Below are 144,179 nucleotides of genomic sequence, written 5' to 3'. Positions count from 1 at the left end.
AGTTTCGGCGGAGAGTAAGATTGGGCGGAGAGTAAGATTGGGCGGAGAGTAAGATTGAGCAGAGAGTAAGATTGGGCGGAGAGTAAGATTGGGCGGAGAGTAAGATTGGATGTAAAGTAAGTTTCGGCGGAGAGTAAGATTGGGCGTAGAGTAAGATTGGGCGGAAAGTAAGATTGAGCAGAGTGTAAGATTGGGCGGAGAGTAAGATTGGGTAGAGAGTAAGATTGGGCGGAGAGTAAGATTGGGCGTGGAGTAAGATTGGGTGGTGAGTAAGATTGGGCGGAGAGTAAGATTGGGTGTGGAATAAGATTCGGCAGAGAAGAAGATTGGGTGGAGAGTAAGATTGGGTGGTGAGTAAGATTGGGCTTAAAGTAAGATTGCGCGTGGAGTAAGATTGGGTGTAGAGCAAGATTGGGCGTAGAGTAAGATTGGGCGTAGAGTAAGATTGAGCGTAGAGCAAGATTGGGCGGCGAGTTAGATTGTGCAGAGGGTAAGATTGTGCGGAGAGTAAGATTGGGCGGAGAGCAAGGTTGGGCGTAGAGTAAGATTGGGCGTAGAGCAAGATTGGGCAGAGAGTAAGATTGGGCGGAGAGTAAGATTGGGTCTGGAGTAAGATTGGGCGGAGAGTAAGATTGGGCGTGGAGTAAGATTGGACGGAGAGTAAGATTGGGCATAGTGTAAGATTGTGCTAGAGTAAGATTGTGCATATTCTAAGATTGGGCAGAGAGTAAGATTGGGCGTAGAGCAAGATTGGGCGTAGAGTAAGATTGGGCGTAGAGTAAGATTGGATGTACAGCAAGATTGGGCGTAGAGTAAGATTGGGCGGAGAGTAAGATTGGGCAGAGGGTAAGATTGTGCGGAGAGTAAGATTGGGCGTAGTGTATGATTGGGCAGAGAGTAAGATTGGGTGGCGGGTAAGATTGGGCGGAGAGTAAGATTGGGCGTAGTGTAAGATTGGGCGTAGTGTAAGATTGGGTGTAGAGTAAGATTGGGCATTGAGTAAGATTGGGCACAGAGTAAGATTGGGTGGAGTGTAAGATTGGGAGTTGAGTAAGATTGGGTGTAGAATAACATTGGGCGGAGAGTAAGATTGGGTGGAGAGTAAGTTTGGGCATAGAGTAAGATTGGGTGGAGTGTAAAATTGGGGCAGAGAGTAAGATTGGGCATTGAGTAAGATTGGGCGGAGAGTAAGATTGGGCGGAGTGTAAGATTGTGCGGAGTACTAAGATTGGGCGGAGAGTAAGATTGAATGTAGAGTAAGATTGGGCGGAGAGTAAGATTGGGCGGAGAGTAGGATTGGGCGGAGAGTAAGATTGGGCGCAGAGTAAGATTGGATGTAGAGTAAGTTTCGGCGGAGAGTAAGATTGGGCGGAGAGTAAGATTGGGCGGAGAGTAAGATTGAGCAGAGAGTAAGATTGAGCGGAGAGTAAGATTGGGCGGAGAGTAAGATTGGATGTAAAGTAAGTTTCGGCGGAGAGTAAGATTGGGCGTAGAGTAAGATTGGGCGGAAAGTAAGATTGGGCAGAGTATAAGATTGGGCGGAGAGTAAGATTGGGTAGAGAGTAAGATTGGGCGGAGAGTAAGATTGGGCGTGGAGTAAGATTGGGTGGTGAGTAAGATTGGGCGGAGAGTAAGATTGGGCGTGGAATAAGATTCGGCAGAGAAGAAGATTGGGTGGAGAGTAAGATTGGGTGGTGAGTAAGATTGGGCTTTGAGTAAGATTGCGCGTAGAGTAAGATTTGGCGTAGAGCAAGATTGGGCGTAGAGTAAGATTGGGCGTAGAGTAAGATTGAGCGTAGAGCAAGATTGGGCGGCGAGTAAGATTGTGCAGAGGGTAAGATTGTGCGGAGAGTAAGATTGGGCGGAGAGCAAGGTTGGGCGTAGAGTAAGATTGGGCGTAGAGCAAGATTGGGCAGAGAGTAAGATTGGGCGGAGAGTAAGATTGGGTGTGGAGTAAGATTGGGCGGAGAGTAAGATTGGGCGTGGAGTAAGATTGGACGGAGAGTAAGATTGGGCATAGTGTAAGATTGTGCTAGAGTAAGATTGTGCATATTCTAAGATTGGGCAGAGAGTAAGATTGGGCATAGAGCAAGATTGGGCGTAGAGTAAGATTGGGCGTAGAGTAAGATTGGATGTACAGCAAGATTGGGCGTAGAGTAAGATTGGGCGGAGAGTAAGATTGGGCAGAGGGTAAGATTGTGCGGAGAGTAAGATTGGGTGGAGAGTAAGATTGGACGGAGAGTAAGATTAGGCATAGAGTAAGATTGGGCGGAGAGTAAGATTGGGCAGAGAGTAAGATTGGGCGGAGAGTAAGATTGGACGGAGAGTAAGATTAGGCAGAGAGTAAGATTGGGCGGAGAGTAAGATTGGACAGAGAGTAAGATTGGGCGGAGAGTAAGATTGGACGGAGAGTAAGATTAGGCAGAGAGTAAGATTGGGCGGAGAGTAAGATTGGACAGAGAGTAAGATTGGGCGGAGGGTAAGATTGGACGGAGAGTAAGATTAGGCAGAGAGTAAAATTGGGCGGAGAGTAAGATTAGGCAGAGAGTAAGATTGGGCGGAGAGTAAGATTGGGCAGAGAGTAAGATTGGGCAGAGAGTAAGTTTGGGCATAGAGTATGATTGGGCGTTGAGTAAGATTGCGTGGAGAGTAAAGTTGGGCGGAGAGTAGGATTGGGTGGAGAGTAACATTGGGCATAGAGTAAGATTGGGCGTTGACTAAGATTGGGCATAGAGTAAGATTGGGCGGAGAGTAAGATTGGGCGGAGAGTAAGATTGGGCGTTGAGTTTGATTGGGCGTAGAGTAAGATTGGGTGGAGAGTATGATTGTGCGTTGAGTATGCTTCGGCTTAGAGTAAGATTGGGCGGAGAGTAAGATTGGGTGGAGAGTAAGATTGGGCATTGAATAAGATTGGGCATATTGTAAGATTGGGTGGAGAGTAAGATTGGGCGAGAGTAAGATTGGGCAGAGAGTAAGATTTGGGAGAGTAAGATTGGGCGTAGAGTTAGATTGTGCGGAGAGCAAGATTGGGTGTACAGTATGATTTGGCAGAGAGTAAGATTGGGCGTTGACTAAGATTGGCCGTAGAGTAAGATTGGGCATAGAGTAAGATTGGGCATAGAGTATGATTGGGCTGAGAGTAAGATTGGGCGGAGAGTAAGATTGGGCGGAGAGTAAGATTAGACATGGAGTAAGATTGTGTGGAGAGTAAGATTGGGCAGCGAGTAAGATTGGGCAGAGAGTAAGATGGTTCGGAGTGTAAGATTGGGGGGAGAGGAAGATTGGGCAGAGAGTAAGATTGGGCGTAGGGTTAGATTGTGCGGAGAGTAAGATTTGATGTAGAGTAAGATTGTGAGGAGAGTAAGATTGGGGGGAGGGTAAGATTGCGGGGAGAGTAAGCTTGGGGAGATTAACATTGGGCGTAGAGTTAGATTCTGCGGAGAGTAAGATTGGATATAGAGTAAGATTGGGGGTAGTGTTAAATTGGGTGGAGAGTAAGATTGGGCGTTGAGTCAGATTGTGCGGAGAGTAAGATTGGGCAGCGAGTAAGATTGGGCAGAGAGTAAGATTGTTCGGAGTGTAAAATTGGGGGGAGAGTAAGATTGGGCGGAGAGTAAGCTTGGGGAGAGTAAGATTGGGCGTAGAGTTAGATTGTGCGGAGAGTAAGATTGGATGTAGTGTAAGATTGTGCGGAGAGTAAGATTAGGCGTAGAGTATGATTGGGCAGAGAGTAAGATTGGGCAGTGAGTAAGTTTGGGCGGAGAGTAAGATTGGGCGGAGAGTAAGATTGGGCTTTGAGTAAGATTGGGCGTAGAGTAAGATTGGGCAGAGAGTAAGATTGGGCGTTGACTAAGATTGGGCGTAGAGTAAGACTGGGTGGAGAGTAAGATTGGGCGTTGAGTAAGATTGGGCATAGAGTAAGATTGGGCAGAGTGTAAGATTGGGTGGAGAGTAAGATTGGGCGTTGAGTAAGATTAGACATGGAGTAAGATTGTGTGGAGAGTAAGATTGGGCAGCGAGTAAGATTCGGCAGAGAGTAAGATGGTTCGGAGTGTAAGATTGGGGGGAGAGGAAGACTGGGCAGAGAGTAAGATTGGGCGTAGGGTTAGATTGTGCGGAGAGTAAGATTGGATGTAGTGTAAGATTGTGTGGAGAGTCAGATTAGGCGTAGAGTATGATTGGGCAGAGAGTAAGATTGGGCAGTGAGTAAGATTGGGCGGAGAGTAAGATTGGGCGGAGAGTAAGATTGGGCTTTGAGTAAGATTGGGCGTAGAGTAAGATTGGGCAGAGAGTAAGGTTGGGCGTTGACTAAGATTGGGCGTAGAGTAAGACTGGGTGGAGAGTAAGATTGGGCGTTGAGTAAGATTGGGCATAGAGTAAGATTGGGCAGAGTGTAAGATTGGGCGGAGAGTAAGATTGGGCGTTGAGTTTGATTGGGCATAGAATAAGATTGGGTGGAGAGTAAGATTGGGCATTGAGTATGATTGGGCATAGAGTAAGATTGGGCAGAGAGTAAGATTGGGTGGAGAGTAAGATTGGGCGTAGTGTAAGATTGGGTGGAGAGTAAGATTGGGCAGAGAGTAAGATTGGGCGGAGAGTAAGATTGGATGTAGAGTAAGATTGGGCGGAGAGTATGATTGGGTGGAGAGTAAGATTGGGCAGAGAGTAAGATTGGGCGGAGAGAAAGATTGGGCGTTGAGTTTGATTGGGCGTAGAGTAAGATTGGGTGGAGAGTATGATTGGGCGTTGAGTATGATTCGGCGAAGAGTAAGATTGGGCGGAGAGTAAGATTGGGTGGAGAGTAAGATTGGGCATTGAATAAGATTGGGCATAGTGTAAGATTGGGTGGAGAGTAAGATTGGGCGGAGAGTAAGATTGGGCAGAGAGTAAGATTTGGGAGAGTAAGATTGGGCGTAGAGTTAGATTGTGCGGAGAGTAAGATTGGGCGTACAGTATGATTGGGCAGAGAGTAAGATTGGGCGGAGTGTAAGATTGTGCGGAGAGTAAGATTGGGTGTAGAGTAAGATTGGGCATAGAGTATGATTGGGCAGAGAGTAAGATTGGGCGGAGAGTAAGATTGGGCGGAGAGTAAGATTAGACATGGAGTAAGATTGTGTGGAGAGTAAGATTGGGCAGCGAGTAAGAATGGGCAGAGAGTAAGATGGTTCGGAGTGTAAGATTGGGGGGAGAGGAAGATTGGGCAGAGAGTAAGATTGGGCGTAGGGTTAGATTGTGCGGAGAGTAAGATTTGATGTAGAGTAAGATTGTGAGGAGAGTAAGATTGGGTGGAGGGTAAGATTGGGCGGAGGGTAAGATTGGGCGGAGAGTAAGCTTGGGGAGATTAACATTGGGCGTAGAGTTAGATTCTGCGGAGAGTAAGATTGGCTATAGAGTAAGATTGGGGGTAGCGTAAAATTGGGTGGAGAGTAAGATTGGGCGTTGAGTAAGATTGTGCGGAGAGTAAGATTGGGCAGCGAGTAAGATTGGGCAGAGGGTAAGATTGTGCGGAGAGTAAGATTGGGCGGAGAGCAAGGTTGGGCGTAGAGTAAGATTGGGCGTAGAGCAAGATTGGGCAGAGAGTAAGATTGGGCGGAGAGTAAGATTGGGTGTGGAGTAAGATTGGGCGGAGAGTAAGATTGGGCGTGGAGTAAGATTGGACGGAGAGTAAGATTGGGCATAGTGTAAGATTGTGCTAGAGTAAGATTGTGCATATTCTAAGATTGGGCAGAGAGTAAGATTGGGCATAGAGCAAGATTGGGCGTAGAGTAAGATTGGGCGTAGAGTAAGATTGGATGTACAGCAAGATTGGGCGTAGAGTAAGATTGGGCGGAGAGTAAGATTGGGCAGAGGGTAAGATTGTGCGGAGAGTAAGATTGGGTGGAGAGTAAGATTGGACGGAGAGTAAGATTAGGCATAGAGTAAGATTGGGCGGAGAGTAAGATTGGGCAGAGAGTAAGATTGGGCGGAGAGTAAGATTGGACGGAGAGTAAGATTAGGCAGAGAGTAAGATTGGGCGGAGAGTAAGATTGGACAGAGAGTAAGATTGGGCGGAGAGTAAGATTGGACGGAGAGTAAGATTAGGCAGAGAGTAAGATTGGGCGGAGAGTAAGATTGGACAGAGAGTAAGATTGGGCGGAGGGTAAGATTGGACGGAGAGTAAGATTAGGCAGAGAGTAAAATTGGGCGGAGAGTAAGATTAGGCAGAGAGTAAGATTGGGCGGAGAGTAAGATTGGGCAGAGAGTAAGATTGGGCAGAGAGTAAGTTTGGGCATAGAGTATGATTGGGCGTTGAGTAAGATTGCGTGGAGAGTAAAGTTGGGCGGAGAGTAGGATTGGGTGGAGAGTAACATTGGGCATAGAGTAAGATTGGGCGTTGACTAAGATTGGGCATAGAGTAAGATTGGGCGGAGAGTAAGATTGGGCGGAGAGTAAGATTGGGCGTTGAGTTTGATTGGGCGTAGAGTAAGATTGGGTGGAGAGTATGATTGTGCGTTGAGTATGCTTCGGCTTAGAGTAAGATTGGGCGGAGAGTAAGATTGGGTGGAGAGTAAGATTGGGCATTGAATAAGATTGGGCATATTGTAAGATTGGGTGGAGAGTAAGATTGGGCGAGAGTAAGATTGGGCAGAGAGTAAGATTTGGGAGAGTAAGATTGGGCGTAGAGTTAGATTGTGCGGAGAGCAAGATTGGGTGTACAGTATGATTTGGCAGAGAGTAAGATTGGGCGTTGACTAAGATTGGCCGTAGAGTAAGATTGGGCATAGAGTAAGATTGGGCATAGAGTATGATTGGGCTGAGAGTAAGATTGGGCGGAGAGTAAGATTGGGCGGAGAGTAAGATTAGACATGGAGTAAGATTGTGTGGAGAGTAAGATTGGGCAGCGAGTAAGATTGGGCAGAGAGTAAGATGGTTCGGAGTGTAAGATTGGGGGGAGAGGAAGATTGGGCAGAGAGTAAGATTGGGCGTAGGGTTAGATTGTGCGGAGAGTAAGATTTGATGTAGAGTAAGATTGTGAGGAGAGTAAGATTGGGGGGAGGGTAAGATTGCGGGGAGAGTAAGCTTGGGGAGATTAACATTGGGCGTAGAGTTAGATTCTGCGGAGAGTAAGATTGGATATAGAGTAAGATTGGGGGTAGTGTTAAATTGGGTGGAGAGTAAGATTGGGCGTTGAGTCAGATTGTGCGGAGAGTAAGATTGGGCAGCGAGTAAGATTGGGCAGAGAGTAAGATTGTTCGGAGTGTAAAATTGGGGGGAGAGTAAGATTGGGCGGAGAGTAAGCTTGGGGAGAGTAAGATTGGGCGTAGAGTTAGATTGTGCGGAGAGTAAGATTGGATGTAGTGTAAGATTGTGCGGAGAGTAAGATTAGGCGTAGAGTATGATTGGGCAGAGAGTAAGATTGGGCAGTGAGTAAGTTTGGGCGGAGAGTAAGATTGGGCGGAGAGTAAGATTGGGCTTTGAGTAAGATTGGGCGTAGAGTAAGATTGGGCAGAGAGTAAGATTGGGCGTTGACTAAGATTGGGCGTAGAGTAAGACTGGGTGGAGAGTAAGATTGGGCGTTGAGTAAGATTGGGCATAGAGTAAGATTGGGCAGAGTGTAAGATTGGGTGGAGAGTAAGATTGGGCGTTGAGTAAGATTAGACATGGAGTAAGATTGTGTGGAGAGTAAGATTGGGCAGCGAGTAAGATTCGGCAGAGAGTAAGATGGTTCGGAGTGTAAGATTGGGGGGAGAGGAAGACTGGGCAGAGAGTAAGATTGGGCGTAGGGTTAGATTGTGCGGAGAGTAAGATTGGATGTAGTGTAAGATTGTGTGGAGAGTCAGATTAGGCGTAGAGTATGATTGGGCAGAGAGTAAGATTGGGCAGTGAGTAAGATTGGGCGGAGAGTAAGATTGGGCGGAGAGTAAGATTGGGCTTTGAGTAAGATTGGGCGTAGAGTAAGATTGGGCAGAGAGTAAGGTTGGGCGTTGACTAAGATTGGGCGTAGAGTAAGACTGGGTGGAGAGTAAGATTGGGCGTTGAGTAAGATTGGGCATAGAGTAAGATTGGGCAGAGTGTAAGATTGGGCGGAGAGTAAGATTGGGCGTTGAGTTTGATTGGGCATAGAATAAGATTGGGTGGAGAGTAAGATTGGGCATTGAGTATGATTGGGCATAGAGTAAGATTGGGCAGAGAGTAAGATTGGGTGGAGAGTAAGATTGGGCGTAGTGTAAGATTGGGTGGAGAGTAAGATTGGGCAGAGAGTAAGATTGGGCGGAGAGTAAGATTGGATGTAGAGTAAGATTGGGCGGAGAGTATGATTGGGTGGAGAGTAAGATTGGGCAGAGAGTAAGATTGGGCGGAGAGAAAGATTGGGCGTTGAGTTTGATTGGGCGTAGAGTAAGATTGGGTGGAGAGTATGATTGGGCGTTGAGTATGATTCGGCGAAGAGTAAGATTGGGCGGAGAGTAAGATTGGGTGGAGAGTAAGATTGGGCATTGAATAAGATTGGGCATAGTGTAAGATTGGGTGGAGAGTAAGATTGGGCGGAGAGTAAGATTGGGCAGAGAGTAAGATTTGGGAGAGTAAGATTGGGCGTAGAGTTAGATTGTGCGGAGAGTAAGATTGGGCGTACAGTATGATTGGGCAGAGAGTAAGATTGGGCGGAGTGTAAGATTGTGCGGAGAGTAAGATTGGGTGTAGAGTAAGATTGGGCATAGAGTATGATTGGGCAGAGAGTAAGATTGGGCGGAGAGTAAGATTGGGCGGAGAGTAAGATTAGACATGGAGTAAGATTGTGTGGAGAGTAAGATTGGGCAGCGAGTAAGAATGGGCAGAGAGTAAGATGGTTCGGAGTGTAAGATTGGGGGAGAGGAAGATTGGGCAGAGAGTAAGATTGGGCGTAGGGTTAGATTGTGCGGAGAGTAAGATTTGATGTAGAGTAAGATTGTGAGGAGAGTAAGATTGGGTGGAGGGTAAGATTGGGCGGAGGGTAAGATTGGGCGGAGAGTAAGCTTGGGGAGATTAACATTGGGCGTAGAGTTAGATTCTGCGGAGAGTAAGATTGGCTATAGAGTAAGATTGGGGGTAGCGTAAAATTGGGTGGAGAGTAAGATTGGGCGTTGAGTAAGATTGTGCGGAGAGTAAGATTGGGCAGCGAGTAAGATTGGGCAGAGAGTAAGATTGTTCGGAGTGTAAAAATGGGGTGAGAGTAAGATTGGGCGGAGAGTAAGCTTGGGGAGAGTAAGATTGGGTGTAGAGTTAGATTGTGCGGAGAGTAAGATTGGATGTAGTGTAAGATTATGCGGAGAGTAAGATTAGGCGTAGAGTATGATTGGGCAGAGAGTAAGATTGGGCAGTGAGTAAGATTGGGCGGAGAGTAAGATTGGGCGGAGAGTAAGATTGGGCTTTGAGTAAGATTGGGCGTAGAGTAAGATTGGGCAGAGTAAGATTGGGCGTTGACTACGATTGGGCGTAGAGTAAGATTGGGTGGAGAGTAAGATTGGGCGTTGAGTAAGATTGGGCATAGAGTAAGATTGGGCAGAGAGTAAGATTGGGCGGAGAGTAAGATTGGGCGTTGAGTTTGATTGGGCGTAGAATAAGATTGGGTGGAGAGTAAGATTGGGCATTGAGTATGATTGGGCGTAGAGTAAGATTGGGCGGAGAGTAAGATTGGGCGGAAAGTAAGATTGGGCGTAGTGTAAGATTGGGTGGAGAGTAAGATTGGGCAGAGAGTAAGATTGGGCGGAGAGTAAGATTGGATGTAGAGTAAGATTGGGCGGAGAGTATGATTGGGTGGAGAGTAAGAATGGGCGGAGAGTAAGATTGGGTGGAGGGTAAGATTGGGCAGTGAGTAAGATTGGACATAGAGTAAGATTGGGCGCAGAGTAAGATTGGATGTAGAGTAAGTTTCAGCATAGAGTAAGATTGGGCGGAGAGTAGGATTGGGCAGAGAGTAAGATTGGATGTAGAGTAAGATTGGGCGTAGAGTGAGATTGGGTGGAGAGTAAGGTTGGGCGTTGAGTAAGATTGGGCGGAGAGTAAGATTGGGCAGCGAGTAAGATTGGGCAGAGAGTAAGATTGTTCGGAGTGTAAGAATGGGGGGAGAGTAAGATTGGGCGGAGAGTAAGCTTGGGGAGAGTAAGATTGGGCGTAGAGTTAGATTGTGCAGAGAATAAGATTGGATGTAGAGTAAGATTGTGTGGAGAGTAAGATTGGGCATAGAGTATGATTGGGCAGAGAGTAAGATTGGGCGGAGAGCAAGATTGGGCTGAGAGTAAGATTGGGCGTAGAGTTAGATTGTGCGGAGAGTAAGATTTGATGTAGAGTAAGATTGTGAGGAGAGTAAGATTGGGGGGAGGGTAAGATTGGGTGGAGAGTAAGCTTGGGGAGAGTCATATTGGGCATAGAGTTAGATTGTGCAGAGAGTAAGATTGGATGTAGAGTAAGATTGTGCGGAGAGTAAGATTGGGCGTAGAGTATGATTGGGCAGAGAGTAAGATTGGGCGGAGAGTAAGATTGGGCGGAGAGTAAGATTGGGTGGAGAGTAAGATTCGGCAGATAGTAAGATTGGGCGTTGAGTAAGATTGGGTGTAGAGTAAGATTGGGAAGAGAGTAAGATTGGGCGTTGACTAAGATTGGCCGTAGAGTAAGATTGGGTGGAGAGTAAGATTGGGTGTTGAGTAAGATTGGGCGGAGAGTAAGATTGGGCGGAGAGTAAGATTGGGCAGAGAGTAAGATTGGGCAGAGAGTACGATTGGGTGTTGAGTTTGATCGGGCCTGGAGTAAGATTGGGTAGAGAGTAAGTTTGGGCATTGAGTATGATTGGGCGTAGAGTAAGATTGGGAGGAGAGTAAGATTGGGCGGAGAGTAAGATTGGGCGGAGAGTAAGATTGGATGTAGAGTAACATTGGGCGGAGAGTATGATTGGGTGGAGAGTAAGATTGGGCGGAGAGTAAGTTTGGGCGGAGGGTAAGATTGGGCAGTAAGTAAGATTGGACATAGAGTAAGATTGGGTGCAGAGTAAGATTGGATGTAGAGTAAGTTTCATCCTAGAGTAAGATTGGGCGGAGAGTAAGATTGGGCGGAGAGTAAGATTGGGCGGAGAGTAAGATTGGGCGGAGAGTACGAATGGGCGGAGAGTGAGATTGGGCGTGGAGTAAGATTGGGCATCGAGTTAGATTGGGCGTAGAGTAAGATTGGGTGGAGTGTATGATTGGGCGTTGAGTAAGATTGCGTGGAGAGTAAAGTTGGGCGGAGAGTAGGATTGGGTGGAGAGTAACATTGGGCATAGAGTAAGATTGGGCGTTGACTAAGATTGGGCATAGAGTAAGATTGGGCGGAGAGTAAGATTGGGCGGAGAGTAAGATTGGGCGTTGAGTTTGATTGGGCGTAGAGTAAGATTGGGTGGAGAGTATGATTGTGCGTTGAGTATGATTCGGCTTAGAGTAAGATTGGGCGGAGAGTAAGATTGGGTGGAGAGTAAGATTGGGCATTGAATAAGATTGGGCATATTGTAAGATTGGGTGGAGAGTAAGATTGGGCGAGAGTAAGATTGGGCAGAGAGTAAGATTTGGGAGAGTAAGATTGGGCGTAGAGTTAGATTGTGCGGAGAGCAAGATTGGATGTAGTGTAAGATTGTGCGGAGAGTAAGATTAGGCGTAGAGTATGATTGGGCAGAGAGTAAGATTGGGCAGTGAGTAAGATTGGGCATAGAGTATGATTGGGCTGAGAGTAAGATTGGGCGGAGAGTAAGATTGGGCGGAGAGTAAGATTAGACATGGAGTAAGATTGTGTGGAGAGTAAGATTGGGCAGCGAGTAAGATTGGGCAGAGAGTAAGATGGTTCGGAGTGTAAGATTGGGGGGAGAGGAAGATTGGGCAGAGAGTAAGATTGGGCGTAGGGTTAGATTGTGCGGAGAGTAAGATTTGATGTAGAGTAAGATTGTGAGGAGAGTAAGATTGGGGGGAGGGTAAGATTGGGGGGAGAGTAAGCTTGGGGAGATTAACATTGGGCGTAGAGTTAGATTCTGCGGAGAGTAAGATTGGATATAGAGTAAGATTGGGGGTAGTGTTAAATTGGGTGGAGAGTAAGATTGGGCGTTGAGTCAGATTGTGCGGAGAGTAAGATTGGGCAGCGCGTAAGATTGGGCAGAGAGTAAGATTGTTCGGAGTGTAAAATTGGGGGGAGAGTAAGATTGGGCGGAGAGTAAGCTTGGGGAGAGTAAGTTTGGGCGTAGAGTTAGATTGTGCGGAGAGTAAGATTGGATGTAGTGTAAGATTGTGCGGAGAGTAAGATTAGGCGTAGAGTATGATTGGGCAGAGAGTAAGATTGGGCAGTGAGTAAGTTTGGGCGGAGAGTAAGATTGGGCGGAGAGTAAGATTGGGCTTTGAGTAAGATTGGGCGTAGAGTAAGATTGGGCAGAGAGTAAGATTGGGCGTTGACTAAGATTGGGCGTAGAGTAAGACTGGGTGGAGAGTAAGATTGGGCGTTGAGTAAGATTGGGCATAGAGTAAGAGTGGGCAGAGTGTAAGATTGGGTGGAGAGTAAGATTGGGCGTTGAGTAAGATTAGACATGGAGTAAGATTGTGTGGAGAGTAAGATTGGGCAGCGAGTAAGATTCGGCAGAGAGTAAGATGGTTCGGAGTGTAAGATTGGGGGGAGAGGAAGACTGGGCAGAGAGTAAGATTGGGCGTAGGGTTAGATTGTGCGGAGAGTAAGATTGGATGTAGTGTAAGATTGTGTGGAGAGTCAGATTAGGCGTAGAGTATGATTGGGCAGAGAGTAAGATTGGGCAGTGAGTAAGATTGGGCGGAGAGTAAGATTGGGCGGAGAGTAAGATTGGGCTTTGAGTAAGATTGGGCGTAGAGTAAGATTGGGCAGAGAGTAAGGTTGGGCGTTGACTAAGATTGGGCAGAGTGTAAGATTGGGCGGAGAGTAAGATTGGGCGTTGAGTTTGATTGGGCATAGAATAAGATTGGGTGGAGAGTAAGATTGGGCATTGAGTATGATTGGGCATAGAGTAAGATTGGGCAGAGAGTAAGATTGGGTGGAGAGTAAGATTGGGCGTAGTGTAAGATTGGGTGGAGAGTAAGATTGGGCGGAGAGTAAGATTGGGCGGAGAGTAAGATTGGATGTAGAGTAAGATTGGGCGGAGAGTATGATTGGGTGGAGAGTAAGATTGGGCAGAGAGTAAGATTGGGCGGAGAGAAAGATTGGGCGTTGAGTTTGATTGGGTGTAGAGTAAGATTGGGTGGAGAGTATGATTGGGCGTTGAGTATGATTCGGCGAAGAGTAAGATTGGGCGGAGAGTAAGATTGGGTGGAGAGTAAGATTGGGCATTGAATAAGATTGGGCATAGTGTAAGATTGGGTGGAGAGTAAGATTGGGCGGAGAGTAAGATTGGGCAGAGAGTAAGATTTGGGAGAGTAAGATTGGGCGTAGAGTTAGATTGTGCGGAGAGTAAGATTGGGCGTACAGTATGATTGGGCAGAGAGTAAGATTGGGCGGAGTGTAAGATTGTGCGGAGAGTAAGATTGGGTGTAGAGTAAGATTGGGCATAGAGTATGATTGGGCAGAGAGTAAGATTGGGCGGAGAGTAAGATTGGGCGGAGAGTAAGATTAGACATGGAGTAAGATTGTGTGGAGAGTAAGATTGGGCAGCGAGTAAGAATGGGCAGAGAGTAAGATGGTTCGGAGTGTAAGATTGGGGGGAGAGGAAGATTGGGCAGAGAGTAAGATTGGGCGTAGGGTTAGATTGTGCGGAGAGTAAGATTTGATGTAGAGTAAGATTGTGAGGAGAGTAAGATTGGGTGGAGGGTAAGATTGGGCGGAGGGTAAGATTGGGCGGAGAGTAAGCTTGGGGAGATTAACATTGGGCGTAGAGTTACATTCTGCGGAGAGTATGATTGGCTATAGAGTAAGATTGGGGGTAGCGTAAAATTGGGTGGAGAGTAAGATTGGGCGTTGAGTAAGATTGTGCGGAGAGTAAGATTGGGCAGCGAGTAAGATTGGGCAGAGAGTAAGATTGTTCGGAGTGTAAAAATGGGGTGAGAGTAAGATTGGGCGGAGAGTAAGCTTGGGGAGAGTAAGATTGGGTGTAGAGTTAGATTGTGCGGAGAGTAAGATTGGATGTAGTGTAAGATTATGCGGAGAGTAAGATTAGGCGTAGAGTATGATTGGGCAGAGAGTAAGATTGGGCAGTGAGTAAGATTGGGCGGAGAGTAAGATTGGGCGGAGAGTAAGATTGGGCTTTGAGTAAGATTGGGCGTAGAGTAAGATTGGGCAGAGTAAGATTGGGCGTTGACTACGATTGGGCGTAGAGTAAGATTGGGTGGAGAGTAAGATTGGGCGTTGAGTAAGATTGGGCATAGAGTAAGATTGGGCAGAGAGTAAGATTGGGCGGAGAGTAAGATTGGGCGTTGAGTTTGATTGGGCGTAGAATAAGATTGGGTGGAGAGTAAGATTGGGCATTGAGTATGATTGGGCGTAGAGTAAGATTGGGCGGAGAGTAAGATTGGGCGGAAAGTAAGATTGGGCGTAGTGTAAGATTGGGTGGAGAGTAAGATTGGGCAGAGAGTAAGATTGGGCGGAGAGTAAGATTGGATGTAGAGTAAGATTGGGCGGAGAGTATGATTGGGTGGAGAGTAAGAATGGGCGGAGAGTAAGATCGGGTGGAGGGTAAGATTGGGCAGTGAGTAAGATTGGACATAGAGTAAGATTGGGCGCAGAGTAAGATTGGATGTAGAGTAAGTTTCAGCATAGAGTAAGATTGGGCGGAGAGTAGGATTGGGCAGAGAGTAAGATTGGATGTAGAGTAAGATTGGGCGTAGAGTGAGATTGGGTGGAGAGTAAGGTTGGGCGTTGAGTAAGATTGGGCGGAGAGTAAGATTGGGCAGCGAGTAAGATTGGGCAGAGAGTAAGATTGTTCGGAGTGTAAGAATGGGGGGAGAGTAAGATTGGGCGGAGAGTAAGCTTGGGGAGAGTAAGATTGGGCGTAGAGTTAGATTGTGCAGAGAGTAAGATTGGATGTAGAGTAAGATTGTGTGGAGAGTAAGATTGGGCATAGAGTATGATTGGGCAGAGAGTAAGATTGGGCGGAGAGCAAGATTGGGCTGAGAGTAAGATTGGGCGTAGAGTTAGATTGTGCGGAGAGTAAGATTTGATGTAGAGTAAGATTGTGAGGAGAGTAAGATTGGGGGGAGGGTAAGATTGGGTGGAGAGTAAGCTTGGGGAGAGTCATATTGGGCATAGAGTTAGATTGTGCAGAGAGTAAGATTGGATGTAGAGTAAGATTGTGCGGAGAGTAAGATTGGGCGTAGAGTATGATTGGGCAGAGAGTAAGATTGGGCGGAGAGTAAGATTGGGCGGAGAGTAAGATTGGGTGGAGAGTAAGATTCGGCAGATAGTAAGATTGGGCGTTGAGTAAGATTGGGTGTAGAGTAAGATTGGGAAGAGAGTAAGATTGGGCGTTGACTAAGATTGGCCGTAGAGTAAGATTGGGTGGAGAGTAAGATTGGGTGTTGAGTAAGATTGGGCGGAGAGTAAGATTGGGCGGAGAGTAAGATTGGGCAGAGAGTAAGATTGGGCAGAGAGTACGATTGGGTGTTGAGTTTGATCGGGCCTGGAGTAAGATTGGGTAGAGAGTAAGTTTGGGCATTGAGTATGATTGGGCGTAGAGTAAGATTGGGAGGAGAGTAAGATTGGGCGGAGAGTAAGATTGGGCGGAGAGTAAGATTGGATGTAGAGTAACATTGGGCGGAGAGTATGATTGGGTGGAGAGTAAGATTGGGCGGAGAGTAAGTTTGGGCGGAGGGTAAGATTGGGCAGTAAGTAAGATTGGACATAGAGTAAGATTGGGTGCAGAGTAAGATTGGATGTAGAGTAAGTTTCATCCTAGAGTAAGATTGGGCGGAGAGTAAGATTGGGCGGAGAGTAAGATTGGGCGGAGAGTACGAATGGGCGGAGAGTGAGATTGGGCGTGGAGTAAGATTGGGCATCGAGTTAGATTGGGCGTAGAGTAAGATTGGGTGGAGTGTATGATTGGGCGTTGAGTAAGATTGCGTGGAGAGTAAAGTTGGGCGGAGAGTAGGATTGGGTGGAGAGTAACATTGGGCATAGAGTAAGATTGGGCGTTGACTAAGATTGGGCATAGAGTAAGATTGGGCGGAGAGTAAGATTGGGCGGAGAGTAAGATTGGGCGTTGAGTTTGATTGGGCGTAGAGTAAGATTGGGTGGAGAGTATGATTGTGCGTTGAGTATGATTCGGCTTAGAGTAAGATTGGGCGGAGAGTAAGATTGGGTGGAGAGTAAGATTGGGCATTGAATAAGATTGGGCATATTGTAAGATTGGGTGGAGAGTAAGATTGGGCGAGAGTAAGATTGGGCAGAGAGTAAGATTTGGGAGAGTAAGATTGGGCGTAGAGTTAGATTGTGCGGAGAGCAAGATTGGATGTAGTGTAAGATTGTGCGGAGAGTAAGATTAGGCGTAGAGTATGATTGGGCAGAGAGTAAGATTGGGCAGTGAGTAAGATTGGGCATAGAGTATGATTGGGCTGAGAGTAAGATTGGGCGGAGAGTAAGATTGGGCGGAGAGTAAGATTAGACATGGAGTAAGATTGTGTGGAGAGTAAGATTGGGCAGCGAGTAAGATTGGGCAGAGAGTAAGATGGTTCGGAGTGTAAGATTGGGGGGAGAGGAAGATTGGGCAGAGAGTAAGATTGGGCGTAGGGTTAGATTGTGCGGAGAGTAAGATTTGATGTAGAGTAAGATTGTGAGGAGAGTAAGATTGGGGGGAGGGTAAGATTGGGGGGAGAGTAAGCTTGGGGAGATTAACATTGGGCGTAGAGTTAGATTCTGCGGAGAGTAAGATTGGATATAGAGTAAGATTGGGGGTAGTGTTAAATTGGGTGGAGAGTAAGATTGGGCGTTGAGTCAGATTGTGCGGAGAGTAAGATTGGGCAGCGAGTAAGATTGGGCAGAGAGTAAGATTGTTCGGAGTGTAAAATTGGGGGGAGAGTAAGATTGGGCGGAGAGTAAGCTTGGGGAGAGTAAGATTGGGCGTAGAGTTAGATTGTGCGGAGAGTAAGATTGGATGTAGTGTAAGATTGTGCGGAGAGTAAGATTAGGCGTAGAGTATGATTGGGCAGAGAGTAAGATTGGGCAGTGAGTAAGTTTGGGCGGAGAGTAAGATTGGGCGGAGAGTAAGATTGGGCTTTGAGTAAGATTGGGCGTAGAGTAAGATTGGGCAGAGAGTAAGATTGGGCGTTGACTAAGATTGGGCGTAGAGTAAGACTGGGTGGAGAGTAAGATTGGGCGTTGAGTAAGATTGGGCATAGAGTAAGATTGGGCAGAGTGTAAGATTGGGTGGAGAGTAAGATTGGGCGTTGAGTAAGATTAGACATGGAGTAAGATTGTGTGGAGAGTAAGATTGGGCAGCGAGTAAGATTCGGCAGAGAGTAAGATGGTTCGGAGTGTAAGATTGGGGGGAGAGTAAGATTGGGCATAGAGTAAGATTGGGCAGAGTGTAAGATTGGGTGGAGAGTAAGATTGGGCGTTGAGTAAGATTAGACATGGAGTAAGATTGGGCGAGAGTAAGATTGGGCAGAGAGTAAGATTTGGGAGAGTAAGATTGGGCGTAGAGTTAGATTGTGCGGAGAGCAAGATTGGATGTAGTGTAAGATTGTGCGGAGAGTAAGATTAGGCGTAGAGTATGATTGGGCAGAGAGTAAGATTGGGCAGTGAGTAAGATTGGGCGGAGAGTAAGATTGGGCGGAGAGTAAGATTGGGCTTTGAGTAAGATTGGGCGTAGAGTAAGATTGGGCAGAGAGTAAGGTTGGGCGTTGACTAAGATTGGGCGTAGAGTAAGACTGGGTGGAGAGTAAGATTGGGCGTTGAGTAAGATTGGGCATAGAGTAAGATTGGGCAGAGTGTAAGATTGGGCGGAGAGTAAGATTGGGCATTGAGTTTGATTGGGCATAGAATAAGATTGGGTGGAGAGTAAGATTGGGCATTGAGTATGATTGGGCATAGAGTAAGATTGGGCAGAGAGTAAGATTGGGTGGAGAGTAAGATTGGGCGTAGTGTAAGATTGGGTGGAGAGTAAGATTGGGCGGAGAGTAAGATTGGGCGGAGAGTAAGATTGGATGTAGAGTAAGATTGGGCGGAGAGTATGATTGGGTGGAGAGTAAGATTGGGCAGAGAGTAAGATTGGGCGGAGAGAAAGATTGGGCGTTGAGTTTGATTGGGCGTAGAGTAAGATTGGGTGGAGAGTATGATTGGGCGTTGAGTATGATTCGGCGAAGAGTAAGATTGGGCGGAGAGTAAGATTGGGTGGAGAGTAAGATTGGGCATTGAATAAGATTGGGCATAGTGTAAGATTGGGTGGAGAGTAAGATTGGGCGGAGAGTAAGATTGGGCAGAGAGTAAGATTTGGGAGAGTAAGATTGGGCGTAGAGTTAGATTGTGCGGAGAGTAAGATTGGGCGTACAGTATGATTGGGCAGAGAGTAAGATTGGGCGGAGTGTAAGATTGGGCGGAGAGTAAGATTGGGTGTAGAGTAAGATTGGGCATAGAGTATGATTGGGCAGAGAGTAAGATTGGGCGGAGAGTAAGATTGGGCGGAGAGTAAGATTAGACATGGAGTAAGATTGTGTGGAGAGTAAGATTGGGCAGCGAGTAAGAATGGGCAGAGAGTAAGATGGTTCGGAGTGTAAGATTGGGGGGAGAGGAAGATTGGGCAGAGAGTAAGATTGGGCGTAGGGTTAGATTGTGCGGAGAGTAAGATTTGATGTAGAGTAAGATTGTGAGGAGAGTAAGATTGGGTGGAGTGTAAGATTGGGCGGAGGGTAAGATTGGGCGGAGAGTAAGCTTGGGGAGATTAACATTGGGCGTAGAGTTAGATTCTGCGGAGAGTAAGATTGGCTATAGAGTAAGATTGGGGGTAGCGTAAAATTGGGTGGAGAGTAAGATTGGGCGTTGAGTAAGATTGTGCGGAGAGTAAGATTGGGCAGCGAGTAAGATTGGGCAGAGAGTAAGATTGTTCGGAGTGTAAAAATGGGGTGAGAGTAAGATTGGGCGGAGAGTAAGCTTGGGGAGAGTAAGATTGGGTGTAGAGTTAGATTGTGCGGAGAGTAAGATTGGATGTAGTGTAAGATTATGCGGAGAGTAAGATTAGGCGTAGAGTATGATTGGGCAGAGAGTAAGATTGGGCAGTGAGTAAGATTGGGCGGAGAGTAAGATTGGGCGGAGAGTAAGATTGGGCTTTGAGTAAGATTGGGCGTAGAGTAAGATTGGGCAGAGTAAGATTGGGCGTTGACTACGATTGGGCGTAGAGTAAGACTGGGTGGAGAGTAAGATTGGGCGTTGAGTAAGATTGGGCATAGAGTAAGATTGGGCAGAGAGTAAGATTGGGCGGAGAGTAAGATTGGGCGTTGAGTTTGATTGGGCGTAGAATAAGATTGGGTGGAGAGTAAGATTGGGCATTGAGTATGATTGGGCGTAGAGTAAGATTGGGCGGAGAGTAAGATTGGGCGGAAAGTAAGATTGGGCGTAGTGTAAGATTGGGTGGAGAGTAAGATTGGGCAGAGAGTAAGATTGGGCGGAGAGTAAGATTGGATGTAGAGTAAGATTGGGCGGAGAGTATGATTGGGTGGAGAGTAAGAATGGGCGGAGAGTAAGATCGGGTGGAGGGTAAGATTGGGCAGTGAGTAAGATTGGACATAGAGTAAGATTGGGCGCAGAGTAAGATTGGATGTAGAGTAAGTTTCAGCATAGAGTAAGATTGGGCGGAGAGTAGGATTGGGCAGAGAGTAAGATTGGATGTAGAGTAAGATTGGGCGTAGAGTGAGATTGGGTGGAGAGTAAGGTTGGGCGTTGAGTAAGATTGGGCGGAGAGTAAGATTGGGCAGCGAGTAAGATTGGGCAGAGAGTAAGATTGTTCGGAGTGTAAGAATGGGGGGAGAGTAAGATTGGGCGGAGAGTAAGCTTGGGGAGAGTAAGATTGGGCGTAGAGTTAGATTGTGCAGAGAGTAAGATTGGATGTAGAGTAAGATTGTGTGGAGAGTAAGATTGGGCATAGAGTATGATTGGGCAGAGAGTAAGATTGGGCGGAGAGCAAGATTGGGCTGAGAGTAAGATTGGGCGTAGAGTTAGATTGTGCGGAGAGTAAGATTTGATGTAGAGTAAGATTGTGAGGAGAGTAAGATTGGGGGGAGGGTAAGATTGGGTGGAGAGTAAGCTTGGGGAGAGTCATATTGGGCATAGAGTTAGATTGTGCAGAGAGTAAGATTGGATGTAGAGTAAGATTGTGCGGAGAGTAAGATTGGGCGTAGAGTATGATTGGGCAGAGAGTAAGATTGGGCGGAGAGTAAGATTGGGCGGAGAGTAAGATTGGGTGGAGAGTAAGATTCGGCAGATAGTAAGATTGGGCGTTGAGTAAGATTGGGTGTAGAGTAAGATTGGGAAGAGAGTAAGATTGGGCGTTGACTAAGATTGGCCGTAGAGTAAGATTGGGTGGAGAGTAAGATTGGGCGTTGAGTAAGATTGGGCGGAGAGTAAGATTGGGCGGAGAGTAAGATTGGGCAGAGAGTAAGATTGGGCAGAGAGTACGATTGGGTGTTGAGTTTGATCGGGCCTGGAGTAAGATTGGGTAGAGAGTAAGTTTGGGCATTGAGTATGATTGGGCGTAGAGTAAGATTGGGAGGAGAGTAAGATTGGGCGGAGAGTAAGATTGGGCAGAGAGTAAGATTGGATGTAGAGTAACATTGGGCGGAGAGTATGATTGGGTGGAGAGTAAGATTGGGCGGAGAGTAAGTTTGGGCGGAGGGTAAGATTGGGCAGTAAGTAAGATTGGACATAGAGTAAGATTGGGTGCAGAGTAAGATTGGATGTAGAGTAAGTTTCATCCTAGAGTAAGATTGGGCGGAGAGTAAGATTGGGCGGAGAGTAAGATTGGGCGGAGAGTAAGATTGGGCGGAGAGTACGAATGGGCGGAGAGTGAGATTGGGCGTGGAGTAAGATTGGGCATCAAGTTAGATTGGGCGTAGAGTAAGATTGGGTGGAGTGTAAGATTGGGCGTTGAGTAAGATTGGGCGGAGAGTAAGATTGGGCAGTGAGTAAGATTGGGATGAGAGTAAGATTGTTCGGAGTGTAATAATGGGCAGAGAATAAGATTGGGTGGAGAGTAAGATTGGCGCAGAGTAAGATTGGGTGTAGAGATAGATTGGGCGGGGTGTAAGATTGGGCGGAGAGTAAGATTGGGCAGAGAGTAAGATTGGGCATAGAGTAAGATTGGGCGGAGAGTAAGATTGGGCGGAGAGTAGGATTGGGCGGAGAGATAGATTGGGCGGAGTGTGAGATTGGGCGGAGAGTAAGATTGGGCGGAGAGTAAGATTGGGCGGAGAGCAATATTGGACCCCCGATCCCATGGATTTCCCGCCCAGTGAGTTAGGTTACAATTACCCCTTATGCATCTACAACATTGCCACTGGGATAAGGGAGGCAATGTGATTGCAGGAATGGTGAGCTCTTATGACGCTGAATGTAAGAGCACCTTTATTTAGCATCAATCAGGAATCAATCCTGAGGCCTTCCTCACTGGTTGAGTTCCACACTGGGCAGTGCCTCTGCTAAATGGGACAATCAAGTGTAGAAAAAAAACATTTGAGGAAAACATGTGACGTTATACAACACACTCTGCACATGAATGTGAAAAGGCATGTCTCAGTTTGTACAGGCATGTAAAAGGTTAACCTACTGTCATCAACCATCTCGTTCATGGAAGCCAATAGCAAAAGCATGAATGTGTCTGCGTAAATTTAGACAGCCTTGCGTGAAAAGCTCGCACACATCGAAACCCACTTGAGCTGCTGTGCCAAACCACAGGGCCCTCCAGCAAACAGCTGGAACATAGTCAATGGATCTGTCACCTTCTGCTGGAGCCAAATAATTGCTTCGTTTTTTTTGTGGTACTGAGTCTACTGCCTAAGGGAAATCATTTGTGGGAATACACTGTTGTAGCCAACAGCTTCATCTGTTAATTACAATCATCACTTTTCAGATCCATTTGAGTGCAATCGGCAGCCTAAACAAATCTCCAATAGTACACATACACTTTTGTTCTAGTTTGAAAATGTACCTTGTTATTTCAGTAGCAATGTTTGTATACTAAGACTCCCTCACAATAGATAAAGACAGCTGTTCCTTCCCATTGCATTCACTCCAGCTACATCCACACTAGACTGTTTAGACCCCAGAGTAGATCCACTGAGTGTTATGAAATAAGCATCCAGTATACAATCTACCCCTGGCCCAAGATCTAACCCTTCATGTTTGTGACATTGGATGGCCAACTTACAAAGGGCAAACATCAAAGAACGCCTTTAAAATAAAAACAGAAAACTGCTAGAAACACTCAGCAGGTCAGGCAGCATCTGTCGAGAGAGAAACAGAGTTAACGTTTCAGGTCGATGACCATTCATCAGAACTGGATGATGTTGGAGATGAACAGCTTTTAAGTAAGTGCTAAGCCAGGGGATAGGGGACAGGGAAAGAACAAAAGGGAAATGTCTGTGACAGAACGCCTTTGGTTGAGCTGTGTTACTATAACAGTGGGTGCAAATGTTTCCTTCATTCTTTTCCCATTGTACAAGTATCCTGTGATTAGAATTATGGTCTACTCTGGTCATTGGAAAATGAGGGAACAAGGGACTTCTAATTAGAGTTTAGAAGTCATTGATATCCTTAAATGTAAAAACTTGGTATCACTTTGGTGAGCAGCAAGTTCAGTAAAATAGATAAGTTTCTTTTCTCTATGTATGGGTGTCCTGTACATCTACTCTAGTTTAGCTGTGATTTCAATTCAGACTGAAATAAGAAATGGACTAAATTGGCTGTTGGAGATTTCTTCATAACCAGTCAAATCTTGCTTAGTTAAGACTATCTGGGTTTGGGTGCCCTGTTTCTTTTCTTATAAAAAAATACCAAAACACTGAATTTTGAGGGTCTCTCCTAAAGTAGACATGTTCTGTGAATTCTTGGATGTCAATGTGATTGGGGATTTCATAAAGTCGTCGTCGTACGTGTCTTCATACTGTTCCCTTTGGGGAACTGTATGAAGTGGTGGAAAGATTTCCGGCTGCGATTAATGCTCCTTCCGTGACCGTAACCATCTTTGTACCAGCCATTAGGGTGGTTAGTTCTATGGCGGGAGGGTTTTACGGGCTCCCACAACCCATACGGGGGGGGGGGTGCCACCCACACCCACAAGTATCCCACTGGATGTCAACCCAGAATTTAGAGCCGGAGCTCCGACTCCACTTGCCGGGACTGTCTGGAGTGGGGTTCGAAACTCTACGCCTTCTGGCCCAGCGGTGGGGATACTACCGCTACGCCAAAGGCCCACGCCTATTGCATAAAGTAAAATACAGCCTACCATCCCATTAAGCCTTCTCCCTCTCCAGACTGTGTACAGACTACCTTGTCATGGACCCTATGCCACCTATTTATTACCCTGAGGGGGAGTTTTGTATAAATGCTCCCTAATCCCCAAATATAATAAACATCACGCCAGAACATCATCCATAGCCACATCTCCACTATTCAATCCTGGCCTACTGCCTCCACAGATGGCACACCCCAAACCCAACAACAGAGCAACCATTGTGTCTCCTGGAGCATTTAATCATCTCAGTCTGCACCTACAATCCCTCTAACCTTTCTGAATCAACAAAATATCAATCGCCTTTGCTGGGAGTCTTAATCATAGTCTTTACCCAGAAAACTTAATCTGAGCAAAAGATCTTCAAAGTTTATCATTGTGTCTCCAAAGGGAAACCACGCGGAGCTGCCACAGCAAGCATTTATGTAATGCTATTAACGTAGTAAACCATCCCGAGCTGATTCACAGAGGTAACGAAATGGATGCCCAACCATAAAAGGATATATTAGGAAGGGGTGATTAAAAACTTGATCAAAAAGGTGAGTGTTAAGGAGGGTCTTAAAGGAGGAGAGGGAGGCGGTGAGGCGGTGAGGAGGGGTTTAGCGAGGTAATTCGTGAGTAGGTAACCTAAGCGGCTGCCAAGGGTGGGGCGACGGGAAGTGGGGTGCATAAGAAGCCAAAGTTAGGGGAATGGAGAATTTGGGCAGGGGTTGCAGGGCTGGAGGAGGTTACAGAGATTCAGAGGAGGGGCGAGGCCAAGGAGGGGTTTAAAACTGCAGAATACCAATCTAATCTTAATCTTGCATTATTATACATCATACAGCAGTTGTCTGTATTGCTGGACATTTACATGGTCCCAGCAGTTCAGGAATGCACATGCTGCACACTGGTGCAATGAATGCCATAGTAGATCAAGACAATGTCGTTTGCCCTTGAGACCTGAGTTTGAATCAAGCCCACTAAAAGTCTTTTTTTTTAATTCGCTTATGGGATCTGGACGTCGCTGGAAAGGCCAGCATTTATTGTCCATCCCTAGTTGCCCTTGACTGTAAGCGACACAAAGAGTTTGGGCAATCTGAACCCGGTTCCTAGGTGCTAGCCAATAGCAGAAAACATTCCAAATTGGTACTAAATTTGGTATTATTATTCAAGTACTTTGGTACTAAATAAAGACTCGACTATTCCAATGCTCTCTTAGCCACCCTCCCACCGTCCGCCCTCCATAAACTTCAGCTCATCCAAATCTCTGCTGCCCATCAAATCCCATTCACCCATCATCGCTGTGCTCACTGGCCTACATTGGCTCTCAGTCTGCCAAACCCTCAAATTTAAAATTCTCATCCTTGTGTTCAAATCTCTCCGTGGCCTCTCCCCTCCCTATCTTTGTAGCTTCCTCTAGCCCTACAATCTTCCGAGATCTCACGATGCTCCAATTCTGGCCTCTTGCGCATCCCAAATTTTCATTACCCCATCATTGGCGTCCATGTCTTCAGCTGCCTAGTCACTAAGCTCTGGAATTCCCTCCCTAAATCTCTCCATCTCTACCTCTCCTCCTTTAAGACGCTCCTTAAAACCTATCTCTTCGACCAAGGTTTTGGTCACCAGTCCTAATATCTCTTTATGTGGCTCAGTGTCAAAGTTGTGTTTGATAACAGTCCTGTGAAGCGCCTTGGGAGGTTTTACTATGTTAAAGGTGCTATATAAATGCAAGTTGTTTATGTTGTAAGTGTCAGTCTCACTCAGAGAAGTTATAGGATGCTTGGAGTGGCTCATAGAAAAGTTCATATTCGTGACAGCAGTGAGCAGCTCTACTGATCCTGAGATCAAAGCATTTTGCTGGAGCAGTATTTTTACTAATTCATTCTTAGGAAGTGGGCGTCACTGTCAATGTTGTATCCGTGTGTTAATGGAGACACGGAATGCAGGAGTTGGTTTCACAGGTGTTTACTGAACAAAGTCTGGAGGTGAACTAAAAGATACAAGACACTATACAGGCTTATATAGCCGGAGTGGCCACTACCAGCACTACAGTACACAGGGGCTCTTAAAGGCACATACACCACAATTCCTCCCCTTTTAGACAACCAGTACATAACATTTTAAGTAACCATTAATTAACATGTTTACAAGAACAATAATCTACACATTTGCTGCAGTTAATCAATTATAAGTCAGTCTCTCTGGAGGCTTCCTGACTCGGTCCGGATAACGCCTCGGTGGTGTAGTAGTTTTCGGTGGTGTAGTAGGTTCTTTCGGCAAGGTCGATTCGGCTTCAATGCCAGTGTCGGGTTCATCTGGTTCCAGTATCACTGGATCGGAGGTAGATACTATGGGTATCTCTGCTTCATCATTAGGCGTATAGAGTTGTGGTATAGGTTGTCCCTTTTCGGCTGACTCTATGATCTGGTCAGCATGGCACCTTATTATGCTTTCTCCAATGTCCACGGTATACATCAGCGGTCCTAGTCGTGTGCAAATAGTTCCAGGCTGCCATTTCTCGGTACGATAGTCCCGGGCCAAAACTTGTTGACCTATCTGGAAGGTTCTAGTTGGCCTTTCATTCATGCCTTGAAATTGCCGGTTCTCTACGTCCCTTCTGATGTTTGGCTTGATCAAATCCAGCCGGCATCTTAGTCTTCTATTGAAAAACATCATGGCGGGAGTTTGGTTTGTAACCACATGTGTTGCATTCCTGTATGCAAACAAGATGTTATCTACCTTATGCTGTAGATTTATGTCTTCATTACCCATGGCCTTTATGGCCTTCTTGAAGGTCTGGACAAACCTTTCAGCCAATCCATTGGTGGCGGGATGGTATGGGGCGGACGTGTAGTGCTTAACCCCATTGTTTTTTAAGAACTTCCTGAATTCTTCGGACACAAATTGCGGTCCATTATCAGAACAGATCTGTTCCGGCAACCCATTCCTGGCAAATATGGTCCTTAATACTGTGATGGTTTTTTCCGTGGTGGTGGAGGACATCTTTATTACCTCCGGCCACTTGGAGTGTGCATCAACCACGATTAAGAACATTGAGTCCATAAATGGACCAGCAAAGTCGATGTGTACCCTTTGCCATGGAGATGACGGCCACTCCCATGGATGTAGAGGGGCTTGTGGTGGGGCGTTTTGGACCTTCTGGCATCCTAGACAGACCTTGGTCATTTCTTCGATGTCTCCATCGATACCTGGCCACCACACAAATGCTCTGGCTAGGTTCTTCATTTTCACTCCACCCAGATGCCTCTCGTGAAGCTCCTTTAGCACTTTATCCTGGAGTTTGGGTGGAATCACCACTCTGGATCCACACATCAAGGTTCCTCGGCACACTGACAGCTGTTCTCTTCTTTGCGAGAATGCTGGCAACAGTGGTTCGCCATGTGCTGGCCATCCCTTCACCGTTAAATCATAGACCCGTGAGAGAGTCGGGTCATTTCTCGTTTCCTTTTCAATGGTAGAATTTGTTACTGGTAGACATTCCGCTATGGTTGAGTGGAACATCTCCACTGGGTCAACTGTAGGTGCCTCTTCTACCGTTGGCAACGGTAGACACGATAAACCGTCAGCATTTCCATGCTGTTTTGATCGTTTGTATTCTATGTCATATTGGTGTGCCCCTAGGAAAAGGGACCACCTCTGTAGCCTTTGCGCTGTCATAATGGGAACGCCCTTTTTAGGGTTGAATATGGAGACGAGGGGTTGATGGTCAGTCAACAAGGTGAATTTTTGTCCGTGTAGGTAATGGTTGAATATCTTCACTCCGCATACCAGGCTGAGTGCTTCCCTGTCGATCTGGGCATAGTTACGCTCAGCTGAGTTCAATGAGCGTGACGCAAAAGCTATCAGCTGCTCCGAGCCATCAGGGAATCTATGCGATAATACCGCTCCTACGCCGTAAGGGGATGCATCGCACGCCAGTCTGATTGGCAGTGATGGTTTGTAATGAGCCAAAACTTCCTTGGACGTGATCAAGCCTTTGCATTTATGGAAGGCACGTTTACAGTCTTCGCTCCATTTCCAATTTACTCCCGTTTGTAGCAGTTCGTTAAGAGGGTGCAGAACAGTTGACAAGTTCGGTAAAAATTTATGATAGTAATTTATCAATTCCAGGAATGACCTTAATTGTGAGACATTTTCAGGTGCAGGGGCTTTTATGACCGCTTCAATTTTTTCAGGTGACTTATGCAACCCTTCTTCGTTAATTATGTGGCCACAATATGATATTCGTTTCTGGAAAAATTCGCACTTGGGGCGATTTGCTCGTAGGCCACGTTCTCTCAGCCTAGTGAGCACCTGCTCCAAATTGGCAAGGTGCTCGTTGTCATTTTCTCCTGTTACAAGGATGTTGTCTCGGTAGCATTGAGTCCTCGGAATTCCTTGCAGGACTTGCTCCATAGCTCTTTGCCAGATAGCTGGAGCTGATGCTACTCCGAAAACCAGTCGATTGTACTGGTACAGGCCTTTGTGTGTGTTTATCGTGAGATACTTTTTAGAGGCCTCCTCAACCTCCATCTGTAGATATGCCCGTGCCAAGTCAATTTTGGTGAAATGTTTCCCTCCTGATAGTGAGGCGAAAATATCTTCTATCCTCGGAAGAGGATACTGTACCGTGTGAAGGACCGGGTTTACAGTCACCTTGAAGTCCCCACAGGTGCAAATTTTTCTCTGTTCTTCAGATTTATCATTATTCAACGTTTTCTTCATGACCGGGACGATGGGTGTTGCCCACTCGCTCCAATCTATCTAGGATAACACGCCTGCCTTTTCCAAATTCTCCAGCTCTGCCTCGACTGCTGGACGAATTGCGTATGGCACCGGCCTTGCCTTAAAAAACTTGGGAATTGCCGCATCTTCCACTTTTATTGAGGCGGTGACGCCTTTCAAGGTTCCTAGTTCCTGTTGAAACACTTCTTTGGCGTTGGCCAAGATGTCTTTTAATCGTTCAGGTATGACGTCATCATCATTTTTTTTCTTACTGGTCACCGTCAGTGCCTGAATGGAGTGCCAGTCTAAACGTATCTTCCTGATCCATTCACATCCCAACAGCGGTGGACCACCATCTTGCAGAACGTATAAATACAACTTCTGTATTTCCTTGCCGTTGTATACAACAGGCACCCTTATTTTCCCTCTGGGGTATACTTTCTGCCCCGTATATGTTTTCAAGATAATGGATGTGTCTTTCAAAGGTATATGCGGAAATAGCCGCTCGTAATCCCGTCGACTTATGACGGTCAGAGCTGATCCTGTATCTAGCTCCATTTTAACTGGGGACCCTGCTATCGTGAGGGTAACCCAAATGGTCTGGTAATCTTCTTTGGCAATTACATTATGTAATTTGAGACAGCTTAGTCTCTTGTTTCCGGAGTCACTATCACTCTTCTGGTCTTCGGAGCTACTGTCCGTCATCATTTGTAGTTTTCTGTACTTTTCCTTATTGATTTTTTTTTGTCAGTGGATTTTTTGTTTCCAGATCGGCATACACGTGCAATGTGTCCCATCTTTTCGCATTGCCTGCATGCTTTGTCCTTGAACCAGCAGTCCCTCTGGTCATGGGTGGATCTGCCGCAGCGATAACATCTCTCGAAACCCTGTGTCATTTCATGGGTGCCGAAGTCCTGTGGCTTTTGCTGTATCTCTGCAGCTCCTCTTGCTGCTGCTTCGTATGATACAGCCACACTGAAAGCCTTGTCCAGTGTTAAATCTTTCTCAGAAAGTAGCCCTTTCTGTGTTCCTTCACTTAGGAGACCGCAGACGAATTTGTCTCGAAGAGAATCTGCCAGTCCTGCCCCGAGTTGGCAGTGCTTTGACAGCTTTCTTAATTTGGTGAGGTAATCAGCGTTACTTTCATTCTTGTGCTGATTCCTCCTGAAGAATTTGAATCGTTCTGCTATCAGCAGCGTTGTTGGGTTTAAGTGCTCCTGTAGGGTATCAACAATCTCTTTAAAATTCTTGTCCATCGGTTTGGCTGGAGTGATTAAGTTTCTTAACAGCCCATATGTCCTTGCGCCCATTAGATTTAGAAGTATCGATGCCTTTTTATCATCCTCTATTTCATTCGCTGTGCAATATACCTCCACTCTTTCCACATATGTGGTCCAATCCTCTACATCACTATCAAAAGCAGCAATATTGCCAGTCTTAGGCATCCTGAAAAAAAAATGGCGCCTCCCGCGCTTTCCTTTCTTCCCTGCCGAGAAAAAATGGTGCCTCCCACGCTTTCCCGCCGCTGCCGCTGCTGACAACACTGTTCTCCGCGGTTTTTATTTATACAGATATTTTTAATAGTTGGAGACTTTTTCCCGCCGGACTCTCTGGGACTTTTCCCTCCCTCTGCTTGGTCCGAAAGCCGACCTGCTTTGCAGCGCTGGCCGTCTCCCGAGTGCTCCACCCTCCGTCTCTGTTTGCCTCCGCCTTCGCTGCTCGGCCCCGCTGCAGAGCCAGCCGATCGAGGCCCAGCCCGCCGCCCAGGAAGGATTATTGCAGTACCTGCCACCAGCCCGGCTAGCTGGTGAAACCAGAGTTTTTTTTTTCTTCGACCTTCGTCTGAGGAATCGATCTCCTTGAGGTGCTGCCGAATTGTAGGTAAGTCCGTTTCCAATTCGTCGCCACTGTTGTATCCGTGTGTTAATGGAGACACAGAATGCAGGAGTTGGTTTAACAGGTGTTTACTGAACAAAGTCTGGAGGTGAACTAAAAGATACAAGACACTATACAGGCTTATATAGCCCGGGTGGCCACTACCGGCACTACAGTACACAGGGGCCTAGAAATTGAGTGGGCTTAGCGCCCATTTTGCGGCGCTAGAGGGCATTGCGCTGGACTTACAGCCGGTTTTGAAATTGACTAGGGCCCAACATCGGCGTTACACCGGTAGCGCTGCGCCGGCACCGATGACGTCATCGGTGTGCGCAGCGTCCCGGTTGCCGTGGTGACGGGCCCCAGCGCCGAAATTCAGTTGCGGCCGCCTCGCCCGTGGCAGCCACAACTAAGACTCTGGCAACAGAGTCTTGCACGACTTTGCGCCGGCGCATAAAGGTGGAGCGACGGCCGGCCGCTTTCCCGCCGGCCGCCTGCCCGCACCTCCCTTCCCGGACTCCCCCACCACCCCCCCGCGGAACAGATGCTTCTCGGCTGCGAGCCCGGCACTTCCCCGAGGTGCCGGGCTCATTTTTGTGAAGATTTTACCGGCCAGCGGGCGGATGCAGGCAGCTCCTCCTTAACTGAAGGAGGAGGCCTGCACTTCCCGAGCCTGCCGCACCGCATCGGGCGCCGCAGCGTGGAATAGCGCCGCAATGCGGCGCGTAGCGCCAGTTTTCAGGCACAAACAGCCTTCAGTAGCGCCGGCAGCCGTTTGGGCACGGCGCTACTGAATTTTTGGCGCGCACAGCGCGACTTAGCACCGGCGCTAAATTTCCGGCGTTAAGCCCCGGTGCAGCGCAACCTCAATTTCTAGGCCAGGGGCTCTTAAAGGCACATACACCACAGTCAAGGCCAGCATTTATTGCCCATCCCTAGTTACATTGAGAAGTTGGTGGTAACTGAATGGCTTGCTAGATCACTTCAGAGAACAGTTGAGTCATTTTTGGTGTGGGACTGGAGTCACATATAGTCCAGGCCAGGTAAGGACAGCAGGGTGCCTTCTCTAAAGGACATTAGTGAACCAACTGGGTTTCTACGACAATCCAACAGCTTCATGGTCATTTTTACTGATTTTTTTTTATTTCCAGATTTTATTTTTCTAAACTGAATTCAAATTCTCAAACTACCATGGTGGATTTTGTAAAGTCCGCGCCTCAATAATACACGGACTTCGGGAGAACAGTTTAACAGGTACTTTACTGAACAAGAGGCAGCTGGAAGCGTAAACTACAGAAGCCTGCTAGGGCCTTTTATACAGGGGTGGTCACTGCCGGTACTGCAGTCTAAGACCAGTTATTCCCTTAACGGTACATACACAACAATTCCTCCCATTTTAGATAAACAGTACATAACATTCATTTAACAACTAAATAATAACTAATTACAATTTTCTCAATAATATATACATCAACTGAAATAGTCATTTATAAGTTCAGTCTTTGAGGAGGCTTCCTGATCCGGACTGGATAGCGCCTTTCTCGAGTATCCTGTTCTGGCGGTGGAGTCAATTCTGGCTCATTGTCATTGGTTGGTTCATCAGCTTCCAATACCCCTGCTTCTGAGGTAGACGCAATCTGTACTTTGGGCTCATTACCAGGTGCACATGCTTGTGGTACAGGTTTGGCTTGTTCCTGTGACTCTAGAATCTGGTCAGCATGGCATCTCACGATGCTCTCTCCAACGTCCACTGTGAACATTAGTGGTCCCTGCTGTGTGCATATCATGCCTGGCTGCCATTTTTCTGTTCGGTAGTCGCGGGCCAAGACTGGTTGCCCTGTCTTGAAGCTCCTGGTTGGCTTCTCATTTATGTGCTGGAACTGCTTATCCTCCACATCTCGTCTTATGTTTGGTTTGAGCAAATGCAAGCGACATCTTAGTCTCCGGTTGAAAAACAGTACGGCTGGAGTTTGGTTAGTTACTGCATGTGTCGCATTCCGGTAAGCAAACAGGAAGTTATCCACCTTGTGTTGCAGTGGTATGTCGTCATTATACATTGCCTTTATGGCCTTTTTAAAGGTCTGAACAAACCTCTCAGCCAATCCATTTGTGGCTGGATGATATGGGGCAGATGTGTAATGTTTCACCCCATTATTCTTCAGGAACCTTCGGAAATCCTCAGACACAAACTGTGGGCCATTGTCGGAACAGATCTGTTCTGGCAACCCATTCCTGGCGAAGATGGTCCTTAGGACTGCAATAGTTTTCTCCGTGGTGGTGGAGGACATTTTAATGACCTCTGGCAATTTCGAATGGGCGTCCACAGCGATTAGAAACATTGAGTCCATAAATGGACCAGCGAAATCAATGTGTACCCGTTGCCATGGAGATGAGGGTCACTCCCATGGATGTAGCGGGGCCTGTGGTGGAGCGTTTTGGACCTTCTGGCATCCTGGGCATCTCTTGGTCATATCCTCAATTTCTTTATCGATTCCCAGCCACCACACAAACGCCCTGGCTAGGCTCTTCATTTTTACCCCTCCCAGATGACCCTCGTGAAGCTCATTGAGTACTCTATCTCTCAACTTGGGTGGAATTACCACTCGGGATCCACACATCAAGGTTCCCCGGCACACTGACAGCTGTTCCCTCCTTGGCGAGAATGCTGGCAACAGTGAGTCGCCATATGCTGGCCGTCCCTTCACCGTCAAATCATAGACCCGAGAGAGTGTCGGGTCATTTCGGGTTTCCTTCTCAATACTTGTGTTTGTAACAGGCAAACATTCAACTATGGTCGCATGTAATATCTCCACAGGGTCCACTGCATGTGCTTCTTCCGCCGTAGGCAACGGTAGGCGCGACAGCCCATCAGCATTTCCATGTTGTTTCGTACCTTTGTACTCTATGTCATACTGATGTGCCCCTAGAAAAAGTGACCATCTTTGCAGCCATTGCGCCGTCATCACCGGAACGCCCTTCTTTGGGTTAAAAATTGAGATCAGGGGTTGATGATCAGTCAGTAGAGTGAATTTCTGCCCGTGCAGAAAGTGATTGAACTTATTCACCCCCCACACCAGGCTGAGGGCCTCCCTGTCAATCTGGGCGTAGTTACGCTCGGCTGAGGTTAGCGAGCGCGATGCAAAGGCAATTGGCCTCTCTGAACCGTCACGGAATTTGTGTGACAGCACCGCTCCAATGCCGTAAGGTGACCCTTCACATGCCAACCGAATCGGTAGTGTTGGGTTGTAGTGGGCCAATACTTCTTTCAAAGTGATTTGGCATTTACATTCCTGAAAGGCACGCTTACACTCATCACTCCATTTCCATGTTACACCAGTTTGAAGGAGGGTGTTCAGTGGGTGCAGAATTGTAGATAAATTCGGCAAGAACTTATGGTAGTAGTTCACCAACCCGAGGAACGACCTCAGTTGCGACACATTTTCCGGTGCTGGAGCCTTGACTACAGCCTCAATCTTGTCCGGCGACTTATGCAACCCTTCCTCATCAATCATGTGGCCACAATACGAGATTTGTCTCCTGAAGAACTCGCATTTGGGACGGTTGGCTCGTAGCCCATATTCCTGCAATCTCGTGAGCACCTGTTCCAGGTTGGCAAGGTGTTCATTGTCATTTTCGCCCGTAACCAGGATGTCGTCCAAATAACACTGGGTCCCTGGGATCCCTTGCAGGACTTGTTCCATTGCCCTCTGCCACATAGCCGGGGCCGATGCTACCCCAAATACCAGTCGATTGTACTGGTAAAGGCCTTTGTGAGTGTTTATCGTGAGGTATTTCCTAGATGCTTCTTCCACCTCCATTTGTAGATACGCTTGAGCCAGGTCAATCTTTGTAAAACGTTTCCTTCCAGATAGTGAGGCGAAAATATCTTCTATCCGCAGAAGCGGATACTGTACTGTGTGCAGGACTGGGTTCACAGTCACCTTGAAGTCCCCACAGATGCGAACCTTCCTTGGCTCCCCAGGCGTGCTGCTCAATGCTTTCTTCATTACCGGAACGATGGGTGTGGCCCACTCGCTCCAGTCCACCTTAGACAGCACCCCCGAACGTTCCAGACTCTCCAGTTCAGCTTCCACAGCTGGGCGTATCGCTTATGGCACCGGTCTGGCCTTGAAAAATTTTGGGGTTGCTTTATCCTCAATCTTTATGGTTGCCTTTACTCCTTTTAGAGTCCCAAGTCCTTGTTGGAACACCTCTTCCGCGTCAGATAGAATTTGTGACAGACGTCCAGGTGCGACGTCATCATCTTTTTTGTCAGTCACAGTTAGTGCCAGAATGGAATGCCAATCCCATTGTAGTCTTCGGATCCATTCACGTCCCAATAATGGTGGTCCTCCATCTCGTAGTATATACATGTATAGTTTCTGTGTTTCCTTTCCGTTATATTCAACTGGCACCCTTATTTTTCCTCTGGGGTAGACCTTTTGCCCCGTGTATGTCTTCAATACAATGGACGTGTCCTTTAAGGTTATGTGTGAGAATAGCCGCTCATAGTCTCATCGATTCATGACAGTTAGGGCTGATCCTGTGTCCAATTCCATCTTCACTGGGGACCCTGCTATCACGAGGGTGACCCAAATGGTTCGGTGATCTTCTTTTGCGATCACGTTGTGTAGCTTTAAACAACTTAGTCGCCTGCTCCCGGAGTCCTTATCACTCTCCTGATCTTCTGAACTACTATCTGTCAGTTTCTTTACTTTCCTGTACTGTTCCTTAGTAGTTCTTGTCGTGTTGGTCTTCTTTCCCGACCTGCAGACTCTTGCTATATGTCCCATCTTCCCGTATTGCCTGCATATTTTGTCTTTAAACCAGCAGTCCTTCTGCTCATGGGTTGTTCTGCCGCAGCGATAGCACTTTTCGGCTCCATACGCCATTTCGTTAGTGCTGTATTGTTGTGCTTTCTGTTGTATTTCCGCAGCTCCCCGTGCTGCTGCTTCGTAGGATACTGCCACGCTGAAAGCCTGTTCTAGCGTCAGGTCCTTTTTTGAAAGTAGTCGCTTCTGGGTTCCTTCACTCTGGAGCCCGCAGACAAACTTATCCCGTAAGGTGTCTGCCAGTCCTGCTCCGAACTGGCAGTGCTTCAATAACTTGTGTAGTTCCGTAAGATAGTCAGCATTGCTCTCATCTTTGTGTTGGTTTCTTTTATGGAACTTGAGTCTTTCTGCTATCAGCAGTGGTGTAGGGCTTAGGTGTTCCTGTAAGATATGAACAATCTCCTCAAAACTTTTCTCCATTGGTTTAGCTGGGGTAATTAAATTCCGCAATAGGCCATACGCATTCGCACCCATCAGATTTAATAATACCGACGCCCTCTTTCCATCGGCCACCTCATTTGCCTTGCAGTACACTTCGATTCTTTCTACATACGTGGTCCAGTCTTCTACCTCGTTGTCGAAAGCAGTGATACTGCCACTTTTCGGCATCTTGGGCGATTTAAAATGGCGCCTCCCACGCTTTTGCTTCTTCCCCAATGGAATAAAATGGCGCCTCCCGCGCTTTTGCTTCTTCCCCTTACTGTCACGCTGCTCCTAGCGTTCTACGGGGTAATGGCGGCGACCCGCAGCTTCGGCGTGTCTCGCTTTCCTTCCCCCCCGTTTAGTTTCTCTCCGCTGTCCTGTTCTCGAGCACCGACCGCGCCCTGTGCGCTCCACCCTCTCTCTGTTGTTTTCTTTTCCCGGCGACGCTGCGCGGCCCGATTTGTAGAGCCGCTCGATCGAGCTTGAGCCCGCCGCAGTCCGGAAGGGTCAGCGCGCTACCTGCTACCAGCACGATTTGCTGGAACCACAGTCTCTCCCGCAATTCTCCAAACACCGATGGATTCTTTGGGCGGTTGCCCTCGGTCGACGCCCGTTGCTCAGACTACGACCTTCCAGGACCTTCCTTTCAGGCGAGATCCCCGTGAGATGATGCCACACTGCAGGTGAGTTCGAACTTACTCGTCGCCACTGTAAAGCCCGCGCCTCAATAATACACGGACTTCGGGAGAACAGTTTAACAGGTACTTTACTGAACAAGAGGCAGCTGGAAACTGAAACTACAGAAGCCTGCTAGGGCCTTTTATACAGGGGTGGTCACTGCCGGTACTGCAGTCTAAGACCAGTTATTCCCTTAAAGGTACACACACAACAGACTTGAACTCATGTGTCTAGATTATTAGCCCAAGTCTCTGGATTACTAGTCCAGCAACATAACCATAGAGAAAGGGCTTTACTCTATCAATACTGTGATATCAACAACAACACCACACTGATGTATTAAAGAGGTCAAAATAATCGTAAGGCTGAGAATTATTTTGAAAGCCACAAGGCGGCAGCGGGAGAATTCCCCTCGTCACTTTGTGCAGTCACATCATAAGGCATTTGTGAAGATTTTCAAACGGCTTCTTTTAGAAACTGGCTCCGATTTCACTACAAGTACCAAACAAAGAAAATCTTCACAAACATATTTACGGTGTCAGTAGACATGGCAACCAGAGAGGAATTCTTACCCCGTGGAATCAGAAAGTACTGAGGACTGAGATTCAGACAATAATCTTTTGAGTACAGCTGAAATGAATATTTGAAGCAGTAAGAGAACAACATAAAGGCTTGTTAATAGTAGAAAGATCAAAAGAATTTTCTTAAATTACGTACAAAGTAGTCCAAGTGTTAAAGACCAGATGGATCCTATCAAAAAATAAGCTATGTATAAATATTACTGAGGAGGGGGGTAGGAAATGACAAATGTATCAAATTAATTTTTCACATAATCTTTCATGAATGAAACATGCAGACAAATTCTAAGTCCAGTCAAACCAGCTGAAGAATCTGTAATATATGTACATATGTTATGCATGTGTTATGAAAAAGCTCAAAGCATTGAATATGTAAAAGGCACCTGGAACAGATGGGTTCCACCCTAAATCCTCAAAGAAAGGATGGAGGAAATAGCTAAGGCTCTGGTTACTATTTAAAAGAGTTCTATAAACACAGGGGTTGTAGCTGGTGGATAGTTAATGTACTCCTGGTATTGACACAGGCAGTGAGCCAGGAAGCTACCCTGTGGTCCTGCGGGTGAACACAATGCCCAGTGTAGAACCAGGTCATACAGAAAAGGAGGCCCCTTGGTTTAATCCTTGTCTGTGTTGAGTTCACAAGCTAGATACAGATTAGGGAAGCCATTCGCCCATCTAAGCTCAATCATACAGACAGACCTTACAGTCAACAGCAACAACAACAACTTGTATTTATATAGCGCCTTTAACATAGTAAAATGTCCCAAGGCGCTTCACAGGAGTGTTATAAAACAAAATTTGACACTGAGCCACACAGGAGATATTAGGGCAGATGATCACAATCTTGATCAAAGAGGTAGGTTTTAAGGACCACCTTAAAACAGGAAACAGAGGTAGGGAAGTGGAGAGGTTTAGGGTGGGAATTCCAGAGCTTAGGACCTTGGCAGCTGAAGGTACGGCCGCCAATGGTGGAGCAATTAAAATTGGGGATGCTGAAGAGGCCAGAATTAGAGGAGCGCAGATATCTCGGAGAGTTGTAGGGCTGCAGAAGATTACAGAGATAGGGAGTCCTCCCATTATAGCTTCTAATTGTTTCTTAAATGATTCCTGGGTTTTGTCTCCACTAGCTGATCCAGACGTCTATCCCATGGACTTAAAATGGGAAAAACCCATCAGAGGCATGGAGGTCAGTGAGACCATGATTTGGACAAGGCTCACACATGAAGATGGCTATTTGGGGCAATCACTACTGGAAGGCACTGGTGAAACGGGACCACAGCATTGGTCAGCTTCAGGAGAGGAGGAGAGTAATTTCAGAAGCAGAAAACACTGAGACATGCTTAGTCTAACAGTTTGTAAACCTGGAGATGTTATTGACGTTCAACTAGTGAGCAGAGAGACCACCAGGTTTATGGTTTCAGCAGCAAAGTGGTGGTGATTGGTGGTAAATATTTTGAAGAAGTATCTCGACCACCAAATATTGGATGCCCTCCACTGATGGCCACCAAGAACTGGAGTTGCCCTGTGTGAAGTTGGAGGTACAAGCCTGGACTCTACTATTCTTTGGCCCAATGCATGGAGAGTCATTAAGGCACATAGGCCTAGAAATTGGGTATAGCCCCGCTTGAGGCGTTAGAACTGGCGATGCGCAAAGTTTATAGCCAGACGAAACTTATCGCCGCCTGGCGCGATATTGGGTTGCATCGCCCCCAAAGGGGATTGAGGCGTTAAATCAGCCGTTGCACGGTGCTCTTAAGGTGCAAAAGGTCAGGCGCTACTCAATTTCAACGTGGACGGGCGCAGCGCAGGTGAACTCAATTACGGGAAAGCACGAGACCTCCAGGCGCTGGCCGGCTCTTAAAGGGGTGGGTCAGTCAGCCTGAGCTTCAACACCCAACGCCCTGTAGGCCTCAGATTCGGCGCTCGCCCTTGTCTGGCGGTACAAACTTGTTCATCATGGAGAAGGTTAGGCAGAGAGCAGAGCGCTTCAGCACTGAGGCTCTGGACCACTTGGTGGCTGCAGTTGAACACCGTCGAGAGGTCCTGTATCCGGATAATGGCAAGAGGCCGAATCAGAAGGCTTATCGACGATCTTGGAGGGAGGTTGCTGTGAGGGTGAACTCCAGCAGCATGGCGACCAGGACCCCTGTTCAGTGCAGGAAGAAATTCAACGACCTCACACGGATCGTTAGGGTAAGTGATGGTTTACCAAACTTGTGCTTCACTCCATCTGCAGCTGACTTCGGGCACCCTGCTGCAATGATGCGCCAATGGCCATCTGTCAGTATGCACCCATGGCCCTTTCTGGGCACACACATGGACAGATGTCTCAAGGCCTCATGTAAGAGCTCTTGCACCATGGGGGGCATGCGATGAGGTCTCAAGGCCTCATGTAAGGGCTCTTGCACCATGGGGGGCATGCGATGAGGTCTCAAGGCCTCATGTAAGGGCTCTTGCACCATGGGGGGCATGCGATGAGGTCTCAAGGCATCGTGTAACAGAGCCTCCCCTTCTTTCCCCTGCAGTCCAAGCTGGCGATGATTCGAAAGGAGCAGCGTCGAACCGGTGGCGGACCTGCACAATTGGTCACTCTCACGGATCTGGAGGAGAGAGTGCACCAGATACTTGGAGGATGTCTGTCTGGTCCTGTGACCACTGCATCTGCCGACCCCATTACCGACAGCGAGGGTAAGACTCTCACCTTTTTCACCTGTTGCCTTCCACTTGGTCCCCCCGCCAGCATGCATCCTCAGTGTGCAGCCATGTCAGAGCCTTGCCGCAATCTGGCATGCCTTTCAGCAAAGCTGTCCTTTTGCTAAAGCCACTCTTCCACCTCCCACTTTCAGATGAAGCAGCACCAACTCGGGCTCAACGCGCTGAAGCTGCCAGTGCCAGTGCCACCGGAGACGAGGACCAGGAGGAATCCGGACCAGCCGCTGCAGAATCCGGGGAGCTGAGACATCTGCAGACTGGGGATAATAGTCCCCTGGAGGGGAGGGGGGGTGGCTCTGAGGATGAACCAGTTGCCGGACCAAGCGGCATGCAGCAACGCACGGGGGATAGGCAAGTTCGGCCACCGTCTCCCCGCAGAGCAAGGCAGGTCGTCATGACTGCTGCACAGAGTGCAGATGAGGTCCATCGCCTGGCTGAGATGAGCAAACAGGCCCGGGTCAGACACACGGAGCTGATGGCTGCAGTGGAGAAGATGCCTGAGTCAATAGATTCATTGGCTAGGAGTATGTTGGACTTCGGGGCAACAATGGAGAGGACTCTGCAGGGCTTTGGGGCAACAATGGAGAGGACTCTCCAGGTGTTCGGGGAAACTATGGACAGGACTATCCAGGGCTTCAGCCCAACAATGGAGAGGACTGTCCATGGCTTTGAGTCGGCAATGGAAAGGACTGTTCAGGGCTTCGGACAATCCCTGGAAAGGTCTGTGCAGGGCTTGTCCGAGGCAGTGGAGCGGTCGGCACCTGCCTTGTCCGAAGCCATGGGAAGAACTGTCCAGGCCTTCTCCGAAGCACTGGCACCTGGCACACAGGTCCTCACTGTTGCCACGCAGTCACTTGCTGGGCTCCTCCACAGCCAGATTGACGCAACGCGATCTCTCACTGCAGCCACCCTCTCTGCATCAGATAGGATCACCCCGGCCCCTTCCACTCCCGTACAAGGCCAGGGATCAGTGGAGCATGCGATTGTGCCGGATGAGCCGAGCCGCTCCCCTCAGATAGCCAGTGTGTCGTCCGACCATGGTGCAGGTGTCCTCTCTCAGCAGGAGAGCATTGCACATGCCAGCGCTGGGACGCCTGCATTGCAGCTGCCACCACCTGCAGGCCACACTGCTTCCAGCCATGGTCACAGCAAGCATCCTGCGTCCGCACCCTCCAAGCCCAGAGGTCGGCCAGGCCGTCCCTCAGGGGCTTCTGCGCTTCCAGACAGTCAGGAGGCGTCCCCCAGCCTTGAGCCCGCCACTGGGGTCCAATTACATAGGAGCAGCAGGGAGGGAAGGGGCCGGGCGCAGAAGAGAAGTCGTTCTCCCTCAAGGGGCCAGTTGTAGACGGAGGTGCTGAGACGTTTGTTTGTCCAAATTCAAGGACACCCTCACCTGCTGTTATATTTGCTGAGGTTTGTTGAGTTTTGCGGCTTGGCCGAACAGTTAACAGTTATTTTGAAAGTTATGGTTTGTGCTCACATTACGTTGTTGAGCTGTAATGAAAGACTTTTGTGTCAATAAACAGAAGTTTCAATGTTGCATGGTGCATGTGACTACTTTCAGTGATGCTGGCATTCAGAGGCCCTCAAACATCCAAAGTGCGCATGAGTTAAGACTCTTATCATTCCGCCACAGGGGTGTCGACACGAGTCCAGTGGAGCCTCTGACGTATGGACCTTCCACTTTCAGCAGCCCTTCCATCTTCCTCCTCCTCCTCCGCCTGCTCTTCCTCCTCCTCCTCCTCCTCCTCCTCATAATCCTCCTCCTCCGCCTGCTTGTGCAGGGTCCGAGGGAAGGTAATGAATTGACGCGTTTGCCTATAAAGGGCATCTGTCACTTGCCGGATGCAACAGCGGACTGCAGCCTGAGCGACAGTCGCATTGTCCCCAATGGCTGACTGAAAGGATCCGTTGCCATAAAAATGGAGGCCATCAGTCAGTTTAGCCATAACGGACAGAGAGGTTCTGCAGCGTTCACGCGGCTGCAGATGCTGACCAAGCAGGTGGCACAGATCAGTAACAATGTCCCTCCAGATTCGGAGCCTTCGCAAACACTGCTCCTCCGACATGTCAAGGCTTGTCACCTGCTGCCTAAAGACCCTCGCAGCATCCCGTCGGATTGGCCAACCTCCATTGCCCCTCCTCATTCTGGCCAATCTCGGCCCTCTCTCCCGCCGTCTCTCTGCCCCTTCACGGTGTTGGGCGATGAGGCCGTCGCCCTCCAAACAAGCTCCCATTCCGATGCCAGTTGGTCAAAAGGCTTTTAGGTGTAGTGCTGCAAGTGCTTCGGACAGGGTTGAAGGTCCCAAGTACTGTAAAGCTAAATTCCCAGAACTCCGCTCCACATTAGCTCGCCAACTCTCTCTAGCAGCGATCGCAATGAGCAGGCCAAGTGGCAGAAGATTCTGCACTAGAGCTGTCCCCTTTAAATAGCGCCGCCCTACTCCGAGAAGGGCCTGTTAGCCCTCCCTCGAACTGTCATTAATAGCGCTGGGCGCTAAGGCTCCGGGCGCCACCCAATATGCGCTCAGGTGCTCCTAAAAGGCGTTGCACACTGAAATGACATCATGAGCTGCTTGCGCTCGCGGGCGCGCGCAAACACTTAGCGCAGGCGCTAAATGTATAGTCAATATCTGAGTTGGCGCTATCTTCATAGCGCTCGCCCCAACATAGGGCTTCGCCCCAATTCTAGGTCTCTTTAGGCGCTCAGCGCCGGCGCTACCAACCCAATTTCTAGGCCATAAAGTACTATTTAAAGAAAAAGAGTGAAGTTCTCCCTGGCCAATATTTATCCCTCAATGAACCCCACCAAAACAGATTATCTTGTCGTTTATAGAGTCATAGAATGGTTACAGCACGGAAGAAGGCCATTCGGCCCGTCGAGCCCGTGCCAAATCTCAGCTAGTCCCACTCCCCTGCCTTTTCCCCATAGCCCTGCAAATGTCTTTCCTTCAGATACTTATCCAACTCCATTTTGAAAGATAAGATTGAATCTGCCTCCACCACCCTTTCAGGCAGTGCATTCCAGATCTTAACCACTCGCTACGTAAAAAAGTTTTTTCTTAAATCGCCTTTGGTTCTTTTGCCAATCACCTTAAATCAGTGTCCTCTGGTTCTCGACCCTTCTGCCAATAGAGTCATAGAGTCATAAGTTATACAGCACAGAAAGAGGCACTTCGGCCCATCGTGTCTGCGCCGTCCATCAAGCCCTGTCTAATCTAATCCCATTTTCCAGCATTTGGTCCATAGCCTTGTATGCAATGGCATTTCAAGTGCTCATCCAAATGCTTCTTGAATGTTGTGAGGTTTCCTGCCTCTACCACCATTTCAGGCAGTGAGTTCCAGACTCCAACCACCCTCTGGGTGAAAAAGTTCCTCCTCAAATCCCATCTAAACCTCCTGCCCCTTACCTTGAATCTATGCCCCCTTGTTATTGACCCCCCTACTAAGGGGAAAAGTTCCTCTTTATCTACCCTATCTATGCCCCTCATCATTTTGTACACCTCAATCAGGTCCCCCCTCAGCCTTCTTTGCTCCAAGGAAAACAACCCCAGCCTGTTTAGTCTTTCTTCATAGCTGAGGCGTTCCATCCCAGGTAACATCCTGGTGAATCTTCTCTGCACCCTCTCCAAAGCAATCACATCCTTCCTATAGTGAGGCGACCAGAACTGCACACAGTACTCCAGCTGTGGCCTTACCAGCGTTTTGTACAGCTCCATCATAACCTCCCTGCTCTTATATTCTATGCCTCGGCTAATGAAGGCAAGTATCCCATATGCCTTTTTAACCACCTTATCTACCTGATCCGCTGCCTTCAGGGATCTATGTACATGTACACCAAGGTCCCTCTGACCCTCTGTGCATCCTAGGGCCCTACCACCCATTGTGTATTCCCTTGCCTTATTTGTCCGTCCAAAATGCATCACCTCGCAATTTTCAGGGTTAAATTCCATTTGCCACTTTTCCGCCCATCTGACCAACCCGTTTATATCGTCCTGTAGCCTGAGGCTTTCCTCCTCGCAATTTACCACCCCACCAATTTTCGTGTCATCTGCGAACTTACTGATCATACCTTTTACATTCTCATCCAAATCATTAATGTAGATCACAAACAGCAAGGGACCCAGCACCGATCCCTGAGGTACCCCACTGGACACAGGCTTCCAGTCACAAAAGCAACCTTCGACCATCACCCTCTGCCTCCTGCCGCTCAGCCAGTTTAGGATCCAACGTGCCAAGGCACCCTGGATCCCATGGGCTCTTATCTTCTTGACCAGTCTCCTATGCGGGACTTTGTCAAAAGCCTTACTGAAATCCATGTATACCACATCCACAGCATTTCCCTCATCCGCATACCTAGTCACCCCCTCGAAAAATTCAATCAGATTGGTCAGACATGATTTACCCTTGACAAAGCCATGCTGACTATCCCCGATTAATCCTTGCCTCTCCAAGTGGTGACTAATTTTGTCCCTCAGAATTTTTTCCAATAATTTCCCTACCACAGATGTTAGGCTCACTGGCCTGTAATTCCCTGGTTTATCCCTGCTACCCTTCTTGAATAATGGTACTATGTTAGCTGTTCTCCAGTCCTCTGGTACATCCCCTGTGGCCAGAGAGGTTCTGAAAATTTGTGTCAGAGCCCCTGCAATCTCCTCCTTTGCCTCACACAGCAGCCTGGGATACATCTCGTCCGGGCCTGGGGATTTATCCACTTTTTGGCCTGCTAAAACTGCTAGTACCTCCTCCCTCTTGATGCTAATATGTTCAAGTATATCACAGTCCCCTTGCCCGATTTCTATGTCTACATCGTCTTCCTCCATAGTGAACACAGATGCAAAAAATTCATTTAAAACCCCGCCTACATCATCTGGCTCTACACACAGATTGCCACTTTGGTCCCTAATGGGCCCTACCCTTTCCCTGGTTATCCTCTTGCCCTTAATATACTTATAAAACATCTTGGGATTTTCCTTTATTATGCTAGCCAGTGTTATTTCATGGCCCCTCCTCGCTCTCCTAATTTCTTTTTTAAGTATGCCCCTGCACTTTTTATACTCCTCTAGGGCTTCCTCCGTCTTTAGTCTTTTGTAACTGCCAAAAGCCCCCCTTTTTTTCCTAATGCATTTTTGTATATCCCTTGTCATCCAAGGTTCCCTTTGCTTGTTGGTACCACCCTTGACCTTTACGGGAACATGTTGGCGTTGTACTCTCTCTATTTCCCTTCTGAAAGTCTCCCACTGCTTTGATGTGGATTTTCCTATAAGTAGCTGCTCCCAGTCCACTTTGGCCAGATCCTGCCTTATCATATTAAAATCGGCCTTCCCCCAATTTAGAACCCTTATTTCCGGGCCGTCTTTGTCTTTTTCCATGACCACCTTAAATCTCACCGAATTATGGTCACTGTCGCCAAAATGCTCTCCTACTGACACTTCCACCACTTGCCCGGCTACATTCCCTAGAATTAGGTCCAGTACCGCCCCCTCTCTTGTAGGACTTTCTACACGCTGGCTCAAAAAGCTCTCCTGGATGCACTTTAAGAATTCTGCACCCTCTAAGCCTTTCACACTCTGACTATCCCAATTAATATTGGGGAAGTTGAAATCCCCCACTATTATTACCCTATTATTTTCGCACTTCTCTGAGATTTGCCTACATATCTGTTCCTCTATCTCCCCCTGACTGTTTGGGGGCCTATAGTACACTCCCAGCAAAGTGCTTGCCCCCTTTTTGTTTTTAAGTTCTACCCATATGGCCTCATTAGAGGAACCCGCTAATATATCATCCCTCCTTACAGCAGTAATTGACTCCTTAATTAATATTGCAACACCCCCTCCCCTTTTACACCCCCCTCTGTCTCGCCTGAAGATTCTATACCCCGGAATATTGAGCTGCCAGTCCTGACCCTCCCTCAACCATGTCTCCGTGATAGCAACAATATCGTACTCCCATGTGTTCAACAACAACTTCAGTTCATCCACCTTATTTGCAAGAATCCTTGCATTAAAATAAATGCCTTCCAGCCTTGCCATATTCCCTTTTGCCTTCACATATTTGCTCTGCCTTCCCAGCTGACTTTTTTTTTCCTCCGTATTTGGCTGTAATTCACCCCCTACTATAGCTCCACTCTGTATCCCATCCCCCTGCCAAGTTAGTTTAAACCCCCCCCAACAGTGCTAGCAAACCTCCCCGCAAGGATATTGGTCCCCCTCTGGTTCAGGTGTAAACCGTCCGACTTATACAAGTCCCACCTTTCCCAGAAGCAGACCCAGTGATCCAGGAAACTAAAGCCCTCCCTCCTGCACCAACTCTTTAGCCACGCATTCATCTGTTCTATCTTCCTATTCCTATACTCACTGGCACGTGGCACCGGGAGTAATCCAGAGATTACAACCTTTGAGGTCCTGCTCTTTAATCTTCTACCTAGCTCCCTAAATTCTTGCTGCAGGACCTCATCCCTCTTTTTACCTATGTCGTTGGTACCAATGTGGACCACGACCTCTGGCTGTTCGCCCTCCCCCTCCAGAATGCCCTGCAGCCGCTCAGTGACATCCTTGACCCTGGCACCAGGGAGGCAACAAACCATCCTGGATTCACGTCTACGGCCACAGAAACGCCTATCTGTTCCCCTTACTATAGAATCCCCTACCACTATTGCTCTCCCGCTCTTTTTCCTCCCTTCCTGGGCAGCAGGAGCACCCCCAGTGCCAGGAAGTTGGCTGCTGCTGCCTTCCTCTGGTAAGTCATCCCTCTCAACAGTATCCAAAGCGGTATACCTGGTTGAAAGGGGATGGCCACGGGGTCCCCTGCACTACCTGCCTGCTTCTATTGTTCCGCCTGGTGGTCACCCATTTCCCTTCTGCCTGTGCAGCCCTACCCTGCGGTGTGACCAACTCACTGTACGAGTAATTCGCGACCCTCTCAGCATCGTGAATGCTCCACAACCCATCCACCCGCAGCTCCAGCGCCACAAGACGGCCCGTTAGTAGCTGCAGCTGGATGCATTTCTGGCACACGTGTTGGTCAGGGACACTGGCAGCGTCCCTGAATTCCCACATAGAGCAAGAGGAGCACATCACGGGGCTGGGCTCTCCTGGCATGGCCTACCCCTTTAATCAATTTAAGTTAACTTAGTTCAATACCACCAGTAAAGTGAGCCTTACCTGGTCTCTGGAGCCCTTTGTAGGCCCGCTCTGCCGCTGAAGCACCCGCTGAAGCTCTGAGGCCTTGCCTCACCTAACTCCCTGACTCACCCAACTCTCAGCACTCTGTGGAACAGTTTCCCTCTATCTACTCTGTCCAAACCCCTCATGATTTTGTATACCTCTATCAAATCTCTTCTCAATAACCTCTGCTCCAAGGAGAACAACCCCAGCTTCTCTAATCTATCAACGTAACTGAAGCCCCTCATCCGTGGAATCATTCTCGTAAATCTTTTCTGCACCTTCTCTAAGGCCTTCACATCCTTCCTAAAGTGTGGTGCCCAGAATTGGACACAGTACTCCAGTTGGGGCCGAACCAGTGTTTTATACAGGTTCATCATAACTTCTACACTTTTGTACTCTATACCTCTATTTATGAAGCCCAGGATCCCATAAGCCTTTTTAACCGCTTTCTCAACCTGCCCTGTCATCTTCAACGATTTGTGCACATAAAACCCCAGGCCTCTCTGTTCATGCACCCCCTTTAGGATTGTACCATTTAGTTTATATGTCCTCTCCTCATTCTTTCTACCAAAATTTATCACTTCACACTTTTCTGCTTTAAATTTCATCTGCCACCTGTCCGCCTATTTCACCAGCCTGTTTATGTCTTCCTGAAGTCTATCACTCTCCTCCGCACTGTTCATTATACTTCCAAATTTTGTGTCATCTGCAAGTTTTGAAATTGTGCTCTGCACACCCACGTCCAAATCATTAATATATATCAAGAAAAGCAGTGCTCCTAGAACCGACCCCTGGGGAACACCACTGTATACCTTCCTCCAGTCCGAAAAACAACCGTTCACCACTACTCTCTGTTTTCTGTCACTTAGCCAATTGCGTATCCATGCTGCCACTGTCCCTTTTATGCCATGGGCTTCAACTTTGCTGGTGAGCCTATTATGTGGCACTTTGTCAAACGCCTTTTGGAAATCCATGTACACTACGTCAACCGCATTAGCCTCATCAACCCTCTCTGTTACCTCATCAAAAAACTCAATCAAGTTGGTTAACTTTAACAAATCTGTGCTGGCTTTCCTTAATTAATCCACACCTATCCAAGTGACTGTTAATTTTTTCCCTGATTACTGTTTCTAAAAGCTTCCCCACTACCGAGGTTAAACTGATTGGCCTGTAGTTGCTGGATTCTACATCCCTTCTGATGTTTGGCTTGATCAAATCCAGCCGGCACCTTAGTCTTCTATTGAAAAACATTATGGCGGGAGTTTGGTTTGTAACCACATGTGTTGCATTCCTGTATGCAAACAAGAAGTTATCTACCTTATGTTGTAGATTTATGTCTTCATTACCCATGGCTTTATGGCCTTCTTGAAGGTCTGGACAAACCTTTCAGCTAATCCATTGGTGGCGGGATGGTATGGGGCGGACGTGTAGTGCTTAACCCCATTGTTTTTTAAGAACTTCCTGAATTCTTCGGACACAAATTGCGGTCCATTATCAGAACAGATCTGGTCAGGCAGCCCATTCCTGGCAAATATGGTCCTTAATACTGTGATGGTTTTTTCCGTGGTGGTGGAGGACATCTTTATTACCTCTGGCCACTTGGAGTGTGCATCAACCGCGATTAAGAACATTGAGTCCATAAATGGACCAGCAAAGTCGATATGTACCCTTTGCCATGGAGATGAGGGCCACTCCCATGGATGTAGAGGGGCTTGTGGTGGGGCGTTTTGGACCTTCTGGCATCCTAGACAGCTCTTGGTCATTTCTTCGATGTCTCCATCGATACATGGCCACCACACAAACGCTCTGGCTAGGTTCTTCATTTTCACTCCACCCAGATGCCCCTCGTGAAGCTCCTTTAGCATTTTATCCTGGAGTTTGGGTGGAATCACCACTCTGGATCCACACATCAAGGTTCCTCGGCACACTGACAGCTGTTCTCTTCTTTGCGAGAATGCTGGCAACAGTGGTTCGCCATGTGCTGGCCATCCCTTCATCGTTAAATCGTAGACTCGTGAGAGAGTCGGGTCATTTCTCGTTTCCTTTTCAATGGTAGAATTTGTTACTGGTAGACATTCTACTATGGTTGAGTGGAACATCTCCACTGGGTCCACTGTAGGTGCCTCTTCTACCATTGGCAAGGGTAGGCGCGATAAACCGTCAGCATTCCCATGCTGTTTTGATCCTTTGTATTCTATGTCATATTGGTGTGCCCCTAGGAAAAGGGACCACCTCTATAGCCTTTGCGTTGTCATAATGGGAACGCCCTTTTTAGGGTTGAATATGGAGACGAGGGGTTGATGGTCAGTCAACAAGGTAAATTTTTGTCCGTGTAGGTAATGGTTGAATTTCTTCACTCCCCACACCAGGCTGAGTGCTTCCCTGTCGATCTGGGCATAGTTACGCTCAGCTGAGTTCAATGAGCATGACGCAAAAGCTATCGGCCGCTCCGAGCCATCAGGGAATCTATGCGATAATACCGCTCCTACGCCGTAAGGGGATGCATCGCACGCCAGTCTGATTGGCAGTGATGGGTTGTAATGAGCCAACACTCCCTTGGACGTGATCAAGCCTTTGCATTTATGGAAGGCACGTTTACAGTCTTCACTCCATTTCCAAATTACTCCCGTTTGTAGCAGTGCGTTAAGAGGCTGCAGAACAGTTGACAAGTTCGGTAAAAATTTATGATAGTAATTTATCAATCCCAGGAATGACCTTAATTGTGAGACATTTTCAGGTGCTGGGGCTTTTATGACCGCTTCAATTTTTTCAGGTGACTTATGTAACCCTTCTTCGTTAATTATACGGCCACAATATGATATTTGTTTCTGGAAAAATTCGCACTTGGGGTGATTTGCTCGTCGGCCCCGTTCTCTCAGCCTAGTGAGCACCTGCTCCAAATTGGCAAGGTGCTCGTTGTCGTTTTCTCCTGTTACAAGGATGTCGTCTAGGTAGCATTGAGTCCCCGGAATCCCTTGCAGGACTTGCTCCATAGCTCTTTGCCAGATAGCTGGAGCTGATGCTATTCCGAAAACCAGTCGATTGTACTGGTACAGGCCTTTGTGTGTGTTTATCATGAGATACCTTTTAGAGGTCTCCTCAACCTCCATCTGTAGATATGCCTGTGCCAAGTCAATTTTGGTGAAACGTTTCCCTCCGGATAGTGAGGCGAAAATATCTTCTATCCTTGGAAGAGGATACTGTATCATGTGAAGGACTGGGTTTACAGTCACCTTGAAGTCCCCACAGATGCGAATTTTTCTCTGCTCTTCAGATTTATCATTATTCAACGTTTTCTTCATGACCGGGACGATGGGTGTTGCCCACTCGCTCCAATCTATCTAGGATAACACGCCTGCTTTTTCCAAATTCTCCAGCTCTGCCTCGACTGCTGGACGAATTGTGTATGGCACCGGCCTTGCCTTAAAAAACTTGGGAATTGCCGCATCTTCCACTTTTATTGAGGCGGTGACGCCTTTCAAGGTTCCTAGTTCCTGTTGAAACACTTCTTTGGCGTTAGCCAAGATGTCTTTTAATCGTTCAGGTATGACATCATCATCATTTTTTTTCTTACTGGTCACCGTCAGTGCCTGAATGGAGTGCCAGTCTAAACGTATCTTCCTGATCCATTCACGTCCCAACAACGGTGGACCACCATCTTGCAGAACGTATAAATACAACTTCTGTATTTCCTTGCCGTTGTATACAACAGGCACCTTTATTTTCCCTCTGGGGTATACTTTCTGCCCCGTATATGTCTTCAAGATAATGGATGTGTCTTTCAAAGGTATATGCGGAAATAGCCGCTCGTAATCTCGTCGATTTATGACGGTCAGAGCTGATCCTGTATCTAGCTCCATTTTAATTGGGGACCCCGCTATCATGAGGGTAACCCAAATGGTCTGGTAATCTTCTTTGGCAATTACATTATGTAATTTGAGACAGCTTAGTCTCTTGTTTCCGGAGTCGCTATCGCTCTTCTGGTCTTTGGAGCTACTGTCCGTCATCATTTGTACCTTTCTGTACTTTTCCTTATTGATTTTTTTTCTGTCAGTGGATTTTTTGTTTCCAGATTGGCATACACGTGCAATGTTTCCCATCTTTCCGCATTGCCTGCATGCTTTGTCCTTGAACCAGCAGTCCCTCTGGTCATGGGTGGATCTGCCGCAGCGATAACATCTCTCGAAACCCTGTGTCATTTCATGGGTGCCGAAGTCCTGTGGCTTTTGCTGTATCTCTGCAGCTCCTCGTGCTGCTGCTTCGTATGATACAGCCACACGGAAAGCCTTGTCCAGTGTCAAATCTTTCTCAGAAAGTAGCCTTTTCTGTGTTCCTTCACTTAGGAGACCGCAGACGAATTTATCTCGTAGAGAATCTGACAGTCCTGCCCCGAATTGGCAGTGCTTTGACAGCTTTCTTAATTCGGTGAGGTAATCAGCGTTACTTTCATTCTTGTGCTGATTCCTCCTGAAGAATTTGAATCATTCCGCTATCAGCAGCGGTGTTGGGTTTAAGTGCTCCTGTAGGGTATCAACAATCTCCTTAAAATTCTTGTCCATCGGTTTGGCTGGAGTGATTATGTTTCGTAACAGCCCGTATGTCCTTGCGCCCATCAGATTTAGAAGTACCGATGCCTTTTTATCATCCTCTACTTCATTCGCTGTGCAATATACCTCCACTCCTTCCACATATGTGGTCCAATCCTCTATATCACGATTGAAAGCAGTAATATTGCCAGTCTTAGGCATCCTGAAAATCAAAAATGGCGCCTCCCGCGCTTTCCTTTCTTCCCTGCTGAGAAAAATGGCGCCTCCCACGCTTTCCCGCCGCTGCCGCTGCTGACAACGTTGTTCTCCACTGTTTTTTATTTACACAGATATTTTTAATAGTTGGAGACTCATTCCCACCGGACTCTCTGTGACTTTTCCCTCCCTCTGCTTGGTCCGAATGCCGACCTGCTTTGCAGCGCCGGCCGTCTCTCCCTTCGTCCTTGAACCAGCAGTCCCTCTGGTCATGGGTGGATCTGCCGCAGCGATAACATCTCTCGAAACCCTGTCTCTGTTTGCCTCCGCCTTCCGACTCGCTGCTCGGCCCCGCTGCAGAGCCACCCGATCGAGCCCCAGCCCGCTGCCCAGGAAGGATTAGTGCAGTACCTGCCACCAGCCTGGCTAGCTGGCGAAACCACAGTTTTTTTCTTTTTTTTTCTTTGACCTTCGTCTGAGGAATCGATCTCCTTGAGGTGCTGCCGAATTGCAGGTAAGTCCGTTTCCAATTCGTCGCCACTGTTGTATCCGTGTGTTAATGGAGACACGGAATGCAGGAGTTGGTTTAACAGGTGTTTACTGAACAAAGTCTGGAGGTGAACTAAAAGATACAAGACGCTATACAGGCTTATATACCCGAGTGGTCACTACCGGTATTACAGTACACAGGGGCTCTTAAAGGTACATACACTACAACTTTAGTGCTCTCTGCCTCTCCCAATCCTTTGAGCACTTTATTTCCCCTTTCCAGTGTTACATCCTGGTGTTCCTCCCCCTGCTAAATTAGTTTAAACCCTCCCCAGCAGCACCAGCAAACCTCCCCATGAGGATATTAGTTCTGGCCCTGTTGAGGTGCAACCCATCCGGCCTGTACAGGTCCCACCTCCCCCAGAAGCAGTCCCAATGTCCCAGGAATCTGAAGCCCTCCCTCCTGCACCATCTCTCCAGCCACACATTCATCTGCTCTATCCTCCTATTTCTATACTCACTTGCGCGTGGCACTAGGAGTAATCCAGAGATTACTACCTGCTTTTAAATCTCTTTCCTAGCTCCCTAAAATCTGCCTGCAGGACCTCATCCCTCTTTCTACCTATGTCGTTGGTACCAATATGGACCACGACCTCTGGCTGTTCACCCTCCCCCCTCAGAAGGTTCTGCAGCCGCTCAGTTACATCCTTGACCCTGGCACCAGGGAGGCAGCATACCATCTCGGAGCCATGTCTGCGGCCGCAGAAACACCTGTCTGTTCCCCTAACTATCTAATCCCCTACCACTATTGCTCTCCCACTCTTCTTCCTTCCCCCCTGTACAGCTGAGCCACCTGTGGTGCCTTGGACTTGGCTCAGGCTGTACCCTCCAGAGGAACCATCGCCCCCACCAGTACCAAATACTGGTTGGAGAGCGAGATGCACTCAGGGCACTACCTGCCTGGTCCTCCTTTTCTGTCTGACGGTCACCCATTCCCTGTCTGCCTGCACACTCCTTAGCTGTGGGGTGACTGCCTCCTGAAACATGCTATCCACGTAGCTCTCAGCCTCACAGATGCACCGCAGTGCTCGCTGTTATTGCTGTTTGTGGGATCTGACTCTGCACAACATGGCTGCCATATTTTCCTAAATTACAACAGTGACTACACTTCAACAGTATTTCATTGGCTGTAAAGTGCTTTGGGGTGACCTGAGGTTGTGATGGGCGCTATATAAATGCAAGTCCTTTCTCACTTCTTTCGAAGTGGCATAGGTGAGGTGAGTTCAGAACATTATTTTGTCAGTCAAGCTAGTGGGGCAAGCTGATGTAGGTTTAAATCAGTGCAAAGGAAACTAAACCAGATCTTAGCAAAAACTGTCTTTGTTGAAAGACTGATAGAGTGATCACCAGGTAAGGTAGTGAAATCAAACTGGGAGAGTTCAAGATGCAGCTGGATGCAAGGATGGGTGAATTGAAACACCACAGGGACAAGCTTGATGGGCTTAATGGTCTTTTTTTTCATTCTTTATTGTGTTCTTATGAAATTCCACGGTACTAGAATTTTTGATCAGTGCCATTTTAATAAAAGCTGTAACCCATTTATTTTAAGTGGATTCCTGCTGTCCTTAACATAACACTGATCAAAAAATCCAGGCTTCTGTGTTAATCTAGTCCAGTTTGTTCAGAACTATTATGATTTCTTATTCTCCAACTTTACTAAATTATTTTATTGAAGGTGCTGTGAATCACCTGCCTAACTGTGGTTTCCTGTGTTAAGAAAATCTGACATTTGTAGCATCGTGGAATGCAGTTCCAGCGATTGATTTGGACAGGTCCCAAAATTATCAGGAAAACCAAAGACTCACAACATCCGAAGGTGACGATCCCATAAAGCCCTGTGGGGAAGCTGTACCTTTCAACAGGGTATTGCCCAGTTGTTTAAAGTTGCCAGCGAGCAGCACTGTTCAACAGCTGAGCAGCACTGAGCCCACCCACGCCTGTTAAACTCAAGATTAACCTTTAAAGGACAATTTTACCGAATCGCTTCCTGGCCTGTTCACAGCCATATTGGGAAATCGCCGAATACGTGCTGCTGCTGGCTGGGAATGCATAATGACCATTTCTCTCTCTCTCTCTCCATATTGTACATTTGGACCACCTTGAAAGAAGGAACTTATATTTCTATAGCTGTCAGAACATCTCAAAGCAGTGCTTTTGTTGTGTAGGCTGATCCAGCAGCGATTTTGTATGCAGTCAGGATCCACAAATACCAGTGGGGTGAATGGTCAGCTAAGTGGTTTTTGGTGGTGTTGGATGAGAGAGGAATATTGGCACCTGGAGAACTCCCAGCTCTTCTTCAAATAGGATCATAAGATCTTTAACATATCTTGGAATAGATTTAACATTTTTTTTTGTTCGTTCATGGGATGTGGACGTCGCTGGCAAGGCCAGCATTTATTGCCCATCCCTAGTTGCCCTTGAGGAGGTGGTGGCGAGCTGCCTTCTTGAACCGCTGCAGTCCTTTTGGTGAAGGTACTCCCACAGTGCCGTTAGGGAGGGAGCTCCAGGATTTTGACCCAGCGACGATGAAGAATCGGTGATATACTTCGAAGTCAGGATGGTGTGTGATTTGGAGGGGAACTTGGAGGCGATGGTGTTCCCATGCACCTGCTGCCCTTGTCCATCTCGGTGGTAGAGGTCACAGGTTTGGGAGGTGCTGCCGAAAAAGCCTTGCTGAGTTGCTGCAGTGCATCTTGTGGATGGTACACACTGCAGCCACAGTGCACCGGTGGTGGAAGGAATGAATGTTTAAGGTGGCGGATAGGGTGCCAATTAAGTGGGCTGCTTTGTCCTGGATGGTGTTGAGCTTCTTGAGTGTTGTTGGAGCTGCACTCATCCAGGCAAGTGGAGAGTATTCCATCAAACTCCTGACTTGTGCCTTGTAGATGGTGGAAAAGCATTGGGGAGCCTGGAGCTGAGACATTCACCACAGAATACCCAGCCTCTGACCTGCTCTTGTAGCCACAGTATTAATGTGGCTGGTCCAGGTAAGTTTCTGGTCAATGGTAACTCCCAGGATGTTGATGGTGGGAATTTGTTGATGGTAATGCCGGTGAATGTCAAGGGGTGGTGGCTGGACACTCTCTAATCGGAGATGGTCATTGCTTGGCATTTCTGTGGCGCACGTGTTACTTGCCACTTATCAGCCCAAGCCTGAATGTCATCCAGCTCTTGCTGGATGCGGGCATGGACTGCTTCATTATCTGAGGAGTCGTGAATGGAACTGTGCAATCATCAGCGAACATCCCCACATCTGACCTTATGCTGGAGGGAAGGTCATTGATAAAGCAGCTGAAGATAGTTGGGCCTAGGACACTGCCCTGAGGAACCCCTGCAGTGATGTCCTGGGGCTGGGATGATTGGCCCCCAACAACCACAAACATCTTCCTTTGTGCTAGGTATGATTCCAGCCAGTGGAGAGTTTTCTCCTTGATTACCATTCACTGCAATTTTACTAGGGCTCCTTGATGCCACACTCAGTCAAATGCTGCCTTGATGTCAAGGGCAGTCATTCTCACCTCACCTCTGGAATTCAGCTCTTTTGTCCATGTTTGGACCAAAACTGTAATGAGGCCTGGAGCCGAGTGGTCCTGGCAGAACTCAAACTGAGCATCAGTGAGCAGGTTATTGGTAAATGCCGCTTGATAGCACTGTCGATGACACCTTCCATCACTTTGCTGATGATTGAGAGTAGACTGATGGGGCGGTAATTGGCCGGATTGGATTTGTCCTGCTTTTTGTAGACAGGACATACCTGGGCAGTTTTCCACACTGTTGGGTAGATGCCAGTGATGTAGCTGCACTGGAACAGCTTGTCTTCAGCACGACAGCAAGAATGAGGAACTGAAAGATATTAGTATTAGTAAAAAAGTAGTACTGGAGTAATTAATGGGACTGAAAGCCAATAAATCCCCTGGACCTGATGGCCTACATCCTAGGGTTTTGAAAGAGGTGGCTATAGAGATAGTGGATGCATTGGTTGTCATTTTCCAAAATTTCATAGATTCTAGAATGGTTGGAAGGTGGCAAATGTAACCCCACTATTTAAGAAAGGAGGGAGAGAGAAAACGGGGAACTACAGACCAGTTAGCCTGACATCAGTAGTAGGGAAAATGCTGGAATCTATTACTAAGTACGTGGTAACAGGGCACGTAGATAATAATAGGATTGGGCAGAATCAGCACGGATTTATGAAAGGGAAATCGTGTTTGACAAATCTGTTAGACTTTTTTGAGGTTGTAACTAGCAGAATAGATAAGGGAGGACCAGTGGATGTGATGTATTTGGATTTTCAGAAGGCATTCGATAAAGTGCTACACAAGAGGTTATTAAACAAAATTAGGGCTCATGGGATTGGGGGTAATATACTAGCATGGATTGAGGATTAGTTAACGGACAGAAAACAGAGAGTAGGATTAAACGGATCATTTTCAGGTTGGCAGGCTGTAACTAGTGGGGTACCGCAAGGATCAGTGCTTGGGCCTCAGCTATTCACAATCTGTATCAATGATTTGGATGAGGGGACCAAATGTAATATATCCAAGTTTGCTGATGATACAAAACTGGGTGGGAATGTAAGTTGTGAGGAGGATGCAAGGAGGCTTCAAGGGGATATAAACAGGCTAAGTGAGTGAGCAAGAACATGGCAAATGGAATATACTGTGGAGAAATGTAAAGTTATCCACTTTGAAAGGAAAAGTAGAAATGCAGGGTATTTTTTAAATTGTGAGAGATTGGGAAATTTTGATGTTCAGAGGGACCTGGGTGTCGTACGTGAATCACTGAAAGTTAACATGCAGGTACCGCAAGCAATTAGGAAAGTAAATGGTATGTTGGCCTTTATTACAAGAGTATTAGAGTATAATAGTAAAGACATCTTACTGCAATTATATAGGGCCCTGGTGAGACCACACCTAGAGTATTGTGTACAGTTTTGGTCTCCTTACCGAAGGAAGGATATAATTGCCATAGAGGGAGTGCAATGAAGGTTCATCAGACTGATTCCTGGGATGGGGGGATTGTCCTATGAGGAGAGATTGAGTAGACTAAGCCTATATTCTCTAGAGTTTAGAAGAATGAGAGGTGATCTCATTGAAACATACAAAATTCTTACAGGGTTTGACAGGGTAGATGCAGGGAGGATGTTTCCCCTGGCTGGGGAGTCTAGTCTCAGAATAAGGGTTCAGCCATTTGGGACTGAGATGAGGAGAAATTTCTTCACCCAGAGGGTAGTGAATCTTTGGAATTCTCTACCCCAGAGGGCTATTGAGGCTCAGTCGTTGAGTATATTCAAGACAGAGATCAATAGATTTTTGAATATTAAGGGAATCAAGCGATATGGGGATAGTGCAGGAAAGTGGAGATGAGGTAGAAGATCAGCCATGATCTTATTGAATGGCGGAGCAGGCTTGAAGGGCCAAATGGCCTTCTCCTGCTCCTAGTTCTTATCTTCTTATGTCCTTTTGTTGTATCCAATGCGCTTAGCCGTTTCTTGATATCTCATGGAGTGAATCAAATTGGCTGAAGACTGGCTTCTGTGATGGTGGGGACCTCAGGTGGAGGCCGATATGGATCATCCACTCAGCACTTCTGGCTGAAGATGGTTGCAAACACTTCAGTCTTGGCTTTTGCACTCGTGTGCTGGGCTTTGCCATCATTGAGGATGGGGATATTCATGGAGCTTCCTCCCATTAGTTGTTTAATTGTCCAATACTATTCATGACTGGATGTGGCAGGATGGCAAGGCTTTGATCTGATCCGTTGATTGTGGAATCGCTTAGCTCTGTCAGAAGCACTGAGAGAAGCAAGGGCACAGACTTTACTCTGGGTGGGAGACTTCAATGTCCATCGCCAAGAGTGGCTAAGTAGCACCACTACTTACTGAGCTGGCCGAGTCCTGAAGGACATAACTGCCAGTCTGGGCCTGCGACAGGTGGTGAGAGAAACAACACGAGGGAAAAACCTACTTGACATCGTCCTCACCAATCTACCTGGCAGCATTGGTAGCAGTGACCACCGCACAGTCATTGTGGAGATGAAGAACTGTCTTCACACTGAGGACACCCTCCATCGTGTTGTGTGGCACTACCACTGTGCTAAATGGGATAGATTCACAACAGATCTAGCAGCTCAAAACTGGGCATCCATGAGGCGCTGTGGGACATCAGCTGCAGAATTGTATTCCACCACAATCTGTAACCTCATGGCCCGGCATATCCCTCACTCTACCATTACCATCAAGCCAGGGGACCAACCCTGGTTCAATAAGGAGTGTAGAAGTGCATGCCAGGAGCAGCACCAGGCATATCTGGGGAAGCTGCAACACAGGACTATATGCATGCTAAAAAGTGGAAGCAGCATGCTATAGACAGAGCTAAGTGATCCCACAATCAATGGATCAGATCAAAACTCTGCAGTCCTGCCACACCCAGTCGTGAATGGTGGTGGACCATTAAACAACTAAAGGGAGGAGGAGGCTCCATGAATAACTCCATCCTCAATGATTGTGGAGGCCAACACGTGAGTGCAAAAGACAAAGCTGAAGCATTTGCAGCCATCTTCAGTCAGAAGTGCCGAGTGGATGATCCATATCGGCCTCCTCCTGAGGTCCCCACCATCACAGAAGCCAGTCTTCAGCCAATTCGATTCACTCCACGTGATATAAAAAACGGCTCAGCGCATTGGATACAGCAAAGACTATGGGCCCCAGCAACATCCCAGCTATCGTGCTGAAGACTTGTGTTCCAGAACTAGCCACGCCTCTAGCCAAGCTGGTCCAGTACAGCTATAACACTGGCATCTACTCGACAATGTGGAAAACTACCCAGGTATGTCCTGTCCACAAAAAGCAGGACAAATCCAATCCGGCCAATTACTGCACCATCAATCTACTCTCAATCATCAGCAAAGTGATGGAAGGTGTCATCGACAGTGCTATCAAGCGGCACTTACTCACCAATAACCCGCTCACTGATGCCCAGGTTGGGTTCTGCCAGGGCCACTCAGCTCCAGGCCTCATTACAGCCTTGGTCCAAACATGAACAAAAGAGCTGAACACCAGAGGTGAGGTGAGAGTGACTGCCCTTGACATCCAGGCAGCATGTGACTGAGTGTGGCATCAAGGAGCCCCAGTAAAACTGAAGTAAATGGGAATCAGGGGGAAAGCTTTCCATTGGCTGGAGTTATATTTATCACAAAGGAAGATGGTTGTGGTGGTTGGAGGTCAATCATCACAGCCCCAGGACATCGCTGCAGGAGTTCCTCAGGGCAGTGTCCTAGGCCCAACCATCTTCAGCTGCTTCATCAAATGACCTTCCCTCCATCATAAGGTCAGAAGTGGGGAAGTTCGCTGATGACTGCACAGTGTTCAGTGCCATTTGCAACTCCTCAGATAATGAAGCAGTTAATGCCCGCTTGCAGCAAGACCTGGACGACATTTAGGTTTGGACTGATAAGTGGCAGGTAACATTCGCGCCACACAAGTGCCAGGCAATGACTATCTCTAAAAAGCGAGCATCTAACCAGCGCCCCTTGACATTCAACGGCATTACCATCGCTGAATCCCCCACCATCAATATCCTGGGGGTCACCTTTGACCAGAAACTTAACTGGACCAGCACATAAATACTGTGGCAACAAAAGCAGGTCAGAGGCTGGGTATTCTGTGGTGAGTATCTCACCTCCTGATTCCCCAAAGCCTTTCCACCATCTACAAGGCACAAGTAAGGAGTGTGATGGAATACTCTCCACTTGCCTGGATGAGTGCAGCTCCAACAACACTCAAGAAGCTTGACACCATCCAAGACAAAGCAGCCCACTTAATTGGCACCTCATCCACCACCTTAAACATTCACTCCCTCCACCACCGGCGTACCGTGGCTGCAGTGTGTACCATCTACAAAATGCACTGCAGCAACTCGCCAAGGCTTCTTCGCCAGCACCTCACAAACCCGCCTAGAAGGACAAAGGCAGCAGGCGCATGGGAATACCACCACCTTCAAGTTCCCCTCCAAGTCACACACCATCCTGACTTGGAAGTATATCGCCGTTCCTTCATCGTTGCTGGGTCAAAATCCTGGAACTCCCTCCCTAACAGCACTGTGGGAGTACCTTCACCACACGGACTGCAGCGGTTCAAAAAGGCGGCTCACCACCACCTTCTCGAGGGCAATTAGGGATGGGCAATAAATGCTGGCCTTGCCAGCGATGCCCACATCCCAGGAGTGAATAAAAAAAATCATGACTGTGGTAGTGCAGCTTCCCAGCATGTCACTCATATGCCAGCAGCACCAAAATGGAAATCTTCCCATGTCTCTATATTTAAGAAGTCACACAACACCAGGTTATAGTCCAACAGCTTTATTTGAAATCACAAGCTTTCGGAGCGCTGCTCCTTCTTCAGGTGAAGTGGAGAAATGCATAAAGACACAGCTTATATAGTCAGAGAATCATGTCAGATGTTTACAGGTAACCTTTCCAACTGCCATTTATCACACCTCAGCAGAGAGATAATCACAGCAGTCAAAGGTGTGAATGGTGTCCAAACAGGTCAGTCAGGGAAACATTACATCAAAGAACAATGAGGTGGGGTCACAAGAGGTCAAATATTGCAGATGCTGGGGTCTGTATGAAAAACAAAAAAACAGACAAAAAACATTTTTTTTGGCTGGAAATCACAGCAGGTCCGGCCGCATCTGTATAGCGAGAACAAGCCAATGTCGACTCGAGTCTGGATGACCCTGCATCAGGTGGGGTTACATGTAGCGTGACATGAACCCAAGATCTCTGTTGAGGCCGTCCTCATGGGTGCGGAACTTGGCTATCAGTTTCTGCTCGATGATTTTGCGTTGTCGTGTGTCTCGAAGGCCGCCTTGGAGAATGCTTACCCGAAGATCGGAGGCTGAATGTCCTTGACTGCTGAAGTGTTCCCCGACTGGGAGGGAACACTCCTGCCTGGTGATTGTTGCGCGGTGTCCGTTCATCCGTTGTCGCAGTGTCTGCATGGTCTCGCCGATGTACCATGCTCCGGGGCATCCTTTCCTGCAACGTATGAGGTAGACAACGTTGGCCGAGTCACATGAGTATGTACCATGTATCTGGTGGGTGGTGTCCTCACGTGTGATGATGGTATCTGTGTTGATGATCTGGCATGTCTTGCAGAGGTTGCTGTGGCAGGGTTGTGTGGTGTCGTGGTCGCTGTTCTCCTGAAAGCTGGGTAATTTGCTGCGAACGATGGTCTGTTTGAGGTTAGGCGGCTGTTTGAAAGCGAGTAGTGGAGGCGTGGGGATGGCCTTAGCGAGGTGTTCGTCGTCATCGATGACATGTTGAAGGCTGCGAAGAACATGGCGTAGTTTCTCCGCTCCGGGGAAGTACTGGACGACGAAGGGTACTCTGTTGGTTGTGTCCCGTGTTTGTCTTCTGAGGAGGTCTATGCGATTTTTCGCTGTGGCCCGTCGGAACTGTCGATCGACGAGTCGAGCGTCATATCCCGTTCTTACAAGGGCGTCTTTCAATGTCTGTAGGTGTCCATCGCGTTCCTCCTCGTCTGAGCAGATCCTGTGTATTCGCAGGGCTTGTCCATAGGGGATGGCTTCTTTAACGTGGTTAGGGTGGAAGCTGGAGAAGTGAAGCATCATGAGGTTGTCCGTGGGCTTGCGGTAGAGTGAAGTGCTGAGGTGTCCGTCTTTGATGGAGATTCGTGTGTCCAGGAATGAGACTGATTCTGAGGAGTAGTCCATGGTGAGTTTGATGGTGGGATGGAACTTGTTGATGTTATCGTGTAGTCTTTTCAGTGATTCTTCGCCGTGGGTCCATAGGAAGAAAATGTCGTCGATGTATCTGGTGTATAGCGTTGGTTGGAGATCCTGTGCAGCGAAGAAGTCTTGCTCGAACTTGTACATGAAGATGTTTGCGTATTGGGGTACGAATTTGGTCCCCATGGCTGTTCCGTGTGTTTGGGTAAAGAACTGGTTGTCGAAGGTGAAGACATTGTGGTCAAGGATGAAGCGGATGAGTTGTAGGATGGCGTCTGGAGATTGGCTGTTGTTGGTGTTGAGTACTGAGGCTGTCGCAGCGATGCCGTCATCGTGGGGGATACTGGTGTAGAGTGCCGAGACGTCCATCGTGGTGAGGAGTGTTCCTGGTTCAACTGGTCCATGGGTGCTGAGCTTCTGTAAGAAGTCTGTAGTGTCGCGACAGAAGCTGGGGGTTCCCTGTACGATGGGTTTCAGGATGCCCTCGACATATCCAGAGAGGTTCTCACACAGGGTTCCGTTGCCTGATGCGATAGGACGTCCAGGTGTGTTGGCTTTGTGTATCTTTGGGAGGCAGTAGAAGTCTCCCACACGGGGAGTACGTGGGATGAGAGCGTGTAGGATGCTTTGAAGGTCTGGATCGAAGGTTTTGATCAGTCTGTTGAGTTGGCGGGTGTGTTCTTTGGTCGGATCTGCAGGTAACTGTCTGTAGTGTTCCTGGTTGTCCAGTTGTCGGTATACTTCTTTGCAATAGTCCGTTCTGTTCTGTATGACGATGGCACCTCCTTTGTCTACTGGTTTGATGACGATGATGCGGTTGGTCTTGAGAGCGTGGATGGCGTTGCGTTGTGCTCGGGTGACATTCTGGACTGTCTTGTGAGTGCGGCTGATGAATCTGGCGTTGATGCATCTCCTGACAGCTTGAGCATACATGTCAAGCTTAGGGCAGCGACCCTCCGGAGGGGTCCAATTTGACCGCAGTGCAGCAACCGAAGAAGAAAGAGTCAAATTGGACCCCTCCGGAGGGTCGCTGCCCTAAGCTTGACATGTATGCTCAAGCTGTCAGGAGATGCATCAACGCCAGGTTCATCAGCCGCACTCACAAGACAGTCCAGAATGTCACCCGAGCACAACGCAACGCCATCCACGCTCTCAAGACCAACCACAACATCGTCATCAAACCAGTAGACAAAGGAGGTGCCATCGTCATACAGAACAGAACGGACTATTGCAAAGAAGTATACCGACAACTGGACAACCAGGAACACTACAGACAGTTACCTGCAGATCCGACCAAAGAACACACCCGCCAACTCAACAGACTGATCAAAACCTTCGATCCAGACCTTCAAAGCATCCTACATGCTCTCATCCCACGTACTCCCCGCGTGGGAGACTTCTACTGCCTCCCAAAGATACACAAAGCCAACACACCTGGACGTCCTATCGCATCAGGCAACGGAACCCTGTGTGAGAACCTCTCTGGATATGTCGAGGGCATCCTGAAACCCATCGTACAGGGAACCCCCAGCTTCTGTCGCGACACTACAGACTTCTTACAGAAGCTCAGCACCCACGGACCAGTTGAACCAGGAACACTCCTCGCCACGATGGATGTCTCGGCACTCTACACCAGTATCCCCCATGATGACGGCATCGCTGCGACAGCCTCAGTACTCAACACCAACAACAGCCAATCTCCAGACGCCATCCTACAACTCATCCGCTTCATCCTTGACCACAATGTCTTCACCTTCGACAACCAGTTCTTTACCCAAACACACGGAACAGCCATGGGGACCAAATTCGCACCCCAATACGCAAACATCTTCATGCACAAGTTCGAGCAAGACTTCTTCGCTGCACAGGATCTCCAACCAACGCTATACACCAGATACATCGACGACATTTTCTTCCTATGGACCCACGGCGAAGAATCACTGAAAAGACTACACGATAACATCAACAAGTTCCATCCCACCATCAAACTCACCATGGACTACTCCTCAGAATCAGTCTCATTCCTGGACACACGAATCTCCATCAAAGACGGACACCTCAGCACTTCACTCTACCGCAAGCCCACGGACAACCTCATGATGCTTCACTTCTCCAGCTTCCACCCTAACCACGTTAAAGAAGCCATCCCCTATGGACAAGCCCTGCGAATACACAGGATCTGCTCAGACGAGGAGGAACGCGATGGACACCTACAGACATTGAAAGACGCCCTTGTAAGAACGGGATATGACGCTCGACTCGTCGATTGACAGTTCCGACGGGCCACAGCGAAAAATCGCATAGACCTCCTCAGAAGACAAACACGGGACACAACCAACAGAGTACCCTTCGTCGTCCAGTACTTCCCCGGAGCGGAGAAACTACGCCATGTTCTTCGCAGCCTTCAACATGTCATCGATGACGATGAACACCTCGCTAAGGCCATCCCCACGCCTCCACTACTCGCTTTCAAACAGCCGCCTAACCTCAAACAGACCATCGTTCGCAGCAAATTACCCAGCTTTCAGGAGAACAGCGACCACGACACCACACAACCCTGCCACAGCAACCTCTGCAAGACATGCCAGATCATCAACACAGATACCATCATCACACGTGAGGACACCACCCACCAGGTACATGGTACATACTCATGTGACTCGGCCAACGTTGTCTACCTCATACGTTGCAGGAAAGGATGCCCCGGAGCATGGTACATCGGCGAGACCATGCAGACACTGCGACAACGGATGAACGGACACCGCGCAACAATCACCAGGCAGGAGTGTTCCCTCCCAGTCGGGGAACACTTCAGCAGTCAAGGACATTCAGCCTCCGATCTTCGGGTAAGCATTCTCCAAGGCGGCCTTCGAGACACACGACAACGCAAAATCATCGAGCAGAAACTGATAGCCAAGTTCCGCACCCATGAGGACGGCCTCAACAGAGATCTTGGGTTCATGTCACGCTACATGTAACCCCACCTGATGCAGGGTCATCCAGACTCGAGTCGACATTGGCTTGTTCTCTCTACACGGATGCGGCCGGACCTGCTGTGATTTCCAGCCAAAAAAAATGTTTTTTGTCTTTTTTTGTTTTTCATACAGACCCCAGCATCTGCAATATTTGACCCCTTGTGACCCCACCTCATTGTTCTTTGATGTAATGTTTCCCTGACTGACCTGTTTGGACACCATTCACACCTTTGACTGCTGTGATTATCTCTCTGCCGAGGTGTGATAAATGGCAGTTGGAAAGGTTACCTGTAAACATCTGACATGATTCTCTGACTATATAAGCTGTGTCTTTATGCATTTCTCCACTTCACCTGAAGAAGGAGCAGCGCTCCGAAAGCTTGTGATTTCAAATAAAGCTGTTGGACTATAACCTGGTGTTGTGTGACTTCTTACATTTGTCCACCCCAGTCCAACTCCGGCATCTCCACACCACATCTATATTTAAGAAGGAGATAGATAGATTTCTAGACACAAAAGGCATCATGGGGTATGGGGAGAGAGCGGGAATATGGTATTGGGATAGAGGATCAGCCATGATCGTATCAGGCTCGAAGGGCCGAATGGCTTACTCCTGCTCCTACTTTTATATGTTTCTATGTTTCTAACAGCCCTCAGTTACAGATAACAGTCCTAATTTGGGACTTTAATGAAGTGATAAGTTCACTTGTACAAAAACAAAATACTGCGGATGCTGGAAATCTGAAATAAAAACAGAAAATGCCAGAAATACTCAGCAGGTCAGGCTGCATCTGTGGAGAGAGAGACAGATTTAATGTTTCAGGTCCATGACCTTTCCTGACTTGTCCAGATTCATTAGCCGCGATTTTATGAACCTCGGCGGGTCTGTGGCGGGCGATGTCAGTGGCGGGTCCGGACCCCGCTGCTGGTTGCATCCCGGCCTCTGAAATGAATTTCCCGTGATTGGGCTTGTTTATCCCGCCCAGCGCGCATCCCGGCCAATTAGAGGTGACATCATTTGATGACGCGTCATCAGCCAGTTTCCTTAAATGGACCATGACCAACTTTATTTTGCTGTCAGTGTTCTACAGCATTGAGGTGCTGCTAACACTGACAATCACTGCACAGAGGTGTACGGCTGCACCCAGGCTCTCCCTCCATACACTTATGGAGGGAGTGATAGAACACAGGGATGTCCTTTTCCCTTCCAATGGGCAGAAGAGACCTCTCCAGGAGATCAACACAGCCTGGTTGCACATTGCACAGGAGGGCACAAGCAAGGATGTGGTCAGGAGGGCCTGGGTGCAGTGTCGCAAACGTTTCAATGATCTCAGTAGATCACGAAATATAAGTACAAAGCCACACTCAACCTCATCCTGCTGTGCCTCTCATCACATCCCCATCACTCTGCCTTCCCTACCCTACTCCTGCACATCCTTACTCACACCAACTTACCTTGCACCTCCATCCATCCCTCTCTATCTACATTGTCACATTCCCATCTCACTAGCCACCCCTCACACACCCTCATCCTACTGCAATCATACCAACAAGAGGAGGCACTTGGGTGTTTTATGCAATGCTCATGTAAAGTTTCTGTTAATGTGGTGTTAAACATTGAAACCTTTATTTTCAACATTTTGCATTCTTGGACAGATTTGTGTGCACCTTTGGAAGTGGCTTAGTGAGTTGCAGTGAATGGTGCACCCCGCAATGGTGATGAGTGTGAAAGGAATGGCTTGGGCATTGTAGGGGTGCTTTATGGTGTTGGTGTGGGGTGGTGCCAACCTGGCACATCATGCGGCAGCCAGGGTGTACAGTGTCAAGTGAAGTTAATCTGGCCATGGTGAGGCCATCCCTGGCCTCCCGGGCAGCAATGTGGTCGGGTGCTGATGCCCTGTGTCCTGTGCAGCATTAGTTGATTGCCGAGAAGAATGGTGTTGTTGTTGGTGTGGATGGTGTGCCTGGTGATGTTGGTGTTGGGGCTGATCATGGTCGGATTCTGAGGACCAAGGTGAGTAAGTTTCAAGGGAACCAATGCTGGTGGAATAGATGGCAGGTGAAGTAGAGATGACAGAAGCGATCTGTCCAATGGTGGGTGAGGTACTGAGGTCAGACTGGATGGAGACTTGTGTAAAGACCTGCAACATCCTGAATCTGTATTGGAAATGCAGTTTAGAGAAGCTAGTGGTTAAGGGAACATTTCTCAATCAGCTGGGAGCTTTGACTTGACGCTTGAAGCTGTCAACTCATCAGTTGATTCAATGGCCACTGACCTCCTGCCTCAGCTTCACAGACGAGGTCTAGGCACAGCGGGAAACTGGTGGGAGACCTGTCAAATCCAAAAAGCTGCGGAAAAACCATTGATAAGTGGCTGTAAACAAGCCGCTAATGATTTTAATTGCCCCTGCCGCTGCTGCGTATCGGGTCTGCTCAGCGCTGACAGACTCGACATTTGGTAAAGGCGCATGGTGGCGGGTTCAAAGCGGGGTCCCACTGTGGAAAAAAAACACTTTCCCACCCAACCTGCCACCAATTGCACCCGCTGATCCACCGCAAAATCCAGCTCAATGTATTTAGTTGGTAAGATGGGTGATGTACGAACAACATACTATCCACTTTTTGCAAATGGAGGAAAACCATCTACAGTAAGAGTGTTAAGCCATCCAGTTGTGTATTACATAGTATTTACATCACAGAAACAGGCCATTCGGCCCAACAGGTCTATGCCAGTGTTTATGCTCCACACAATCTGCCTCCCACCTTACTTCATCTCACCCTGTTAACACACCCATCTATTGCTTTCTCCCTCATGTGTTTATCTAGGGTCCCCTTGAATGCATCTATGCTATTTGCCTCAACCACTACATGTGGTAGCGAGTTCCACATTCTAACCACTCTGAGATTTCAAAAGAAAATCCCTGCAAGTTCCTTAATTTCTGAATTAAAAATAGAAAATTGCTAGCAATACCACGGTAGGTCAAGCAACGTCTGAAAGAAAAATAAAGGTTACTTTTTGGGTGGGGCCCCTTCATCAGAAGTAGAAACATTCATGTCGTGTGGCCAATTCATCTGCAGTGTATTTCTGACAATTTTCGCTTCTTATTTCAATTGTTTGCCCGATGGAATCATGCAAATAAACCAGTTTAATGTCTGGAAGCAAGCCACAACATGACACTAATTGTCGTCTGAATCTGCTGTCTGCCACTTACTGTTTTCTTCTGCCTGCGATGAAACGCTCATTGCCCATTGTTGCTGATGGCATGCTTTGCTGTCTCATCCCCCTGACATGCCAGCTATCACTAGAAGAAAAAAGTAAAGCAGATAGGATATATTTTACAAACGAGTATTCAGGACTAATTGCAGTTAAGTGCAGGAATCTCCAGTTGGGGTTCCTGTTTTCTAATACAGTCCCACTCTTACCATCAACGTTGCTACAGTACCATTCATCAGATCAGATCACTGGGTGAATAGCCTCAAAAAGACTGTTCAGTCCACCTTACTTCACTCATCCAGAAAAACCTATCGTTCCCCATCACAGCATCCAACAGTCTCTGAAATGATTCCACGGTTAACACCTCTCGTGCTTCATCCACTCCAGTTCAAGTGTTGAGCACTCTTCGCGTGAAATCTGCTCATTTTTTTTTATATCCTTTCCTTTATTGATATAATAATACACCACTGGAAGTATTGCCATAAACATCTGGCTTCTATTTTTGACTAACAGGAGATCAAATAATGTGTGAGAAGCAGTGAAGAAGGCTACCTTGCTCGGGGAGTGGTGGATTTTAACCTGTCTCAGTTGGTAGCACTGATCCTGCTGGCACAAAAGATTGAGTGCATAATCTAGGTTAACGTTCCAGTGCAGTACTGCAGGTGTGCTGTTTTGTCAGAGGTGCTGTCCTTCAAATGAGATATTAAACTGAGATCTTGTCAGGCAGATGTTAGACACTATGTGAAGAGCTCAGAGTTTTCCGAGTGCCTTGGCCAACATTCCACCCTCAACCAACACCACCAAAAAAAAACTGGTCATCCATCTTGTTACTGTTTGTGAGGTGGAAGAACCAACAACAACAATAACAGCTTACATTTATATAGCACCTTTAAAGTAATAAAACGTCCCAAGGTGCTTCACAGGATCGATTATCAGACAAAGCCATTATTGACACTGATTATCACTGACACTGAGCCACATAAGGAAGTATTAGGGCAGATGACCAAAAGCTTGGACAAAGAGGTAGGTTTTAAGGAGTGTCTTACAGGAGGAGAGAGATGGAGAGAGGCGGAGAGGTTTAGGGAGTGAATTCCTGAGTTTAGGGCCTAGGCAGCCGAAGGCACGGCCACCAAGGGTGGAGCGATTAAAATCAGGGATGCACAAGAGCCAATATAAGTTAGCAAGCAGAGGGATGATGGGTGAGCGGGACTTCGTGTGGGTCAGGATACGGGAAACAGAGTATTGGAGGAGCTGAAGCTTATGGAGGGTGGAGGAGGGGAAGTCAGCCAGGAGAGCGTTGCAAAAGTCAAGTCTGGAGATGACAAAGGCATGGACAAGGGCTGCAACAGCAGAGTGTTCTGAGGCATGGGTAGAGACGGGCGATGCTATAGAGCAGGAAGCATATGGTCTTTATGATGGAAAGGAGATGGGGTCGGAAGCTCAGCTCGGGGTCAAATTGGACGCTAAGTTTGCAAACATTCAGCTTCAACCTGAGACAATGGCTAGGGAAGGGGATGGAATCGATGGTGAGGTTATGGAGTTTGTGGTTGGGGGTGGGGGGAGAGGGTGTGAAGACAATAGTTTTGGTCTTCCCAACGTTTAACTGAAATGGTATAAAGGGTTTAAAATGGCCGCTTACACCATTTCTCCATGGTTTCTAATGCTCTTCCACCAGTTACCAAAGAGATGTTGCAGGTGCTGAATTGCTGATGTGTTTGCTTGCATAGTAATAGTCATTGCATTCCAAAAGTAGAAATATAGAAAAAAAATAGGAGCAGGAATAGGCCATTCGGCCCTTCGAGCCTGCTCTGCCATTCAATATGATCATGGCTGATCCTCTATCTCAATACCATATTCTCGCTCTCTCCCCATACCCCTTGATGCCTTTTGTGTCTAGAAATCTATCTATCTCCTTCTTAAATATATTCAGTGGCTTGGCCTCCACAGCCTTCTGTGGTAGAGAATTCCACAGGTTCACCACCCTCTGAGTGAAGAAATTTCTACTCATCTCAGTCCTAAATGTCCTACCCCGTATCCTGAGACTGTGACCCCTTGTTCTAGAACCCCCAGCCAGGGGAAACATCTTCCCTGCATCCAGTCTGTCTAGCCCTGTCAGAATTTTCAATGAGATCCCCTCTTATTCTTCTAAACTCTAGTGAATACAGGCTGAGTCAACCCAATCTCTCCTCATACGACAGTCCTGCCATCCCAGGAATCAGTCTGGTGAAACTTCGCTGCACTCCCTCTATGGCAAGTATATCCTTTCTTAGGTAAGGAGACCAAAACTGCACACAGTACTCTGGGTGTGGTCTCACCAAGGCCGTGTATAACTGTAGTAAGACATCCTTGCTCCTGTACTCAAATCCTCTTGCAATGAAGGCCAACATACCATTTGCCTTCCTAACTGCTTGCTGCACCTGCATGTTTGCTTTCAGTGACTGTTGTACAAGGACACCCAGGTCCCTTTGTACATCAACATTTCCCAATCTATCACCATTTAAATAATATTCTGCCTTTCTGTTTTTCCTACCGAAATGGATAACTTCACATTTATACTACATCTGACATGTATTTGCCCACTCACTCAACTTGTCTAAATCGCCTTGAAACCTCTTTGTATCCTCCTCACAACTCACAATCCCACCTAGTTTCGTGTCATCAGCAAACTTGGAAATATTATAGTTGGTTCTCTCATCCAAATCATTGATATATATTGTGAATAGCTGGGGCCCAAGCACTGATCCCTGCGGTACCCCACTAGTCACCACCTGCCACCCTGAAAAAAAACCATTTATTCCTACTCTCTGTTTCCTGTCTGTTAACCAACTTTCTAACCATGCCAGTATATTACCCCCAATCCCATGTGCTTTAATTTTGCACACTAACCTCTTATGTGGGACTTTATCAAAGGCCTTCTGAAAATCCAAATACACCACATCCACTGGTTCTCCCTTATCTATTCTACCAGATACATCCTCAAAAAACTCCAGTAGGTTTGTCAAACACGATTTCCCTTTCATAAATCCATGTTGACTTTGTCTAAACCCATTGATATTTTCTAAGTGTTCTGCTATCACATCCTTTATAATAGACTCTCGCATTTTTCCTACTACTGATGTTAGGCTAACAGGTCTGTAGTTCCCTGTTTTCTCTCTCCATTCTTTTTTAAATAGTGGGGTTACATTTGCCACCCTCCAATCTGCAGGAACTATTACATAATCTATAGCATTTTGGAAGATGACAACCAATGCATCCACCATTTCCATGGCTACCTCTATTAAAATTCTGGGATGCAGGTTATCAGGCCCTGGGGATTTATCGGTCGCATTAATTTCTCCAGCACTATTTTTTTACTAATACTAATTTCCTTGAATTCCTCCTTCTCACTAGACCCTTGGTTCCCTAGCATTTCTGGGAAGTTATTTGTGTCCTCTTCTGTGAAGACAGAACCAAAGTATTTGTTTAATTGCTCTGCCATTTCCTTGTTCTCCATTATAAATTTTCCCATTTCTGACTGTAAGGGACCTACATGTGTCTTCACTAATCTTTTTATTTTTACATACTTGTAGAAGCTTTTACAGTCTGCTTTTATGTTCCCTGCAAGTTTACTCTCATACTCTATTTTTCCCCTCTTAATCAATCTCTTGGTCCTTTTTTGCTGAATTCTAAACTGCTCCCAATCCTCAGGCTTGCTACTTTTTCTGGCAACTTTATATGACTCCTCTTTGGATCGAATACTATCCTTAATTTATTTTGTTAGCCATGGTTGGGCCGTTTTTTCTTTTGTGTTTTTGTGCCAGAAAGGAATGTATAACTGTTGTAATTCGTGTATTCGTTCCTTAAATGTTAGCCATTGCCTATCCACCATCATGCCTTTTAATGAAGCTCCCCAATCTATCATAGCCAACTCATTCCTCAGACCTTCATAGTTTCCTTTGTTTAGATTAAGGACCTGAGTGGCGGATTGGACTACTTCACTTTCCATCTTAATGAAGAATTCTATCATGTTATGGTCACTCTTCCCTAAAGGACCCCGCACAACAAGATTATTAATGAACCCTTTCTCATTGCACAATACCCAATCTAGGATAGCCTGTTCCCTAGTTGGCTCCTCAACATACTGGTCTAAAAAACCATCTTGTACACACTCCAGAAATTCATCCTCCACAGTATTATTGCTAATTTGGTTTGGCCAGTCTATATGTAGATTAAAGTCACCCATGATTACTGTAGTACCCTTGTTACATGCATCTCTAATTTCCTGTTTGATGCCATCCCCTACATTACCACTGACGTAATAAAGACTCACTACGCACTTGGTTGTACATAAAGTAAGGCTTTAATCGACTTGTAACAAAACATGGAGGTCTAGTTAGTAGTCACTAGCTTCCTGTTTCCAGATTATCTCTGGCCAAGGTGGGCCCACACCCGAGTATTTATACTCCTCGGACGGCGCCCTCAGCTGGCCGTTCAGTAGTACTTCCTGAGTTACTTCTTGTAGAAGTTGCGATTTATGACAACCGCTACTGTTTGGAGGCCTGTAGACAACTTCCACCAATGTTTTCTGCCCCTTGGTGCTTCTTAGCGCCACCCAGACTAATTCTACATCTTGATTTTCTGAGCCAATATCCTTTCTCACTATTGCTCTGATTTCATCCTTTACTAACAATGCCACCCCACTTCCTTTTCCTTTTTGCCTGTCCTTCCTAAATATCGAATATCCTTGGATATTCAGCTCCCAGCCTTGGTCACCCTGCAGCCATGTCTCTGTAATCGCAATTATATCGCATCCGTTTACATCTATTTGCGTTGTTAATTCGTCTACCTTATCACAAATGCTTCGTGCATTCAGATACAGTGCCTTTAGATTTGTCTTTTTAACGTTTTTATACATCTTAACATTTTTTTGTACTATGGCCCTATTTGTCTTATTACTATTTTTTCTTACCCGGATTGGTGTGATGCTCTTAATTCAACATGATAAAGCATTATATAAAAGCAAATACTGTTTAGAAAATACAGATATAAAAACTTTGAAATGTAGGCTCAGAAATAGTGTTGATCAATTTTCTTACAATTAGAAGTCCTGGAGCCCTTCTTTGGCTTATTGGTAAATGCATCTTGTGAGTGATGTTGAGCCAAACAGATATGGAAGGCCCCAGGATCAATCCCTGCTCAGTGCTGAGTAATCTCATCTGGGTCAGCCGTGCTGGTGTCCTAAGTGGCCTGTGTGCCCCCAGGGCTAGTGAAGCTGAAATCAAATAGGGTTTCAGCTCCTGGTCATTATCCAGTAACTCACACTGAAAAGTGCCTCTGTGTGGACATAGATAAGGACGAGATTGTGCGCAGTTGCCAAGATCACAAGATAGGTTTAGATGAAAAAACCCTTCAGCCCATTTGATCCCATGCTTCCAAAAAGCCAACTCTACCAACTTCCCATTACAGCATCTAGCAGATTCTTATATAAGTCCAATGTCCTGGTCTCAACCACCCTTCCTGTGCGCAGTTTTGGTCTTCTTATCTAAGGAAGGATATACTTGCCTTGGAGGCGGTGCAACAAAGGTTCACTAGATTGATTCCTGGGATGAGAGAGCTGTCCTATGAGGAGAGATTGTGTAGAATGGGCCTATACTGTCTGGGGTTTAGAAGAATGAGAGGTGATCTCATTGAAACATACAAGATTCTGAGGGGGATTGACAGGGTAGATGCTGAGAGGTTGTTTCCCATGGCTGGAGTGTCTAGAACTAGGGGGCATAGTCTCAGGATAAGGGGGAGGCCATTTAAGACCGAGATGAGGAGGAATTTCTTCACTCAGAGGGTTGTGAATCTTTGGAATTCTCTGCCCCAGAGGGTTGTGAATGCTGAGTCTTTGAGCATATTCAAGGCTGAGATAGGTAGATTTTTGGACTCGAGGGGAATCAAGGGATATGGAGATCGGGAGGGAAAGTGGAATTGAGGTCGATGATTAGCCATGATCTTATTGAATGATGGTGCAAGCTCGAGGGGCCGTATGGCCTACTCCTACTCTTATTTTTTATGTTCTTATGTTCCTGGGAATGGATTCTAACTTTTGACCATCCCCTGTGATGGTTGGAAAACCCACCAATATGTTCACGCATTAAAATTCATGATGTGGGTGAGGTACCAGGGAGCTAGAGAGCTACTGGTGCCTCTGGCACCATAGGTGAACATGACTCATTACCTTCAGCTGAGGAGGGATAAGCGAGGTAAAACTGTGCCAAAACACGAGTAACTTTTAATAGCTGTGTCTGGCATTCAGCAGAAATTTACAATGTTAAATTAGGTCAAGTTTAGCACGACATGTAATTCGGAGCCTCGCACAGTCAAGCCTCCATTACTTCCTGGGACTTTAGTGTTGTGCCACATTCTTAAACTTCAAGTCTGCTGCTGATAAAAGAACAAGCCGCCCTGTTTTACACTTACGTTGAAAGGAAGGTCGCTCTGTTGGCATGGACATGCCATACAAGCAGTTGCACCAAAGTATTCGATCTTGTGCTAGGATAGGCGTATCCTTTGTGCGACTTAAAGCCGTAAAACAGACAGAGATTAAGTCACTCTGCCAACAGCGTCACCTGTTGTGGTGAGGAACAATGGAGAAATTGGCAGGATTACACACTGCCTGTGGCTTGACATGAAGGAGGCACAAGTAGAAACCAATGTGACACCCACTGATCTGCCAGCGGGTCTCAGGGGGAAAAATTCAGTTGGTTTGCACCTCCCATTAGCGCCTTAAGAGGGCGCTAATGGGGCGCAAAGCAACTAGCGCCCGGGCACAGCGATGTTTGCGCCGTTCGCGAAATTAACAAGACATTTTGTGGCGGCGCTAAACACTACCGCCACAGATCTCCTGCGCCGGCAGATCATGACATCAGTCGAGTGCGCAACGCCCCGGTAGCGCCCTGGACCGGATATTGAGTGGCGCCCCCTGCCTTACCGCCTGCCGCTAGCAACGACAGGTTGAGGGGAGCATTTTGCAGTCAGAAAGGGACTGGGGGAGCGCTATTTAAAGGCGACCGCTTCCTGCCTTTTTTTGTACCACGCATTCTGAGAGAGAGAGAGAGAGACTTCTGAAGAGATTCAACGCTGTGTGAAAGAGTTTTGGGTACTGAGCAGCACTTTGCAGGTTCATTTTGATTTGCCCTTCCTTGTATTGATTTAGAAGAGACTGTGGGAGCTGCACTCTGAGCTCTTTCCCTGGGCCTCTCCATTGTTCTTTCCAGCAGATTTGATGTACAGGTCTCTCCAGGCTGCGATTCAAGGCTGCAACGAGCAGGATGTGGATGGAGACCAAGATCAACCCTCCCCTTTAAGATAAAGACAGAAAATGCTGGAGAAACTCAGCAGGTCAAGCAGCATCTGTGAAGAGAGAAAGAGAGTTAACGTTTCAGGTCGATGACCTTTCGTCAGAATTCCCCTTTAAGAACTGGCCGGCGCCAGTGTGTCTGTGTTCCATTGCTGACTGGCATCACGTGAGCTTCGCCAGCGCTCTGAGATAGCACCTCGCTCCTCGGCCTTTACGCCTTAAGACAGGTGTGAAGCACCTGATTTAGTGCTCCAATCACCTCCAGGGGCGATAAAAGCCAAGTTTGCCGTCGGAGGTGATAATTAGCGCCAGGCGCTAAACTTTGCACATGGCCGATAATGGCGCCCCAAATGGGGCGATACCGAATTTTTCCCCCTTAATGTTTACATATACATCTGCATCATTTAAGACAGCAGCATGTACACTGCCAGCTTTATACACATCTTAAAAGTCAGTGGTGTGAATTATAGTGTATGTGCCTTTAAGAGCCCCATGTGTACTGTAATGCCGGTAATGGCCACTCGGGCTATATAAGCCTGAGTATTGTGTTGTATCCGTTAGTTCCCCTCCAGACTGTGTTTAGTAAACACCTATCAAACCAACTCCTGTCTTCAGTGTCTCTATCAACACACAGACACAACAGTGGCGACGAAGTGGAAATGGACTTACCTACAATTCGGCAGCACCTCAAGGACATCGATTCCTCTGGCATCCAGAACAATCAAGAAGTGAAAGAAGCTGTTGTTTCACCAGCTGGCCAAGCTGGTGGCAGGTACTGCGGTAATCCTTCCTGGGCGTCAGGCTGGGGCTCCAGCGGCTGGCTCTACAGCTGGGCCAAGCAGCGAAAGCGGAAGCAGTAACAGACGGGGAGGGAGCACTCGGGAGACGGCCGCGGCTGCAAGCAGGTCGGCGTTCAGACCTAGAGAGAGAGTCCGGCGGGAACGAGTCTCCAACTGTAAATAAATAAATAAATAAAAAAGAACGGAAACCGCGGGAAAAAGCGTCATCAGCAGCAGCGGCGGGAAAGCGCGGGAAGCGCCATATCTTTTCTGCAGAAAAGAAAGAAAAGCGCGGGAAGCACCATATCTTTTCTAAGATGCCTAATTCTGGCAATATTGATGCTTTTGATAACGAGATAGAGGATTGGACCACATATGTGGAAAGAGTGGAGGTATAATGCACCGCAAATGGAATAGAAGATGAAAAAAAGCTTCAGTACTTCTAAATCTAATGGGTGCAAAGACATACAAGCTGTTACGAAACTTAATCACTCCAGCCGAACCGATGGACAAGAATTTTAAGGAGATTGTTGATACCCTACACTGCCAATTAAAGGCAGGACTGGCAGATTCTCTACGAGACAAATTCGCCTGCGGTCTCCTAAGTGTAGGAACACAAAAAAGGCTATTTTCTGAGAAAGATTTAACACTGGACAAGGCTTTTAGTGCAAGAGGAGCTGCAGAGATACAGCAAAAGCCACAGGACTTCAGCACCCATGAGATGACACGGGGTTTCGAGAGAAGTTATCGCTGCGGCAGATCCACCCATGACCAGAGGGACTGCTGGTTCAAGGACAAAGCATGCAGGCAATGCGGAAAGATGGGACACATTACACGTGTATGCCGATCTGGAAACAAAAAATCCACTAACAGGAAAAAAATCAATAAGGAAAAGCACAGAAAGATACAAATGATGACGGACAGTAGCTCCGAAGACCAGAAGAGCGATAGCGACTCCGGGAACAAGAGACTAAGCTCTCTCAAATTACATAATGTAATTGCCAAAGAAGATTACCAGACCATTTGGGTTACCCTCACAATAGCAGGGTCCCCAGTTAAACTGGAGCTAGATACAGGATCAGCTCTAACCGTAATAAATCGACGGGATTACGAGCGGCTATTTCCGCATATACCTTTAAAAGACACATCCATTATCTTGAAAACATATACGGGGCAGAAAGTATACCCCAAAGGAAAAATAAGGGTGCCTGTTGTATACAACGGCAAGGAAATACAGAAGTTGTATTTATACGTTCTAAAAGGTGGTGGTCCACCGCTGTTGGGACGTGAATGGATCAGGAAGATACGTTTAGACTGGCACTCCATTCAGGCACTGACGGTGACCAGAAGGGAAAAAATGATGATGACGTCATACCTGAACGATTAAAAGACATCTTGGCCAACGCCAAGGAAGTGTTTCAAGAGAAACTAGGAACCTTGAAAGGCATCACCGCCTCAATAAAAGTGGAAGATGCAGCAATTCCCAAGTTTTTTAAGGCAAGACCGGTGCCATACGCAATTCGTCCAGCAGTCGAGGCAGAGCTGGAGAATTTGGAAAAGGCAGGCGTATTATCTAAAATAGATTGGAGCGAGTGGGCAACACCCATCGTCCCAGTCATGAAGAAAGCATTGAAGAATGATAAATCTGAAGAACAGAGAAAAATTCGCATCTGTGGAGACTTCAAGGTGACTATAAACCCGGTCCTTCGCACGGTACAGTATCCTCTTCCGAGGATAGAAGATATTTTCGCCTCACTATCCGGAGGGAAACGTTTCACCAAAATTGACTTGGCACAGGCATATCTACAGATGAAGGTTGAAGAGGCCTCTAAAAAATATCTCACGATAAATACACACAAAGGCCTGTACCAGTACAATCGACTGGTTTTCGGAGTAGCATCTGCTCCAGCTATCTGGCAAAGAGCTATGGAGCAAGTCCTCCAAGGGATTCCGGGGACTCAATGCTACCTAGACGACATCCTTGTAACAGGAGAAAACGACAACGAGCACCTTGCCAATTTGGAGCAGGTGCTCACTAGGCTGAGAGAACGGGGCCTACGAGCAAATCACCCCAAGTGCGAATTTTTCCAAAATCAAATATCATATTGTGGCCACATAATTAATAAGGAAGGGTTGCATAAGTCACCTGAAAAAATTGAAGCGGTCATAAAAGCCCCAGCACCTGAAAATGTTTCACAATTAAGGTCGTTCCTGGGATTAATAAATTACTATCATAAATTTTTACCGAACTTATCAACTCTTCTACACCCTCTTAATGAACTGCTACAAACAGGAGTAATTTGGAAATGGAGCGAAGACTGTAAACGTGCCTTCCATAAATGCAAAGACTTAATCACGTCCAAAGAAGTTTTGGTTCATTACAACCCATCACTGCCAATCAGACTGGCGTGCGATGCATCCCCTTATGGCATAGGAGCAGTATTATCGCATAAATTCCCTGATGGCTCGGAACGGCCGATAGCTTTTGCGTCACGCTCATTGAACTCAGCTGAGCGTAACTATGCCCAAATCGACAGGGAAGCACTCAGCCTGGTATGGGGAGTGAAGAAATTCAACCATTACCTACACGGACAAAAATTTACCTTGTTGACTGACCATCAACCCCTCATCTCCATATTCAACCCTAAAAAGGGTGTTCCCATTATGACAGCGCAAAGGCTACAGAGGTGGTCCCTTTTTCTAGGGGCACACCAATACAACATAGAATACAAAGGATCAAAACAGCATGGGAATGCTGATGGTTTATCACGTCTACCGTTGCCAACGGTAGAAGAGGCACCTACAGTAGACCCAGTGGAGATGTTCCACTCAACCATAGTGGAATGTCTACCAGTAACAAATTCTGCCATTGAAAAGGAAACGAGAAATGACCCGACTCTCTCACGAGTCTACGACTTAACGGTGAAGGGATGGCCAGCACATGGCGAACCACTGTTGCCAGCATTCTCGCAAAGAAGAGAACAGCTGTCAGTGTGCCGAGGAACCTTGATGTGTGGATCCAGAGTGGTGATTCCACCCAAACTTCAGGATAAAGTGCTAAAGGAGCTTCACGAGGGGCATCTGGGTGGAGTGAAAATGAAGAACCTAGCCAGAGCGTTTGTATGGTGGCCAGGTATCGATGGAGACATCGAAGAAATGACCAAGAGCTGCCTAGGATGACAGAAGGTCCAAAACGCTCCACCCCAAGCCCCTCTACATCCATGGGAGTGGCCCTCATCTCCCTGGCAAAGGGTACACATCGACTTTGCTGGTCCATTTATGCACTCAACGTTCTTAATCACGGTTGATGCACACTCCAAGTGGCCGGAGGTAATCAAGATGTCCTCCACCACCACGGAAAAAACCATCACAGTATTAAGGACCATATTTGCCAGGAATGGGCTGCCGGAACAGATCTGTTCTGATAATGGACCGCAATTTGTGTCCGAAGAATTCAGGAAGTTCTTAAAAAAACAATGGGGTTAAGCACTACATGTCCGCCCCATACCATCCCGCCACCAATGGTTTGGCTGAAAGGTTTGTCCAGACCTTCAAGAAGGCCATAAAGGCCATGGGTAATGAAGACATAAAACTTCAGCACAAGGTGGATAGCTTCTTGTTCGCATACAGGAATGCAACACATATGGTTACAAACCAAACTCCCGCCATGATGTTCTTCAATAGAAGCCTAAGATGCTGGCTGGATTTGGTCAAGCCCAACATCAGAAGGGACGTGGAGAACCGGTAATTTCAAGGCATGAATGAAAGGCCAACTAGAACCTTCCAGATAGGTCAACAAGTTTTGGCCCGGGACTACCGTACCGAGAAATGGCAACCTGGAACTATCTGCACACGACTAGGACCGCTGATGTATACCGTGGACATCGGAGAAAGCATAATAAGGCGCCATGCTGACCAAATCAGAGTCATCCGAAAAGGGACAACCTACACCACAACTCTATACGCCTAACGATGAAGTAGAGATACCTATATCTACCTCCGATCCGGTGATACTGGAACCCGATGAACCCGACACTGGCATTCAAGCCGAATCAGCCTTGTCAAAAGAACCTACTACACCACCAGAAACTACTACACCACCGAGGCGTTATCCAGACCGAGTCAGGAAGCCTCCAGAGAGACTGACTTATAATTAATTAACTGCAGCAATGTATAGATTATTTTTCTTGTAACATGTAATTAATAATTACTTAAAATATTATGTTCTGGTTAGCTAAAAGGGGAGGAATTGTAGTGTATGTGCCTTTAAGAGCCCCATGTGTACTGTAATGCCGGTAATGGCCACTCAGGCTATATAAGCCCGAGTATTGTGTTGTATCCGTTAGTTCCCCTCCAGACTGTGTTTAGTAAACACCTATCAAACCAACTCCTGTCTTCAGTGTCTCTATCAACACACAGACACAACATGAATGACATTGGCCCTGATTTTGCTGGAGTGAGGCATCTCGCAGCTTGTCCCCTTAGTTCAACTTTCCCCCTCACCCTTCAGCTTAAATGATTTTGCGCTGCAAATTGCTGGAAGTGCGAGCTGATAACGGTGCCGCGAGGGTAACAGGGCATCTGGCACCTTGGTGAACGATGGGACCAACGGTGTATCTCCTTAACCAATGAGATTTAAGGATAGGAAAAGAAACCGAGGAATGACGGACAAGGGAATAGGGTGAATTCGAGTCAAATTAGATGCAGGAAGAGAAATAGGGAGTAAAAGAAAGATTGGATTAAGAGAGAAAGAAAAAGAGGCAGAAAAGAAAGGTAAGAAAAAAATTAAAATTTTAGATTTATCTCTAAGAACAAATTACTACCTGCAGGAATGAGACTTCACAGTTTCAATTGTTTCCTTTCTTGGCCTCTGTGGTTGATAGGCATTGCAGGAACATAAATCTCATCATTAAAAGGGTTCTTAAGCTGTTAAGTACCAGCCCTAACTTTCTGCAGTGAGTTTAATTCACATTTACTACACAAATGAAGCAATTGCTTGAAACACGGGGATGTTGAGGGCGAGCTGCCGTTTTCGCGAAGCTAAAGGTGGAATGGTGCAAATCCTCGATTCACAACTCATGGGATATCTCTTCCTCACCACAATTTGCTGGCTGGTTTACACACTAATAATGGCACGTGCATTAAACTCGCCATTATTTTCCCAACAAATTCTGGGCCAATATGTCATGTATAGTAGCTCTAGCAATAGTGCAGCTCCAATGGTGCAATAACAGTACCAGAATTCTATGTAATTGTCAAAACAGTTGTTCCTGGTAAGTACTGTCACTAAGCACAGTTAATGAAATTTTGGTTGCATTAGAGAAAATGGATGGGCTCTTGATTCGACATGGAGTAGAAGTGATGGAGAAGCAAACACAGCAATTCACCAAGGCTTCTTCGACAGCACGTCCCAAACCCACGATCACTACCGCCTAGAAGGACAAGGGCAGCAGGTCATGGGAACACCATCACCTCCAAGTTCCCCTTCAGGTCACACACCATCCTGACTTGGAAATATATCGGCGTTCCTTCATCGTCGCTGGGTCAAAATCCTGGAACTCCCTCCCTGCCAGCACTGTGGGAGCACCTTCACCACACGGACTGCAGCGGTTCAAGAAGGCGGCTCACCACCACCTTCTCAATGGCAATTAGGAATGGACGGTACAGGTCCTCAATGTGAACTTACACAATGAATTTTGCTGAATTACCTCTTTTCTTCATACCTTCTCAAGTCCTTCCATGAAAGTAAATTCCCACAAATCTCTGATTTTAATACACAGTTTCATTTCAATTAGAAGTAAAGTCTAGGGACATCATTGTCTGTTCAATGTAGTCCCCTCGCTTATTCTATCTGAAAAACATACGGTAATGTATATTCGTTATGTGTCAAAAACCATTTTGGATTTTTTTCCTCAGACACTCCTGTTTCCTGTCTCCTTTCTTCCTGGAGCAGTTCCGTTCATTTCAGTGGGGGTGGGAATTTTACACCAGTTTAGGAGTTGATCTAGGATCATCGAATTCTGCCGTGCTCTACCTGCTGAGTTGGCGGTAGTACCCAGTCAGGTGTGTTTCATTCCAGTAATCCCCCTAGACACCACTCCCCCTTTAATGAATTACATTTCACACATGGTATAAATACACAGTTATACACACAATTGCTTCTGGCGGCTTATGGTATTTATACCGTCAGGAATCTGCCCATAATTAGCTCCCAGTCAGACATAACTGTCACAGATCAGAAATTAGTCCACTCCCTATTTAGAGACTGAACTTTGTTCCAGCTGTTGAGAAGAACGAAAGAACTTGCATTTATATAGATTCTTTCACAACATCAGGGCGCCCCAAAGCATTTTACAGCCAATGAAGTACTTTTGAAATGCAGCCACTGTTGTAATATAGGAACCGCGGCAGCCAGTTTGCACACAGTAAGCTCCCACAAACACAATGGCCCAGTAATTCTGGGCACAACGCGTGAGTAAGGATGGGGTACTCACGCGTGTGCCCGGAGGAATTGCCGGTTTTCAGCATGCACAGCGCATGCTCTGAAAACCGGCATTTCCTGTCCTCTGACCCAAGGGGTTAAGAGGCTGAACGCATGCGCGGTATCGGGCAGCGCGTGCAACTTGGATTTCCTCTATTTTTAGAGAGTTGCGCGTGTGTAAAGGCCTCCGGTATTTACGCATTGAAAAACCACACGTAATTACTTAGTTTTACAGGTAAGTGGTCTATTATACAATTGAGAATTTTTTTTCCACAGGTTTGTTATTTTTAAAGAATTTACAGTAAGGTAAGTTTAGTTTTAGCCCCGATTTTTTATATAAATTTTTTTTTCAAATTTTAGAATTATTGTTTAAAATCGTTTTTCAGAGTTCTTTATGGTTCATTTAAGTAGTGCAATGTTTTTTTTAATTTTCTTTCAGGTTTAAGTAGTGTTTTGGGGCCAGGAGTTTTCATGAGTTTGACAGCTCTTACTGTCAAACTCATGAATGAGCTTTTGCAACCTCCCATTGGTTGCCCTGTGCTCACGTGATCCCAGCCGGCTCATCGCACTAAGTACGCCCGCCGCTGGGTCACGCACGCACAGCGCGGCAGGACCTCAAGCGGGCCAGTGAGAGGAAATGCAATGCGGGCCAGAATTAAAATGTCAGCGCGCCGGGTAAGTGAACATCGGGGGCTTGCACGCGCGGCAAGCTCCCGATCCTAATTTCAGGGCCAATGTGATAATGAACAGATAATCTGTTTTTAGTGATGTTGGTTGAGGGTAAGATATTGGCCAGGACACCTGGGATAACTCCCCTGCTCTTCTTTGAAATAGTGCCCTGGGATCTTTTACATCCACCTGAGAGAGCAGATGGGGCCTCAGTTTAACACCTCTTCTGAAAAACGGCACCTCTGATAGTGCGGCACTCCCTCAGTACTATACTGGAGTGTCAGCCAAGCTTTTTGTGCTCAAGTCTCTGGAGTGGGACTTGAAGCCAGAACCTTCTGAGTGGGTACGTATCATTAATGAATCTAGTCCCTCAGTTTCCAGCACCATAAAATTCTTCATTGAACCATTTTCTTTTATACCAATTTTCCCCACTTGTCTCCTGAAGACACTGACTCATGCTAGGACACAGTTCCATGTGCAGCAGTCCCCCCAGTGTCCCCCCTTCATGTAGTGACCCAGCAGCTGCCCTGGATGAGATCAGCTAATTGTTTGTTTGGCTTAGCACTACGCCGGAAAGAGGGCTGGTGTCTTTACCTGCTAGGCCCTTGGGGGGACCACCCCTCAATTTCGAGCAATGTGAATCCCAGATGTGCTTATTTAACTGTTTTCTTTGCACAAAACTTCCATTTGCAGTTAACATCTTGCACAACCACTGCATAGTGTGTACTATCTACAGGATGCACTGCAGCAACTCGCCAAGGCTTCTTCGAAAGTACCTCACAAACTTATGACCTCCCCTACCTAGAAGGACAAGAGCAGCCGGTGCACCATCACCTCCAAATTCCCTGCCAATTCACACACCATCCTGACTTGGACATATATTACCGTTCCTTCATGCTCGCTGGTAAAATTCCTGAAACTCCCTGCATAACAACACTGTGGGAGTACCTTCACCACACGGACTGCAGCGGTTCAAGAAGTCAGCTCACCACCACCTTCTCAAAGGCAAATGGGGATGGGCAATAAATGCTGGCCTTGTTAGCGATGCCCACATCCCCAGAGTGAAAAAAAATAAACAACATTATCAAATGCTGTGAGAACTTTCATAGCTATCAATTATGTACATTATGCTTGCATGGGGTCTGAGCTATATCTGCTGTTCCGCTGTGTTTGCACTTTCACATTCTGGTGCGGTTAGCCAGCTGTTGGCATTGTGAGTTATTACTGGGAATTACTAACTCATAACCCATTTAAATGGACCACTGCACCCAACAATAAGACAGTGAGCATTCTTATCAATGAAAATAAAATTTTTAATAATGTCTTGACAAAAAAAAAACAAGTTTGAGACAAAGGCCCGAGTTTCTCTTCATTGCAAAGATATGGAAGTTATACGGGCTATGGAGCACCTGGCCATTCATCAGTGCATTTCACAGAATGTCAGGCACACTGTCCAATATGTGCTAGTGGCTGGTCACAAAGTCCCTTTCCCAGCCTGAAGGAATAATTTCTAGTCCTAGCCCCTTTAGGGTTACCCCAGATCAGGCGTATTTCTCAAGACGTTCACTTTCAACTAAAGATTGCGGTAGCCGAATACTAAAGACGCCTAATTGGGTCTAAAGGTCCGGACTATCTCTCCCTAAACGAAAGGAACAACCCGAGAATGCTACCATCCTCTAGATAGCACTTTTAATAAGTTTAGCTAGACTGTAACGTTCCAGATATTATGAGGGTCCGGAAAACTCACCCAGAATTCTACAACTCCTCACCAAAGAGTTTGAGTTCACGAGTTTTTGATACAGAAGTCTTATGTGAGACAATTCTAAAAATATATAGATTTATTAAAGAACCGACATGTAATTTACAGTTGGTGAGTCAATTGCAACATTACCTGTTCCAAAAAGAGAAAACTTACAATCTTATTATCAGAGAATCTTACATTTAAATCTTAACTTCACTACAGTATTACAGTTCTTATACTGGCAGGATATCCACCAATATCAAATACCATTGATCCCCGAGGTACAAAGAATTGGAGACTTACAGAGCTGCCACTGAAGCCGAGAATCGCTTTGCCCGATTAAAGCGAGTCTGTTATCCCATTTGAGAGTTCAATATTTATACCCTTTTCCAGTGGTATTTCCTTTAAGGTTTTCTGCTGATGCAAGTTAATTATCTCTCGTCATTTTTCTGCCGACCTCTGCAACTTTTACAGACACCTCAGCCAGAACGATGTCTCCTCTCTAGGTGTTCTAAGCTTACCATATAAAAACGGTGTGATGGCAGGTGTTCCTTACTTGATGTCATCTTTACGAGGGCAGATGTTCCTTATCTTACATGCCTCTTTACAAAGTGCAAATTAGAACACCTTATCCATGGTGAACCATTGTTTTTGTTCCCAAAGGTCAGCCTGTCGGAGCCCTTCGCCTTCTGTTTCAATAAGGTTATTTATTCAGGGTCAACAACTGTCTTATCTCAATAGCCAGAATGCTTTCACAGCTATTTCATCGTTAAGTTTCTAAATTTCCAAACCCAGTTTGTCATGTTTTAATAAGGCCAGAATACTTTCATAAGATGGTGTATTTTCCTGAATAGGTTATATGGCTTATTCCTTCACACCCCCCTCTTGACCAAAAAATGAGCTCGAGCATCAGGGCAGAGTTTGGTCAATGTTACAAATAAGGTTACAATAGTACATTAACTTCACAAGATTCGCAAGAGCCCAATCATGTGCGACATGAAAATTCCTTTAAGTCATCCCAGGGCAATGTTTTGCCTTATTTTAAATTGAACACAAATTAAAAGAATGATAGGTACATTGTCATGCAATTAGCAAAACAACATGTAATTAGAATATCCATTTAACAGGTGTACGTTCCGTAGAGGTGAGTTATTCATACGAGTCAAGGAGACGTCTTTTGGAGCTGGCTGAAGCTTGACACGCTGTTCCATTGATCCGGGGTGAGGACAGGTTCTTGTTTTCGTAAAGGCCTTGCCAGAAGCTCAGTTGATTCCTTCTCCATCCGCAGCGTTTTCTTCCTTCGTTGAAGTAACTTGTTGGTCTTTACTTGTGTTGGTTGTGGCTTTCTGCGAATCCAATTTCTGAGGCGTTGCCAAGCATCGTGTGGAGGAGTTGGCGACACTGTCTGGCTGACCATCGTCAGTAGTTCGATCGCATCCATTTCCTGTTTCATGTTCCAAGCTGGGTCTTGGAAGACAGTATACGACTGCACCTTGTATCATTGCTCCTCTTTGGTATCCCGCAGGACATCTTTTGAGATTGTCTATTGAGACAGTTTTAAGAATATGCTTGCCATTCGGCTGATTAATATGTATTTTAACAGTTCTTTCATTAATAACGGAACGTATTTGAACAGGTTTTTTCCACTTAGGTCTTAAACCAGGTTTTTGCTCGAACTTCTTTTCCTGTACCCATTCTCCTGCTAGGGGTTGCCATGCTTTGTTCATCAATTTTTTCTGCCTATTTGTCTCACTTATCCTCTGATCAATTTGATGAATCTCCTCTGAGTTACTTCTTTTTTTAAATCTAACTGTCATTGTCGGATCAAGGAATCAGAGTGTGTAGAGGCAATAAAAGAACCATGGGTAAGCGGTGTATGCATCTGAACCCCATACATCAGATAATATGGAGCTTTAGGGGACACTATCCCTGATGCAGATGCAGGCACATTATTAAGTGATAGCTGCACCTCCAGAATGATGGTGGTCCACTTATTTCCCCTGATTTTCAACAGTTTGACCAATAGCTTTTTTACTTCCTGGTTTTTACGTTCCACCAGCCCCGCTGATTGCGGATGACGTGCCGTGCTGTGCTTTAACCCAATCCCCCTTTGTTCGCAGTAGTCTTTGAAGACCTTGGAGACAAAGGCTCCGCCTTGATCAGAGTGTAAGATTTTGGGTGCACCAGCTACAGTAATTATGTCAGTAATAGCATTGGCGAGTGCGTTTTCCAAAACAGTTTTTGTGGGGACCAGCCAGCAGAAGGAAGTGCATCCATCTACACAAACGAGAACATGTCTGTATCCCAAAGACGGGGGAAGTGGTCCAATGAAGTCAATAAAGAATTTTCCCATTGGCTCATCAGCTTTCACAGGAGCCAATGGTAGTGGCTTAATTAGTGATGACTTATTGGTTAAATTGCATGGCTCACAATTTGCCACGTATGTTTTACAGGCCTTAAGCATGCCTGGCCACCAATATAAGGGAGTCAATTTGCAGAATGTTGCTCTGGCACCATAATGTGCTTGATCTATGCCCTTGTGAACTTCTTTTACAAGCTGTTCTCGTTTGTGTCTCAGGGGTACCTCTTGGTTTCCCTTGGGCAACTTAACTAGCACAATACCAGTAGGGGTTTCCAAGTAAAAGTACATTGGTGGATATCCTGGTGGGTTCTCTTTTGTTGGGTCTAATAGCTGAATCAGTTCCTCATCCTGATTAGCTACCCGTTCTGCCCTAGTGATTACACTAACATTGGCAGGCCCCACTTGAGGGGATGTCATGCAGACCGAACGTTTCGCTTGTTCGCCTGCAAGACTGTTTCCTTTTGAGTGCACTGTCCCAGTGGTATGCCCGTTTACATGAATCACCTGACAATTCTGTTTCTCCATCCTTGAACGGAGAATGTCTTCCCACAATGACTTATGTTTCTTTGGGTTTACCCTTATGATTGGTAAAGTTTGTTTGTTCCCAGAAAACTAGATCTTGGTTATATCCTCTTTTACAATAGCCACTATCTGTACAGATTAATGTGGGTTTAATAGGGTCTGCCTTTTCTAAAGCATACCGTAATGCTGCGGCTTCAGCATATTGTGCTGTCTTATGGCCAAGGGTATGGACAGTAATTCTTCTGGATAAAAAGAATAGGAATTTGGAAAAGTCCTGACTACTATCCCCATCTCAGCTGAGGATTGTCAGAATGTCTCTTTTTTAATCATCATTGATGATCCATCACAGTAAATTACTTGATGCCAGCAATTGCTTGAATTTCCTAATAAAAAGACTTGGCCATTTCCTACAGGGCTTTCCATTTTGTCAGGACCTAACCTTGGTTAGGATTTAATATGAACTTTATAAGAAATTTCTAGACCTCAATGGTATATTGAGGGAATTCTGATTTAAGTTCTACAAGGCCTGATCAGGGTCTTGTCATCTCTAGAGACTTAAATCTGGGTCTTAGTACCACTGTCAGTAAAACACTCCTTCTATACTTAACAATCTATGAGATGGATATAGATATAAATACAAGTATAGGGTTCTGTATCAACTCGTTAACACACGCGTTGTGCACCAACTGAAGGGATAATTACTAGTCCTAGCCCCTTTAGGGCTACCCCGGATCAGGCGTATTTCTCAAGACGTTCACTTTCAACTAAAGTTTGAGGTAGCCAAATCCTAAAGACGCTTAATTGTGTCTAAAGGTCCGGACTATCTCTTCCTAAAGGAAAGGAACAACCCGAGAATGTTACCGTCCTCCAGATAGCACTTTTAATAAGTTTAGCTAGATTGTAATGTTCCGGATATTATGAGGGTCCGGAAAACTCCCCCAGAATTTTACAACTCCTCACCAAAGAGTACAGAGATTGAGTTTGTGAGTTTTTGATACAGAAGTCTTATGTGAGACAATTCTAAAAATATATAGATTTATTAAAGAACCGACATGTAATTTACAGTTGGTGAGTCAATCGCAACATTAACAGTTCCAAAAAGAGAAAACTTACAATCTTATTATCAGAGAATCTTACTTTTAAATCTTAACTTCACTACAGTATTACAGTTCTTATACAGGCAGGATATCCACCAATATCAAATACCTTTGATCCCCGAGGTACAAAGAGTTGGAGACTTACAGAGCCGTCTCAATTCAATTCAATTCAATTTTATTTGTCATATATGCAGCAGATGTGTGTACTGCACAATGAAATGTTGATTTTTATGAGTCCTCCCAACATTGGAATAAATATGGCATAACAATGATAAAATACTAATAGAAATACAGTAATAATAAATAAAACAACAGTAATAAATAATAATAAATTATACGTTCATGAGCCTTATGGCCTGAGGGTAGAAGCTGTTTCGAAACCTGCTGGTACGAGACCGTATGCTTTGGTATCTCTTACCGGATGGGAGCAGGGTGAAGAGGTTGTGGCTGGGGTGGCTCGCTCTCTGAAGCTGAGAATCACTTTGCCCGATTAAAGCGAGTCTGTTATCCCATTTGAGAGTTCAATATTTATACCCTTTTCCAGTAGTATTTCCTTTAAGGTTTTCTGCTGATGCAAGTTAATTATCTCGTCATTTTTCTGCCGGCCTCTGCAACTTTTAACATAGAAACATAGAAACATAGAAGATAGGAGCAGGAGTAGGCCATTCGGCCCCTCGAGCCTGCTCTGCCATTCAATGAGATCATGGCTGATCATCCAAATTCAGTACCCTGTCCCTGCCTTCTCCCCATATTCCTTGATCCCTTTAGCCTTAAGAAATATATCTAACTCCTTCTTGAATATATTTAATGAATTGGCCTCAACTGCCTTCTGTGGTAGAGAATTCCACAGGTTCACCACTCTCTGGATGAAGAAATTCCTCCTCATCTCTGTCCTAAATGGCTTACCCCTTATCCTTAAACTGTGACCCCTGGTTCTGGACTCCCCGGCCATTGGGAACATCCTTCCGGCATTTAGTCTGTCTAGTCCTGTTAGAATTTTATAAGTTTCAATGAGATCCCCGCTCATTCTTCTAAACTCCAGTGAGTATAAGCCCAATCGACCCAATTTCTCCTCATACGTCATTCTTGCCATCCCAGGTATCAGTCTGGTGAATCTTCGCTGCACTCCTTCCACGGCAAGTACATCCTTCCTTTACAGCCACCTCAGCCAGAATCATGTCTCCTCTCTAGGTGTTCTAAGTTTACCATATAAAAACGGTGTGATGGCAGGTGCTCCTTACTTGATCTCATCTTTACGAGGGCAGATGTTCCTTATCTTATGTGCCTCTTTATGAAGTGTAAATTAGAACACCTTATCCATGGTGAACCATTGTTTTTGTTCCCAAAGGTCAGCCTGTCAGAGCCCTTCGCCTTCTGTTCCAATAGGGTTATTTAACCAGGGTCAACAACTGTCTTATTTCAATAGCTAGAATGCGTTCACAGCTATTTCTTAGTTAAATTTCTAAATTTCCAAACCCTGTTTGTCATGTTTTACTAAGGCCAGAATTCTTTCATAAGATAGTGTATTTTTCTGAATAAGTTATATGGCTTATTCCTTCACAACCCAACCATCCGTACTTATCTTGTAACAGAGCACATTGAATTTATAGTGTTGGAGTTGTATTTAAGGTATCAATCTATGGTACGGTATTGTAGTGGTTATATCACTGAACTAGTAATCCACAGGCCAGGACTAAGAATTACGAGAATATGAGTTCAAATCCCATCATGGCAGTTTGAGAGTTTAATTTCAGTTTTAAAAATCTGGAAATAAAAAGCTGGTATCAGTAAAAACAAAAGTAACCCCAAAGTTATCTGATTGTTGTAAAAACCCAACTAGTTCACTGATGTTCTTTAGGGAAGGAAAGCTGCCGTCTTTACCCAGTCTGGCCTAATTGAGACTCCAATCCCATGTGGTTGACTGCCCTCTGAAATGGCCCAGCAAGCCACTCAGTCATATCACCACCTTCTCAGAACAACTATGGGTGGGGAATAAATATAACGCCTTTCACGGCCTCAGGACATCCCAAAGCTCTTCACAGCCAATTAAGTACTTTTGAAGTGTAGTCACTGTGGCAATGTAGGAAACGCAGCAGCCAATTTGCGCATAAACAGTAATGAGATCATGACTAAATAATCTGTTTTAGTGATGAAGGATATATTGGCCAGGACACCGGGAGAACTCCCCTGCTCTGACAGTTCCAATATGCCTTTTGTTTATAAGACTACAATGAGTTTTGATTTCAATACAGTGGGAATATAAAGAACAGAAATAAATACTTGGAATGAACAAGAGAGGCTAATTTTGAGAACATTTTTGACTTGGGATCTTTTGATTCACTTATCCAGCTGATTTCCTTAAGCTTTACAATCTCTGTACCAATCCCGTGAACTCTACTAGGATACAGTTCTGCAGTTACCAGGCATTATCAGGTGCTTTACCCCAGTGGCCATTCTCCATATGTGAGCCTGTTTAACCATGGAGTGCATGACTCCCAATCTCGATCCTGTCCTCGTTCATCCGACATCCATATGCCGACATTTTCCTTCAGAGGTAACTGGGTAATAATCAGGATTGGAAACCCAGGCTGATGTTTTTTTTACTCCTCAGTCCAAGGGCACTGAGGCCAATCAGAATGCCCCAGTTGCCAATAACTTCCTATCTTCTTAAATTTGATTTCAAAACTATGGGGCCAACTTTGCAAATGGGCACCCTTGACACGGAGACTCACCCCACTGGAAGCACATATCAGGAAATCACAGGCGCGCTCCCAAAATTTTCAACCACTCATTTATGGATAGAAAGTCATGGGGAACAAGCCTACAGTTTACGAGTAGGAGAGGCTCTGCATCGAGAGAGTCCATTCATAAAATTGGCCCTTACACATTGGGAGAAGTAATATAAGAAAAACCTCCTTAACAACAAAGCTCAGCAGCACATTAGCTGCCTCTAAACCTTCTTGTCTCGCTCTCAATTTTCAGAAAATAAACCCAAAATTGTTTCAATTAAAAACTAGGCACTGACCATGCTGTCTGCTTTAAATGGAAGAATACTGTTCTGAAACCTTTCTGATTTTGCCAAAACATTGTTGAAATAAGATTTTCTCAAGCAACAAAGTGTATTTTGGTAATAACCTTTTTTCAGTTATTAATTTTTTTTGTGTTATACCAAATTAACACACTTTCTGCGTTTAATACAGGAACATGCATTACATTATAGATTATATAGTAATGGCACATACATATATTGTGGGGCCTAACCGATCTTTACATGTGGGTGGTATTACTCACTGGCAGGCATAGAGTCATTTTCAATTATTTTCTTTCCAATTCTCTCTCAATGTTCACCCTCCCCTTCTATTCTGCACCCATTGATTCCCTCACTGCGGTATGGTTCCACTGGATGGAGTCATCCTTTGGCACTTCGTCCATTATTCATGTGCTAGCCTTGATAGCGAGTGTCCGATCCTGTTCTTATTAGCCATCCACATCAGGTACTTTCAGCAGGTGCCATTGTGTTTCAATTGGAAGAGGGAACACTTACAGATTTTCCCAGCCCTAACCCAGGGCAGAGGGCGGAATTGTTGAGGTCAATTATATCACCCTACCGCTCCCCAGCTGAGGTCACCTAAGCCAGCATAGACCAAAGATTCAGTTTTTAGTTTATCGTCCCACCCACTTTGCTGCTTCAGGTTTTTTTTCACTGTTGACTCTTCCTCTTCCAGTCCACAATGAGGGCAAGGCCATATAGGGTATGAAATTCTCAATTGCAGTGATCAACGGCACTCCTTTATTAGCTGGCAGGAGGTATGATCCTATGGAGCAGAACAGGTCCTGCCAGTTTTATCTCTGTCCTAATGTAACATGCAGTGTGTGTTGCTTTGCATTGTATTCTATTATGCTACATTGGTCTATAGTATTACATAGTATTTACAGCACAGACACAGGCCATTTAGCCCAACAGGCCCATGCTGCTGTTAATGCTCCACACAAGCACCCTCCTTCATCTAATCCCATAAACATATCCTTCTTTTCCTTCTCCCTACTGTGTTTATCTAGTTTCCTCTTAAATGCATCTATGCTATTTGCCTCAACAGCTCCATGTGGTAACGAGTTCCACATTCTCACCACTTTCTGGGTAAAAAAGATTCTCCTGAATTCCCGATTGGATTTATTGGTGACTATCTTATATTTATGGCCCCTAGTTCTGGTCTCCCCCACAAGTGGAAACATCTTCTCTACATCTACCCGATCAAACCATTTCATAATCTTAGAGACTATCAGGTCACCCCTCAGTCTTCTCTTATCTGGAGAAAAGAGCCACAGCCTGTTCAATCTTTCCTGATAGGTATAACCTCTCAGTTCTGGTATCATCCCAGTAAATGTTTTTTGCACCTTCTCCAGTGTCTCTATATCCTTTTAACAATATAGAGACCAGAACTGTCCAGCACAGAAGTATAGTAAAAACACAGATCATCTCCCTCAATCTCTCCCTTAATCGCACCGCGTGGTGTACAACTGTACCACACATATCACAAGGATCTTTGGTATGATTTCAATTCTGTGCTGAGTTAGATGATCTTAGACAAGGTGGTATGAGTGCAGAACAATTTGCCTCAGTGTTCATACCTTTAAAAAGCAACTGAGTCATATCTGTTTGGAATGAGGATTAGTGATTCATGTAACTACTAATGGATCTGTTGGAATCAGAATGGGGCGGGGGGGGGGTGCGGCTGGTGGTGTTGGGTAGGAAGAGAGTATCGAGATCTTTGGGGCAGGATAGTCCATGAATGAAACACCAGGAGCCAATTAACAGGGCCCAGGTTCCGAGAATCCAAATGAGACCAGTACTATAAAAGCAGCATAAAGTTGCCAAATTATGCTTGGGAGGTGATCCTTAGGATCAGGGGATAATGCATCCTCTCTGTGATTCCAAACACCCAGTCATCGCAGATGAGTTTGCTCAGTTCCCTGCTCCTGAGTCACACATGCTGGTCAGCTCTGGATTCGCTCTCTGCTTCAACTCGCATGAGATGATTGGGTGAGGGGATGGATTACTTGTACACACAGGATTCTCAAACTGAGCTATTAGTCAAAGCACGAGAAAGCATCCTTGAACGCCACTTAGTATCCAGATTCCAGAATGCATTGTGTAATCACTCTGTCTTTGTGATTACTCACTCTGATCATTAATGTTCATTCTTTTGACCATGACTGTAAGTCTGAAAACTGCACTTCACATTTTCTAGACTTAAACAGGACAATTTACTCAAAGTGCTTTAATCTTTTCTAATGAGTGATTCTGCCACCCTTGACAACAAAACAGGATTTTAAAAAATGGCCTAATCTCATTCCTTGCAGGAGATACCAGGCAAAATCCCAACAGAGTTGTCAACTAATGTAATTCTTTTTCTTGTTTAAAATTAAAGAGAGTCGCAACTTAAAAGATTTCCTGGCCGCCAGTCAAGTCCCACTATGTCTGTGTATTTTTTGACTGAAAAGCGACAGCATCTTCTCTAAATAGTAAAGACAAAAAAACTATAAATCCAAATTAAAGACAGAAAATGCTGGAAACACTCAGCAGGTCAGGCAGCAGTTCTGACCAAAGGCCTTCGACCTGAGACCTTAACCCTACCTTCCTCTCGCCACAGATGCTGCCTGATCTGCTGAGTTATGTCCAGCATTTTCTATTCTTTACATGGGCCGGAATTTTCATTCGCCTGTGCGTGCGGGATTGGAGGCAGGTCGGGAGTGAAAGTGGAAATAAATCGAGTGGATCGGGAACCCGCCATCATCCCGCCTCCTTGCGCCGTTAACTCGGGCGTGTTTGCCAGCGCGACAGCGAGCCGAACAGCAGAGGCGGGTGACCTAATCTACATCATTCTCAGCTTGTTGTCAGACCCTTAACCACCTTTTTAACCATACCTTTTGAATTTCACTGCATGACCACGGGAATCACGCAGCTCAAGAAGCACATCTGTCAAGCTGAGACAGAAGTTCAGTGGCCATTGATCGCAGTCATTACTGCAGAGCATGGATAGCACAATAAATACTGCCACCTGACGCCTGCTTACTTTCCTAAGGGAAATGCTGTTGCTGAGTGCATTTTCAGCACAGATTTAGGCCTTTAGAGTTTGCAAGTCTTTTCCGCAAATTCGGAAATCACTCTCACCTCATTGCTGCTACCTATCACACCATTGACAGATTGCTTATCTGATTTCTATTTAACCTGACATCTATTACATCAGCATGGGTGCCATTTATACTGTCTCACCTTGGTCCTCAGAATTGGACCACAACACCAGCAGAACCAGGCACTCCAGCAGCACCAACAACACCACCACCAACCTTCTCCTCAATGACCTGATGCTCCACAGGATATAGGGCATCAGCGCAGGGTTGCACCGCGCTGGAGGCAATACCCCCAACACAGAGTATACAGGCAGAGGATGAGCTTCCTCAACATGACTATCGCACCAGGTTGTTGCAGACATTTGCAGATTGCTGGAGCAAGACCTGCAGCCCAGAGGAGCTGGTGGACATGCCTTACCAGTGGCTGTCAAAGTCACCACCACCCTCAACTTCTTTGCCTCAGGCTCTTTCTAGGGATCTGCAGCAGACATTTGCAGCATCTCGCAGTCGGCCACCCAAAGATGCATCACACAGGTCACCGATGCTATGTTTGATTAGTCAGCCAATTACATCAACTTTGCCACTGATGATGCCAGTGTTACTGAGCGGACACTGGTCTTTGCCGCTCTGGCTGGCTTCCCACGGGTGCAGGGCATCATCGACTGCATACATGTGGCCACCAGGGCACCCCATCATATCCCAGGAGTGTTTGTGAACCGCAAGGGCTTCCAGCTCGTCTGCAACCATAGGAAAATCGTCATGCATGTGTGTGCCAAATTCCCTGGCAGCTGTCATGACTCTTTCATCATGCGCCAGTCCACCCTCACTCAGCTTCACGCAACTCCAAACAGACATTCCGGCTGGCTGCTTGGAGACAAGGGCTATCCACTGAAGATATGACTCATGACACCCTTAAGGAGGCCAAGTACTGAGGCCGAGGAGCGCTATAATGAAAGCCACATGTCCACCAGATGTGTCATAGAGCAAACAATAGGCATACTGAAAATGCGATTCAGATGCCTTGGCAGATCTGGAGGAGCCCTTCAGTACACACCAGCCAGGGTCTCCAGAATTGTCATTGTATGCTGCACCCTGCACAACATAGCGCAGCAACGAGGATTGGAGCTGCATGTGGAGCAAGGCACTGAGTGCACAGCCTCTTCAGAGGAGCAGGAGGAGGAGGAGCATCAGCTGGAAGATAAGGAGGAGGAGCAGGAGGAACTTGGGGTCCAGATGCCAGCAGCATCCGAGCGCATTGCTGCCCAGGAGGCCAGGGATGGCCTCATCGTGGCCAGACTTACTTAACTTGCTCCAATGCAGCCACATGACTGCCACATGCTGTACTAAGTCCCCCTCCACCACCCCCCTCCACAACAACACCATAAAGCATCCTTACAATGACCAAGCCATTCCTTTCACACTGACCCCCCTTGCTGGAGGTAACGTTATGTCTCACCATTCACTCCAACTCACTTACCCACTTTCAAAGTAGCTGACAAAATTGGGTATGACCAGAAAGTGTTGAGCATAAATAGTTTTATATGTGACAAAACAGTAACAGAACCTTAACAGAAACAGTTCTTTAAACACCCATATGCTTACCCTTGTGTATCTACTTCTGTGTCATCTTTCTCTTAATCGAGCTTATACGAGGTGCAATTCCTGTGGCTTCAGCAGAGGTAGAGACAGCCTCCTCACTTCCCTGCTGTGACTGCATAGACACTTTTGGCAGATGTCCTCTGGGTTTTGGAGCCTGTGATGGCCCCGCCAAAGTCTGCTCCTCCAGCGACTGTGCAGGGGCAGACTCGGCCATCGCAATCCGAGGAGGCATCTGGGGCTCTAAGGGGGAGATAATGGGGGAGAAGTGTGAGCGCTTGGAGAGGAGCCCCCACTTGCATGTCCGCTCACACCGTCAACCCTCTCATGGGCCACCCGCACTTCCCTGCTAGCAAGGAGCTGGAGAGCACCTTGCTGCACAGCAGTGGGGCCATGAGGACCCAAGACTACATTGACATCCCTCCTAGAGAGGAGGTCTATGAGCCTCTGCCATCTGTTCTCCATAGATAGCATGTGCTCCTGTGAGTGGCGCATTAGCTGCTCCATGCAGGCGGCCATCCTATCCATGGAAGAGGCTACAGTCGCCATCGCCTGCGACACGGTGGTGCTCATGTTGGAGATGAACTCTTCCATTCTCTGAACATTTGCAGACATCACAGTCGCAAAACCTGTCAGCGCCCCCTACACTTCTTCCTGCACCTCCAGGATTGCCCTTTTTCTCAATGGCCCCCGAGGCTCAGCCTCTGCATGCAGCTGAGCAGAGCTAGGAGCGCCCTGCGCCCTCCAGAGAGGAGCCTCCATTGCTGTCCCTGTCTCCACCATCTGCTCTTGCTCACTTGTGAGTTGTGAGACACCAGGTGACAATGCTACTCTATCTCGCGTAGGACCCACCGAGGTATGTGTATTTGAGCTAGTGCTGGGTGCGCTTATGTCTGGTGACGGTGTTGTAGTGTATGTACATTTAAGAGAGAACTACTTTTACAGCTCCTGTATACTGTAGTGCCGGCAGTGACCACACCTGTATATAAGCCTTGAGCCTGCCTCTGTACTCCCAGTCTTGAGACTACCCTACTCCAGTAAATACCTGTTGATTGTTAAGTTACAGCCTCCGTGTAGTTCTTGGGGAAACATCCTATTTAAAGAATCACGGATCTAACAGTGGCGACGAGGTTGATTCGAATCTGCCTGCAACTCTGCATTTCCCGTCAAGGACTCGCTCCGGGAGGACGGCGGAAGAAAGTCGAGGCCAGAAGCACGGGCGTCGACCACGAGCAACCACCCAGTCATCCGGCAGCAAGTAAACATCGCAGGAGTGGCTGTTGAGAGCCGGGCTTGGTTCCCCAGCCACGACGGTCCAGCAACAGACTGGCAACAGGTGCAGCGCACACCCTTCCCGGACAGCGGCGGCGGGAGCCGACCGACGGCGTAGAAAAGCCGAGCAGCGTCGACGGGGTAAGAGAGAGGGTGAAGCGCACAGGGCGCGGCCGGGGGTTAAAAACCGAGCGGCGTCGAGGAAAAACAAGCAGAGAGAGAGAGAGGGTAAAGCAGCAGCCGGGTTCAGGACCGAGCGACAGCAATGGGAAAGGCGCACAGGAGAACGCGCAGAGCACAGCCAGGGCTCAAGGGCTGAACCGCGCCCACGGGGAGAAGAAGGGAGAGCGCGGGAGACGCCATTGAGCCGCAGAGAAGAAGGGAGAGCGTGGGAGACGCCATTTTTAGAAGCCGCAGCGGAGAAGAAGGGTGAGCGCGGGAAGGAAGGAAAGCGCGGGAGACGCCATTTTGTTCCAGCGGAGAAGAAGGGAGAGCGCGGGAGATGCCATTTAGACAGTTAAATTACACCCAGGGATGGCGAAGAGTGGCAGTATCATGGCGTTCGACAATGAAGTCGAAGATTGGGCGACATATGTGGAACGCATTGAGGTGCACTGCAGGGCGAATGAAGTGCCAGATGCTAGGAAAGCACTGGTTTTGTTAAATTCCATGGGTGCAAAAACTTATGGCTTACTGCGAAACCTGATAACCTCAGAGAAGCCCGTGGAGAAGAATTTTGAAAGCATAGTAGGAATCCTACAGGACCACTTAAGCCCCACACCGCTGCTGATAGCCGAAAGATTTAAGTTCCACAAAAGGAACCAGCATAAAGACGAAAGTAATGCTGAGTACTTAACGGAACTGCGCAAGTTATCGAAACACTGCCAGTTTGGAGCGGAACTATCAGATACGTTAAGGGACAAGTTTGTGTGTGGGCTTCAAAGTGAAGGAACCCAGAAACGGCTTCTATCAGAAAAGGATCTTATGCTGGACAAGGCTTTCAGCATGGCAGTATCACATGAAGCAGCCGCACGGGGCGCTGCAGAGATACAACGGAGGCCGCAAGAATACGGCACCAATGAAATGTCATATGGAGCAGGGAAGTGTTATCGCTGCGGCAGAACAACACATGATCAGAAGGATTGTTGGTTCAAGGACCAAGTGTGCAGACAGTGTGGAAAAACAGGACACATAGCAAGAGTCTGCAGGTCAGGGAAGAAAACCAACAGCAAGAAATCTCCACAGGAGAAGTACAAAAAGGTACATAAGGTGATGGACAGTAGTTCAGACGAACAGGGAAGTGATACAGACTCCGGACGCAAGGAGCTGGGTTGTCTGAAACTACATAAGGTAACCAAAATGGAGGATCACCAGACTATCTGGGTCACACTCAAGATAGACGGAGTCCAAGTGAAAATGGAATTGGACACTGGATCAGCCCTAACAGTCATAAACTGTGGTAAACCACTGTTGTTATTGTTGTTGTTGTAGTTGCTCTTGTTGCACACTGTTGTGTCTTTGCATGCCTCAGCTGACTCCGCCCACATGCCCGGGTATAAAGGTGACTGCTCTGCAGTCCCCTGCCCTTTTGGATACCAGGCTACCACGAGAGGCATGCTCTGTTCTTTGCTAATAAAAGCCTATTAATTAACTCTCTGTCTTTTATGAGGAATTGATAGTGTATCAATTTTATTAGCAAAACAAAATGTCGAATCTCGGTCCGAATACTGAACAGCAGGAGCTGCACCACACGGCGCCAAACGCTGAGCAGCAGGAGCTGCTGCGAGCCCTCAGACCAACATGCCTGGACCTAGACCCCCAAGAAGCGGGTTCGGCTACCAAATTCGCACATTGGCTGCGTTGCTTCGAGGCTTACCTGCAAGCCTCAACTGTGACCCTGGACGAAAACAAGCTGGAAATCCTGGCCTCAAAGGTGAGCCACCAAGTTTATACAATAATCCAGGACGCGACGACCTACGCGGCGGCTATCGATCTGCTTAAAGGGCAATATGCACGCCCGGTAAATACGGTCTATGCCAGGCACCTCTTAAGATCCCGCAGACAGCAGCCCGGGGAATCGGTGGAGGCCTTCCTACGGGCACTGCGGATACTCGGCCGAGGCTGCGATTGCAAAGAAGTATCAGCCGCAGCACACACGGAGGGACTGATCCGAGATGCTTTCGTTGCGGGTCTAAGGTCCGACTACTCCCGGCAGAGACTGTTGGAAAAAGGAGAAATGGACCTGAGAAAGGCAGTGTCCCTCGCGCTCTCGCTCGATGCGGCCCACAGGAATATGGACGCTTTCTCCCCTAACCGCTCCGCACCGTGGACGCCGCAACCTTGGGTCATGGGACCGCCACCTCCAACTGCTGCTGCGATGTCCAAGGCACAGAAATGTTATTTTTGTGGCCAGGCAAAACACCCCAGAGCACGCTGCCCGGCGAGAAACGCTACCTGCTCCGGCTGCGGGAAGAAAGGACACTATGTCAGCGCCTGCAAAGGTAAAACCGCTAACGCCAGCAGCGCCGCGTGCGAACCGTGGGGGCAGCCATCTTGTCTGCCATCTTGGGCTCCCCCAGCCGCGTGGGGATCGGGATCATGGGCGCCGCCATTTTGTCCGCCATCTTGGACGTCGCCAACCTCAATCACGGGGGACCCGGACTCAACCACCGCCTCATCTGACGATCACGTCGACTCGCTTGACCATACGCTGGCCTCCGTGACGCTGGACCAATCTCTCCCTCATCAACTGTCCAGGTCCATGATGGACATTACGGTAAACGGCCGCGCCACTACCTGCCTTTTTGACAGCGGGAGCACGGAGAGCTTTATCCACCCCGACACGGTGCGCAGTTACTCTCTCCCGGTCCTGCCGACGCGCCATCGGATCTCTATGGCTTCCAAAGCCCAGTCAGCAGATGTCGGTGGCTACTGTGTAGTGACCCTTTCAGTACGGGGCACAGAATACAAAAATTTTAAACTTCTGGTCCTGCCCCATCTCTGCGCTGCCGTTCTACTGGGGTTGGATTTCCAGTGCCACCTTAAGAGTGTCACATTAGCGTACGACGGACCCCTCCCCCCACTCATAGTCTGCAGACAGCAGTTTTTAAATCGCCCGCCGCGCACCATTTGCAGCCTCTCCACCCTTAAAGTTCCCCCCCCCCTCCTTGTTCGCTAACCTCACCTGCGACTGTAAGCCCATCGCTACCAAAAGCAGGCGTTACAGTGCCGGGGATAGGAGCTTCATTAAATCCGAGGTAGCGAGACTCCTGAAGGAAGGGATTATTGAGAGTAGCTGCACCATTACCGCTGCTGCTACGATGATCAGGACGACATACAAGGCCGCCTGATAGACTTAATTACACGAACTTTTAGTTTACACGAACTTTTTAGTACACTTCACCCCGCCGGACTCAATTTTAAACAAGGGGTGAATGTGGTAAACCACTGTTGTTATTGTTGTTGTTGTAGTTGCTCTTGTTGCACACTGTTGTGTCTTTGCATGCCTCAGCTGACTCCGCCCACATGCCCAGGTATAAAGGTGACTGCTCTGCAGTCCCCTGCCATTTTGGATACCAGGCTACCACGAGAGGCATGCTCTGTTCTTTGCTAATAAAAGCCTATTAATTAACTCTCTGGCCTAGAAATTGGGTTTTGGCTTAGCCAGGGCTTTAGCGCCGGAAATTAGTGCCGGCGCTAAGTCCCCTGCGCGCGCCAAAAATTCAGTGGCGCCGCGCCCAAACGGCTGCCGGCGCTACTGAAGGGTCTTAGCGCCTGGAAAAGGGCGCTAACTGCCGTTTCGCGCCGCAATTCCGGCGCTGCGGCACCCGATGCGGTGCGGCAGGCTGGGGAAGTGCAGGCCTCCTCCTTCCGTTAAGGAGGAGCTGCCTGCACCCGGCCACGGCCCGCGCAAATCTGCTTAAAAATGAGCCCGGCACCTCGGACAAGTGCCGGGCTTGCATCTGTTCCGGGGGGGGGGGGGAGAGAAGTCCGGGGAGGGAGCTGCGGGCAGGCGGCCGGCGGGAAAGCGGCCGGCCGCCGCGGGGCCTTTAATGCGCCGGCGCTAACTGCAGTAAGGCACCTCTGACAAAACGCTGGTTGCGGCTGCCACGGGCGAGGCGGCCGCAACTCAATTTCGGAGTTCGGGCGGGTTACCACGGCAACCGGGACGCTGCGCACACCGATGACGTCATCGGTGCCGGCGCAGCGCTACCGGAGCAACGCCGATTTAGGGCCCCAGGGAATTTCACTACTGGCCATAACTCCGGCGCAAGGCCCTCTAGTGCCTCAAATGAGGCGCTAAGGCTACTGAATTTTCAGCCGTCTGTCTTTTATGAGGAATTGATAGTGTATCATAAACCAAAGGGACTACAAGTGGCTATTTCCACATATACCCATGGAAGCTACAGAGATTGTCTTGAAGACGTACACGGGGCAAAAAGTCTACCCCAAAGGAAAAATAAGGGTGAAAGTGATATACAAAGGCCAGGAAATACCTAAAATGGACCTATATGTATTGCCAGATGGAGGACCACCACTACTAGGACATGAATGGATCCGGAAGATACAACTAGATTGGCATTCCATACAGGCACTGAAGGTTGAGGCCAAAAAGGATGACGACGCCACACCTGGACGACTGTCAAAAATGCTAACTGACACACAAGAAGTGTTCCAGGAGGGACTCGGAACACTAAAAGGCATAACAGCAATGATTAAAATAGAGGAAAATGCAAGTCCAAAGTTTTTTAAGGCCAGACCGGTGCCTTATGCGACCTGACCAGCCGTTGAAGCAGAGCTGGAAGGGTTGGAACGTTCAGAAGTACTGTCCAAAGTAGACTGGAGCTAGTGGGCTACACCCATCGTCCCTGTAATGAAGAGGTCGTTGAGTAATATGCCGGGGGAACCAAAAAAGGTCCGCATCTGTGGGGATTTCAAGGTGACAGTGAACCCAGTCCTTCACACGGTACAATATCCGCTTCCACGGATTGAGGATATTTTCGCCTCGCTATGTGGGGGTAAACTCTTCACCAAAATTGATCTGGCTCAGGCGTATTTGCAAATGGAGGTAGAACAAGCCTCGAAACAATACCTCACGATCAACACTCATAAAGGTCTCTATCAATACAACCGACTGGTGTTCGGGGTAGCATCGGCTCCGGCTATTTGGCAAAGGGCAATGGATCAAGTCCTGCAAGGAATTCCAGGGACCCAGTGTTATTTGGACGACATCCTGGTCACGGGCGAAAATGACAGTGAGCACCTCGCCAACCTGGAGAAGGTACTCGCTAGATTAAAGGAATATGGGCTACGAGCTAATCGCCACAAGTGCAAGTTTTTCCAGAAGCAGATCTCGTATTGTGGCCACATTATTGATGAAGAGGGGTTACATAAGTCCCCTGAAAAGATTGAGGCAGTAGTCAAGGCTCCAGCACCGGAAAATGTGTCACAACTGAGGTCGTTCCTCGGGTTGGTGAACTACTACCATAAGTTCTTACCAAATTTGTCTACAGTAGTACACCCACTGAATACCCTACTGCAAACGGAGGTACTATGGAAGTGGAATGACGAATGTAAACGAGCTTTCAAGAAGTGCAAAGATTTGATCACATCAAAAGAGGTGTTGGCCCATTTCAACCCAGCACTACCAATCCGGTTGGCATGTGATGCATCACCCTATGCTATTGGAGCGGTGTTGTCGCACAAATTCCTGGACGGGTTGGAGAGGCCAGTAGCCTTTGCGTCTCAGTCACTAACCTCAGCCGAGCGCAACTACGCCCAGATCGACAGGGAGGCCCTTAGCCTAGTATGGGGAGTAAAAAAATTCAACCACTATCTGCATGGACAGAAGTTCACCTTGCTGACTGACCACCAGCCACTTGTCTCCATCTTTAACCCAAAGAAGGGCGTTCCGGTGATGACTGCACAACGGTTACAAAGATGGTCCCTTTTTCTAGGGGCGAACCAATATGAAATAGAATATAAAGGCACGAAACAGCACGGAAATGTTGGCGGACTATCACGCCTGCCACTGCCTACTGTGGAGGAAGCACCAGCAGTGGAACCTATCAAGATATTTTATTCGTCAATAATTGAACGATTGCCAGTAACTAACGCAGATATAGAGAAGGAGACCCGCAATGATCCGACACTGTCTCGGGTATATGATTTGACGGTGAGGGGATGGCCAACACATGGCGACTCACTGTTGCCAGCATTCTCATCCAGAAGAGAACAGCTGTCAGTATGCCAGGGAACAGTGATGTGTGGATCCCGAGTGGTAATTCCACCCAAGTTAAGGGAGAGAGTGCTAAATGAGCTTCACGAAGGTCATCTGGGAGGGGTGAAAATGAAAAGCCTTGCTAGGGCTTATGTGTGGTGGCCGGGGATTGATCAACAAATCGAGGACCTAACTAAGAGCTGCTCAGGATGCCAGAAGGTCCAAAATGCACCACCACATGCCCCTCTACACCCTTGGGAGTGGCCCTCATCTCCATGGCAACGGGTGCATATTGATTTTGCTGATCCATTCATGTACTCAATGTTTTTAATAGCTGTGGATGCGCACTCGAAATGGCCTGAGGTGATCCAAATGTCCTCCACCACCACGGAGAAAACTATTGCAGTCCTACGAACCATCTTTGCCAGGAACGGCTTGCCAGAGCAGATTTGCTCTGATAACGGACCACAGTTTGTGTCCGAAGAGTTTCGAAGATTTATGAAAAGAAATGGGGTAAGGCATTACACCTCCGCTCCGTATCATCCAGCCACCAATGGATTGGCTGAGAGGTTTGTACAAACCTTTAAAAAAGCAGTAAGGGCCATGTGCGATGACGACATTCCACTGCAGCATAAGGTGGACAATTTCCTGTTAGCCTACAGAAATGCGACACATACAATCACCAACCAGACCCCGGCTATGATGTTCTTTAACCGCAGGTTGAGATCTTGCCTGGATTTGCTCAGACCAAATGTGCGAAGAAATGTCGAGGATAAACAATTCCAGCACATCAATGAGAAGCCGACAAGGAGCTTCAACATAGGACAACCAGTCTTGGCCCGTGATTACCGAACAGAGAAATGGCAACCCGGAATGATATGCACACGGCAGGGGCCATTAATGTACACAGTGGATGTCAGGGAGAACATTGTGAGACACCACGTCGACCAGATCTTAGCGTCACAGGAACGAGTCAACCCCATGTCTCGCGTACCTGGGAATGAACCCGACATACCGGCAGCATCTACCTCAGAAACAGTAGCAGTGGGAACCGATGGAAAGGGGCCAGAATCGCCTCCGCACCAAGAACAAGTACCTCAGGAAAGGCGCTATCCAGAAAGGATCAGGAAGCCGCCCCAAAGACTGAATTTATAAATGGACTATTTCTGTTTAATGTGCATGTTAAAGTGTTAATTGTTATTTGAATGTTATGGGTACTGTTAATCTAAAAGGGGAGGAATTGTAGTGTATGTACCTTTAAGAGAGAACTACTTTTACAGCTCCTGTATACTGTAGTGCCGGCAGTGACCACACCTGTATATAAGCCTTGAGCCTGCCTCTGTACTCCCAGTCTTGAGACTACCCTACTCCAGTAAACACCTGTTGATTGTTAAGTTACAGCCTCCGTGTAGTTCTTGGGGAAACATCCTATTTAAAGAATCACGGATCTAACAGGTGCACCCTCAGAGACTGGATGCTCCTCTGAGGAGGCGTCTTCCGCCTGGACAGTGGGGGGGTGGGGAGGGGTGGGGTGGGGGGTTGCGATGGGCTCTTGATGGGCCTGTGAGAGAGTAAAGAGATTATTTAGAAATGTCATATCAAGAATGGGTATAGACATCATCATGCACATGATAAACATTCACTGGCTGCTGACATCACTCTCCATATGAGTGACTGATGTATGCCATGTAACTGTATGAGATGTAATTCTGTCACCCGGTTGCTGAGAGGTCCCCCTCTCTCCATCTTCCACCGACAGCTGATCTGCAACTCCTGAGATGTCCAGGGCGACCTCCACTGCTGATGGAGAGCCTCCTCCGATTCGCTCCCTGTCCCTCTTATTGTGGGCTGTCTTCTCCTGCAAGGAGGGAAAGAAGAGACGTTTGAGTGAGAGTGATGGAATGAGTGTAAGGAATGGATGGGTTACATCTGTAGAGGGTAACTATGAGGGAGTGGGGTGGCAATGCCAAATGGCCTCCTTGTGTGTTGTATGAGTGCCTTAGGATGAGGGTGAGTGTGAGGGGTGGTTAGTCAGATGGGGATGTGATTATGTAGATAGAGGCCTAGAAATTCACTTGCGTTTGCGCCCAATTAGGGGCGAAAGAGTGGGTTGCGCCGGAAGTTGCGTCGCGCCCGAAATTAGGTGGGCCCTAACATCGGCGTTAGCCGGTAGCGCTGCGCCGGCACCGATGACGTCATCGGTGTGCGCAGTGCCCCGGTACCGCCCGAAACCATGCCGAACCCCATCTTCAGTAGCGGCCGCCTCATCCGTGGCGGCCGCTAACAACATCGGGAGACCGGGTCCTTACAGCCGCCTTAGCGGGGCGCTCCGGCCGTTGCAGGCACCTCCCCCTTAAGAGAAGGGGGAGGCCTGCAGTACAGCAGCCTGCCGCTCCGCATCGGGTGGCGCAGCGGGACCGGCAGCGCTGAAATTCACTTTCAGCGCCCCAAGCGGGGCGGCCAAACCCTGGAACAGCGCCCGGTTCCGCTTTGGGGCGCTGAAAGTGAATATGGGGCGGGCACAACTGGCTCCGCGGCGGGTGCAAAATTTACGGCGCAAACGAGCTGGCGGGGCTATACCCAATTTCTAGGCCAGAGAGAGAGGGATGGGTGGACGTGCAAGGTATGTTGGTGTGAGTAATGATGTGCACGAGTAGGGTTGGGAAGGCAGAGTGATGGGGGTGTGATGAGAGGCAGAGCAGGATGAAGTTGAGTGTGGCTTTGCACTCACCTTTCCTGATCTAATGAGATAATTGAAGCGCTTCCAGCACTGCACCCAGGTCCACCTCACAACACCCCTGCTGTTGACTTCCTCTGCTATCTCTAGCCAGGCTCTTTTGGTCTCCTGGGTAGGTCTCTTGCGCCCATCAGAAGGGAAGAGGACCTCCCTGCATGCTCTCACTCCCCCCACAAGCATATGCAGGGAATCATCTGAGAACCTGGGTGCAGCCCTCTGCCTCTGTGCAGACATGTGTGCAAGGCTGAGCAGGACCCAAATGCTAAAATGTACAACCTGCACACTCCTAGATGAGCCTTCAAGTGCAATGTGGCCATGGCTCCTTTAAATATCTCGGCTGGAAATGAGTCATCAATGATGCATCAGACCCGCACCATTTAATAGGGCCGGGAAACAAGCAGGCCTGCCTTAATAGGCGCCATTAAGGGAAAGATGAAAAGAACAACGGGGTCCCGGCCCTCCACGCTGACCGCCCGCACCTGACCTGCCCAGGTAAAGAAAATTCCAGCCATAGTGTTTGGTAAAGCTTTTAGTTAAAGTTAACATGCAGGTACAGCAAACAATTACGAAGGCAAATGGTATGTTGGCCTTTATTGCAAGGGGTTTGGAGTAGAAGACTAAGGAAGTCTTACTGCAATTATACAGGGCCCTGGTGAGACCACACCTGAAGTACTTAGTACAGTTTTGGTCTCCTTACCTAAGGAAAGATACACTTGCCTTGGAGGAGGTGCAAAGAAGGTTCACTAGATTGATTCCTGGGATGAGAGGGTTGTTCTATGAGGCAAGATTAAGTAGAATGGGCCTATATTTTCTGGAGTTTAGAAGAATGAGAGGTGTGTAGTGTATGTGCCTTTAAGAGCCCCCTGTGTACTGTAATGCCGGTAATGGCCACTCGGGCTATATAAGCCTGTATATTGTGTTGTATCAGTTAGTTCACCTCCAGACTTTGTTCAGTAAACACCTGTGAAACCAACTCCTGCCTTCAGTGTCTCTATTAACACACAGACACAACAGTGGCGACGAATTGGAAACGGACTTAACTGCAATTCGGCAGCACCTCAAGGACATCGATTCCTCAGACGTCCAAAGTTGAAGAAAAGCAAGAAAAAAAAAATCTGTTGTTTCACCAGCTAGCCGAGCTGGTGGCAGGTACTGCAATAATCCTTCCTGGGCGGCGGGCTGGGGCTCCATCGGATGGCTCTGCAGCGAGGCCAAGCCGCGAAGGCGGAGGCAAGCAGAAACAGACGGGGGGGGAGCACTCGGGAGACGGCCGGCGCTGCAAAGCAGGTCGGCATTCGGACCTAGCAGAGAGAGTCCGGCGGGAATGAGTCTCCACTTGTAAATTAAAAAAAAAAAAGTTTTAAACCGCGGAAAACAGCGTTGTCAGCAGCAGCAGCGGCGGGAAAGCGCGGGAAGTGCCATATCTTTTCTGCAGGAAAGAAAGAAAAGCGTGGGAAGCGCCATTTTTTTTCCAGGATGCCTAAGGCTGGCAATATTGATGCTTTTGATAACGATATAGAGGATTGGACCACATATGTGGAAAGAGTGGAGGTATATTGCACCGCAAATGGAATAGAAAATGATAAAAAGGCATCAGTACTTCTAAATCTAATGGGCGCAGAGACATACGGGCTGTTATGAAACTTAATCACTCCAGCCAAACCAAAGGACAAGAATTTTAAGGAAATTGTTGATACCCTACAGGAGCACTTAAACCCAACACCGCTGCTGATAGTGGAACGATTCAAATTCTTCAACAGGATTCAACACAAGAATGAAAGTAACGCTGATTACCTCACCGAATTAAGAAAGCTATCAAAGCACTGCCAATTCGGGGCAGGACTGGCAGATTATCTTCGAGACAAATTCGTCTGCGGTCTCCTAAGTGAAGGAACACAGAAAAGGCTGCTTTCTGAGAAAGATTTGACACTGGACAAGGCTTTCAGTATGGCTGTATCATACGAAGCAGCCGCAAGAGGAGCTGCAGAGATACAGCAAAAGACACAGGACTTCGGCACCCATGAAATGACACAGGGTTTCAAGAGATGTTATCGCTGCGGCAGATCCACCCATGACCAGAGGGACTGCTGGTTCAAGGACAAAGCATGCAGGCAATGCGGAAAGATTGGACACATTGCACAGGTATGCCGATCTGGACAAAAAAAATCCACGGACAGGAAAAAAAAAATCAATAAAGAAAAGTACAGAAAGGTACAAATGATGACGGACAGTAGCTCCGAAGGCCAGAAGAGCGATAGCGACTCCAGAAACAAGAGACTAAGCTGTCTCAAATTACATAATGTAATTGCCAAAGAAGATTACCAGACCATTTGGGTTACCCTCACGATAGCAGGGTCCCCAGTTAAAATGGAGCTAGATACAGGATCAACTCTGACCGTCATAAATCGACAGGATTACGAGCGGCTATTTCCGCATATACCTTTAAAAGACACATCCATTATCTTGAAAACATATACGGGGCAGAAAGTATACCCCGAAGGGAAAATAAGGGTGCCTGTTGTATACAGCGGCAAGGAAAAACAGAAGTTGTATTTATACGTTCTACAAGATGGTGGTCCACCGCTGTTGGGACGTGAATGGATCAGGAAGATACGTTTAGACTGGCACTCCATTCAGGCACTGACGGTGACCAGTAAGGAAAAAAATGATGATGACGTCATACCTGAACGATTAAAAGACAACTTGGCCAACGCCAAGGAAGTGTTTCAAGAGAAACTAGGAACCTTGAAAGGCATCACCGCCTCAATAAAAGTGGAAGATGCGGCAATTCCCAAGTTTTTTAAGGCAAGGCCGGTGCCATACGCAATTCGTCCAGCAGTCGAGGCAGAGCTGGAGAATTTGGAAAAGGCAGGCGTATTATCCAAGATAGATTGGAGCGAGTGGGCAACACCCATCGTCCCGGTCATGAAGAAAATGTTGAATAATGATAAATCTGAAGAACAGAGAAAAATTCGCATCTGTGGAGACTTCAAGGTGACTGTAAACCCGGTCCTTCACACGGTACAGTATCCTCTTCCGAGGATAGAAGATATTTTCGCCTCACTATCCGGAGGGAAAGGTTTCACCAAAATTGACTTGGCACAGGCATATCTACAGATGGAGGTTGAAGAGGCCTCTAAAAAGTATCTCACGATAAATACACACAAAGGCCTGTACCAGTACAATCGACTGGTTTTCGGAGTAGCATCAGCTCCAGCTATCTGGCAAAGAGCTAGGGAGCAAGTCCTCCAAGGGATTCCGGGGACTCAATGCTACCTAGACGACATCCTTGTAACAGAAGAAAACGACAACGAGCACCTTGCCAATTTGGAGCAGGTGCTCACTAGGCTGAGAGAACGGGGCCTACGAGCAAATCGCCCCAAGTGCGAATTTTTCCAGAATCAAATATCATATTGTGGCCACATAATTAATAAGGAAGGGTTGCATAAGTCACCTGAAAAAATTGAAGCGGTCATAAAAGCCCCAGCACCTGAAAATGTTTCACAATTAAGGTCGTTCCTGGGATTAATAAATTACTATCATAAATTTTTACCGAACTTATCAACTCTTCTGCACCCTCTTAATGAACTGCTACAAACAGGAATAATTTGGAAATGGAGCGAAGACTGTAAACGTGCCTTCCATAAATGCAAAGACTTAATCACGTCCAAGGAAGTTTTGGCTCATTACAACCCATCACTGCCAATCAGACTGGCGTGCGATGCATCGCCTTACGGCGTAGGAGCGGTATTATCGCATAGATTCCCTGAAGGCTCGGAACGGCCGATAGCTTTTGCGTCACGCTCATTGAACTCAGCTGAGCGTAACTATGCCCAAATCGACAGGGAAGCACTCAGCCTGGTATGGGGAGTGAAGAAATTCAACCATTACCTACACGGACAAAAATTTACCTTGTTGACTGACCATCAACCCCTCATCTCCATATTCAACCCTAAAAAGGGTGTTCCCATTATGACAGCGCAAAGGCTACGGAGGTGGTCCCTTTTTCTAGGGGCACACCAATATAACATAGAATACAAAGGATCAAAACAGCATGGGAATGCTGACGGTTTATCGCGCCTACCGTTGCCAACGGTAGAAGAGACACCTACAGTAGACCCAGTGGAGATGTTCCACTCTACCATAGTCGAATGTCTACCAGTAACAAATTCTGCCATTGAAAGGGAAACGAGAAATGACCAGACTCTCTCACGAGTCTACGATTTAACACTGAAGGAATGGCCAGCACATGGCGAACCACTGTTGCCAGCATTCTCGCAAAGAAGAGAACAGCTGTCAGTGTGCCGAGGAACCTTGATGTGTGGATCCAGAGTGGTGATTCCACCCAAACTCCAGGATAAAGTTCTAAAGGAGCTTCACGAGGGGCATCTGGGTGGAGTGAAAATGAAGAACCTAGCCAGGGCATTTGTATGGTGGCCAGGTATCGATGGAGACATCAAAGAAATGACCAAGAGCTGCCTAGGATGCCAGAAGGTCCAAAACGCTCCACCACAAGCCCCTCTACATCCATGGGAGTGGCCCTCATCTCCATGGCAAAGGGTACACATCGACTTTGCTGGTCCATTTATGGACTCAATGTTCTTAATCGCGGTTGATGCACACTCCAAGTGGCCAGAGGTAATAAAGATGTCCTCCACCACCACGGAAAAAACCATCACAGTATTAAGGACCATATTTGCCAAGAATGGGTTGCCGGAACAGATCTGTTCTGATAATGGACCGCAATTTGTGTCCGAAGAATTCAGGAAGTTCTTAAAAAACAATGGGGTTAAGCACTACACGTCCGCCCCATACCATCCCGCCACCAATGGATTGGCTGAAAGGTTTGTCCAGACCTTCAAGAAGGCCATAAAGGCCATGGGTAATGAAGACATAAAACTTCAGCATAAGGTGGATAACTTCTTGTTTGCATACAGGAATGCAACACATATGGTTACAAACCAAACTCCCGCCATGATGTTCTTCAATAGAAGCCTAAGATGCCGGCTGGATTTGATCAAGCCAAACATCAGAAGGGACGTGGAGAACCGGCAATTTCAAGGCATGAATGAAAGGCCAACTAGAACCTTCCAGATAGGTCAACAAGTTTTGGCCCGGGACATTGGAGAAAGCATAATAAGGCGCCATGCTGACCAAATCATAGAGTCATCCGAAAAGGGACAACCTACACCACAACTCTATACGCCTAATGATGAAGTAGAGATACCTATAGTATCTACCTCTAATCCGGTGATACTGGAACCAGATGAACCCGACACTGGCATTCAAGCCGAATCAGCCTTGCCAAAAGAACCTACTACATCACCAGAAACTACTACACCACCGAGGCGTTATCCGGACCGAGTCAGGAAGCCTCCAGAGAGACTGACTTATAATTGATTAACTGCAGCAATGTGTAGATTATTGTTCTTGTAACATGTAATTAATGATTACTTAAAATATTATGTACTGGTTGGCTAAAAGGGGAGGAATTGTAGTGTATGTGCCTTTAAGAGCCCCCTGTGTACTGTAATGCCGGTAATGGCCACTCGGGCTATATAAGCCTGTATATTGTGTTGTATCAGTTAGTTCACCTCCAGACTTTGTTCAGTAAACACCTGTGAAACCAACTCCTGCCTTCAGTGTCTCTATTAACACACGGACACAACAAGGTGATCTCATTGAAACATATAAAATTCTTAAAGCGCTTGACAGGGTAGATGCTGAGAGGCTGTTTCCCTTGGCTGGAGAGTCTAGAACTAGGGGGCACAGTCTCAGGATAAGGGGTCGGCCATTTAGGACTGAGATGAGGAGAAATTTCTTCACTCAGAGGGTCGTGAATCTTTGGAATTCTCTACCCAGAGGGTTGTGGATGCTGAGTCTTTGAGTATATTCAAGGCTGAGATAGATGGATTTTTGGATACTAAGGGAATCAAGGGATATGAGGATAGGGTGGGAAAGTAGAGTTGATATAGAAGTTCAGCCATTTGCTTGTTGAATGGCGGAGCAGGCTCTTGGGGCCGTTTGGCCTACTCCTGCTCCTATTTCTTATGATCTTATAAGCTGTTTGATGTAAGAAAAAGGAGACTTACCATCAAGTAACTTTAAAGTAAGCTTTAAGTAACTTATAAACACACTATATACAAGAGAGGTCTTTACCATGCCTCTGGTAGAAGCCTCTTACAATACTGAACAGACCAGTATTTATACCAGTACAACAGGAAGTGACATATGACAGGAAGTGAGGTATGTACACAGTTCATAGTTCATAGTTCACAGTTCACAGGAAGTGATGACATAACTTCCCGGAAGTTATTATTTTTATCACATTCTTCCCTCCTGCAGGATTAGGAGGCTGTGTTCTACCTTTTGGTCCGCAGCCGCCGAACAAGGAAGAGTCGCACCCGTTTGGATTCCCGTCGTAGAGGGTCGCTGGTCCGCTTACATGCGGTTGGCCATTGGTCAGAGTCTGTGTGGCCTGGATTGCCCTGTGAAGGGTCGGGGAGATCATGGCTTCGAGTACGAGCCCCAATAGGTTCAAAGTCGGACTGCCTCTGTTCAGAGGGAGGTGCAGAGCTGGTCTGTGGCGGATCAGTACTTTCATGCGCGGTACTGGGAGGGTCGCAACCTTGAGCACGGGGTTCTACCGGCACCAAGCTAGTTGGTGTCCGATCAGGATCCTGGAGAGGGGTACCCGATAGGTCCCAAGAGTTTCCTGGTGAAATGCCATCACCCGATGTCCCACTAGGTCCTGGTGGGCAGGGAGCCAGATCCCGTAATGATACGGTAGATTCTCAGCCGTCGGAATATCGTATGTTTGCATAGGTGGGGTTGGCATCGGTTAGTTCGACCTCGTCTACAAGAGGGTCATTTTTAGACGTCCGAACGTATCTTCGGAGTAATACAGGTCCAGGAGTAGTTAGCCATGACGGGAGTGATGTCCCATGAGATGAGCGACGCTGGAATCCAAAGAACCGCTCATGAGGTGTAGTATTTGTGGCTGTAGAAAGCAGGGACCGTATAGAGTGCAATGCATCCGGAAGCACTGTTTCCCATTGCTGGTCTGGTAGGCCCCGAGATCTTAAAGCGAGACGTACGGAATTCCAGATGATACCGTTATACCTCTCTACCTGCCCATTTCCGATGGGATGGTATGGTGTTGTTTTGCTTGTAGCAATTCCCCGTTCTGAGAGGTAGTCCTTGAATTCCCTTGACATAAAGGATGGACCCCGATCTGAGTGAATATAAGCCGGCATGCCACAGAGAGAAAATACCTGCTCAAGGCAGCAGATTACTGTGGACGCCAGCATATTGGAGCAGGGGAAGGCAAACGGAAAACGTGAATATTCGTCGATCATGGTGAGCAAATATGTGTTCCGAGTTGAAGAGGGCACTGGGCCCTTAAAATCGATGCTAAGTCGTTGCATCGGTTGGGTTGCATGTATGAGTATACCATCTGAGGGGCGGAAGAACTGAGGTTTTAATTCCGCACAAAGCCGGCATTCTGAGCATATTTTCTTTACATCTCCAGTGGAAAAAGGGAGATTCCGTGATCGTACGAAATGTAGCATGCGCGTAACGCCAGGATGACACAAACCATTGTGGACATCCATAAGAGTGGAGGATGACATAGTGGAGCAGAATGCCCGTGTGAGGGTGTCCGGGGCCACATTCTCCTTGCCAGGCCGATAGAGAATGGTATAACCAAAAGAGGCCAGTTCCATCCTCCAAAGTTGTATTTTATTATTCTTAATTTTGGTTTGTTTTCGATTATCGAGCATGAAGGCGACTGATCGTTGGTCCGTGATCAATGTAAAGTGCTGGCGAGCTAGAAAATGGTTCCACTTCCGTACTGCCTCTATGATGGCTGTGGCTTCTTTCTCAACCGGAGGATAATGTAGCTCGGCACCTTGTAAGGTCCTGGACATAAATGCTACAGGACGACCTTCCTGATTCAGAGTAGCCGAGATCGCCACCTCCGAGGCATCACATTCAACCACGAAAGGGAGATTCTCATCAATGGAGTGAAGAGCCGCTTTCTCCAACTGTTTTTTTGAGAAGGTTAAAGGCTGCAACAGCCGCTGTTCCCAGTGGAAATGATCTAGCATGCAGCAAGGGTTGGATTTTGTCCGAAAAATGAGGAATCCATTTAGCGTAGTATGCAAACAGACCGAGAGCCTGACGTAAAGAAGCCGGATTCTTAGGTGACGGGAGCTCTTGGAGCGGGCGAAGTCTTTCTGGGTCTGGCTTAATGATACCATTGCCTACGCAGTAGCCAAGGATGTTGATGGTCGGTTGCGACTCAACAGATTTGGATTCATTCAGGGTCAAATTACGGCGATGGAGGGCATCCCGAAATTTTTGGAGGTTGGAGTCGTGTTCCTGTTGATCGTGACCTGCAATGGTAATGTTATCAAGATAGGGAAAAGTGTCCCTTAGGTTTTCCTGCTTAACCAGGCCATCCATTGCCCGTTGAAAGACAGCCACTCCATTAGTAACCCCGAATGGGAGGCGACGAAATTGGTACAGCCGTCCATTAGCCTCAAAGGCTGTGTACTGCTTATCTGAGACCTTCAAGGGTAACTGATGATAGGCACTTTTTAAATCGTAAGTTGAGAACACTTTGTATTCGGCCAGTTTATTAACCATATCATCAATGCGTGGCAATGGGTAGGCGTCCAAGTCGGTATATTGATTGATGGTTTGCGAATAATCGATGCATAGTCGCTGTTTGTGAGGTTTTAGAGGGTTCTTGACAATGACGACTTGAGCCCGCCAGGGCGACGAACATGGTTCAATGATATCCTCTGCTAGAAGTCGAGAGATTTCAGCCGCAATAAAAGATTGGTCTTCCTGATTAAAGCGCCGCGATTTCGTTATTATCGGTTGGCATTGAGGCGGAATACTGGCAAATAATGAGGGTTCATCAAGTGAAGCTGCTGATAATGCACAAAATGGTAATTTAGACGGTATATTAGAAATAGTAAGTCCGGGTTTGGATCCACCAAACTCAATGGTGAGTTTCTTATGCTGTTTTTGGAAGTCCAGCCCTAAGAGGAGATCACTACATAAGTCCTTGAGCACCGAAAGTCGGGTGGAGGGATACATACGACCATGAAGTGTCATATCAACAACACAAAAGCCGGAGATTCTGGTATTAAGTGATGACTGGGCCATCGCAATTGCCTGGTCCGATGGGAAGACATGTAGTTTCAATTTCGCAACAATCTGTTCCTTAATGAAACTATCAGTACTTCCTGAGTCAATTAAGGCATCTAAGGTATGCCCTTTAATTGAAATTTTTGTGGCTGCATGAGACAGGTTCTGTGGGCAAGCAGCTGTAATTGGTGTCGTTGCACAGAGAGTGGCTAAAACTCTCGGTGTGCTTCTTCGGGAGAGAGGTCGAGAGGAAGCTTGATAGGTCCTAGCTGGAGCATCTTGATAGGCCCTAATTGGGGCAGTTCGGTAGGCCTTAGCTGGATTGGCCCTCGTAGAGGCAAACTTTAGCAAAGTGTCCTTTTTTCCCGCAATAACTGCAGATTGCATTGCGAGCAGGGCAGGTTTTCCTAGGGTGAAAAGCATCTCCACAAAAGAAGCATTCCTTCCTAGATTGCCAAGAGGCTGCTAAAGTGGGGTCGTCCTCCTCTTCATCAGAATTATCAGAATTAGATTCCCCCATGATAGGGTTCACCTGAGACCGCTTGAATTGTCTGGTTGCAGCTACAGCAGCAGATCGAGATCTGGGCAGCTGATAGAGGTCTGCATTTCTCTTTGCCAAATCCAGTGAACAAGCTAGGTCAAAAGCTTTTTGTAGCTCAAGTGTTTTACTTTCTAGTAGACGCTGGCGTATAAATGGAGAGGCAATCCCGCAGATGAAAGCATCACGAATCATTTCTTGGCGGTACAGCTCAGCTGAGGCTGCCTGAAAGTTACAATCTACGCTGAGCCTGCGAAGTTCTTGCAGGAATTCGTCAATTGATTCCCCTGGCCCTTGTCGGGCTGTGGCCAGTAGATGTCTAGCATAGACCTCATTTGGGGTCTTCGCATACAGTTTCTTAAGTGCCCGAATCACCTCTTCGTAATTATCCCATTCATCAACATATTCGAACACTTTTGGGGTCACATAATTGACAAGTATCTTCAATTTAGCAGGAGCATCCGCTTTACATTCATCCAGAAAATTCTCAAAAGTACGATACCAATGCTTCCATACCCTGCCAGCTGCTGGTGTATTCGGGTCCAAGTCCAGACGAATAGGTCTAAGGATTTTCTCCATGATGGATGGTTCCCTGGATCCTTAACTTCCGAGTTTGTCTGAAGGTCTAGTATTTGTCAGTGTAAATACTAAGTTACTTAAATTGATGTAAGAAAAAGGAGACTTACCATCAAGTAACTTTAAAGTAAGCTTTAAGTAACTTATAAACACACTATATACAAGAGAGGTCTTTACCATGCCTCTGGTAGAAGCCTCTTACAATACTGAACAGACCAGTATTTTTACCAGTCCAACAGGAAGTGACATATGACAGGAAGTGAGGTATGTACACAGTTCATAGTTCATAGTTCACAGTTCACAGGAAGTGATGACATAACTTCCCGGAAGTTATTATTTTATCACACTGTTTATGTTATTTCATGAGGGAGCAGAGTCTGAAGGTTTGTGAGTTGTCGTCACGATGATGATGTCACATGCGATTGATGTGCCAATGATTGTGTCATTGCATTCTGTTTTGCAAATAAGCAAAAAAAAGCCTTGGAAAATGCTTTTTCATGATGCTGTTGCCCTTTTAATCATTCGTATATTACTTGTTCTAACAGCAATTCCAACATATCTACTTACATTGTAAAGAAATAAAATAAGGTATTTAATTCCCCATTTTCACCATTATTTTTAAATTTGCATGTTTGCACTACTGTTGCACTGTCATGGTGCTAAAGGTACTATTTTGTGTTATAAATCTCTTTTTGCCTCTGCTACCCTACTGATTATCTCCCCACCTCTCTTAAAGGCACAGACACCTGCTGAGGAATGATTCCAGATTTACAGCCGAAAGCATAGCTTACACTGTTCACGTAGCTGTTATTTTTGTCCGAGCCCAACTTCAGAGGCTTGAACACATAATCCAGGCTGACACTTCGGGTCGAGGGCTTCCCACGGGTGTAAGCCCCCGACTTGCACTTACCTAGACCACCGGCCGTTGAGCTGTGGGCCCCCGTGGAATTCTGATCCTGGGCCTGCTCCAACTGCTGGCGCGCAGTGCTTGCGTATCCCAGGGGCGCAGTTAGTTTGATGCGTCCCCTGGGATCATGTGGGCCATGGGGAGCCAATCGGAGCAGGGAATGCTTCATTCATAACTTTGACAGGAAGGGCTGTCAAACTTATAAATACTACAAGCCCCAAAACATCGCTAAATATTCAAATAATTTTTTTTTATTACATTTTTAAAATAAACTATAAATTACATGAAATAACTATTTTAAACAATAATTTAAATTTTTGAAAAAAATAATTTTATTTTCTAACGGGGCTCAAAATAAACTTACCTTTCTTTAAAGTATTTAAAAATAATAAGCCTGTGGAAAAAATGTTTTAATTTTAATTAATTCACCACTTACCTTGTAAAAAGCAAACTTTTTATATGTGTAACTTCCGGAGACTTACCCTCCCGGAGAAACCTGCAAAAAAAACGTAAGTTCGATGCGCACGCGCTGCCTCTCCGGCGCACGCGTTCGACCTCTGAACCCCTTCTTTCAGGGGAACGGAAGTGCCAGTTTCCCACGCATGCGCAGTGCATGCAGGAAAGCGGCACTTCCATTGGGCCTACGGGTGAGTACCCTGTGCGTACTCACCCGTGGAGACACGAATTTCTGGGTCATTAAACCACGGGCCCGTCTGCCCTCTCTGTAAGGGTTGTACAAGATCCCATGGCACTATTCTAAGAATAGCAAGAGAGTTCTCCCTGGTGTCCTGGCCAATATGTATGCCGCAACCATCATCACTAAATCTCATTGCTGTTTGTGGGACCTTGCTGTGCGCAAATTGGCTGCTGCGTTTCCCTACATTACAAAAGTACTTAATTGGCTGTAAAGCACTTTGGGATGTCCTCAGGTCATGAAAGACGCTATGTAAATCCAAGTTCTTTCTCTCTTCTTTCTTACTCTTTATACCCTTGATGGTGTCCTGCAATGTAGGCTTTGGCCCTTCGCCTATGGTTTCTGAATAAAAAAGAACCATTATGGTACCAACAGAAAAATCAAATGAGAAGTAAGGGAGTAGCACATACCGGGCAATAAAATGTACCTTCCAGTCGGCGGGTGGCCTGCAGACCACACGATTTTAACCAGACAGCCCCTGGCCAGCCTGTTTTGGAACCAGCCGGAGGGATGTACATGAGGCCCACCAGTTAAAATAGCACAGGCCTCAAATTGATGCCATTGGGGGTCATTTGACACACCGTCTCCCCTTCCCCCACATCAGCCCAAAATCCGCTCCCAATTAAAATATTCTAGCATTTTCCCCACTACCGATGTCAGGCTCACCGGTCTATAATTCCCCATTTTCTCTCTACCACCTTTTTTGAATAGTGGGGTAACATTAGCTACCCTCCAATCCATGGGAACTGTTCCAGTGTCTATTGAATTTTGGAAGATGACCAGCAATGCATCTACTATTTCTAGGGCCACTTCCTTAAGTACCCTAGGATGTAGATTATCAGGCCCTGGGGATTTATCGGCCTTCAATCCCGTCAATTTCCCTAACACCATTTCCCTACAAATACTGATTTCTTTCAGTTCCTCCCTCTCATTAGACCCTATGTTCCCTAACATCTCTAGGAGGTTATTTGTGTCCTCCTTTGTGAAGACAGAACCAAAGTATGTATTTAATTGGTCTGCCATTTCTTTGTTCCCCGTTATATATTCCCCTGATTCTGACTGCAAGGGACCTACGCTTGACTTCACCAATCTTTTTCTCTTCACATATCTATAAAAGCTTTTACAGTCAGTTTTTATGTTCCCTGAAAGCTTACTCTCATACTCTATTTTCCCCCTCTTAATGAATCCCTTTGTCCTCCTTTGCTGAATCCTAGTTCCCTCGTCTAGATCATTAATATATATTGTGAATAGCTGGGGTCCTAACACCAATCCCTGCGGTACCCCACTAGTCACTGCCTGCCACTCGGAAAAAGACCCGTTTATTCCAACTCTTTGCTTCCTGTCTGCCAACCAGTTCTCTATCCAAGTCAGTACCTTGCCCCCAATCCCTTGTGCTTTAACTTTACATGCTAATCTCTTATGTGGGACCATATCGAAAGCCTTCTGAAAGTCCAAATACACCACATCCAATGGTTCTCCCTTATCTATTCTACCAGTTACATCCTCAAAGAATTCCAATAGATTAGTCAAGCACGATTTACCTTTTGTAAATCCCTGTTGACTTTGTCCGATCCTGTCACTGTTTTCCAAGTGCTCTGCTATTACATCTTTTATAATAGACTCTAGCATTTTCTCCACTACCAATGTCAGGCTTACCGGTCTATAATTCGCCATTTTTTCTCTACCACCTTTTTTAAATAGTGGGGTTACATTAGCTACCCTCCAATCCATGGGAACTGTTCCAGAGTCTATAGAATTTTGGCAGATGACCAGCAATGCATCTACTATTTCTAGGGCCACTTCCTTAAGTACCCTAGGATGTAGATTATCAAGCCCTGGGGATTTATCGGCCTTCAATCCCATCAATTTCCCTAACACCATTTCCCTACAAATACTGATTTCATTCAGTTCCTCCCTCTCATTAGACCCTATGTTCCCCGACATCTCTGGGAGTTTATTTGTGTCCTCCTTTGTGAAGACAGAACCAAAGTATTTTTTAATTGTTCTGCTGTGTCTTTGTTCCCCATTATAAATTCCCCTGATTCTGACTGCAAGGGACCTATGCTTGACTTTACCAATCTTTTTCTCTTCAGATATCTATAGAAGCTTTTACAGTCAGTTTTTATGTTCCCTGCAAGTTTACTCTCATACTCTATTTTCCCCCTCATAATTAATCCCTTTGTCCTCCTTTGCTGAATCCTAAACTGCTTCCAATCCTCAGGTTTGCTGCTTTTTCTGGCCAATTTATATGTCCTTTCCTTGGATCTTCTACTATCCCTAATTTCCCTAGTTAGCCAATGTTGAGTCCCCTTTTTTGTTTTATTTTTATGCCAAACAGGGATGAACAAATTCTGTAGTTCATCCATGCGATCTTTAAATGTTTGCCATTGCCTATTCACCGTCAACCCTTTAAGTAACATTCCCCAATCCATCCTAGCCAACTCGCACCTCATACCATTGTAGTTTCCTTTATTTAAATTCAGTACCCAAGTCTCTGAATCAACTACTTCATTCTCCATCTTAATGAAGAATTCTATCATATTATGATCGCTCCTCCCCAAGGGGCCTCGCACAACAAGATTGCTAATTAATCCTTTCTCATTACATAATACCCAGTCTAAGATGGCCTGATCTCTAGTTGGTTCCTTGACGTATTGGTCCAGGAAACCATCCCGTATACACTTTAGGAATTCCTCTTCCACAGTACTGTTACTAATTTGGTTAGCCCAATCTATATGTAGATTAAAGTCACCCATGATAACTGCTGTGCCCTTATTGCACGCATCTCTAATTTCCCATTTAATGCCATCCCTAACCTCAGCATTACTGTTTGGAGGTCTGTATACAACTCCCACTAACATTTTCTGCCCCTTGGTATTTCTCAGCTCTACCCATACAGATTCCACATCATCAGAGCTAATATCCTTCCTTACTATTGTGTTAATCTCCTCTTTAACCAGCAATGCTACCCCACCGCCTTTTCCTTTTTGCCTGTCCTTCCTGAATATTGAATACCCCTGGATGTGGAATTCCCAGCCTTGGCCGCCCCCACGTTCTGCAACTTTACTGGCAGTGCCACCTTCATACCCACCTCCTCAGGGCTGACAAAATCCAGCCCTCTATGTCTAACTTATCAAACCCTTTCATTATCTTAGGGGGAAATTTTAACCTAAAAAACAGGTGGGTTGGGGGTGTGAGGGTAGTTAAATTGTTAAAAATGGGATTCCCAACCTGATCCCACCTCGAACCCGTCCACTTCCGGTTTTACTGGAGGCGGGACGGGGGGAGGCAGGACGGGACGGACGACCAACCCGCCCCCAGGGGGGCAGAACGTCAACTTAAATATTATAATGAGGCTGAAAGCTTCTTTCTAAACCTCCATTTTGTTTTTAACTGCATCTGGATGGGTATCACACAACTCGTGAAACCCGGCAGTTACAGCAAGATGGAGACTGCTGGATCCAGGAGGTAAGTGGCTTTATACCAACCTCCTGGATCCAGGGTCCCTGCCTAACCCACAATCGTAGACCCCCTCACGAGACCTCCGATCATCCCCCCCCGCCAGGCCTCCCCACCTCCCCACCCCAACGATGATGCTGAGGCCAGCTGGTGGCCGGCCCCAATCCTCTCTCCCTCCCCGCACCTCTGCTCGACCACCCCCCCCAATCCTTTTAACGGCATGGCCCAATCCTCAATTGTTGGTCAGCCCCCGCCCTCCTGCCCCGATCCTTTCCCTGGCACTGATCCCCAGCCTTCTCTTTTCTAGAGAATGGAACCCCAGACTGTTCAGCCTTTCCTGATACCGATATTCCCTCAGTTCTGGTATCATCCTTGTGAATCTTTTTTGCACCTTCCCCAGTGCCTCTATATCCATTTTATAATATGGAGACCAGAACTGTTCACAGTACTCCAAGTGTGGTCTAACCAAAGTCGATACAAGTTTAACATAACTTCTCTGCTTTTCAGATCTATTCCTTTAGAAATGAACCTCGGTGCTTGGTTTGCTTTTTTTATGGCCTTATTAATCTCCATCGCTACTTTTAGTGATTTGTGTATCTGTACTGCAGATCTCTTTGTTCCTTTACCCCATTCAGACTCTTATTATCCAAGCAGTATGTGGTCTCCTTATTCTTCCTACCAAAATGCACCTCACACTTATCTATATTGTAATTCATTTGCCATTTACACGCCTATTCTGCAAGCTTATTAATGTCTTCCTGTATTTTGTCACGTTCTTCCTTTGTGTTAACTACACCTCCCAATTTTGCGTCGTCCGCAAATTTTGTAATTGCACTTCCAATTCCTGAGTCTAAATCGTTAATGTAAATTGTGAGCAACTGTGGTCCCAGCACTGATCCCTGTGGAACACCAATTCTCGAGTGTTGTGGGAAAGTGGAGTTGAGGTCGAAGATCAGCCATGATCTTATGGAATGGTGAAGCAGGCTCGAAGGGCCGTATGGCCTACTCCTGCTCCTAATTCTTATGTTCTTATGTTCCCACCTTTTACCAGTCTGAGTAGTTACCCTTAACCCCTACACTCTGTTATCTGTTTTGTAGCCAGCTTGCTATCCATGTCTGTGTAGACGTCATGCAAGGACAGGATGTTACCCTCTCCTAAAAGAAAGATTTGGATTTATATTGCTTCTTTCATGACTTCAGGATATCTCAAAGCGCTTTACAGCCAATGAAGTACTTTTGAAGTGTAGTCACTGTTGTAATGTACAAAATGCAGCAGCCAATTTGCACACAGCAAGGTCCCACAAACAGCAATGTAATAATGACCAGATAATCTGTTTTTTAGTGATGTTGGTTGAGGGATAAATATTGGCCAGGACACCGGGGAGAACTCCCCTGCTCTTCTTTGAAACAGTGCCACGGGATGTTTTACATCCGTTTGAAAGGGAAGGCTGGACCTCGGTTTAACGTCTCATCTGAAAGATGACACCTCAACCAGTGAGGACTGAAGTGTCGGATTCGATTACGTGCTCAAGCCTGTGGAGTGGTCCACAACCTTCTGACTTGGAGTTGAAAGTGCTACCCACCGAGCTACGACTGACACAGGTTTCATCACTTGTTACTCAAGTGGATTCTCCGTATACGAGGCTAGGCAGGCTATTCAACAACGGGGCAACAATCCAAAGTCCAATCCTGTTCCGATCCAGTGCCCACACATAGGCACATTCCAGCAGGAGTCATTGAATGGTGATGAGGAGCAAGAACCCAGGTTGAGTTTATCCCTCCATAGTCTAAGTGCACTTTGACCACTTTCCACACCCTTACTGCTTCTCCACTTGATATCAGCTATCTCAGTACAGAGCACGGATGCGCTGGGGGACACTTCCTGGCTCAGTAACTTACCAGGCGCTGTATTTACCAGCTGTGGCATCAGGGCAAGTAGTACTTCATTATTTCACTAAAATTCTCTCATGGAGTAAATAGAGAACCTGGGATTGTTCTCCTTGGAGCAGAGAAGGTTAAGGGGAGATTTAATAGAGGTGTTCAATATTATGAAAGATTTTGACAAAGTAAATAAGGATAAACTATTTCCACTGGCAGGAGGGTCAGTAACCAGAGGACACAGATTTAAGATAATTGACCAAAGAATAAGAGGGGAGATGAGGAGTTCTATTTTTACACAGTGAATTGTTATGATCTGGAATGCACGACCTGAAATATGATGCAATAGTAACTTTCAAAAGGGAAATGGATATATACTTGAAAAGGAAACATTTGCAGCATTATGGGTTAAAAGCAGGGGAGTGAGACTAATAGGACAGCTCTTTCAAAGAGCCGGCACTGGCACGATGGGCCGAATGGCCTCCTTCGGTGCTGTCTGATGCTGTGAATTATTCCATTTATTCCCTCCCACAACCCTCTCCTGGCATCTTTCTAATGTGACTCGTTATGTGTTTGAAGAGAGAGGAATTTAAAAGCCTTGTATCTTCCTGCAAGGACAGAGTGGAGGTAGGACACTGTTATAGTTAAATTGGTACAAGCTGCTAAGGCACCAGAGGTTAGACTGCAATAACTTCAAACAAAAACATATTTGGTGGAGAGAATTTTAAACTTGTATATGTGAAGATCATACATTCAAAACTATAATTTATTTTGACTCATTTTTCTGTTACTATCTTTAATTAACCAAACGCTGTAGACAAGAACACTTGGCTTGCAAGCCAGAAATGAGAGACACCCCACAGCCTTTAATCTTGCGGGGAATTATTTTACAACCCGGCCTGCCCTGGGTCATGTTCTTAAGGCATTGTTTTACAAGCAGACTTTTGAAGAGTAAAGCTGATTCCTTTCCCAATGCTCTTCCCTTCTTTCTGAAGGAGCCGACTCTGGCTCCACATATGCCAGCTGCCCTCCAGTATCATGCCCCAAGTGCCCACTCCTCACCTGTATGCCTAGGCAGTAAATGTTGGCAGGCTTTTTTTTGTTCACGAAAAGGCCTCACCATCAAGTCCAATTTTATTCTCACTCGACATCACAGACACACACACGCACCATCCAGCTAGGGGTGTAGGATAGTAATCAGAAATAGAAACCCTGGCTGATTTTCCCCTCCTTAGAAAAAAAAGAAAGATTTGCATTTATATAGCATCTTTTACATCCTCAGGATGTCCCAAAGCACATTACATCCAATGGAGTATTTTTGAAGTGGAGTCACTGCTGTAATGTAGGAAACGCAGCAGCCAATTTGCACATAGCAAGCTCCAACAAACAGCTATGTGATAATGACCAGATAATCTGTTTTTAGGTTTTAGAGAACCCCCCTGCTCTTCTTCAAAATAGTGCCATGGGATCTTTTATATCCACTGGAGAAGGCAGACATAGGTTTAACATCTCATCTGAAAGACGGCCCCTCCGAAAGTGCAGCATTCCCTCAGTGCAGCACTGAAGTGTCAACCTGGAGTGTAGTCACTGTTGTAATGTAGGAAATGTGGCAGCCAATTTGCACACAGCAAGCGCCCACAAACAGCAATGACCAGATAATCTGTGTTTTTGTTTGTGATGTTTAGTGAGGGATCAATATCACCAGGGATAACCCTCCTGCTCTTCTTTGAAACAGTGCCATGGGATCTTTTACGTCCACCTGAGAGAGCAGACGGGGCCTCGGTTTAACGTCTCATCCAAAAGACGGCATCTCCGACCGTGTAGCACTCCCTCAGCACTGCACTGGAGTGTCAGCCTAGATTTTTTGTGCTCAAGTCTCTGGAGTGGGACTTGACTCAGAGGCGAGGGTCTCAAACCCACAACCTCCTGACTCAAAGGCAAGAGCGCTACCACTGAGCCACAGCTGACACTTAGTCCAGGCTAATTAAAGCACACCTATAATTCCACCACCCCCACACACACCTGCGATCAGCTAACAGCACAGACCAGGACCCAGGGATCGTCACATTCTGCATGGCTCAGCGCAACGCCGGTCCGACAGCGCCTCAATTTTAAAATTCTCATCCTTGTTTTAAAATCCCTCCATGGTCTCACCCCTCCCTATCTCTGTAACCTCCTCCAGCCTCACAAGCCTCCGAGATCTCTGCCCTCCTCCAATTCTGGCCTCTTGCGCATCCCGATGTTAATCGCTCCACCTTTGGCGGCCGTGCCTTCAGCTGCCAAGGCTTAAGCTCTGGCATTCCCTCCCTAAACCTCTCTGCCTCTCCACCTCGCTACCTCTCTCTCCTCCTTTAAGATGATCCTTAAAACCTACCTCTTTGACCAAGCTGTTGGTTACCTGCCCTAATATCTCCTTATGTGGCTTGGTGTCAAATTTTATTTGATAACGCTCCTGTGAAGCACCTTGGGACATTTTACTGCCTTAAAGGTGCTATATAAATGCAAGTTGTTGTTGTTGTAATAGTACACTCAGCCACTGAGTTCGATGGGGAACCCATAAAACTGATTTTATGTCCTCCTCCGTACCTATTAATCCTACCTCTAAACACAGGGTCCAACATCTAATGAAAGCGAGAAAATCAGACCGGGTCAGGGGAAAAACTCAAAGGAAATGTCCTGTTTTTTTTAAATAAAGGGGAAAAGAATGTCAAGAAAGGCTATAATTAAAGCAATGTATAATCCTGATTTCGTTACGCCCATTGTCTTGTAAAACAGGCTTGAAATGCTTTCCCGGTCAGTAATAACACACTATTTGTTGTCTGTAGTTTTTTAGCCTGCAGCTTCCTTTTGATGTTCTACATATGCTGTTGGGCGATACAAGCAAGACCTGACAAGCTTTAAGGAATGCATTAGGAGGGCTCCAGGTGAGGAGAGAAGGTGAGGAGAGCCTGTTGGTATGTCCATGATTAACTCTCTTTCAAGGTCAAGTGATAAGGTGTTATAATGAAAAGAAACATAAATCAAATGTTTTATTCAAGAATGATTCACAATACACACCACAAGTGCAAAGGAAGCATGTAGCTTATGACTAGTGACTCACTATTAATTCCACTCCATACAAATGGTCTACTTAGCAACAAATCTATTACTCCATGAGCCAGTCTGGAGTAACAGTAACAACATTACTTTTACATTATATTTTGGTTGTAGAGACCATTTTTGTGGGGAAAATGGCAGGCAGTTCTTAAACCGTAGCAGCTGTGTGGACTGGTGGAATGGTTGAGGCGGTTAGCATAGATGCATTTAAGGGGAAGCTAGATATGTACATGGGGAGAAAGGAATAGAAGGATATATTGATAGGGTGAGATGCAGTAAGGTGGGAGGAGAAACAATAAAATATTTTAACTGTTGGAAAATGATAATGGCTTTCTAATAATGATCAAAGTTCCATTTGTATGTGTGTTATTTTACCTTTATTACATTTAAAACACAGCAGCAGTGAGGAACTTGGTGGCATCGTGTCTAGCCCGGGGTCGAGGTCAAAGTCCAGCCCAGACTGCCGGGATAACAGTTTCTCCTCTCTGTAAAGTTGGCATGTGAAATGACCTTGGCCACGCTTAATCCAATTCTTAGTGGATTGGGTTCACATAACAAACTGCCCCTAAATTGGAATCAAATTGGTAATCTTACTGAGAAGGACTATAAGGATGGCTGGGATGGGAAGTGGAAATTTTCACATTGGCACAGCATGGAGTGACCTTCTGACATTGGGTTCTGAGGCAGAGCAGAGAAAGGTTAATGTTAAACGTCTGGGAGTCACTCTGGCCGATCTCTGCTACCTTGCCCAAGTGGCCATCCATCATGCGTAAGCCTAAACAATGTATCGCCAAGCTATTAAGCCCTAAGGGACGGCCCAACTGAGCCTGATCATGTCCTCATTTGGGCCGGAATTTTGCCGGTGCTCAGCGGATGGGATGGGTGGCGGGTAGCTGTTAAATTGAAAATGATTGACAGCGGGTCGCGCACACTGGACATTCCCGATGTCGGGTCTGTCAGCGCTGAGCAGACCCGACAGGCAGCGACGGGGGAGGCAATTAAAATCATTAGTGGCTTGTTTACAGCCACTTAACAATGCTTTTTCCCAAGCTTTTTGGATTTGACAGGTTGCCCACTGGTTTCCTGCTGTGCCTAGACCTCGTCTGTGAAGCTGAGGTGGGAGGTCAGTGGCCATTGATTCAGCTCATGAGTTGACAGCTTCAACTGTCAAGTCAAAGCTCACAGCTGATTGAGAAATGTTCCCTTAGCCACGAGCTTCTCTAAACTGCATTTCCACTGCAGATTCAGAATGCTGCAAGTCTTTACATAAGTCTCCATCCAGTCTGGCCTGATTACCTTTCCCACCATTGACAGATCACTTCTGTCATTTTTACTTCACCTGCCATCAGCATCAGTGCACTTTATACTCGCTCACCTTGGTCCTCAGAATCCCACCATGATCAGCCCCAACACCAGCAGCACCAGGCACACCAGCAGCACCAACAACAACACCAACCTTCTCCGCAATCAACTGATGCTGCACAGGAAACAGGACATCAGCACCCGACCACATTGCTGCCCGGGAGGCCAGGGATTGCCTCACCATAGCCAGATGTATTTCACTTGACACTGTACACCCTGGCTGTCACATGATGCGCCAGGTTGGCACCACCCCACACCAACAACATAAAGCATCCCTACAATTCCCAAGCCATTCCTTTCACACACATCACCACTGTGGGGGGTACCGTTATGTGTCTCACCATTCACTGCAACTCATTAAGCCACTTCCAAAGGTGCACACAAATCTGTTCAAGAACGCAAAGTGTTGAAAATAAAGGTTTCAATGTTTGACAGCACATTAACAGAAACTTCACATGTACATTGGCTAAAACACATAAATGCCTACCCTTGTGTGTTGTTAGTTGGTATGATTGGACTGGGGTGAGGGTGAGTGTGAAGGGTGGCTAGTGAGATAGGGAAGTGGTAATGTAGATAGAGAGGGATGGGTGGAGGTGCAAGGTAAGTTGGTGTGAGTAAGGATGTGCAGGAGTAGGGTAGGGAAGGCAGAGTGATGGGGATGTGATGAGTGGCACTGCAGGATGAGGTTGAGTGTGGCTTTGCAGTAATGTTTCATGATCTACTGAGATCATTGAAAGTCTTGTACCACTGCAGCCTGGTCCTCCTGATGACATCCCTGCTTGTGTCCTCCTGTGCAATGTGCAACCAGGCTGCGTTGATTTCCTGAGGAGGTCTCTTCTGCCCATGGGAAGGGAAGAGGACCTCCCTGTGTGCTGTATGCTTATGGAGGGAGTTATGGGAGAGCCCGGGTGCAGCCATGCACCTCTGTGCAGTGCTTGTCAGTGTTTGCAGCACCTCAATGCTGTAGAACACTGACAGCACAAGTGTCAAAGTAAATTTGCACATGGCCCCTTTAGGGGAACCGGCTGATGAAACGTCATCAAATGACGTCACCAGACCCGCTTCCTTCAATTGGCCGGGAAACTCGCAGGGCAGGCTTAACAAGCCCAATCAAGTGAAAGTCATGTCGGAGGCTTGGGTGGAGCCAGCAGCGGGTTCAGAACCCGCCACTGACGTCGCCCGCCACAGACCCGCCGAGGTAGGGAAAATCACGCCCTTGATGTCTACACATACGTACTTCTAGATAGCAATCAGGAGCAGAGACTTCGGTTGATAATATTCTCTCCATAGCCTAATCCTGAGTCCTATAGGGGGAGAAATTTGGTGGCGCCCCCTTTGGGGCGCTAACTTCACCGGCTACTTTTAGCCCCGAAAAGGTTAGTGCCTCTGCACCATAAATTCAGTGGTAACGCCCCAAGCAGGAGGCGGGGCGCTATTGGAAGCCCTCCACCTCCTTCTTGGGGCAGTACCAGTGAATTTCGCGGCGCTACGTGCAACAGTGCCACGCGCATCGGCACGTAGCGCCCCGTCATTCCAGACCTCCCTCCCCTGATTAAAGGGGAGGGGCCTAGCGTTGCGCACACCGGGGCCCTGCTGGACCACCGGGGAGCGGGGTGCCAGGAAAGCAGCCCGGCACTCAAGAGGAGTGCTGGGCTGAGCGATCGCGGCCAGCACCACGAAGAAAAAAGGGGAACGGGGCAGTCGGCCAAAAAAAAATGGCCGCCCGGCACCGGCTCTTTAATTTGTGCCGCCGCTGCAAAAACGCCTCCTGACCCTGTTAGACATATCGTCCGCCGATAGGTCAGGGGGCACAACCGAGGTTTGTGGCCGGTGCACGAGCGGGGCGCTGCACACGGTGATGGCGTCATCACCGGTGGCACCGCACCGCGGGGCGCTACCGGCTACCGCCGCCGCTAACCTCTCGCTGAATTTCGCGGTAGGCATTAGCGGTGCCATGCCCGGGCGCTGGGGCTTTGCTAACGGGAGGCGCAAAGCAACCCAATTTTTCCCCCATAGCACCCCCACCCCACAGCAGCTCCCCTCCCTCCCCACTGTTTGATATTAGCTAATTTAGCACACACCAAGGATCAAACCTGAGACTTCCTGTTGTGAATATCTCAGTTCCACATTGTTAGCTGAATATTTACCATCTTTCAATAGGGTTCAGTTAACATAATTAATATTAATTGTCTCTCTCAGACTTCCTATCAACTGAGCCTCAAACTGCACTCTCTGAATTATCTATCTATTCCTATAAAATTTTTGAGAGGTTCATAGCACTCCAAGTCTCACAGAAAGAAAACTAAAGCAAGTCGTTTCCTGCTGGATTTTCTGACCTGGAGATAACTCAAAGAGAGAGCTGACATAACAAGGAGCAGAGCCAAGCAGATCCCAATTTCAAGAAACAGCAACGACTTACATTTATGTAACACCTTTAATGTGGAAAAACATCCCAAGGCACTTCACGGAGGTGTGAGGAAACTGTACACCAGTGCCAAAGAAGGAGCGGTATGGCCAAAGAAGTGGGTTTTAAGGAGGGTCCGAAAGGAGAAGTGGGAGGTGGAGAGGTGGAGGGGTTTAGTGAGGGAATTCCAGAGAGTGGGATCTAGGAGGCTAAAGGCACAGTCACCAATGGTAGAATGAAGGGAGTGGGAATGCACAGAAGGTCAGACTCGGAGTAACAGAGAGTTTGGGAGTGGGGATTGGAGGCTGGAGGAAGTTATAGAGATAGAGAGGAGTGAGACCATGGAGGAATTTACATTTTTATTAGCTAAAGGTAAGCGATCACAGACTCTGTTTATGTCACAAGTGATTGTTTCTAATACATTTGCATCTGGAGCCTTCCTGTAGCATGTGACATATTTTTGACCCAGCCCTATAACTGAGTAGGCGGAAAAGTTAAACACTATTATGTTATCAACACCTCTGATAGCACACATTTTAGCAAGAAGATTATCTAAAAGCTGCAGGCAACTATCTTATTATTTTCAAAAAGATAAATATTCAGAACTTTGTTCATTGGTTATGCATTCATAATTTTACAAAAAATGTAATAAACCCCTCTGGATATTTCTGTGTTTGAGGAATCTCTTGTCTCGAATGAACAGCCATGTTCTATTTGACAGCTCTTAGATATGAATTCTGCCTAAGTAGTTCGTTTAATTAATATTTATGGTATTTGTTTCAAACCACAACGATTAATCTCAGCAGCTGCACCCTTTTAATTATTTACCTGTATGCAGAGTTTTATCTGGATAAACTGAGTACCACTTCCTAGGACAGGAGAAGAGGCTGCAGGGACATGAGACATTCGGTTGTCCACCATAGAAATGGAGGTCAGCTCCACCTCAATCTATGGAGGTGATGAAAATAATCTCTTCTTCCCCAGGTGCATGATTGCCCCTTGTATTTATAACAAGGATTAAGAGGCATTTGTTAACACTGGTAGCCATGCTTCTCAAAACAGGAAACTGTTATGAATGGACATGAGGGTAGACGTTCCTGTTGGGTTGCATTTTGGACATGAACAGCGTGATAAGGGAGATCCCACTGACTCTTGTTGCATGATTGTTTCCATTTTTACTGATCTGTGTGAGCCCCGACCCCACTGTGGGAGTATTTCAACAAGAGTAGTGATAGGGGGCTCTATAATTAGGGGGATAGATAGCATCCTCTGCAGCCAAGAACGGGAATCCCGAAGGGTGTGTTGCCTACCCAGTGCTAGGGTAAGGGATATCTCACGGTGGCTGGGGAGGAACTTGGAAAGGGAGGCGGTAAATCCAGTTGTTGTGGTCCATGTTGGAACAAACGACATAGGTAGGAACAGGGAGGAGGTCCTGCTGAAAGAGTATCAGGAGTGAAGCTCTTAATTAAAAAGTTAGACCTCAAGGGTAATAATCTCTGGATTATTGCCTGAGCCACTAGCAAATTGGCATAGAAGCAGACAGATCAGGAAAATTATCACGTGGCTAAAGGGCTGGTGTGGGAAAGAGGGGTTCCTTTTCACGGGACACTGGCACCAGTTCTGGGACAGGAAGGAGCTATACCAATGGGACAGGCTCCAGCTGAACCGGGATGGCGCCCATGTCCTAGCGGAAAGGGTAAATAGGAAGGTGGCAAAGGCTTTTAACTAATAAGATAGGGGGAGGGATCTACAAGAAACGTAACCAGCCTAATTATAAACAAAACAGGAAAAGAGAGCATAGGAAAGAATAAAGTAAGGGAGGACATTGATGGCAAGGGAATAAATCATCTAAAAAGATGGTTAAACATAAAGTGAGAGGAAATCCTATTAAAAATTAGTTAAACTGTCTGTACAGCAATACACACAGTGTCCGTAATAAAACAGGGGAGCTGGAGGCAATCATGCATTGTGAGGAACCAGACATAGTAGGGATTGCTGAGACATGCCAATGGGGGTGCGTTGGAGGCGGGACTGCTGCTTGTCGGTCGTTGTCCTGCCTCCTTCGACTTGTGGCCAACCCACGCTATTTTCCCTTGATTGACCTTGTTAAGCCCGCCCAGTGGGTTTAGCAGGCCAATTAAGGGGAAGCCGGTTACAGAGAACATCAGCGTATGGCGTTTGTGACAGATGAATTGTCATCGTTTGACAGCTCTGTGAAGCTGTCAAACACTTGACATTCTATGTTGTTTGATGAGTCCTTAGCAGAAATTAGATGGATGTTGCATCGGAGAATGCAGCAGGCGTCTGTCATCTCTGCCAATGAGATGCGAGACTATCCTCATCCCCAACTGTTGAAGCCTGCAGGAAGAAACAAATGTAAGTAAGCATTTTCTATCACTTTCCACTCACCTCGCATACTTACCTCTCCACACTTGCACCCATCACTTACCTTCACAGTGCACTTTTGGACCCCGCAGACCCCCGCAGACCCACTGCTCACCTCGGTGACCCTGGCGGGGTTTCCCGACGTCGGGAAGCCCGCGCCTCTGTTGGAGAAATGGGGATAATCCTCTTAACTGCCTGTTAACTACTTGTCGGCTACCCGCCTCCTGACAAGATAGCACAGAGGCGGGTTGGGGGCGGGATGGGCACCCGCCCCCAGATTCTGCCATTTTCCCGGCAGTCCCGCCTCCCCAGGGCTGGCAAGATCTCGCCCATGGCTACAGAAAATTCAGGACTGAGAAGTAAACATTGCAGGGTATAACATATTTAGAAAAGATAGAGAGGGAAAAAGGATGGCGGAGTAGCTGTACTTATTAGGGATAACATAATGGCAGTAGAAAAAAGTGACGCAGCTATCAGCAAGACAAAAATAGAATCCATATGGATAAAGATAGAAGATAATAAAGGATCAATCGCACTAATAGGTGTAGTTTACAGACCACCTAATTGTGGAAGGGAGGTGGAGGAAGAAATATGCAGACAAATTAGGGTAATGAGTAAAAAACATAGAATAATAATCATGGGGGATTACAACTATCCCGATATTAATTGGACAGAAGAGGAACATAAAGGGGATAAGGGAATGGAGTTCCTACAATGTCTACAGGAATCCTTTCTAACCCAATATGTAAAAAGCCCAACAAGGGAGGATCCGCTATTGGATCTAGTAATGGGGAATGAACCAGAGCAGATAAGAGCAGCAAAAGTAGAGGAAAGGCTAGGTAATAGTGACCATAATATAATATGCATTAAGATGATAATTGAGAAGGACATAAGTATGACGAAAACCAGGGTAATAGATTAGAGAAAAGCTGATTTTGAGGGGCTGAGAATAGAACGTGGGAAAATTAAATGGGCAACAATATTGGCAAACAATGATGTAGAAAAGCAATGGGAAACCTTTAAAACGGTGTTCAACAGAGTGCAGGGACAATATATTCCACTAAAAGGAAAGAACAAACTAAACACTAATGAGACTCCATGGATGAATAAAGCCATAAGGGAACAATTGAGGGTATGGAAAGAGGCATACATTAAGAACATAGACAGCAGGGGAGTGCATGATAAGGGAAAATATGAAGAGATTAGGAGAGAAGTCAAAAAAAAATTAGGAAGGCAAAGAGGAACTATGAAATTAAATTATTTTTTTTTTTATTCATTCATGGGATGTGAGCATCGCTGGCAAGGCCAGCATTTATTGCCCATCCCTAATTGCCCTCAAGAAGGTGGTGGTGAGCTGCTTTCTTGAACCGCTACAGTCCATGTGGTGAAGGTCCTCCCACAGTGCTGTTATGGAGGGTGTTCCAGGATTTTGACCCAGTGGCGATGAAGGAATGGCGATATACTTCCAAGTCAGGATGGTGTGTGACTTGGAGGGGAACTTGGAGGTGGTGGTGTTCCCATGCGCCTGCTGCCCTTGTCCTTCTAGATGGTAGAGGTCGCGGGTTTGGGAGGTGCTGCCGAAGAAGCCTTGGTGAGTTGCTGCAGTACATCTTGTAGATGGTACACACTGCAGCCACGGTACGCCGGTGGTGGAGGGAGTAAATGTTTAAGGTGGTAGATGGGGGGCCAATCAAGCGGGCTGCTTTGTCCTGAATGGTGTCGAGCTTCTTGAGTGTTGTTGGAGCTGCACTCATCCAGGCAAGTGGAGAATATTGCATCACACACCTGACTTGTGTCTTGTGGATGGTGGAAATGCTTTGGGGAATCAGGAGGTGAGACACTCGCCACAGAATACCCAGCCTCTGACCTGCTCTTGTTAGCACAGTATTTATGTGGCTGGTCCAGTTAAGTTTCTGGACAATGGTGACTCCCAGGTTATTGATGGTGAGGGATTCAGTGATGGTAATGCTGTTGAATGTCAAGGGGCGGTGGTTAGACACTCGCTTGTTGGAGACAATCATTGCCTGGCACTTGTGTGGCGCCAATGTTACCTGCCACTTATCAAGGAACATAAAACAAAATAGTAAAATATTTCACAGGCACATCAATTAAAACAAAGAAGGTTGGGATCAGAATGGGGCCATTATTATGGGATATACAGGATAATGGAACAGGTAATGATAGAGAGATGGCAGAAATATTAAATAATTATTTTGCTTCAGTATTTACCAGGGAGATAGAACAGGTGGGCATGACATTAGACAATGAGATTAGTAATGAGATAAGTGCATTTAAAATAAAAAGGGAGGGTATTTTAAATAAACTAATCAAACTCAAAGCAAATAAAATCACTGGTCCGGATGGATTGCATCCACGCATTTTAAAAGAATCCAGGGAAGAGATAGCAGAGACATTACTACACATATTTAATAATTCTTTAGAAAAAGGTGTAGTGCCAGAGGACTGGTGGATAGCTAACGTAATACCTATATTTAAGAAGGGGGATAGAACATGTCTAGGGAATTAAATAATTATTTTGCTTCAGTATTTACCAGGGAGATAGAACAGGTGGGCATGACATTAGACAATGAGATTAGTAATGCGATAAGTGCATTTAAAATAAAAAGGGAGGATATATTAAATAAACTAAGCAAACTCAAAGTAAATAAAATCCCTGGTCCAGATGGACCAGTCAGCTTAACATCGGTGGTAGGATTCGTAACAAAATAGACGAGTTAATGGCACAAATAACTACATATGGGTATGATCTTGTGGCCATTACAGGAACATGGCTGCAGGGTGACAATGCCTGGGAATTAAACATACCAGGTCATTTAACGATCAGGAAGGACAGGCAGGAAGGAAGGGGAGGTGGGGTGGCTATGTTAATAAAGGAAGGAATCACTGTAATACAGAGAAATGATATTGGGTCAAAAGATCTGGATAATGAAACAGTTTGGGTGGAGGTAAGGAATAATAAGGGGAAAAAAGCACTAGTGGGCGTAGTCTATAGGCCTCCGAACAGTGGCAACTCTGTTGGACGGAGTATCAATCAGGAAATAGTTGAGGCTTGTAATAAGGGAACATCTATAATTATGGGGGATTTTAACTATCATATTAATTGGACAAATCAAATTGGGCAGGGCTGCCTTGAGGATGAGTTCGTTGAGTGTATTAGGGATGGGTTTCTTGAGCAGTATGTAACTGAACCGACCAGGGGGCAAGCAACCTTAGATCTGGTCCTGTGTAACGAGACGGGATTAATTAAAAATGTCCTAGTAAAGGATCCCCTTGGAATGAGTGACCATAACATGGTTGAATTCCATATTCAATTAGAGGGTGAGAAGGTTGGATCTCAAACAAGCGTGCTAAGCTTGAATAAAGGAGACTATGAAGGTATGAGAGCGGAATTGAGTAGAGTGGATTGGGAAAATAGATTAAAGGGTAAGACGATACATGATCAGTGGTGTACATTTAAGGAGTTATTTTACAACTTCCAAAAAAAATATATTCCACTGAGAAGAAAAGGGTGTAAAAGAAAAGACAGCCATCCGTGGCTAAGTAAAGAAATTAAGGATAGTATTCGACTAAAAACAAGGGCATATAAGGTAGCCAAATCTAGTGGGAGGATAGAGGATTGGAAAAACTTTAAAAGACAGCAAAAAATAACAAAAAGATTGATTAAGAAAGGGAAGATAGATTATGAAAGTAAATTAGCAAAAAATATAAAAACAGATAGTAAGAGTTTTTATAGTTATATAAAAAGAAAAAGGGTGGCTAAAGTAAATGTTGGTCCCTTAGAGGGTGAGACTGGGAAATTAATGGTGGGAAATATGGAGATGGCAAAAACACTGAATGAGTATTTTACATCAGTCTTTACAGTAGAAGACATTAAGAATATCCCAACACTGGACAAAGAGGGGGCTAAAGGGGGGGAGGAGCTAAACACGATCAAAATCACTAAAGAAGTGGTACTCGGTAAAATAATGGGACTCAAGGCGGATAAATCACCTGGACCTGATGGCTTACATCCTAGGGTCTTGAGGGAAGTGGCGGTAGGGATTGTGGATGCATTGGTAATAATTTTCCAAAACTCCCTGGACTCGGCAAAGGTCCCGGCAGACTGGAAAACTGCAAATGTAACACCCTTATTTAAAAAGGGCAGTAGACAGAAGGCTGGAAACTATAGACCGGTTAGCCTAACATCTGTGGTAGGTAAAATTTTGGAGTCCATTATTAAGGAGACAGTAACAGGACATTTGGATAATCATAATTTAATAGGACAAAGTCAGCATGGTTTTATGAAGGGGAAGTCATGTTTGACAAATTTGCTGGAGTTCTTTGAGGAAGTAACGTATAGGGTGGATAAAGGGGAACCAGTGGACGTAGTGTATTTAGACTTCCAAAAGGCATTTGACAAGGTGCCACACAAAAGATTATTGCTTAAGATAAAAAATCACGGGATTGGGGGTAATATTCTGGCATGGATAGAGGATTGGCTATCTAACAGAAGGCAGAGAGTTGGGATAAATGGTTCATTCTCAGACTGGTAATCAGTAACTAGTGGTGTTCCGCAGGGGTCAGTGCTGGGTCCCCAACTCTTTACGATCTATATTAACGATTTGGAGGAGGGGACCGAGTGTAACATATCAAAGTTTGCAGATGATACTAAGATGGGAGGGAAAGTAGTGAGTGAGGAGGACATAAAAAACCTGCAAGGGGACATAGACAGGCTAAGTAAGTGGGCAGAGATTTGGCAGATGGAATACAATACTGGAAAGTGTGAGGTTATGCACTTTGGCAGGAAAAATCGTAGAGCAAGTTATTATCTTAATGGCAAGAAACTGGAAAGTACTGAAGTACAAAGGGATCTGGGGGTCCTGGTGCACAAAACTCAAAAGGTTAGTATGCAGGTGCAGCAAGTGATTAAGAAGGCCAATGGAATGTTGGCTTTCATTGCTAGGGGGATAGAATATAAAAATAGGGAGGTATTGCTTCAGTTGTACAAGGTATTGGTGAGACCGCACCTGGAATACTGCGTACAGTTTTGGTGTCCATACTTAAGAAAGGACATACTTGCTCTCGAGTCAGTACAAAGAAGGTTCACTCGGTTAATCCCGGGGATGAGGGGATGGACATATGAGGAGAGGTTGAGTAGATTGGGACTCTACTCATTGGAGTTCAGAAGAATGAGAGGCGATCTTATTGAAACATATAAGATTGTGAAGGGGTTGGATCGGGTGGAAGCGGGGAAGATGTTCCCGATGATGGGTGAAACTAGAACTAGGGGGCATAGTCTTAGAATAAGGGGCTGCTCTTTCAAAACTGAGATGAGGAGGAACTACTTCACTCAGAGGGTGGTAGGTCCATGGAATATGCTGCCCCAAAAAGCTGTAGAAGCTACATCATTACATAAATTTAAAACAGAAATAGACAGTTTCCTAGAAGTAAAGGGAATTAAAGGTTACGGGGAGCAGGCAGGAATTTGGACATGAGTCTGGGTTCGGATCGGTCATGGCCCTGTGGGTAGCGGAGCGGGCCCAGGGGCCGTGTAACCTGATCCTGCTCCTATTTCGTGTGTCTAATTCTGTTAGATTCAGGAGATGGTTCTGTGATAGTGGATTGGCGGTTAGGATCAGATCAGCCATGATCTTATTGAATGGCGGAGCAGGCTCGAGGGGCCGATTGGCCTACTCCTGCTCCTATTTCTTATGTTCTTATGTTCTTATCCCTACTAAAGGAGCAAATAGAAGAACATCTAGAAACCAAAAACATAGTAATGAATAGTCAGTGTGGATTTCAAAAGGGAAAGTCTTGCTTGACCAACTTCATTGAATTTTTTGAAGCGGAGAGAGTAGACAATGCAGTAGATGTAATTTATCTAGATTTTTAAAAGGCCTTCGATAAGGTACTCCATAATAGACTGATGAACAAGGTCAGAGAATAGGGAGTCAGGGGCCAAGTAGCAGAATGGATAGTGAGTTGACTTCAAGACAGAAAGCAGAGAGTAAGGGTAAAGGGTAGCTATTCACAGTGGCAGCAGGTGGGTAGTGGTGTTCCACAAGGATCAGTGCTGGGACCACTGTTGTTCACAATTTATATTAACGATTTAGACTTTGGAATCAAAAACACAATTTCTAAATTTGCAGATGACACCAAATTGGGGGGCTAGTCAATACTGAGGAGGACTGCAACAAATTACAGGAGGACATTAAGAAACTTACAGAATGGGCATATAATTGGCAAATGACGTGCAACACAGATAAATGTGAGGTATTACATTTTGGTAGGAAGAATAGGGAGGTCACTTATTACTTGGAGGGTGCGAGTCTAGGTGGGGTAGAGGAACAAAGGGACCTCGGAGTACAAATACACAAATCACTAAAAGTTGCGACACAGGTTAACAAGGCCATAAAAAAGGCAAACCAAGCACTAGGCTTTATTTCTAGAGGTATAGAATTGAAAAGTAGGGAAGTTATACTAAACCTGTATCGAACCTTGGTTAGACTACACTTAGAGTACTACATACAGTTCTAGTCACCATATTATAAAAAGGACATAGAGGCACTGGAGAGGGTGCAGAGGAGATTTACAAGGATGATACCAGAAATCTGAGGGTATACATATCAGGAAAGGATGAACAGGCTGGGTCTCTTTTCTCTTGAAATAAGAAGGCGGAGAGGTGAACTAAAAGAATTCTTTAAAATTATGAAAGGTTTTGTTAGAGTGGATACAGAGAGAATGTTTCCACTTGTGGGGAAGAGCAAATCTAGAGGCCATCAATATAAGATAGTCACCAAGAAATCCAATAGGGAATTCAGAAGAACCTTCTTTACCCAAAGAGTGGTGAGAATGTGGAACTCGCTACCACAGGGAGTGGTTGAAGTGAAAAGTATAGATGCATTTAAGGGGAGGCTGGACAAGCATATGAGGGAGAAGGGAATAGAGGGTTATGCTGATAGAGTTAGATGAGGAAGGATGGGAGGAGGCTCGAGTGGAGCATAAATGCTGCCATGGACTGGTTGGGCCGAATGGCCTGTTTCTGTGCCGTATATCCGATGTAATCCTCTGTAAAGAATTTCCCAAGAGCTGCTGCGGCCTTTTAAAGTTACAGACAATCCTGGCCGGGGGGCGGGGGGGGATTTTAACTGGGAGTGGGTTTCAGGAAAGCAGGGCGAGCGTCAAGCCGGCCCAACATCATCAGTTTGAGGCTCAGGCCATTTCAACTCCTGACCAACCAGCTGCCCGCCTGAAATGGGCAGAGAGAGGCTGCAGGCCGGCTTCGAACAGGCCAGAATTGTGGGGCTAGGAAGCCACCTGCCAGCACCAAGATAAGTCATGGGGGTTGGGTATGGGTGAGGGCGGATCGGGGCAATTTTGTGGGTGGGAAGGGAGGGAGCCTGGGCAGCAGAAGCCCAGACTTTGCCTGTGAGGACCGGAGGAGCACTCCTGCTCCTTCTGGCCCCACTAAGGAAGATTTTCAACTTACCGTACGGAAGGTCTCCTCTTCTTCCCCTGCCAGGTTTCACTGAGAGGGTTGTCTGCAGCGGGAAACCCACTCAGTAGGCCGTTAAAATGCCATTGGGGTCCTAATGGCATATAGAAGCTCCATTTTTCTGTATTAATGAGGCTACTGCCTGAATCAGGTGGACACTTCAGCCGCCTAAAGAACGGTCCCAGTTAAGGTGGCGGCAGCGGGAATGGTGCGGTAAATCTTTGTACATCTATTGTAACTGTGATAGCACCGGCTGGGGTGGATTAAAATTTCCCCCATGTCCAGACTCATGCATGCTGCCCTTAAAATTATGCTGCATGGAGTGAGGTAAAGAGTGAGGTAAAGGAAGGCTGACCTCGTTAGCGCTGAAGGGTTCTTTCCCCTGAAAAAAAGTCAGTGCACCTGGCAGGAGACACCCAGAGGACATGGCTCAAAATGAGGACGAAGTTGGCAGACTTTGGGGATTGCTTCCAAAGTAAGGCTAACCAACAATTGCCTGTACCAAGTAGGTGCCCCAAACATGTCACAGTGTTTCCTTGTAACTTGTTATTTTTTCTCTGCTGCCCCAGACAAAAGAGTCAGACTACCGTACAGCTCTTTGAGTGCTAATCATACGTAGCCAGACTGCAGCAAGGCAACATTCGAGCTGCAACTTATAACTGATGGCATAGTGGTTAGCACTGTTGTCTCACAGCGCCAGAGACCCGGGTTCGAATCCGGCCTCGGGCGACTGTCTGTGTGGAGTTTGCACATTCTCCCCGTGTTTGCGTGGGTTTTCTCCGGGTGCTCCGGTTTCCTCCCACAGTCCAAAGATGTGTGGGTTAGGTTGATTGGCTATGATAAATTGACCCTTAGTGTTAGGGGGATTAAATACGTGGGGTTACGGGGATCGGGTGGGATATGTGTCGGTGCAGGCTTGATGGGCCGAAATGGCCTCTATCTGCACTGTGGGGTTTCTGTGATTTCTGTGATTCTGTGATGCTCTTGTCACTCTGGCATCTTGATGGGGGCTTCACACAACAAATCCTTCCAACATAGGCTTGCTACCGAATGCATGCTCAGGCATTCCACACGCTACAGGGTGGGCACTTGAGGGAGTCACTCTTGAAGACTACTCCACTCTCTAGGTGAAGAAATTCCTCCTCATTTCAGTCCTAAATGTCCTACCCCTTATCCTTAGACTATGACCCCTGGTTCTGGACTCCCTGACCATCGGGAACATCCTTCCAGCATCTAGTCTGTCCAGGCCTGACAGAATTTTATAGGTTTCGATGAGATCCCCTCTCAATCTTCTAAACTCCAGTGAGTATAAGCCCAATAACATGTAACAAAAGAGAGCAGACCCAGGTAGGATGGTCCCAAAATTTCTAGTAGTTGACTCTCTTCCAAGGGACCGTTCTGGACATCATAGACAATGTGATGATGGAAGGAGATGTGGAACCAGAGGCTTCCCCAAGCTCAATGTTAATACCATCTTGCTCGTTTGTGTTTTCTCCACTTATTCACTCACTCACTTGCTCACTCACTCATTCACTCACTAACTTGCTCACTCACTCACTAACTTGCTCACTCACTCACTCACTAACTTGCTCACTTACTCACTCACTAACTTGCTCACTCACTCACTAACTTGCTCACTCACTCACTCACTAACTTGCTCACTTACTCACTCACTAACTTGCTCACTCACTCACTAACTTGCTCACTCACTCACTCACTAACTTGCTCACTCACTCACTCACTAACTTGCTCACTTACTCACTCACTAACTTGCTCACTCACTCACTCACTTGCTCACTCACTCACTCACTAACTTGCTCACTCACTCACTCACTAACTTGCTCACTTACTCACTCACTAACTTGCTCACTCACTCACTCACTAACTTGCTAACTCACTCACTCACTAACTTGCTCACTCAATCACCCACTCACTCACTCACTAACTTGCTCACTCACTCACTCACTCACCCACTCATTCACTCACTAACTTGCTCACTCACTCACTCAATAACTTGCTCACTCACTCACTCACACTCACTCACTAACTCACTCACTCACTCACTCACACTCACTCACTCACTAACTTGCTCACTTACTCACTTGCTCACTCACTCACTCACTAACTTGCTCACTCACTCACCCACTCACTCACTCGCTAACTTGCTCACTCACTCATTCACTCACTCACACACTCACTCACTATCTTGCTCACTCATTCACTCAATAACTTGCTCACTCACTCACTCACACACTAATTCACTCACTCACTCACTAACTTGCTCACTCACTCACTCACTCACTAACTTGCTCACTCACTCTCTCACTCATTAACTCACTCACTCACTAACTTGCTCACTCACTCACTCATAGAAACATAGAAGATAGGAGCAGGAGTAGGCCATTCGGCCCTTCGAGCCTGCTCCGCCATTCAATGAGATCATGGCTGATCATCCAAATTCAGTACCCTGTCCCTGCCTTCTCCCCATATCCCATGATCCCTTTAGCCTTAAGAAATATATCCAACTCTTTCTTGAATATATTTAATGAACTGGCCTCCACCGCCCTCTGTGGCAGAGAATTCCACAGGTTCACCACTCTCTAGGTGAAGAAATTCCTCCTCATTTCAGTCCTAAATGTCCTACCCCTTATCCTTAGACTATGACCCCTGGTTCTGGACTCCCTGACCATCGGGAACATCCTTCCAGCATCTAGTCTGTCCAGGCCTGACAGAATTTTATAGGTTTCGATGAGATCCCCTCTCAATCTTCTAAACTCCAGTGAGTATAAGCCCAATCGACACAATCTCTCCTCATACGTCATTCCTGCCATCCCAGGTATCAGCCTGGTGAATCTTCGCTGCACTCCTTCCATGGCAAGAACGTCCTTCCTCAGATAAGGCGACCAAAACTGCACACAATACTCAAGGTGTGGTCTCACCAAGGCCCTGTACAACTGTAGCAAGACATCCTTGTTCCTGTTCTCGAACCCTCTTGCTACGAAGGCCAACATACCATTTGTCTTCTTAACCGCCTGCTGCACCTGCATGCTTACCTTCAGCGACTGGCGCACAAGAACACCCAGGTCTCTTTGCACTCCCCCTTCTCCCAATCTATTGCCATTCAAATAATAATCTGCCTTCCTGTTTTTGCCATCAAAGTGGATAACCTCACATTTATCCACATTATAGTGCATTTGCCATGTTTCTGCCCAATCACCTAACCTGTCCAAATCGTACTGGAGTTTCATGACATCCTCCTCACAGCATACCCTCCCACCCAGCTTTGTGTCATCTGCAAATTTGGAGATATTACATCCAATTCCCTCGTCCAGATCATTAATAAATATTGTGAACAGCTGGGGTCCTAGGACCAATCCTTGCGGTACCCCACTAGTCACTGCCTGCCACTCGGAAAACGACCTGTTTATTCCAACTCTTTGCTTTCTGCCCGCCAACCAGTTCTCTATCCAAGTCAATACCTTGCCCCCAATCCCATGTGCCTTAATTTTGCACGCTAATCTCTTATGTGGGGCCTTATCGAAAGCCTTCTGAAAGTCTAAATACACCACATCCACTGGTTCTCCCTTATCTATTTTACCAGTTACATCCTCAAAAAATTCCAGTAGATTAGTCAAGCATGATGTACCTTTTGTAAATCCATGTTGACTTTGTCCGATCCTG

Source organism: Somniosus microcephalus, chromosome 24 (assembly GCF_052327205.1).
Source record: "Somniosus microcephalus isolate GS21.2 chromosome 24, FLI_Smic_1.0, whole genome shotgun sequence".
In the NCBI taxonomy this organism is placed as follows: domain Eukaryota; kingdom Metazoa; phylum Chordata; class Chondrichthyes; order Squaliformes; family Somniosidae; genus Somniosus; species Somniosus microcephalus.
Note: the sequence above shows the minus strand (reverse complement) of the source record.